This window comes from Rutidosis leptorrhynchoides, chromosome 6 (genome assembly GCF_046630445.1).
Source record: "Rutidosis leptorrhynchoides isolate AG116_Rl617_1_P2 chromosome 6, CSIRO_AGI_Rlap_v1, whole genome shotgun sequence".
Taxonomy (NCBI): domain Eukaryota; kingdom Viridiplantae; phylum Streptophyta; class Magnoliopsida; order Asterales; family Asteraceae; genus Rutidosis; species Rutidosis leptorrhynchoides.
The window spans coordinates 444,928,367-445,072,545 of NC_092338.1; the positions used below are offsets into that span (position 1 = coordinate 444,928,367).

General features: G+C 33.8%; 5 protein-coding genes and 1 long non-coding RNA gene across 13 annotated transcripts; 3 read left to right on the forward strand and 3 right to left on the reverse strand.

Annotated features, from left to right (window-relative positions):
- Positions 1-2,555: 2,555 nt before the first annotated feature.
- LOC139853255 (uncharacterized) lies at positions 2,556-4,959 on the reverse strand. Of its 3 annotated transcripts, XR_011761325.1 has the most exons (6): positions 4,824-4,959; positions 4,599-4,710; positions 4,333-4,373; positions 4,018-4,151; positions 3,664-3,784; positions 2,558-2,843 (listed from the first exon to the last, which is right to left on the reverse strand). It is a non-coding gene; the product is annotated as an uncharacterized lncRNA (long non-coding RNA). The 3 variants fall into 3 exon arrangements; XR_011761324.1 differs by having other exon boundaries at positions 2,556-2,843; positions 3,664-4,151; XR_011761323.1 differs by lacking the exon at positions 4,018-4,151 and having other exon boundaries at positions 2,567-2,843.
- Positions 4,960-13,004: 8,045 nt separating this feature from the next.
- On the forward strand, positions 13,005-14,697 carry LOC139851360 (SKP1-like protein 1B). The gene is made up of 2 exons (XM_071840385.1): positions 13,005-13,401; positions 14,337-14,697. The coding sequence occupies exons 1-2, from the start codon at positions 13,105-13,107 to the stop codon at positions 14,508-14,510; spliced, it is 471 nt and encodes a 156-aa protein (XP_071696486.1). The 5' UTR covers positions 13,005-13,104; the 3' UTR covers positions 14,511-14,697.
- A 35,039-nt stretch (positions 14,698-49,736) lies between these two features.
- Positions 49,737-53,130, forward strand: LOC139855580 (uncharacterized). Its single transcript, XM_071844818.1, has 5 exons — positions 49,737-49,858; positions 49,945-50,041; positions 51,754-51,832; positions 51,987-52,068; positions 52,818-53,130. Exons 1-5 carry the CDS (start codon positions 49,826-49,828, stop codon positions 52,953-52,955), a joined length of 429 nt encoding a protein of 142 aa, XP_071700919.1. The 5' UTR covers positions 49,737-49,825; the 3' UTR covers positions 52,956-53,130.
- Positions 53,131-54,635: 1,505 nt separating this feature from the next.
- LOC139851808 (probable 26S proteasome non-ATPase regulatory subunit 3) lies at positions 54,636-58,452 on the forward strand. 6 transcript variants are annotated; one of them, XM_071840981.1, is made up of 9 exons: positions 54,636-54,723; positions 54,847-54,937; positions 55,075-55,268; positions 55,639-55,776; positions 55,875-56,011; positions 56,107-56,161; positions 56,507-56,617; positions 57,217-57,456; positions 57,755-58,452. In XM_071840981.1, exons 2-9 carry the CDS (start codon positions 54,853-54,855, stop codon positions 58,265-58,267), a joined length of 1,473 nt encoding a protein of 490 aa, XP_071697082.1. In that variant the 5' UTR covers positions 54,636-54,723; positions 54,847-54,852; the 3' UTR covers positions 58,268-58,452. The 6 variants fall into 6 exon arrangements, with proteins under 6 accessions (XP_071697082.1, XP_071697085.1, XP_071697083.1 ...); XM_071840984.1 differs by having other exon boundaries at positions 54,703-54,723; positions 54,852-54,937; XM_071840982.1 differs by having other exon boundaries at positions 54,708-54,723; positions 54,825-54,937.
- Positions 58,453-61,409: 2,957 nt separating this feature from the next.
- LOC139855354 (secreted RxLR effector protein 161-like) lies at positions 61,410-61,985 on the reverse strand. Its single transcript, XM_071844577.1, has one exon. The coding sequence runs from the start codon at positions 61,983-61,985 to the stop codon at positions 61,410-61,412; it is 576 nt and encodes a 191-aa protein (XP_071700678.1).
- An 8,043-nt stretch (positions 61,986-70,028) lies between these two features.
- On the reverse strand, positions 70,029-100,502 carry LOC139852376 (serine/threonine-protein kinase STY46-like). Its single transcript, XM_071841661.1, is given in 16 exon segments — positions 70,029-70,163; positions 70,394-70,528; positions 70,634-70,687; positions 70,782-70,862; positions 89,487-89,582; positions 89,699-89,874; positions 90,001-90,075; positions 90,441-90,550; positions 90,721-90,904; positions 90,990-91,044; positions 91,545-91,655; positions 98,649-98,703; positions 98,943-99,079; positions 99,313-99,351; positions 99,550-99,670; positions 100,285-100,502. Coding segments are annotated over 16 exon segments (1,725 nt in total). The 3' UTR covers positions 70,029-70,085.
- Positions 100,503-144,179: the final 43,677 nt, after the last annotated feature.

Below are 144,179 nucleotides of genomic sequence, written 5' to 3' on the forward strand. Positions count from 1 at the left end.
GTATCAAAATAATGAGCGGAAGCATGTTTCACATATCGTTCAAAGACCTGAGAAAAACATAGAAATCTGTCAACGAAAACGTTGGTGAAATCATAGGTTTAAGTAAGTAAGTGAGTAAAAGTAAGTCGAACCACAAGATTTGCAACATTGAAGAAATAGTAGTACATTCTAAAAGTTAATATTCACGAGCACCCAATTATCAAGGCTTAACATTCCGTCCGTTGAAACCCATTAATAGTGCTAGAACAACACTGTTTCTCGAAAATATATTTCATCCGTAGACGGTAGCGAACCGTCCGAGATGAGGGTTTGTCAAACCCATATGGCCATACAACATAAGTTCACGCCTACACTTACACACTGCAAGAGTAACTAATGATAATCGAATTGAGGATTTTTTTCTAAACTCGTATGTAGAATGTTTGTTTTCCTCTACTTGTGTTCACTTAGTTAAAAAGAAATGTTTATGTTTTCTCATCCCAAATGTAAGTTCAAAAGAGTAAAAGTGGGACTATGATCTCACCTTGAGTGCAAGAGTACAGAGACACTTCAACAAGTAACGTACCAAGTACAACGCTAGTCTTGACCTAAACAAATAGGGTTGTATCAATAACTGTAAACACGATCGGTCAAAGATGTTCAATTAGTCCTATGGCTCGTTACGAATCGATTATGTAGCCTGTGAATCAAATTGTCAAGTTTCATGCAAGATACAAGTATAGAATCATGTTAGAAAGATTGCATAATCATTTGGTTAAGTTTGACAAAAGTCAAACTTTGGTTGGGTCAAAGTCAACGAAAAAGTCAACGTGTTCGGGTCGGGTCTCGAACTATTTTTCTGAGGTTTTTATTCATATATAAGCATGTTAGAACAAGTTACATATGAATCGGAGGTCCATAGACTATCAAACATTTTTCGTGTTTTGGACAAGAAAGACAGAATTAAAACTGTGCCTATTGTCGCGCCGCGACAAGGATCGCCGCGCCGCGGCACTTAACGGGTGCTGGTACCTGGTCAGGCTCAATTGTCTAAGTCCCAAATCAAAACTCAAACAAACACAAAACACAAACCGTAAACACTTAGAACTCGTATCTTATATCGTTGGAAAGCTCTTTTGACAAGGAACATAACTAAACATGTTTCATCAAACAAAACATCATTTTCAATAACCGATTTCTCATCATGTGATCATTTAAAGTCCATTTTCAAGTTTCAAGTTCACAAAATGCATTTTAAGTTTCGGGAATCCAATTCACACATATGATATGCCGTTTTGAAGGTAATGAAACATGCATTGCAACTAAACACTAACAATTAACATTTCATGGCATTCAAGCATCAAAAAGTTCATCTCAAGAAGGATCAAACCCTAATCAAGAATCTCAAAATCATTAATCATGTTTTTGAAGTTTTACAAATCAACCTACACATCAAAATGAAGCTAGTGATACTAGTAACATAATTAAAACATGAACTTTAACAATTTAACAACATTTAATCTTCCAAAATCAAAGATTAAGCAAACCCATTTTCAAGTGTTCAAACTAGTTACTCAAAACAACAAATCGAACAAACAAAACATATATTCATGTTATACACGAGCCATAGACACTAATTAACACTTTTATAATTCAAAAACATCAAGAACAAAATCTAGTGATTTTAGAAAGTTACCCAAAGGAGGTGAAATTGGTATCAAATTGTAGAGGATGAAGAGAGGATTCCAAATATGTAATTTGTTTTGATGTTAGCTTCCAAATCCGAATTTAGATGATGAATCAATGGTTTAGGTGTTTGAGAGCATAAAAGGGAAGAAAGAAAAAGAGGAAGGAGGTGATGAAATGAAGTGTGTGGTGGTGAGGAGTTACTAGTTAGTCAAGTTTGCCCGAGTGGCAAGATTAGTCCCTCAAGTTTGTAGTCGGGTGCGGGAATTAACCAAAAGAATTATTTTAAATTACACGAGAGTATGGGAGACGTTATAATCTAATAACAAAAAAAAATTAAGAATGTTAGCTAGCGGAGGATACGAATCCAGTTACGAAGGATATTATTTAAATAAAAAGACGAGCGTTAAAATAATTTAACGAAAAAATGCGGGATGTTACAATAACCAATGTCCTTATATTCTAATTATAACGAGATTTATGGTTATTTCTTGTTATAACTAATATCGTCTTAAATTAAACGTTGACGTGTGGCTTTTTGCATCTTTTGACTAAAATAAGTTCCAAAATGTGGTCATGTTTTTTTTCTTAATTATAATTTAATAACTATACTCCGTACCAATTTAAACAGCTATCGAAAGATGCTTACTATATTTAATTCACAGGATTCTTCGCTGGAATGTGCGAATCATCTCTACTAGTGAAAAGACTCGTGAAATCACGGGTTTGATTTATGACAAAATTTGAAATGGAATAGTTTAGATGTACAATGTGAAAATACGGGTTTTGAAATGGAATAGTTTAGATGTACAATGTGAAAATAAGGGTTTTGTGCATAAAGTATTAAAATCTAAGTTTAATGCCCCGTGAAATCACGAGTTTGTTTAAAAAAATATATAAAAATAATAATTAAAGAATTACTATAGGAAAACATCCAATATCATTAAAATTTTAGATCCAAGTAATTTGTCTCCCTATCTATTTCTTTGGAGTTCGCGGTCGAATAGACCGAATCATTTCTTCGGTATCATATGTTATAAGAACTCTTAGGTGATACAATGTATCAATTTTTATAAGAACTCTACTCTTGGATATTTCACCGGACTCCTTTTATTCACTTACATCTTCATCATCGAACACGAGTCTTAGCCGCAACAACTTGCTTGTTTAGGTTCCTCCTACATAAAAAGCCAAACATTAAAATGGACTCTTAAAACCTTTGGCTCTTCATATAAACATGTACAATATACCTATTAAGTATCAACATTATGAGCAATCAAACTAATATATACCCATAAGATAACTAAACTAATCAAAAATACAGCCTCCATTTATTTAAATTTTTTTTAAATCCAAATTTAAATTCAACCCATGTTAAGCAAAGCCCTTCTCCCTACACTTTTCATGCACATTAGCTAACAATGAAGTACTATAATGTGTTTGCACTTGTGCCTATTTCAAGCTTTCAAATTCACAACTTTCTTTAATTATTCCATCGTCTCCAAGCCTATTAATAAAACTAAATTATAAATGTCAACAAACGTAGCCCTTAAATGAAGAAGTAGCTAAGGCTGCACATGACACTTCTTCAATGAATATGCATACCTACAGAGGTTTATGGTGAACTTAGATCAAGACATATATATACACACACACATCATGTAAAAAGCATAAGTAAAATACTTATATCTTTACATAAAAAACACATAAATAAAAAGAATAGTGTCCATCCTGTTGCAAAATAATTTATAAAACTTCAAGAAGACCCAAATTCCATAGTAGGCAAAAAAGGCAGAACCAACTCAATACAAAACAAACGTAGAACCTAAAACAACACCAGGAAAGTGATATCTAAACTCAAACACTCACAAATCATATTCAAGAACAACCAAACTCATAAATAAACTGAAAATCTTGAACAAAATTAAAAAACTACGATGTGATAAATAAGCCTTTCATTGTATTTGCACATTTGACAGTAATGTATTACAAATTTACCTGTAACAAAATTCACTTCGTCATTTCATCAAACACCAAGTGTGCGTGTAAGAAGATGCCTATCTTTCCTTAATTCACAAAATTATCACGTTTTAGATGCATAATCATTCATTGTCTTATCCTACAAAAAACAACCACCCGGATGAATATTTGCAATGCAAATGCCAACTTCTACACATCAGCTAAATCATAATCCATCCATTATGAATATTAAGCCAAACAAATTTAAAAAAATATATATGAATGATATTATTGAGTATGGGGAAAATTGGGAAAAAAATACAAACTTTAGGTTTCAAAAAAAGAATGTTTATGGAATATTATTCATATTTCATACATAAGTTGAAAGCTTACTTAAGAATCAACACAAAGAGAACCTGCAAAACAACAACATCCAACCATAAATCTACTTAGGGTAAAAGTCGATCTTGAGAAAAATTAGCGTAAACTATGAAATCAAACCCAAACTGTTCGATTCTATCTCACTCCTGTTAGAGTTTTATATACATAATAATCAACACATATATATAACACCCAAATCAAGTTATAAGTGGAAAAACTAATAAATACGTAACACCCAAATCAATATTAAAGATTCAATCTTAAGCCAAAAAAATTATAGCAAATAATAATCAAAATATATGTAGAACAATGAAAGATTGGCCATACCTTAAGCCAAAACAATTCAGGTGCCGATTGGTTGTTGATGGCTTCAAAAAAAAAAAAAAAAAAAAAGATACATAAATAAACATCAGGGTTGATGATAATAATGAAGAAGATGATCAAACCCCATTATGTATTACTCCGTATTACTTTGCCAACCTCAATGACACATAAAAGTCACGATCAAAGACCACCTTATAAAATTCTACCAAATATATCTAACAAATTAGTACAATAAAAAGCCTAACAATATTATCCATATAAAAATATACCTCTTCTGTTCAGCAGCCAAGAGCTTGGCCTGAAGATGTTGACCTCACATGCAGACTGTGGAGGACTCCTCGGCTTTGGACGCGCCTTGCTTGATATACGTTCATAAAATTTCTGCACACATTCAAAACACGAAAATATTTAAGTAATCATATTACCTAATCTGTATAATCAATCCAAAAGATCCCAACATATAATAGAATATGTATAGATTATATTGTTATTACTTAATTTGATTTCAAAAATCGCTGGAAGATGAAGATGTGTAAAGTTTTTTTTAGCCGGATAACTATGTTTTGGGTGGCGTGTTTTAGGGTTTTTGGTTGAGATTTGCTTTTAAAAAGAAGATGAAAAAGGGTTAATTAGAATGTTACGGAGTATTATACTCGTGTTATAATTCAGTAGGCTTATAACTACCTTTAGTGGTTTGATTCTTGATGTTATAATTCAGTAGGCTTATAACTACCTTTAGTGGTTTGATTCTTGATGTTATAATTCAGTAGGCTTATAACTACCTTTAGTGATTTGATTCTTGATTTAGAATACTAATAATGAAGTGTAAGAACAAAGATGATAATAGAGAGAAAGAAAGAAACACTTTGTAAGTGTGAGAAATGGTGCAAGTTTAATGCTTGCATTCATGAGTATTTATAGCCTAAAATCTCAATATAAAAATACATACTTTGTGTACCAAAATTGACTATATGTATACACCAAAATTGACTATCCATATCTATATTATTATTATTATTATAACACTCCCCCTTGGATAGCAATTTTATTTTGTTGAAGATCAACTATAAATTACTGCCTCGTTAAAAACCTTGCTAAAGAAAACCCAGTGGGAAAAAAACTTTAGCTAAGGGAAAAAGAGTGCAGCATGGAGTTGACTCCCCCTCAAGTAGACATCGCTTCAGCTGTTACATCTTTTGAACATGTCTCATGCCAATGTTATGAACGTGTGTTCTGAAAATAGCAGTTGGAAGTGCTTTCGTGAAAAGATCAGCAGAGTTTTTGCTAGATTGCACATATCTCATTTCAATCTGGTTGTCCTTAATGAGATTTTGAGTGTATGAGAAGAATCTAGGTGGTATGTGTTTTGTTCGGTCACTTTTGATATACCCTTATTTCATCTGTGCTATGCAAGCTGCATTATCTTCAAAGATAGTTGTTGGACTTTTATCGCGTTCTAGTCCACAAGAATCAGTAATGAGTTGTGTCATTGATCTCAACCAAAAACATTCTCGAGTAGCTTCATGTAATGCAATCACTTCGGCATGATTTGACGATGTAGCAACAAGTGTTTGTTTTTGAGAACGCCATGATATTGCAGTACCTCCATTTAGGAATACATATCCAGTTTGAGATTTAGCTTTATGTGGATCAGATAAATAACCTGCATCTGCATAACCAACCAAATCTTGTTTTGATTCGTTAGAATAAAATAATCCTAAATCAGTAGTTCCTCGAAGGTATCGAAATATGTGTTTGATCCCATTCCAGTGTCTTTTGGTAGGAGCAGAGCTGAACCTTGCCAACAAATTAACTGCAAAAGAAATGTCAGGTCTTGTACAATTTGTAAGATACATAAGAGCTCCAATTGCACTAAGATATGGTACTTCTGGTCCAAGAATGTCTTCTTGATCTTCACATGGACGAAATGGATCAGCTTCAACATTGAGTGATCTAACAACCATAGGAGTACTTAATGGTTTTGCCTTGTCCATATTGAAACGTTTCAAAATCTTTTCAGTATATGTTGTTTGATGTACAAGTAAACCATTAGGCATATGCTCAATTTGTAAACCAAGGCAATACTTGGTTTTTCCGAGATCTTTCATTTCAAATTCTTTCTTTAGAAGTTGAATGGCTTCATGGATCTCTTTATTTGTACCTATGATGTTAAGATCATCAACATAAACAGCTATGATCACATATCCGGATGTTGTTTTCTTAATGAAAACACAAGGGCAAGTAAGATTATTTGTATACCCTTTGCTTATCAAGTAATCACTTAATCGGTTATACCACATACGTCCCGATTGTTTTAACCCATATAAAGATCTTTGTAATTTAATCGAATACATTTCTTTGGGTTTTGCATTTGATGCTTCTGGTACCTTAAATCCTTCAGGTATCTTCATATATATATCACTATCAAGTGATCCATATAGATAAGCAGTCACAACATCCATGAGATGCATTTCTAAATTTTTAGAAACTGCCAGACTGATTAAGTACCTAAAAGAAATTGCATCCATAACAGGAGAATAAGTTTCTTCATAATCAATTCCCGGTCTTTGAGAAAAACCTTGAGCTACAAGTCTAGCTTTATACCTTGTAACTTCATTTTTCTCATTTCTTTTTCGGACAAAAATCCATCTGTATCCTACAGGTTTCACATCTTTAGGAGTGAGAATGATGGATCCGAAAACTTTTCTTTTATTGAGTGATTCTAATTCAGCTCGTATTGCTTCTTTCCATTGAGCCCAATCATGTCTATTTTGACATTCAACCATAGATGTTGGTTCTGGATCATCATCATTATTCATGATGTCATATGCAACATTAAATGAAAATTTCTCATCAAGATTTTTCATTTCATTTCGGTTCCATAATATTTTTGAATATGCATAATTGATTGCAATTTCTGTATTGACATCATCAATCTCCTCTGCAGTAGGAGTACTGATTTGTGGTTCTTCTTGAACACTTTCTTTTACTTCATTATCAGCTGATTTTCTTTTTCGAGGATTTTTATCCTTTGAACCGATTGGTCTTCCACGTTTCTGACGTGGCAAAGATTCATGAGTGACGTTATTGCCAGCTTTTGGAATTTCAATTCGAGCTGGAGTATTTACTGCTGGTATATATGATTTTGTCACCGTTTTTGTATCTGTAAATGCATCAGGCAATTGATTTGCAAGTTCTTGTATATGCATTATCTTTTGAACTTCTGTCTCGCATTCTTTTGTGCTAGGATCAAGATACTTTAATTGAGGTTCACACCATGAAACATCATTTTCTTTATTTTTCATTTCTCCCCCTAATCTAGGGAACAATGTTTCATTAAAATGACAATCAGCAAAACGTGCTGTAAAAACGTCACCTGTCATAGGTTCAATATACCTTAATATTGAAGATGTTTCATATCCAACATATATTCCCAACCTCCTTTGAGGACCCATTTTTGTACGTTGTGGTGTCGCAATTGGAACATACACTGCACAACCAAATGTTCTAAGATGGGAAATATTTGGCTCTTGACCAAAAGCAAGTTGTAGGGGGGAATATTTATGACTTGCACTTGGTCTGATGCGAATCAATGCAGCAGCATGTAAAATTGCATGACCCCATATAGATACAGGGAGTTTTGTTCTCATTATCAATGGTCTAGCGATTAACTGTAAACGTTTAATCAATGACTCGGCTAAACCATTTTGTGTATGCACATGAGCAACAGAATGTTCAACAACAATTCCTATAGACATGCAATAGTCATTAAATGCTTGAGATGTAAATTCACCAGCATTATCAAGTCTCACCCTTTTAATGGTGTAATCAGGAAAATGAGCTCTCAATTTAATAATTTGGGCAAGAAATTTTGCAAATGCCACATTACGGCTTGATAACAGACAAACATGAGACCATCTGCTAGATGCGTCTATTAGAATCATGAAATATCTAAATGGTCCACATGGTGGATGAATTGGTCCACATATATCACCTTGAATTCTTTCAAGAAACATTGGTGATTCTTTCTCAACCTTAAGTGGTGAGGGTCTAGTTATCAATTTTCCAAGAGAGCAAGATGTACATGGAACCATTGTATCATGATGGATTTTTCTATCCTTTAGTGGATGTCCATGAGTACATTCAATAATCCTTTTCATCATTGTTGATCCTGGATGGCCTAATCTGTTATGCCATAAACTGAATACACCAGGATCAATATATTTTTCGTTAACTACCATATGTATTTCTGGTACATTTATATGTGTATAATGTAATCCAGAACTAAGTCTTGGCAGTTTTTCAACCACATGACTCTTGTCAGTGATACTTAAATATTTCTCATTTTCTGTTGTCACTGACTGATAATCATACCCGTTAAGGTATATGTCGGAGAAACTCAATAAATTTCTGCTTGATTTGGGAGAAAATAAGGCATCATTTATTAAAAATTTTGTACCATTTGGTAGTATGAAATTTGCCTTTCCTATCCCTTTTATCAAGTTAGCAGGTCCTGATATTGTATGTATAGTTCCTTCCGTTGGTTTTAGATCAATAAAATATTTCTCGGATTTAAGTATAGTGTGTGTAGTTCCACTGTCTGCTATACAGAGATCTCCACCACTTGATTGATGTTGTATTCCAGCAAAATTCATATTGAACTTCATATATAAGAAATAAATAGTGAGTACATTAATATTACACAATATTTTAAACGCAAATAGATAGTACTGAAACATTTAGCAAACATAATGACAAAGACAGACGATATTAAATCGTTTATTTTTCAAAAGACACACAACTTAAACATTCAAGAAATCTTCATATAAATCAGATGGTTTCTCAGTGACTGTTGGATCAATATTATCCACAAAATTTACTTCCTTTTCTTTACCTTTCAGCGAATCCTGATACATCTTAACAAGATGTTTAGATGTTCGGCAAGTATTAGTCCAGTGGCCCATTCTACCACATCTGTAGCAAGATTCTTCAGAATTTTTAGAAGAATTTTCTTCAACATCTTGTTTAATGGGCTTGTTTTGTGGTTGATATTTATATTTTCGTGGATTACTATTTCTTTGACCACCACGGCCACGACCACGACCACGTCCACGCCCATTACCATTACCATAAGGATGGTTTCTACCATAGTTATGGCTTTTGGCATGATGATGGTGATGGTTATTATAACCACGACCTTGCCCGCGTCCTTGTCCCTGTTTATAATTATTTGCAGTATTTGCTTCAGGGATTGCAAGTGTACCAGTAGGACGGGATTGCTGATTTTTCATTAATAGCTCATCATTTTGCTCTGCAACTAAGAGATATGAATTAAGTTCAGGATATGTTTTGAACTTTAGCATTCTCAAATTTCTTTGCACTGTGATGTTTGCAGCATTCATTGTGGAGAAAGTTTTCTCCATCATGTCTGCATCACTAATTTCATGTCCACAGAATTTAAGTTGTGAACATGTATTATACAGAGCTGAGCTGTATTCATTTACTTTCTTAAAGTCTTGGAACCTTAATGTTCTCCATTGTTCCATTGCAGCTGGAAGTAAAATTTCTCTTTGATTATTGAATCTGCTTTTGAGACCTTCCCATAAAACATGGGGATCTTCTACAGTCACATAATTATTTTGTAAGCATTCATCAATATGTTGATGAATAAAGCAACATGCCGTAGCTTGTTCTTTTTCAGAACAAGTGTTGTTTTCATTTATGGTTTCAAGAATGCCCATTGATTTAAGATGCATTTTTACTTTTATAACCCATGGCATGTAGTTGTTTCCAGTTGATTCTAAAGGAGTAAATTTAAGCTTTTCCAGATTCGACATTTTCTATTATCAAAAATTAAAACAAACATCATGATAAATTAGAGTCAATTTATATTCATAAGTATATAAACATTAAACATAAATTTAATATAACATAAATGATAAGTAGGTGACAGTGTCGACCATGTGTAAGCAATCATAAATAAATGTTATATAACAAAAATATAAATATTAGTAAACATAAATGAAAAATTTGGCGACAGTGTCGACCATATATTTTTTCAGGTGGTATAACCGACCTATATCATTCTGGTGGTATAACCGACCATATATCATTTTGGTGGTATAACCGACCATATATCATTTTGGTGGCAGAGCCAACCATATTTAGTATTAAGATTATCGTGCTGATAACGTGTTATAATTCAGTAGGCTTATAACTACCTTTAGTGGTTTGATTCTTGATGTTATAATTCAGTAGGCTTATAACTACCTTTAGTGGTTTGATTCTTGATGTTATAATTCAGTAGGCTTATAACTACCTTTAGTGATTTGATTCTTGATTTAGAATACTAATAATGAAGTGTAAGAACAAAGATGATAATAGAGAGAAAGAAAGAAACACTTTGTAAGTGTGAGAAATGGTGCAAGTTTAATGCTTGCATTCATGAGTATTTATAGCCTAAAATCTCAATATAAAAATACATACTTTGTGTACCAAAATTGACTATATGTATACACCAAAATTGACTATCCATATCTATATTATTATTATTATTATAACAACTCGTAATTAGCATACCTGACTCAAAATATTTAATAAACTTTTACGGAGTAATTAGTTAAATTAAAAAAAAAAAATTGTATTATGACATCAGCAGCAAGGATACTTGAAAATTTTTCTTTTTAATTTTGATTTATTTTTAAACTTAAAATAGGGTTATTTATGACATCACAAGGTTAGAGTTTTAATATTAATTATAGATAGAAGATAGAATAGAATAGAATAGAATAGATTACTAAAATAATTTTTTGGTTTTCAAGCAAAATCATTTCCCCGTTTAATGTGCGAGCTGTTTATTCTCTCGTCAATACTAAATGATATCGAAGACGGATGAAATCATTTTAATCTCTTCCCTATATCACAAAAAATTATGTTTTTGTTTTTTATTTTGAAAAAAGATGGGAAAATAAAATAAACACAAGAAACCATTCATCAATTTGATAAAAAGTTCGAAAGATTAATCATTGAGCAAACGCATAACCACCGATTGGATACAACAACATATGACTAAATGGTGAGCAAATTGCATACAAAAACAACTGAACCATTGAACTACATTACTAAGACTTAACTCCCAGAATGTTACGCTAGAAGAATATATGGGAAGAGACCTTTCGAACTTCAACTTGAGTTGTAACTTTTTTTGTGATCACAGTCATGATGATAACTTTGAAATTCAAATTTAGATTGAGAACCATAAAATCTTACGCAAATGGGCGAACATAAAACCAATTCACGTGCATGAATGAAGTGTTGCTCTCATAAATATGGAGTATGACGTCTTGAAAAGCAAGCAACGATATTCAATATTTCAATTCAATTTGATATTTGAAGGCTTGTCATTAGCTAGTATTCCCCAACAAAACTTCCCTAACAAAACTTTCCCACTCCAAGCCTTCATCTCTAGTATTCTTTAGATTTATTAATATCTCAATTTTTGTGAAACAATGAGGTTTACATGTCGTAGATGATTGTGTGACATAACATTTCGTCTATAGTATCAAGCTGGTTTGAAAAATTTGTATGGTTCAACACAGTGGCGGAAGCAAGATTTGTTTCCACTGGGGGCGGAAATTTTTTTAAAACTGTAGCAACTTTTTTGGGCAAAATATGAAGGTTTTGGGGCAAAAAATTGAGGTTTTTATGCAAAATATGGAGGTTTTTGAACAAAGTTTGAAGATTTTGGGGCAATTTTTGGAGATATTTAGGCAAAATTTGAAGGTTTTGGGACAATTTTTGGAGAATTTTGTGCAAAATTTGAAGGTTTTGGGGCAACAAAAAAAATCCACAAGGGTCAAAGTCGAAAAACTCAAAATTTTTCCACTAAAATTTAAAAATCAACTGGGGGCGGGCGCCCCCCTCTGTCCCCAAGTAGCACCGCCCCTGGTTCAACATCTACTAGCACTCATTTCAATTTCCGCTTTTTTTAGACAAACGCACAATTTGGGATTTTTTAGCCACATTGGTCTAAATCCCGTCCCTCGTTTCGACAGCCACTAGATTGTTATACAATCCATCAATTTGTCGAAGACTTTTGACGACTTGACGTTAAGCTTTTTTTTCGTTGTGACTTGGAAGGACAAGCTAGACTTGGGTTCACCTCGATCTCCTTCTCTTTTGACATTTCATTGTTTATGAACGTTTTTTTCCACACATAAAAAAAAATAGATAAATATTTTGTTAAAATGGTGTAAAGGGTGTGTTTGGTGCACTAGGTTTTTCGAGATTATGAGAAGTTATATGAGCTTGAGCTTATGATATTAATAAGCTCCAAATAATAAACGTTTGCTAGACATAAAAGGTAATCTTAGGGAAATAAAAAACTCCTAAAAATTAAGTTATTTCATAATAGGTTAAGAAAAAAAGTAGAACTTATAAATTGCAAAAAGTTTTGACTAGTTTACCAAACACTCATTAAAAATAAGGAGTAATAAGTTTCGACTCCCGCTTCAAAAATAAGCTTTAACTCTAACTTTAATCCGTAAATGTTAATAACTCGGACTCTAACTAGTTTTTATCAAAATACATCACGGAGATCTCTTAATTTAAACAAAATACTTTTAATTTATCTTTTTAATTAAAAAATAAAATAAAAACAAGATAAGACCTACTCCGCACCGTATTGTCCCATCCATAATTAATTTTCCCCAAATTGACTCTTTCTTCATCTAGGGTTTTCGAATTTCATCATCCCCAAAATTCATCCGAGTCACCATGTCGGCATCATCTAAAATGATCGTTCTAAAAAGCTCTGATGGAGAAACCTTTGAGGTTGAAGAATCGGTTGCCTTGGAATCACAAACAATCAAGCATATGATTGAAGATGATTGTGCTGATACGAGTATTCCCCTTCCTAACGTTACCAGCAAGATCTTGTCGAAAGTTATTGAGTACTGTAAAAAGCATGTTGAATCGCCTAAGAACGATGATAAAACAGCCGAGGAAGAACTCAAATCTTTTGATGCTGAATTTGTCAAAGTTGATCAAGGAACTCTGTTTGATCTTATTTTGGTTCGATCTCTTTTATCCCTTTTTATCATTAATTTAATTTTACCTAAATAATAATGAAACAATATTTATTATTTCTAATTTTGTATTACGGAGTATTATTTTTTTTTTTTCAAACGCATTATGTTAATTTAATAATAAATTAATATAATTATTATCATTAGTATTAGTATTACTATTAGAAGTGTAAGACACTATATGATGTCATAATTGTTCTTTTCAAAGTTAGTATAAGAAACACATTCGGACACTGCTTCAGGCATTACGTTCGGTTATAATTGATTGCTCTGATAATGGTTCATTAGTGTTATATAATCATCTTGAGATACTCACATATAATATGTAATTCTTTTTGCTATGTAGTGTCATGTCATTTGGGTTTGGACATCATTGTCTAGATACTTGTTGTATTCATCGGATTCTGATATAGAAATCTAAGAAAAAATAGAAACTAAACAAGTATCCAAAATTTAGATGTTAACTACAAAAACTTATTTGCATGTCATGCATATCATAGGGGGTGTTTAGATGTTTGTTGAAGGTGGTTTTGTCATATTGAGAAATTATAATCAAATAATCGCTTTTAACAACTCATAACGTCAACAAGATTGCATTGGGACTCAGAGAAAGACCTTCAAATGTTCTTTTTCGTCATATTGTTGTACTCGTGTTTAGTGGCTGATTCAGTGTAAGTTGCATTGAACTTCCTCTACAGTCTCAACTCAGTGCTCTATTGTCTGAGATAAACTGACGATACTACATGTACAAGTCGTTTAAGCTGTTTTTTTAGTCGGATAAATCTGTAAAGTTTTTATGGTTTCAAATTTTACTTGCTTTCGACATTGTCTGACAGACTGGTGCTGACCATGCTACAATGTTATTATAGATGTTATATCTGTTTATTATGTGGTACATAAGTTGTCTGTTGTTTGTCTCAGGCCGCAAACTATCTGAACATCAAGAGCTTATTGGACTTGACCTGTCAAACAGTGGCCGACATGATCAAGGGAAAGACGCCTGAAGAGATCCGCAAGACTTTCAACATCAAGAATGACTTCACCCCTGAAGAGGAGGAAGAGGTGCGCAGGGAGAACGCATGGGCTTTTGAGTAAAATTCTGTACCCCTAGACCCGTCTATATAAGAAGTATCTGCGTAATGTTAGGGGGTTTCATGCTTTTCTTATAAATCAAACCTTGAACATGTGGTGAATGTTTTAGTCATGCTATCTGATTATCTTCTTGAATTGGTGGTTGAACTTTTCATTTATTTTCTTTTGAAAACTGCAGACCCGTTGTTTATGATGTGTGTGCTGGTGATGCTGACATGATCATCTTTTTTCCTCCTTCTTCTTTTATTTGCTTCCTGCTATTGCTCAAAAATACAATATAAATTGTTAGGTTGTGTGGTTTGTGCTATGAATTAAAACAAGGTTTATGAATTTAGAGGTTGCACTTGCATATGAGTCCAAACAAGTTGGGATCAAGATAATATAGTTACCGTCTTTTATTTTTGCTTTAAAGTTTACTCTAGATCTTTAATTACACTTGATAATATTTTCTTTTAAAACTTGTTATGACAATAGTTTTCATTAGGGGTGAGCGTGGTACTATACCGGTACCGCACCGGTTGGTACCGCTACTTTTTTTAATCACATTTTGAGTACCGAATACCGTACCGATATAATTGGTTCGGTACGGTAAAAATTGATACTATATACTCGTTTGGTACCGAAATAGGTTAACGTGTACATGTTGTGATTATCGCTACGAATAAAGTGTCTTACCTTAATTAACATATTACCGTGGCATGACAAAAGTTAAGAGTCTGATCTAATGTATTAGTGGTACTTGAGAATCAAAAATTGCCCGTTTAGGGCAAATTGTATCATCATGATACTGTTTGCTGTCATCATAATGTACAACATATGCTACTATGATTTATGCTGAATTATATTTCATAATGGAGGGTGTCATTGATTTTCTGACAACTTTCTACTCTCCCAACACAAATAAAAAAGAACGATTAAGATCATTGAACATAAACAATGATCAAGTTATAGTGATTATAGTAATTTACATTGACTGAATTATAAAGAAAGTTAACATCATATAATAAAAACAAATAAACTGAACAGAAACGTTCGTGTTTTAGCGGGATTATCACCAAAATGCCCTTTTTTTTAAGCTTGTTGACTGACAGCCCTAAAAAAAAAAGTTTGACAATTTGCCCTCGCAAGGCGCAAGACAGCTTGCGTCCTTGCGACCTTGCGTCTTTGCGATCTTGCGACGTTGCGACCTTGCGTGTTTCAGTAAAAGAACTAGTTAAATGATCAGTTTGCGTTCACTGTTCCCACACACATACGCAAACTCCTCTCTGGTGCCCTTTCGCTCATCATTCGCAAGATTGTTATCAAGCTTTCTTACATTCTCCAAACACTCGCAAATCACTCGCAAAATCTTCATCATCATCCTCACGTCATCCTCCTCACATCTTCATCGTTACTAGATCTTCTTCATCCTTCCATCTTCGATCTTCCCGAGTACAAGCGAGCTTCTACGCCACCAACATCATCGAATCACCATCATCGTTCACTATGTCTCAAGAACAGGTTAGATTTCTTAGATCTATGTTATATTATTCGATCTACTTCATAGTGCTTAGATTTATGTGCTAAAACAAAGTTTTTGCACTCTTTGCACGCCAACTGTTCGAAAAAATGTGTCAACGAAATTTGTTTGTATTTTGTGTTTTTGATTGTATATTATTGAGATTGCGTACGATACCCAGGAATTTTTGCTAGATTCAAGTTGTGTAACTCTGTTGCTATGTAGACGCAAGACAATCCTTGCGTCCTTGCGTATGCCTCACAATGTACGCAAGGTGATATTTGCGACCTTACGTTTGCTATAATTTTACCTTTGCATGTGCACGCAAGGTAACCCTTGCGTCCTTGCGTCTTGATCATAAGTTACGCAAGGTTAACCTTGCGTCTTGCACATCTGTTACGCAAGGTTAACCTTGCGTCCTTGCGGCCTTGTACGCAATCTCTGTCTTGCTTGCTTGCGTCTATGTGATTTTCTTCTGATGTTCTTCTGACTTTTACAGAGCTATGTGGAAGGTAAATTGACCATGAAGAATATGTTGACCGTGATTCCTCAGGTCAAGAAAATGTTGACTGAGAGACAAGAAAAATTATTTAGAAGTACATGCTTTGGTCCCTGGTTAGATCTTTCATACACGGGTAATGATCCTGGCCTAGTACATGCCATGCTCCAACGGAAATGTGAGCGTTCAGCAAAATTAGATGCTAGTAAGTACCCTGAAGAGCAACAAGATATATGGTTTCATTTTTCTCCTAATTTAATGATTAGATTTGGTCGGCGTGAATTTTGTTTAGTCACCGGCTTTATGTTTGGTAGTCGGACGGACATGGCACATTACATCCCTCGAAATTATGAATCTAAGACCGCACCCATTAGACGACGTTGTTTTCCAGAACGTCCCGATGCCAGCAACATTTTGGTTAGTGATATACAAAACATCCTTATCAAAAAACAAGGTGATGTAAAGGTTCCCAAGGTTAGTGACGATGATATTGTTCGACTAGCTATAATTTTGATCGTAGAGAGAGCGTTTATGGGGAAGCAGGGGCAACATGTGGTCAGTAAACAGTTTCTATGGTTGGTTGAAGATTTCAATAAGGTGAACGCGTACCCATGGGGGTCTCGTATTTGGGATGCTACTTACTCAGCGGTGAGCGAAGGTTTTGAGGTTCGAGAAAGCCAATTAGAGAGTGGGGGTGGAAAGGCTTACACTTTGGCTGGTTTTATGTGGGCATTTAAGATTTGGATCCTCGAGGCATACCGTCGTACCATTAAGAGTTTTGCAACCAAAACTGATAAGGATGGAGTACCAAGAGCATTATTTTGGAAGCGTTCATCTGCTGAAACCTTTACAGTGTCTGACTACCTAAAACTTCTACATATAATGGTTAGTTAATATCTCCAAGAGCTTTTTATATAGTGTATATACAGCAGTTTCTGTTTTAACAGAGCAGTTTTGTGTGTCGCATGAGGACGCAAGATACACCTTGCGTCCTTGCGTGTGTCGCAAGGATATCCTTGCGTCCTTGCGTGTGAACCCTGGGTTATACTTGTTACAGGCGCAAGAATCATGCTTGCGTCCTTGCGTGTGTCGCAAGTTTACTCTTGCGTCCTTGCGTCTACTCGCAAGATGATCTTTGCGTTCTTGCGTCTAGACGCAAAATGACTTTTGCGTCCTTGCGTCCTTTTGTTTTTACTAATATAACTTCATTTCAGGATGATTGTCCGAAGAGAAAAAGACCTTTTCGTTCCCTGCACCCATCTGAGACAGAGAGAAAGTTTAACATTACACGATATATATATATATAACAATTTCATCTATCTGTATTTTATATTTTAGTATTTTACATATATTTGTATATATATATATATATATATATATATATATATATATATATATATATATATATATATATATATATATCTTATAAATATATTAATAATATTAAATAATGATAATATAACAATAGTGATAATAATAAAAATGACAATAATAATATTAGTAATAATAATTATTACTAGTAATAACTTTTAATCATAGTATATAAAAATGATGATATTAATAATAATCATAATATAATTAATAATCATGATAGTTAATTTGGATGTTAATTAAAATGATAACAATACTAAAATAAATTACATGTATCAATTTTTACATCTACATATCCATTATTGAAAACAATAACATTACTAATACCGATATTAACACTAGTTTAACCTCAACAATAATAATGAAAGTAGTAGTATTGATATAACAATTATATTTTAACTTGTAATTTAATATATTAGTATTTTCTCTCATTGATTATGTAATATTTAGTAATTATATTATGTATATTATATAATAATCTATATTGAGTATTAAATCTTTATATATTTTTAGTACACATCACAATATACATATGATAATAAATATGTATAGAAGTCATATATGTTTATATTTAGATTTACATAATAACAACATTATTATTTTGCATATTATTTTACAAACATGATTCTAATGTTTCAGTTATATCTTATTATTTTTTAATTATTAAATATACATACCTTTATATATACATATACATATTTATCTACAAATAATCGTTCGTGAATCGTCGAGAATGGTCAAAGGGTAAATGCATTCATGTAATCCGTTCCAAAGTTTTCGAGACTCAACATTACAGTCTGTGCTTATCGAGTCGGAACCATATAAAGATTTAAGTTTAAATTTGGTCGGAAATTCCCGGGTCATCACATAAGCAAAACAAGATACCAATTGTTATGGTTCGATGGAATGCTCGTAGAGGACCCGAGTTCACCTGGGAGCGTGAAGATCAGATGAAGAAGAAATACCCGCATCTATTTAATATCTCCAAGAGCTTTTTATATAGTGTATATACAGCAGTTTCTGTTTTAACAGAGCAGTTTTGTGTGTCGCATGAGGACGTAAGATACACCTTGCGTCCTTGCGTGTGTCGCAAGGATATCCTTGCGTCCTTGCGTGTGAACCCTGGGTTATACTTGTTACAGGCGCAAGAATCATGCTTGCGTCCTTGCGTGTGTCGCAAGTTTACTCTTGCGTCCTTGCGTCTACTCGCAAGATGATCTTTGCGTTCTTGCGTCTAGACGCAAAATGACTTTTGCGTCCTTGCGTCCTTTTGTTTTTACTAATATAACTTCATTTCAGGATGATTGTCCGAAGAGAAAAAGACCTTTTCGTTCCCTGCACCCATCTGAGACAGAGAGAGGTTGTCAATGGTGGATCCAGAGTTCCTCTTACTTTCAAGGAGATGTTGTTGAAGACGAGAAAAATACACAAGATGATAATCAAGTTGAAGAGGAGTTGGGTGGCAGTTTGTGTAGTGACCCGAACTTTTCCATATTTATATATATTAATTGAGATTGATATTTACATGATTAAATATTTCCAACATGTTAAGCAATCAAACTTGTTAAGACTTGATTAATTGAAATATGTTTCATATAGACAATTGACCACCCAAGTTGACCGGTGATTCACGAACATTAAAACTTGCAAAAACTATATGATGACATATATATGGATATATATATAGTTAACATGATACTATGATAAGTAAACATATCATTAAGTATATTAACAATGAACTACATATGTAAAGACAAGACTACTAACTTAATGATTTTTAAACGAGACATATATGTAACGATTATCGTTGTAAAGACATTTAATGTATATATATCATATTAAGAGATATTCATACATGATAATATCATGATAATATAATAATTTAAAATCTCATTTGATATTATAAACATTGGGTTAACAACATTTAACAAGATCGTTAACCTAAAGGTTTCAAAACAACACTTACATGTAACGACTAACGATGACTTAACGACTCAGTTAAAATGTATATACATGTAGTGTTTTAATATGTATTTATACACTTTTGAAAGACTTCAATACACTTATCAAAATACTTCTACTTAACAAAAATGCTTACAATTACATCCTCGTTCAGTTTCATCAACAATTCTACTCGTATGCACCCGTATTCGTACTCGTACAATACACAGCTTTTAGATGTATGTACTATTGGTATATACACTCCAATGATCAGCTCTTAGCAGCCCATGTGAGTCACCTAACACATGTGGGAACCATCATTTGGCAACTAGCATGAAATATCTCATAAAATTACGAAAATATGAGTAATCATTCATGACTTATTTACATGAAAACAAAATTACATATCCTTTATATCTAATCCATACACCAACGACCAAAAACACCTACAAACACTTTCATTCTTCAATTTTCTTCATCTAATTGATCTCTCTCAAGTTCTATCTTCAAGTTCTAAGTGTTCTTCATAAATTCTACAAGTTCTAGTTACATAAAATCAAGAATACTTTCAAGTTTGCTAGCTCACTTCCAATCTTGTAAGGTGATCATCCAACCTCAAGAAATCTTTGTTTCTTACAGTAGGTTATCATTCTAATACAAGGTAATAATCATATTCAAACTTTGGTTCAATTTCTATAACTATAACAATCTTATTTCAAGTGATGATCTTACTTGAACTTGTTTTCGTGTCATGATTCTGCTTCAAGAACTTCGAGCCATCCAAGGATCCGTTGAAGCTAGATCCATTTTTTTCTTTTCCAGTAGGTTTATCCAAGGAACTTAAGGTAGTAATGATGTTCATAACATCATTCGATTCATACATATAAAGCTATCTTATTCGAAGGTTTAAACTTGTAATCACTAGAACATAGTTTAGTTAATTCTAAACTTGTTCGCAAACAAAAGTTAATCCTTCTAAATTGACTTTTAAAATCAACTAAACACATGTTCTATATCTATATGATATGCTAACTTAATGATTTAAAACCTGGAGACACGAAAAATACCGTAAAATCGGATTTACGCCGTCGTAGTAACACCGCGGGCTGTTTTGGGTTAGTTAATTAAAAACTATGATAAACTTTGATTTAAAAGTTGTTATTCTGAGAAAATTATTTTTATTATGAACATGAAACTATATCCAAAAATTATGGTTAAACTCAAAGTGGAAGTATGTTTTCTAAAATGGTCATCTAGACGTCGTTCTTTCGACTGTAATGACTTCCTTTACAAAAACGACTTGTAACTTATTTTTCCGACTATAAACCTATACTTTTTCTGTATAGATTCATAAAATAGAGTTCAATATGAAACCATAACAATTTGATTCACGCAAAACGGATTTAAAATGAAGAAGTTATGGGTAAAACAAGATTGGATAATTTTTCTCATTTTAGCTACGTGAAAATTGGTAACAAATCTATTCCAACCATAACTTAATCAACTTGTATTGTATATTATGTAATCTTGAGATACCATAGACACGTATACAATGTTTCGACCTATCATGTCGACACATCTATATATATTTCGGAACAACCATAGACACTCTATATGTGAATGTTGGAGTTAGCTATACAGGGTTGAGGTTGATTCCAAAATATATATAATTTGAGTTGTGATCAATACTGAGATACGTATACACTGGGTCGTGGATTGATTCAAGATAATATTTATCGATTTATTTTTGTACATCTAACTGTGGACAACTAGTTGTAGGTTACTAACGAGGACAACTGACTTAATAAACTTAAAACATCAAAATATATTAAAAGTGTTGTAAATATATTTTAAACATACTTTGATATATATGTATATATTGTTATAGGTTCGTGAATCAACCAGTGGCCAAGTCTTACTTCCCGACGAAGTAAAAATATGTGAAAGTGAGTTATAGTCCCACTTTTAAAATCTAATATTTTTGGGATGAGAATACATGCAGGTTTTATAAGTGATTTACAAAATAGACACAAGTACGTGAAACTACATTCTATGGTTGAATTATCGAAATCGAATACGCCCCTTTTTATTAAGTCTGGTAATCTAAGAATTAGGGAACAGACACCCTAATTGACGCGAATCCTAAAGATAGATCTATTGGGCCTAACAAACCCCATCCAAAGTATCGGATGCTTTAGTACTTCGAAATTTATATCATATCCGAAGGGTGTCCCAGAATGATGGGGATATTCTTATATATGCATCTTGTTAATGTCAGTTACCAGGTGTTCACCATATGAATGATTTTTATCTCTATGTATGGGATGTGTATTGAAATATGAAATCTTGTGGTCTATTATTATGATTTGATATATATAGGTTAAACCTATAACTCACCAACATTTTTGTTGACGTTTTAAGCATGTTTATTCTCAGGTGATTATTAAGAGCTTCCGCTGTCGCATACTTAAATAAGGACGAGATTTGGAGTCCATGCTTGTATGATATTGTGTAAAAACTGCATTCAAGAAACTTATTTTGTTGTAACATATTTGTATTGTAAACCATTATGTAATGGTCGTGTGTAAACAGGATATTTTAAATTATCATTATTTGATAATCTACGTAAAGCTTTTTAAACCTTTATTGATGAAATAAAGGTTATGGTTTGTTTTAAAATGAATGCAGTCTTTGAAAAACGTCTCATATAGAGGTCAAAACCTCGCAACGAAATCAATTAATATGGAACGATTTTTAATCAATAAGAACGGGACATTTCAGTTGGTATCCGAGCGTTGGTCTTAGAGAACCAGAAAATTTGCATTAGTTTGTCTTATCGGGTTTGTTAGGATGCATTAGTGAGTCTGGACTTCGACCGTGTTTTCTTTAAAAATGATTGCTTAACATTTTTGTTGGAAACTATATATTATTAACATGTATATATTATGTGATATATTAATCTCTTAACATGTTTGATATTGTGTGATAGATGTCTACCTCTAGCACAAATCCCATTGACTCACCTAATAATAACGAAGAGTCGAATATATATTGGACTGATTCACAAGTTCCCGAAGAAGAACCGGAAGAAGAATCAGAACCGGAAGAAGAATCAGAACCGGAAGAGGAGGAACCGGAGGAGGAAATAGAACCGGTGGGGGAAATAATAAAATGGTTAAGTAAAAGAAAATCCTCAACCAACCGACCAAGGTTAATTATGGTCAATGGTGTTTCCGCCAAGGAAGCAAAATATTGGGAGGATTACCAATTCTTCGATGAATCGGATTCCGACGAGAATTCCGATGATGTTATAGAAATTACCCCAACTGAATTTAAAAAGGCAAAAGAAAATAATAAGGGAAAGGGCATAAAAATAGAGAAATCTAATTTAACCCCGATAAACTTTATATGTATGGTCAACCCCCGAAGCCCTTATGTTGTAACAATGACTCGGGAACCTCTAAACCACCAGGTTTTTCTAAACCGTTGTGGAAAACGACAGCTCGTATTAGGGGAACATCATATATCCCTAGAAACTTGGCAAAACGAACCAAAACCAAAGAAGAAGAAACGACCGAGTCGGAATAAGATAGTTGTATTCGTGTGGTATAATATATGTAATATAGTGTGCTATGCTTTATGATATATGTAAAAATTGCTTATATTAATAAGTATTTTTTTTTTTATGAATCTAACTCTTGTCTATTTTACAGTATAAAAACACAAAATGGATAGACACACCAATATTTTAAGAGACCTACCCGGAGACATGATTGATGAAATCTTGTCTAGAGTCGGTCAGAATTCCTCGGCACAACTATTTAAGGCGAGATCAGTTTGTAAGGCATTCGAAGAACGTTCCAAGAATGCCTTGATTTATAAAAGGCTTTCATTCGAAAGATGGGGGATATCACATTGGGAAATCCATAAGTTAAGATGTGTTTACTTTGACGCATATATTGCGGGGAACCCAAATGCTATTTTACGCAACGGGTTAAGAAATTATTTTGACTCAATATATCCGAATATAGGACTTCGTGATTTAGAAAAAGCGGCTAACATGCAACATAAAGAAGCATGCTATGCTTACGGGTTAGTAATGTTCGCTTCTCACCAAAGTGAGAAAAAGAACATCGGGCTACAACTATTAAACAAAACGTTCCCAAAAGTGACGGAGTCGGTAATTGGGGTAAGAAATGAGGTTTTTAGGTTATTACGAGACTGTTGGTCATTACGTAACCCTCGTCCCTTTGACGACGTTACAACACGCTGTCTTATCAACGGCCATAACGGTTATGTTCCACAAGACCAAGGATGGGAAGTAGTCCTAGTAAAACCAGAATGCATGACTTGTTTCTGGACGTATGAATTACGTGTCTTTATTGCCTTTGCTGAACGACTTGTGTATTAGCTAGAATTATCTTCACAACTATGTTGTATCAAAGTTATTATGTGCTATATTTCATGCTATATGTAAAATAAGCGGTATTGTAAGTTTGTAAAATATTGTGTAAAAGTTTGAACGCGAAATATTATTATAATCAGTTTTTCATATAGAATTGTAGTAGTTGAATTGTATATTAGCTACTAAGTATGAACTTAACGGGTAGGTACTACCCGAATTTAAACTTATAAAATGCTAATATGAAGAAAAAGCTTTTATAAATGAGTTCATATTATGCTACGAAATACTATTAACTACTCTTAATATTCTGTATGTTTAACTTGTTCCATTTGACTATTTTGAAGGAAATGGCACCGACTACTCGACACACCGTGAATATGAATGAAGAGGAATTCCGTACTTTTCTAGCTTCAAACATAGCCGCAGTACAGGCTGCGCTACATACCAACAATAACCTTGGATCTAGCAGTACAGGAAATCGTGTAGGATGCACCTACAAAGAATTCACTGCCTGCAAACCTTTGGAATTTGATGGAACCGAAGGACCGATCGGATTGAAACGGTGGACCGAGAAGGTCGAATCGGTGTTTGCCATAAGTAAGTGTACTGAAGAGGACAAAGTGAAGTACGCTACGCATACCTTCACAGGTTCTGCGTTAACATGGTGGAATACCTATCTAGAGCAAGTGGGACAAGACGATGTGTACGCACTACCGTGGTCAGCATTCAAGCACTTGATGAACGAGAAGTACCATCCCAGAACCGAGGTCAATAAGCTCAAGACAGAACTTAGAGGGTTACGAACCCAAGGATTTGATATTACCACGTACGAAAGACGATTCACGGAATTGTGCCTATTGTGTCCGGGAGCGTTCGAAGATGAGGAAGAGAAGATCGACGCGTTTGTGAAAGGATTACCGGAAAGAATCCAAGAAGATATAAGTTCACACGAGCTCGCCTCCATACAACAGGCATGTAGAATGGCTCACAAACTAGTGAACCAGATTGAGGAAAGAATTAAAGAACAGACGGCTGAAGAGGCCAATGTGAAGCAAGTCAAAAGAAAGTGGGAGGAAAACGGTGATAAGAATCACCAATACAATAACAACAGCAATTACAATAATAATCGCAACAATTATCCCAACAATCGCAACATCAATCGCAACTACAACAAACGGCCCAACAACAACAACAACAACAACAACAACAACAACAACAACAACAACAACAACAACAACAGCAACTACAACAATCATCCCAACAACAATAACAATTGCAACAACAACAACACTCAGAAGCAGCTATGCCAAAGGTGTGAAAAGTATCACTCGGGGTTCTGCACCAAATTTTGCAACAAGTGTAAAAGAAATGGTCATAGTGCGGCGAAGTGTGAGGTCTACGGACCAGGGGTTAACAGAATGAAAGGAACAAATGGTGTCAGAACGAGTAATGGCGGAGCAAGTAGTGTCGGAGAAAGTTATGCCAATGTAGTTTGTAATAAATGTGGAAAACCGGGCCACATTATTAGAAATTGCCCGAACCAGGAGAACACGAATGGACAAGGCCGCAGAAGAGTTTTCAATATTAATGCGGCAGAGGCACAGGAAGACCCGGAGCTTGTTACGGGTACGTTTCTTATTGACAATAAATCTGCTTACGTTTTATTTGATTCGGGTGCGGATAGAAGCTATATGAGTAGAGATTTTTGTGCTAAATTAAGTTGTCCATTGACGCCTTTGGATTGTAAATTTTTACTCGAATTAGCAAATGGTAAATTAATTTCAGCAGATAATATATGTCGGAATCGAGAAATTAAACTGGTTAACGAAACATTTAAGATTGATTTGATACCAGTAGAGTTAGGGAGTTTTGATGTGATAATCGGTATGGACTGGTTGAAAGAAGTGAAAGCAGAGATCGTTTGTTACAAAAATGCAATTCGCATTATACAAGAAAAAGGAAAACCCTTAATGGTGTACGGAGAAAAGGGCAACATGAAACTACATCTTATTAGTAATTTGAAGGCACAAAAACTAATAAGAAAAGGTTGCTATGCTGTTCTAGCACACGTCGAGAAAGTACAAACTGAAGAAAAGAGCATCAATGATGTTCCCATCGCAAAAGAATTTCTCGATGTATTTCCGAAAGAATTACCGGGACTACCTCCACATCGATCCGTTGAATTACAAATAGATCTTGTACCAGGAGCTGCACCAATAGCTCGTGCTCCTTACAGACTCGCACCCAGCGAGATGAAAGAACTGCAAAGCCAATTACAAGAACTTTTAGAGCGTGGTTTCATTCGACCAAGCACATCACCGTGGGGAGCTCCTGTTTTGTTTGTCAAGAAGAAAGATGGTACATTCAGGTTGTGTATCGACTACCGAGAGTTGAACAAACTTACCATCAAGAACCGCTACCCACTACCGAGAATCGACGACTTATTTGATCAACTACAAGGCTCGTCTGTATATATATATATATATATATATATATATATATATATATATATATATATATATATATATATATATATATATATATATATATATATATATATATATATATATATATATATATATATATATATATATATATATATATTACGTTCCGGGTATCATCAAATGCGGGTGAAAGAAGATGATATTCCAAAGACTGCTTTCAGAACACGTTACGGTCATTACGAGTTTATGGTCATGCCGTTTGGTTTAACTAATGCACCAGCTGTGTTCATGGACCTTATGAACCGAGTGTGTGGACCATACCTTGACAAGTTTGTCATTGTTTTCATTGATGACATACTTATTTACTCAAAGAATGACCAAGAACACGGTGAACATTTGAGAAAGGTGTTAGAAGTATTGAGGAAGGAAGAATTGTACGCTAAGTTTTCAAAGTGTGCATTTTGGTTGGAAGAAGTTCAATTCCTCGGTCACATAGTGAACAAAGAAGGTATTAAGGTGGATCCGGCAAAGATAGAAACTGTTGAAAAGTGGGAAACCCCGAAAACTCCGAAACACATACGCCAGTTTTTAGGACTAGCTGGTTACTACAGAAGGTTCATCCAAGACTTTTCCAGAATAGCAAAACCCTTGACTGCATTAACGCATAAAGGGAAGAAATTTGAATGGAATGATGAACAAGAGAAAGCGTTTCAGTTATTGAAGAAAAAGCTAACTACGGCACCTATATTGTCATTGCCTGAAGGGAATGATGATTTTGTGATTTATTGTGATGCATCAAAGCAAGGTCTCGGTTGTGTATTAATGCAACGGACGAAGGTGATTGCTTATGCGTCTAGACAATTGAAGATTCACGAACAAAATTATACGACGCATGATTTGGAATTAGGCGCGGTTGTTTTTGCATTAAAGACTTGGAGGCACTACTTATATGGGGTCAAAAGTATTATATATACCGACCACAAAAGTCTTCAACACATATTTCATCAGAAACAACTGAATATGAGGCAGTGTAGGTGGATTGAATTATTGAATGATTACGACTTTGAGATTCGTTACCACCCGGGGAAGGCAAATGTGGTAGCCGATGCCTTGAGCAGGAAGGACAGAGAACCCATTCGAGTAAAATCTATGAATATAATGATTCATAATAACATTACTACTCAAATAAAGGAGGCGCAACAAGGAGTTTTAAAAGAGAGAAATTTAAAGGATGAAATACCCAAAGGATCGGAGAAGCATCTTAATATTCGGGAAGACGGAACCCGGTATAGGGCTGAAAGGATTTGGGTACCAAAATTTGGAGATATGAGAGAAATGGTACTTAGAGAAGCTCATAAAACCAGATACTCAATACATCCTGGAACGGGGAAGATGTACAAGGATCTCAAGAAACATTTTTGGTGGCCGGGTATGAAAGCCGATGTTGCTAAATACGTAGGAGAATGTTTGACGTGTTCTAAGGTCAAAGCTGAGCATCAGAAACCATCAGGTCTACTTCAACAACCCGAAATCCCGGAATGGAAATGGGAAAACATTACCATGGATTTCATCACTAAATTGCCAAGGACTGCAAGTGGTTTTGATACTATTTGGGTAATAGTTGATCGTCTCACCAAATCAGCACACTTCCTGCCAATAAGAGAAGATGACAAGATGGAGAAGTTAGCACGACTGTATTTGAAGGAAGTCGTCTCCAGACATGGAATACGAATCTCTATTATCTCTGATAGGGATGGCAGATTTATTTCAAGATTCTGGCAGACATTACAGCATGCATTAGGAACTCGTCTAGACATGAGTACTGCCTATCATCCACAAACTAATGGGCAGAGTGAAAGGACGATACAAACGCTTGAAGACATGCTACGAGCATGTGTTATTGATTTCGGAAACAGTTGGGATCGACATCTACCGTTAGCAGAATTTTCCTACAACAACAGCTACCATTCAAGCATTGAGATGGCGCCGTTTGAAGCACTTTATGGTAGAAAGTGCAGGTCTCCGATTTGTTGGAGTGAAGTGGGGGATAGACAGATTACGGGTTCGGAGATAATACAAGAAACTACCGAGAAGATCATCCAAATTCAATAACGGTTGAAAACTGCCCAAAGTCGACAAAAGAGCTACGCTGACATTAAAAGAAAAGATATAGAATTTGAAATTGGAGAGATGGTCATGCTTAAAGTTGCACCTTGGAAAGGCGTTGTTCGATTTGAAAACGAGGGAATTTAAATCCAAGGTATATTGGACCATTCAAGATTATTGATCGTGTCGGACCAGTAGCTTACCGACTTGAGTTACCTCAACAACTCGCGGCTGTACATAACACTTTCCACGTCTCGAATTTGAAGAAATGTTTTGCTAAAGAAGATCTCACTATTCCGTTAGATGAAATCCAAATCAACGAAAAACTTCAATTCATCGAAGAACCCGTCAAAATAATGGATCGTGAGGTTAAAAGACTTAAGCTGAAAGGACCCGTCCTAATCCATCTGGACGAAGTCCATATCGATTATAAACGATTCCCAACAGTTGATTTACATCGCGAGGTACTTGACCTCTATATGATACATTTTACAAACATTGCATTCGTTTTGAAAAGACAATCTTTCATTACATCTGAAGTTGACAGATATGCATAGCGTTTCATAATATATCCAACTATAATTGACTTAATAATGATCTTGATAAACTCAACGACTCGAATGCAACGTCTTTTGAAATATGTCATGAATGACTCCAAGTAATATCTTTAAAATGATCAAATGCACAGCGGAAGATTTCTTTCATACCTGAGAATAAACATGTTTTAAAAGTGTCAACCAAAAGGTTGGTGAGTTCATTAGTTTAGCATAAATAATCATTTCATAATTTTAATAGACCACAAGATTTCATATTTCTAATTCTCATAAACATACGTCCCATACATAGAGACAAAAATATCATTCATATGGATTGAACACCTGGTAACCGACATTCACAATATACATATAAGAATATCCCCATCATTCCGGGATCCTCCATCGGACATGATATAAATTTCGAAGTACTAAAGCATCCGGTACTTTGGATGGGGCTTGTTGGGCCCGATAGATCTATCTTTAGAGTTCGCGTCATTTAGGGTGTCTGTTCCCTAATTCTTAGATTACCAGACTTAATAAAAAGGGCATATTCGATTTCAATAATTCAACCATAGAATGTAGTTTCACGTACTTGTGTCTATTTCGTAAAACAGTTATAAAAAAACAACGCATGTATTCTCAGTCCCAAAAATGTATATAAAAAGGGAATAATGAAACTCACATAATGTATTTTGTAGTAAAAATACATATGACGACATTAGACAAACTGAACAATGCAGGGTTGGCCTTGGATTCACGAACCTATATCATTTGTATATATATTAAAATGTATAATCTTATTCGAACAAGTTTATATATTATAACTTGAATTATATATTATACTTATTTAGTTTGTGTATATATTTAAAATGTTTAATATCTATATACCTGGTTATATTTATATATCTCTATATATATATGGTTAGTTTTATATGAAAATATTCTTAATTCGTTATATATAAGTATTTATATAAATAATGTTATTATATTTGGTATGTGATATAGAAACTATTAATATGATTATAATATATGTATTAAGTATATTTTAGGTACAAAATATTTATTTGTAACGAAAATGATAGTTTTGATAATAATGATTTACTAATAATAATAACTTGTATTGTTTTATAACAATAATAATAATCCTAAACATATTCATAATAATAATAATAGTACTAGAAATGGTACAATTACTAATATTTACAAAATACTAATAAGTTGCATTATTTTTGTCACTAAATAATGTTTATAATGATAATTTTATTATGTTCCTAATAATGATAATAACAATAATCCTAATACTTAATAATAATAATACTAAGTACTTATAATAACTTTAGTAATGATAACAATTTTAACAATTATAATTAGTACTAACAATAACAATATCAATAATAATAATAACAATAACAATAACAATAACAATAATAACAACAATAATAATAATAATAACAATAATAATAATAATAATAATAATAATAATATTAATAATAGAAATGGGTAAAAAAAAATGTATACCCTTTAGAAAGTCATCCTGAAAAGAAATGTCTCATACGAGACTCGAACCCATGACCTTTCGAACACCGACACACTCACTAAACCATTCCTCTGCTTCGCTTTATATGTTATAACCCGAATATAAATATATTTAACCCTTCCAACAGTCCACGATCAGTTAGCAGGAGAATAGTCAGCCTATTAACTATTGGGCTTGGTCTAATACCAACGGCCTAACATTTAATTTAATATTCACGGCCCAATCAATCGGTATTCGGCCCAACTGAAAAGAACTAGTTCTCGGCCCAACTTCTCAATTCTGGCCCAGCAGATCAAAGCTTTTATCACAGCCACCTTCTCTTGATAAAAAAATAAAAAAATATTGTGGTTGCCTGGGTTCGAACTCAGGACCTCTCGTTCGCCCTTTAACACCCTTAACCCTTCTTCTAATCTTGTTTTTCTGATTGAATTCCCAACATAAACTTATTTATTCCTGTTTCAGTCTGTAACTAGTTCTTCCTTCTTTATCACAACTCAGTCGACCCATTACTAAACAACTAAATCGCGAAAATTAAGAGTTTAATTGTATGACTTGTATTAACCATAAAAGAAAACAAATGTTCTTGTCTATAAACGAAAAAAAAAAAAATGTGCCGTCGCTGTTTAGGATAGAAGAAAAAAAATGATTTTTGATTTTGATTACGTATTAGACTGAGGTTATAACATGGATTAGTTTAGAAAACATTCATAGAAACATTCTAAATCATCAATTTAACTCGAATCGAAACAGGTAACACGAATTCAATTGATGAACAAAGTTTGACTTTTTGTTTCAAAAACTTTGACTCGATAATTCGAACTCGTTTTGAAGAATTGGAATTTGTTATTTTGCAGATAGATTGAGTAAACGAATCCTAACAAAACTCCATTATTACTTTTTGAAATTATTTTTGAATTCAAAGTTTCAAAAATTTTATCAAGAACGGGGGGACGACATTGTTTTTATTTATTTTTCTTTGTTTTAATTCAACCTCAATTGCAGCTCTATATAGATGATGAACATTTCTAGTTGTTAGGATTGATTGAGAAGGACTTGTAACAAAATGGGGACAGTCAGATCCCTTCCACGAAGAAACAGAATAAAAAAAAATAATAAAAAAGTACAAAGGGGATGGAGACTCTCAACTGAATTGGAGATCTGTATATTTGATGGAATTGATCAGATAGTGAAAGAAAGTTTAACATTACACTATATATATATATATATAACAATTTCATCTATCCGTATTTTATATTTTAGTATTTTACATATATTTGTATATATATATATATATATATATATATATATATATATATATATCTTATAAATATATTAATAATATTAAATAATGATAATATAACAATAGTGATAATAATAAAAATGACAATAATAATATTAGTAATAATAATTATTACTAGTAATAACTTTTAATCATAGTATATAAAAATGATGATATTAATAATAATCATAATATAATTAATAATCATGATAGTTAATTTGGATGTTAATTAAAATGATAACAATACTAAAATAAATTACATGTATCAATTTTTACATCTACATATCCATTATTGAAAACAATAACATTACTAATACCGATATTAACACTAGTTTAACCTCAACAATAATAATGAAAGTAGTAGTATTGATATAACAATTATATTTTAACTTGTAATTTAATATATTAGTATTTTCTCTCATTGATTATGTAATATTTAGTAATTATATTATGTATATTATATAATAATCTATATTGAGTATTAAATCTTTATATATTTTTAGTACACATCACAATATACATATGATAATAAATATGTATAGAAGTCATATATGTTTATATTTAGATTTACATAATAACAACATTATTATTTTGCATATTATTTTACAAACATGATTCTAATGTTTCAGTTATATCTTATTATTTTTTAATTATTAAATATACATACCTTTATATATACATATACATATTTATCTACAAATAATCGTTCGTGAATCGTCGAGAATGGTCAAAGGGTAAATGCATTCATGTAATCCGTTCCAAAGTTTTTGAGACTCAACATTACAGTCTGTGCTTATCGAGTCGGAACCATATAAAGATTTAAGTTTAAATTTGGTCGGAAATTCCCGGGTCATCACATAAGCAAAACAAGATACCAATTGTTAAGGTTCGATGGAATGCTCGTAGAGGACCCGAGTTCACCTGGGAGCGTGAAGATAAGATGAAGAAGAAATACCCGCATCTATTTAATATCTCCAAGAGCTTTTTATATAGTGTATATACAGCAGTTACTGTTTTAACAGAGCAGTTTTGTGTGTCGCATGAGGACGTAAGATACACCTTGCGTCCTTGCGTGTGTCGCAAGGATATCCTTGCGTCCTTGCGTGTGAACCCTGGGTTATACTTGTTACAGGTGCAAGAATCATGCTTGCGTCCTTGCGTGTGTCGCAAGTTTACTCTTGCGTCCTTGCGTCTACTCGCAAGATGATCTTTGCGTTCTTGCGTCTAGACGCAAAATGACATTTGCGTCCTTGCGTCCTTTTGTTTTTACTAATATAACTTCATTTCAGGATGATTGTCCGAAGAGAAAAAGACCTTTTCGTTCCCTGCACCCATCTGAGACAGAGAGAGGTTGTCAATGGTGGATCCAGAGTTCCTCTTACTTTCAAGGAGATGTTGTTGAAGACGAGAAAAATACACAAGATGATAATCAAGTTGAAGAGGAGTTGGGTGGCAGTTTGTGTAGTGACCCGAACTTTTCCATGTTTATATATATTAATTGAGATTTATATTTACATGATTAAATATTTCCAACATGTTAAACAATCAAACTTGTTAAGACTTGATTAATTGAAATATGTTTCATATAGACAATTGACCACCCAAGTTGACCGGTGATTCACGAACATTAAAACTTGTAAAAACTATATGATGACATATATATGGATATATATATAGTTAACATGATACTATGATAAGTAAACATATCATTAAGTATATTAACAATGAATTACATATGTAAAGACAAGACTACTAACTTAATGATTTTTAAACGAGACATATATGTAACGATTATCGTTGTAAAGACATTTAATGTATATATATCATATTAAGAGATATTCATACATGATAATATCATGATAATATAATAATTTAAAATCTCATTTGATATTATAAACATTGGGTTAACAACATTTAACAAGATCGTTAACCTAAAGGTTTCAAAACAACACTTACATGTAACGACTAACGATGACTTAACGACTCAGTTAAAATGTATATACATGTAGTGTTTTAATATGTATTTATACACTTTTGAAAGACTTCAATACACTTATCAAAATACTTCTACTTAACAAAAATGCTTACAATTACATCCTCGTTCAGTTTCATCAACAATTCTACTCGTATGCATCCGTATTCGTACTCGTACAATACACAGCTTTTAGATGTATGTACTATTGGTATATACACTCCAATGATCAGCTCTTAGCAGCCCATGTGAGTCACCTAACACATGTGGGAACCATCATTTGACAACTAGCATGAAATATCTCATAAAATTACAAAAATATGAGTAATCATTCATGACTTATTTACATGAAAACAAAATTACATATCCTTTATATCTAATCCATACACCAACGACCAAAAACACCTACAAACACTTTCATTCTTCAATTTTATTCATCTAATTGATCTCTCTCAAGTTCTATCTTCAAGTTCTAAGTGTTCTTCATAAATTCTACAAGTTCTAGTTACATAAAATCAAGAATACTTTCAAGTTTGCTAGCTCACTTCCAATCTTGTAAGGTGATCATCCAACCTCAAGAAATCTTTGTTTCTTACAGTAGGTTATCATTCTAATACAAGGTAATAATCATATTCAAACTTTGGTTCAATTTCTATAACTATAACAATCTTATTTCAAGTGATGATCTTACTTGAACTTGTTTTCGTGTCATGATTCTGCTTCAAGAACTTCGAGCCATCCAAGGATCCGTTGAAGCTAGATCCATTTTTTTCTTTTCCAGTAGGTTTATCCAAGGAACTTAAGGTAGTAATGATGTTCATAACATCATTCGATTCATACATATAAAGCTATCTTATTCGAAGGTTTAAACTTGTAATCACTATAACATAGTTTAGTTAATTCTAAACTTGTTCGCAAACAAAAGTTAATCCTTCTAACTTGACTTTTAAAATCAACTAAACACATGTTATATATCTATATGATATGCTAACTTAATGATTTAAAACCTGGAGACACGAAAAACACCGTAAAACCGAATTTACGCCGTCGTAGTAACACCGCGGGCTATTTTGGGTTAGTTAATTAAAAACTATGATAAACTTTGATTTAAAAGTTGTTATTCTGAGAAAATGATTTTTATTATGAACATGAAACTATATCCAAAAATTATGGTTAAACTCAAAGTGGAAGTATGTTTTCTAAAATGGTCATCTAGATGTCGTTCTTTCGACTGAAATGACTACCTTTACAAAAACGACTTTTAACTTATTTTTCTGACTATAAACCTATACTTTTTCTGTATAGATTCATAAAATAGAGTTCAATATGAAACCATAGCAATTTGATTCACTCAAAACGGATTTAAAATGAAGAAGTTATGGGTAAAACAAGATTGGATAATTTTTCTCATTTTAGCTACGTGAAAATTGGTAACAAATCTATTCCAACCATAACTTAATCAACTTGTATTGTATATTATGTAATCTTGAGATACCATAGACACGTATAAAATGTTTCGACCTATCATGTTGACACATCTATATATATTTCGGAACAACCATAGACACTCTATATGTGAATGTTGGAGTTAGTTATACAGGGTTGAGGTTGATTCCAAAATATATATAGTTTGAGTTGTGATCAATACTGAGATACGTATACACTGGGTCGTGGATTGATTCAAGATAATATTTATCGATTTATTTCTGTACATCTAACTGTGGACAACTAGTTGTAGGTTACTAACGAGGACAGCTGACTTAATAAACTTAAAACATCAAAATATATTAAAAGTGTTGTAAATATATTTTGAACATACTTTGATATATATGTATATATTGTTATAGGTTCGTGAATCAACCAGTGGCCAAGTCTTACTTCCCGACGAAGTAAAAATATGTGAAAGTGAGTTATAGTCCCACTTTTAAAATCTAATATTTTTGGGATGAGAATACATGCAGGTTTTATAAGTGATTTACAAAATAGACACAAGTACGTGAAACTACATTCTATGGTTGAATTATCGAAATCGAATATGCCCCTTTTTATTAAGTCTGGTAATCTAAGAATTAGGGAACAGACACCCTAATTGACGCGAATCCTAAAGATAGATCTATTGGGCCTAACAAACCCCATCCAAAGTATCGGATGCTTTAGTACTTCGAAATTTATATCATATCCGAAGGGTGTCCCAGAATGATGGGGATATTCTTATATATGCATCTTGTTAATGTCAGTTACCAGGTGTTCACCATATGAATGATTTTTATCTCTATGTATGGGATGTGTATTGAAATATGAAATCTTGTGGTCTATTATTATGATTTGATATATATAGGTTAAACCTATAACTCACCAACATTTTTGTTGACGTTTTAAGCATGTTTATTCTCAGGTGATTATTAAGAGCTTCCGCTGTCGCATACTTAAATAAGGACGAGATTTGGAGTCCATGCTTGTATGATATTGTGTAAAAACTGCATTCAAGAAACTTATTTTGTTGTAACATATTTGTATTGTAAACCATTATGTAATGGTCGTGTGTAAACAGGATATTTTAAATTATCATTATTTGATAATCTACGTAAAGCTTTTTAAACCTTTATTGATGAAATAAAGGTTATGGTTTGTTTTAAAATGAATGCAGTCTTTGAAAAACGTCTCATATAGAGGTCAAAACCTCGCAACGAAATCAATTAATATGGAATGTTTTTAATCAATAAGAACGGGACATTTCAGTTTGAAGGAATTATTGCAGGAGGAGTCAGAGCAGACCTCGGGCCCTCATCCAACACAAAAAGGCAACAATTTGCAGGAATTATTGCGTATGGTTAATATGTTGACTAAGAGGGTGGATGATCAAGAAAAGGAGTTGGCTGATTGTAAAAAGAAGCTTGATGATCATGAAAAACGTTTGAAAGAACAGGAACACAAGGAACATCAGGTAAACTAGGCGCAAGTTTTTTTTGCGACCTTGCGTCTTGCCTTTTATGTTGGCGCAAGGTTTTACTTGCATCCTTGCGCCTGACGTTATATCAGACGCAAGTACCATCTTGCGTCCTTGCATCTTGATTGTAATTTAGGCGCAGGTTGTACTTGCGTCCTTAACTCAGACGCAAGGACTTACTTGCGACCTTGCGTATGGCTACTTTTCTTATTTTTTGCTTTTTGTTCATTATAGTATGTTGATAACGAGGATGCATATGTGGATCCTCGATCTTTCTCTGACAATGATACATCTCCGAGGGTTGTTAGACGTGGGAAAAGAGAAAGAAGGCCCACTCATTTTTTAAATCCCCCTTTCACAACACCGGGCTACAGAAAACCATTGGAGAAGGTATGTCTGTAACATTCACCAGACGCAAGGTTTTCCTTGCGTCCTTGCGCCTGATGTTTATAAGACCTTGCGTTTTGCGTCTTGGTTTACGCAAGATATATCTTGCGTCCTTGCGTTTGTTTGCTGACTCATAGATTATATACAGTTGTCTAACGAAGTAGCTTCTAGAGTAAAAAGGCTGAAAGTTTCTCATCAAGGGACTAAAGAAGCTGAGAATGTGTTGCCAATGGAAACTGAAAAGCCTACTGAAAAAGGGGCTGAAAAAGCTGTTGATAAACAAGATGAGAACGTGGCTCTGGTGTCTGAGGAGATTGAGCAAGGAGTTGATTTGCCATTGGTTAATGAAGCAGAAAAACAAGCAGACCAGCATGAGGTTAGTGAATGACGCAAGGATCACCTTGCGTCTTTGCGTCTTCTTCATTGTTGGACGTAAGGATTACCTTGCGTCTTTGCGTATACTTCACTGATGGACGCAAGACCTATATTGCGTATTTGCGTTTGCATTACACCGACGCAAGACAATTCTTGCGTCTTTGCGTCTTTATTACCTATTTTTTTTTTCAGAAAAAGGAAAGGAAGAGAAAAAGGAAGGAAAAGGATTGGGTTGGTGAGGAGGAAATTTGGTCAATGGTTGATAAATTTATAAACGATCAAGGAACTTTGCAACCACCACCACCAAATGCATGGAGAGATCAAAAGAAGCATGTGGGGCCAGCAAAAGATTTGAAATCACTAATCCTCAATAAGCAAGATACGCGTTGCATGTTCATTTTTCAAAATGAAACCTTCCTCTTCCATGATACTGAGTTTTGGAAACATTTATAGGGAATTGCATTTTCTGGTTATTTGGAAAACATAGTAAGTTTGTTAATAATTATAAACTTATGCATGTTTTGTTTTGTTTTTAGCTTTATAACATTCATAATCAACTTGATCTGATTATAGCATATTGATGGATGGGCTACCTTCCTGTTGAGATTTCGGCAGAGGTTTCTGCCCCGAGCTAGCCAGATGTCCTCGAGTCCTCAGTTTTCGATTGCAGATTATACATGTAGTTCTCGATGGACGATTATGCCATTGGGTTTCCTCAATCAACTGGAGAAATTCAAGTCCTTTTATGATGATGACACTCAAAATGAGGAGGAGAAGGGGGATACATCTAATCCTGAAGCAGAGGGGATCATTAAATTCAATCCCCCAGATTATATATATTTGATTGGTCTTGGGGATAGTAGTGATGACCTTTATCCATCCTGGGCTGAATGTGATAAGGTTAGTCCTTTTTTTTTATATAAACTATACATTTTGAGTAAACTGTAATAGGCGCAAGACAAATCTTGCGCCCTTGCGTCCGTTCGCAAACACTCTCTTGCGTCCTTGCGACCCTCGCAAGATTAACCTTGCGTCTTCATTATGGACGCAAAGTCAAATTTGCGTCCATGTGAAATGTCCCGTTCTTATTGATTAAAAACGTTCCATATTAATTGATTTCGTTGCGAGGTTTTGACCTCTATATGAGACGTTTTTCAAAGACTGCATTCATTTTTAAAACAAACCATAACCTTTATTTCATAAATAAAGGTTTAAAAGCTTTACGTAGATTATCAAATAATGATAATCTAAAATATCCTGTTTACACACGACCATTACATAATGGTTTACAATACAAATATGTTACATCGAAATCAGTTTCTTGAATGCAGTTTTTACACAATATCATACAAACATGGACTCCAAATCTTGTCCTTATTTTAGTATGCAACAGCGGAAGCTCTTAGTATTCACCCGAGAATAAACATGCTTTAAACGTCAACAAAAATGTTGGTGAGTTATAGGTTTAACCTATATGTATCAAATCGTAACAATAGACCACAAGATTTCATATTTCAATACACATCCCATACATAGAGATAAAAATCATTCATATGGTGAACACCTGGTAACCGACATTAACAAGATGCATATATATAAGAATATCCCCATCATTCCGGGACACCCTTCGGATATGATATAAATTTCGAAGTACTAAATCATCCGGTACTTTGGATGGGGTTTGTTAGGCCCAATAGATCTATCTTTAGGATTCGCGTCAATTAGGGTGTCTGTTCCCTAATTCTTAGATTACCAGACTTAATAAAAAGGGGCATATTCGATTTCGATAATTCAACCATAGAATGTAGTTTCACGTACTTGTGTCTATTTTGTAAATCATTTATAAAACCTGCATGTATTCTCATCCCAAAAATATTAGATTTTAAAAGTGGGACTATAACTCACTTTCACAGATTTTTACTTCGTCGGGAAGTAAGACTTGGCCACTGGTTGATTCACGAACCTATAACAATATATACATATATATCAAAGTATGTTTAAAATATATTTACAACACTTTTAATATATTTTGATGTTTTAAGTTTATTAAGTCAGCTGTCCTCGTTAGTAACCTACAACTAGTTGTCCACAGTTAGATGTACAGAAATAAATCGATAAATATTATCTTGAATCAATCCACGACCCAGTGTATACATATCTCAGTATTGATCACAACTCAAACTATATATATTTTGGAATCAACCTCAACCCTGTATAGCTAACTCCAACATTCACATATAGAGTGTCTATGGTTGTTCCGAAATATATATAGATGTGTCGACATGATAGGTCGAAACATTGTATACGTGTCTATGGTATCTCAAGATTACATAATATACAATACAAGTTGATTAAGTTATGGTTGGAATAGATTTGTTACCAATTTTCACGTAGCTAAAATGAGAAAAATTATCCAATCTTGTTTTACCCATAACTTCTTCATTTTAAATCCGTTTTGAGTGAATCAAATTGCTATGGTTTCATATTGAACTCTATTTTATGAATCTAAATAGAAAAAGTATAGGTTTATAGTCGGAAAAATAAGTTACAAGTCGTTTTTGTAAAGGTAGTCATTTCAGTCGAAAGAACGACGTCTAGATGACCATTTTAGAAAACATACTTCCACTTTGAGTTTAACCATAATTTTTGGATATAGTTTCATGTTCATAATAAAAATCATTTTCTCAGAATAACAACTTTTAAATCAAAGTTTATCATAGTTTTTAATTAACTAACCCAAAACAGCCCGCGGTGTTACTACGACGGCGTAAATCCGGTTTTACGGTGTTTTTCGTGTTTCCAGGTTTTAAATCATTAAGTTAGAATATCATATAGATATAGAACATGTGTGTAGTTAATTTTAAAAGTCAAGTTAGAAGGATTAACTTTTGATTGCGAACAAGTTTAGAATTAACTAAACTATGTTCTAGTGATTACGAGTTTAAACCTTCGAATAAGATAGTTTTATATATATGAATCGAATGATGTTATGAACATCATTACTAACTCAAGTTTAGTAGGTAAACCTACTGGAAGTGACAAGAAATGATCTAGCTTCAAAGGATCTTTGATGGCTTGAAAGTTCTTGAAGTAGGATCATGACACAAAAACAAGTTCAAGTAAGATTTTTACTCGAATTAAGATAGTTTATAGTTATAGAAATTGAATCAAAGTTTGAATATGAATATTACCTTGAATAAGAAAGATAACCTACTATATATAACAAAGGTTTCTTGATCTTAGATGATTACTTGGAATGGATTAGAAAGCTTGGAAGTAAATTAGTAAACTTGAAGGGATTTTTGAAGTGTTCTTGAAGTGTTCTTCCTATGATGATTATAGCTTGATTCTTGAAGTGATTTTTGATGAAGATGATGATTAACTACTGGAAAAATACGTTCATAATAGTGTGTGTGTGTTGAGAGAGAATTAGAAAGAGAATTGGAAGTGAAATGGAGTGAATGATGAGTGGTAATTGGTGAGTGGTGAGTGGGGTTAAAAGGAGTTCTAGTTAGTTGAATAGCTCATGGTAGAAGTTAAAATTGATTAGTCATACATGACATAATCAAGAGTGGAATCCCATGCTAGTTCCTATTGGTATATACTCATAGTAAGTACGTTTTGAAGCTGTGTATAATACGGGTAAGAATACGACTAGAATTCTTGATGAAAGAAAAGAATGGAAAAGTAAATGTAACCATTTTTGTTAAGTATGAGTGTTTTGATATATGTCTTGAAGTCTTCCAAAAGTATTTTAATACATCTAAATACACTACATGTATATACATTTTAACTGAGTCGTTAAGTCATCGTTAGTCGTTACATGTAAGTGTTGTTTTGAAACCTTTAAGTTAACGATCTCAATTAATGTTGTTAACCCATTATTTATTATATCTAATGAGATGTAAAATTATTATATTATCATGATATTATGATATATTAATATATCTTAATATGATATATATACATTTAAATGTCGTTACAACGATAATCGTTACATATATGTCTCGTTTCGAAATCCTTAAGTTAGTAGTCTTGTTTATATGTATATAACTCATTGTTAATATACTTATGGAGATACTTACTTATCATAATCTCATGTTAACCATATGTATATCCATATATATATCGTCATGTCGTTTTTACAAGTTTTAACGTTCGTGAATCGCCGGTCAACTTGGGTGGTCAATTGTCTATATGAAACATATTTCAATTAATCAAGTCTTAACAAGTTTGATTGCTTAACATGTTGGAAACATTTAATCATGTAAATATCAATCTCAATTAATATATATAAACATGGAAAAGTTCGGGTCACTACACCATGCGTCCACTCTCAAGGTATACCTTGCGTCCTTGCGCCTGACGCAAGGTCTACCTTGCGTCCTTGCGTGTCTCGCAAGGTCAACCTTGCGTCCTTCCTTATTGACTTTTTATGTTTCTTTTGTTGCAGATTTTGATTCCAGTACATTTTTCAGATCCTGAACATTTTATACTACTCACTTTGAACTTAGATGAATAGAGAGTATTAGTCTATGATAGTTTAAAGGGTTGTTTGAAAAAAGGTCAACTCGAGGCTGTCTTCAAAAACTTATCAGACAACTTGCCGTTATATTTGAAGGCTATTGATTACTTTAACAAGAAGCAGGACTCACAAATTGTTGACTATTATGAGAACAGAGAAGATGTAGAGTTGATGATCGAGGATGCACTGTATGTGCCAATGCAGAGTGGTGGCCATGGTGATTGTGGTGTTTGGGTCTGCCTTCATATGGAGAGGATAGTTTTTGGTTGGGATCAGATTGACAACATTGGAGACCCTAAAAAGGCTGCTAAGGACTATAGAATTCGAATGGCAAGAACATTCTTCCGTGCACGCTTTGATACATAGGAACCACCACCACCAGAGGACCCAGAGGACCCAAAGGTTGTTAATTAGTTAACTTGTAGATGTAATTATTATACAGTTTTTAGGTAAAACATGTAATTTTTGTATGTAAATAATCTGGGACAGACGCAAGGCCTTTTTTGCGTCCTTGCTTCTGGTTTTTTGTCAGACGCAAGGTGTTGTTTGCGTCCTTGCGTCTCTTTAAATGGCTTACGCAAGGTTTTATTTGCGTTCTTGCGTATGTTTGAAGACTTACGCAAGGTTATGTTTGCGTCCTTGCGTCTCTTTAAAAGATATACGCAAGTTGTTGTTTGCGTGCTTGCGTATGTTTCATGACATACGCAAGGTATTGTTTGAAAAGTTGCGTCTTTTTTAAAGACAGACGCAAGTTATTGTTTGCGTATTTGCGTGTGTTTGATGACATACGCAAGATTTTTCTTGCGTTCTTGCGTCTGTATGTAGGTCAATCCATAACACATATTTAAACAACTAACTGAGACTGATAAACATAAAAACAAACTGAGACTGATAAACAACAAACTGAGACTGATAAACAAGCAACTAATTCTGGTCCCCTAATTCTGGTCTAAATCGTACGTTTGATAAAATTGAGACTGATAAGCTTGCGAAGGTTCGACTTTCTCTTTCGACTTTGACTTTGATTTTGAGGCTGTTTTTTTAACCCTCTGAGAAGTAGATTCACCGGTTAGGTCATAAGAAGCGCTACATGTTATTTGGTTATGACCTGCTTGCTTGCAACGAGTACATGTTCTTACTTTCTTTTCAGTTTCTTCACCTTGAGATGGAATCCGATCGGTACTTTTTGGGCGTCCAGGTGCTCTTTTCTTTTGAATTGGGGGCTTTACGATTTTCAAGATCTTGGGCCCTGGATCGGACCATTCGGATCGATGGGGCAAAGGAAGGATGTGTTCGGAATATGTATTTATATAAGTTTGAGACAAGAACCAATGTGATACATAACATGTAACATCTTCCACTCCGAAGAGTCGTGCTGCTGCCAATACATGTCCGCAAGGTATGCCTGATAATTGCCATTGCCCACATGTACATGTTCTATCTTCTAGATTAACGAGGCTGTTTTTCCTTCCATCACGCACCTCTATTAGATTGTTTGCCGATGGAAATGCTTGCCATCTTCTTGATTTGTTCGTCCTCTTACCTAATTTATGTTCAACATATGGAGTAACCGTTGAAGTGAGACTAACTGCTTTGTTGTGATGTTTGAAAAACCAATCCTGTATAGAAGCGCGAAAAAATTCCAATAACATGCAAACTGGTAGTTTGCGAGCATGTTTGGATAGAGCGTTAATAGACTCTACACTGTTGCTAGTAAGGTATGCATACCTAACATGACCAGCATGACTTCTGGACCATTTATTGAAACCAACGTCATTTAGATACTTGTGAGACGCTTTTAATCTTCGTTGAAATACACTAACATGATCTTGAAAATCTGACAAACGATAAGCCTTAACCATTTTCCAATAGTGCCATTCAAAATATTTGAATTTGTTGGACATCGTTTTTATGTTCATGAATAGATGACGTGCGCAAAAAGAGTGAAAGGCTTCAGGAAACACATTTGAAATACCATGTGCTATTGAAGGAGCACGATCAGAAATAAAGGTAATCTCTGATATACGATTACTCCTACCACAACTCTCTAAATGATCTCTTAGATTGCCAAAAAACCATGACCAAACCTCGTTTGTCTCGCCTTCACCAATTCCATAAGCCAATGGCAAAATTCCGTTATTAGCATCCATTGCAACAACGACTAAATTTGTACCCAAGTATCCAGCTTTCAAATGTGCACCATCAACGATGATAATAGGGCGAACATTTTGGACAAATGATCGAATCTGCACGCAAACAAATCAAATGAGATTGCTATTAGTTTAAGATAAAACAATTGTAGGATGAGTGATACTTACAACTGCGCCAAAGGACATGTAACACATCACGAATCTATTTTCATTGTCAGTCACCACATTTGTCATGCTTCCTGGGTTATGAATCTTAATGTTATGAAGATAAATGGGAAGCATTCGGAACGAGTCATCCATACTACCACGAAGCATCTCTATTGCATGACACTTGGCTCTCCATGCTTGATTGTAAGAAATGCTCACCCGAAAACGGTTGCCAACATCATCACGTATATCTTTTGGATTATTGTCTCGATTTGCAGCTTTGAACGATTCCATCAGAATACTTCCTAACACCTTTTTGGAAGCATGCTTATTATTTCCCATAATTTGGGTACGTGAGCATGTGTGTACGTCATGCAATTTCTTTACGATGAAGTTGTCAGTGTGGCGTATTTTGTATGCACTACATTTTCACTCACAATTTGGCAACATGCATTTAGCAGTGAATCGAGATTTGTCAGACTTTACAGGCTTAATTTGGAAGTTTTCTTCAAGACATTTTGTGTATAGATGGTTTACAAAATCATCCTTGTTTAAAAAAGTTTGTCGAACTTTAATCAAATCGGATACTCTATAACTTGTTGTTATTTGGCTCGTAGATTCAGTCTCTTGGTCATGCTCACTCAATAAAAGTGGCATATTCCAGAATACATCCTTTTTTTCTTCCTCTTCTTCATTTTCATCTTCATCTTGACCTTCTCTGTCATTTTCTTCCTCCGAAGCACTAGACGCGACAACTGATTCAAAAGGGTGATCTGTTTTTTTAATTTTACATACGTTCTCAACTCCATAGTTGAAGAAATCAAACTCTTCTGTGTTTGGAGGTGGTACTTCAGGTCGTGCTTCTTCCAAATTGGGTGTCTGAAGGTTTGTGCTCTCCTCGTTTGTTGGTAGGTTTTGTTGGACATCGTGTGTTGGTAGGTTTTGATGGACATTGTGTATTGGTAGGATTTGCACTGACTGTAAGTTTTCTGGGAGTTGATGCATTGTAACTTTGTCAACAATGTAAATATTAATAGGAGCATTTGATATTGCATGTTGTAGAAAATCACGAAAGTCTTCATAATCATCAGTAATATCAAAAACAAGATTATCGACAACATATCTCATTGAAACAGTAGCATTAGGTGGCAAATTAATTTTTCTAAGAACATTTTTTAACAATATTCTTCGAGTAATTAGTTTTTGGGGAGCAACTGGGAGTTTTAATCGTGTTCTAAAACAATCTAGAGGCAAATACATAGGTAAGTTATTAATAAATTGAAAAGAACCACCACAACATATATGAATAACAAAGGTTTCATTATCACTAAAACTCATTATTTAAAACAAAGAAAGTTACCTTAATGACGCTTGAAATTATATGATTTATGTTGAAATGGTGGAAATGAAGTGAAAATAGAGCTGGTAATACCTTATATGAATTGAAAAAGTTATCCGTAATAGTACAAAAATCGTACAAAATCTTATCCACGAAATCGTGAAAATCTTATCGGGATAAGACGCAAAGGCGCAAGTCGCAAGACGCAAGACGCAAGGACGCAAGTCTCTTTGTTGCGTTTGTCAGTAACGCAAGGTCGCATGGTCGCAAGATCGCAAAGACGCAAGGTCGCAAAGACGCAAGGTGTCTTGCGCCTTGCGAGGGCAAATTGTCAAACTTTTTTTTTTAGGGCTGTCAGTCAACAAGCTTAAAAAAAAGGGTATTTTGGTGATAATCCATGTTTTAGCAACAAAATGAGTTGGGTATCATATGACCCATTTTGTTAACAGAACATATAATTTGATAGGCAAAACATAACATCAAATATGGGCCATTAAAAACCGTTAGCCTTTCGGTTCCGATACAAAAACCCGGTAAATACCGGTACCGTACCGCTAAGTACCGCATTCAAAATTCACATAAAATTAAACACCGAATACCGTACCGTCTATATTTGGTTGGTACCGGTTCGGTACGGTACCGGTATGGTATCGGTTCAGTGTCGGTATTTAGGTACTCATGCTCACCCCTAGTTTTTTATACTCCCTCCGTCTAAAAATGAGTGTCATATTTGACTTTTGAAAGTCAATCTTTTAAGTTTACGTCAAATATTTTATGGTTTTTGCCATATAATTTTTGATGAAATTTATATGAATAGATTGATTTTTTATTTGTGTTTTCATTGGTATAACTTTTATCAATTATTTTACAACACAAAGAAAAATATTTAAAGTCAAAGTTGACGAATAAAGAATCTAAAAGTCAAACCAAAACATTTATTTTGAGACGGAGAGAGTATATACTAATGACCGTTAAGAGGATCATGTATGATATTTACGGGTAAATGAAAAAGATTTGGGTAAAAAAGACATTTAAGACTATTTTTATCAATACCTACACAGCTTCTTAATTAAGTAATCTAATGGCCATTTTATTGCATGTGTCTATTGAGGTTTGATGACGATCATGATCACAAATTCACAACCACTAGACTATCTTGATATGTTTCACTGTCTTCATTGATTCGCCTGGCAAATTCATTATATAATTCAGTATTCTTCACCATCATTTTTTATATACTATCACTTCAATCCACCATCCAAATATACACTTGTGGCTTAAAGACTACAAGTTGCATATTTGGTTTATATGTTTCATTGTTGTTTAACTTTGAAGTTAGGGTTATTCTTTGAGATTTTAATTTAAAAATGAATGAAGCAAAAGAAAATAGGTGGTATAACTCTAAAGTTGTGATGACTGGGTGAGGGAAGGTTTTCAAGTGGTGAAAGATTGTGTGTGTTAGGATGGTGAACTATTAAATTTGATTTTTCACTAGATGCCTAGAATAAGGATCTAATATAGGTGGTGAGTTTATCAAGTATAATGAGAAAATGAAAATGAAATTCTCTACATCTAGGGGTGGAGCCACCTCAACGAAATGATTTCGCAACCTTGGTAATTGGTTTGAAGAGTTTAGCAGTTCCAAAAAATAAAAAAATAAAAAATAAAAATTTGGTTTGAAGAGTTCTTTGTTGCTTTCTATTTAGGGTGATGTATTTTTTTTTTTTTTTTTTTTCATTCTAAATGTGCATACGATTCTGTTTTGTTACTTCATCCCAAATGGACATTTAATATGCAAGTCCTTTGGGCTCATCCTGTATTGTTTATGGCACACTGTTTATGGCACACGTTGGTGAAATTCCCTTTAATTATGTTTTTCGCCCCAAAAAACTTGAATTTTTTCATGTAAATATATTGCTCAAATTACAATGTAAAAGAAAAAATATATCGAAGGAAGAAAAGGAGTGGATGTGAACAGATTGTGTTTTAAGGAAAAAAAAAACCTTCCTTACCACAATACTCACATAAAAAAAAACCTTCCTTACCACAATACTCACATACACACCCTATACACAATACATGGAATCATGTTATTCACAACCATAATACTATAAACACCATTAACCAATATAAATTTGAAAACGTCCAAACACTACAAAACACTACTACAGAATTTCTAAAACTGAATGTGAACCAAGGAACAAACGTTATCCTATGATTTTAGTAGGAAGTGAAGTGCAGCTATTTTCTGTAGGCTCAACAATTTAATTTGGAAGTTATCATTCTGGCTACAATGTGGACGATATGGCGATTCAGGAATAGTGCTATCTTCAACGATTCGAAGCTTAGAAAATGTAATTCGGTCGATAATATTGTTTTTCATTCTTTTGAATGGCTTTCTTGTAGATACAAGAAAGCTATTTTAAACTGGAACATATGCATGCAAAATTCTGCTTGTAATTGTAGAAATGTCTTTTAATAAATTTCTGATGTTCTAAAATTTTTTACAGAAAAAACTAGAGTTGCAGTTAGTTATATCGTTATTGTTATCATTATAGCGTACTTTTTATTTGAATATTGAATGTTTAATATACAAATGATATATAATAAATGTTTTATTGAAATTGTTTTCAAACAATATAATTATAGTGTGTATATCAAAAGAAAGATTTTGCTATTGACAGTCTTAAAGGCTGTAATTAATTGTACAATTTAAAAAGTGTCGTTTACAAATCAATAAATAACCGCTTAACACTTTAAAGTACACTGATGACATCCGTAAAGATTTTATTTAGCAAAATTCAAGAAGGAAATGCAAAGCAAAACTAATTATGAATGTTCAATCACGATAAGTTGGATTTTATTCTTACTAGTTCGGACCGGCCCGCGCGTTGCGGCGGGGTCTTTCGGGCTGCGTATTCATATTTAACGTAGCGTTGCGTATTTACGGAGGGGAACACGGCTCATGTGTTAAGCGCCGTTTTAGATGTCGTTGTGTTAAGCGTTTTTTAAAAAGTATCCGTTTCGAACATAGTTAGTTTTGTTTTGTTCAATAAATTTTTTCAAGTGTAACAGTGCTGTCGAGAAAATTTAACTCGCGGCGAACAGAAAGATACGGGCTGTCGTTGTGTTTAGCGTTTTTTAAAAAGTGTCCGTTTCGCGTATAGTTAGTCCCGTTGGGTTCGTAAGATTTTTTCGAGTTGAACGGTGGCCTCGGGAAAATTTAACTCGCACCGAGCGAGAAGATATGGCCCGTTATAAATCCGGGTGGGATTAGTTTCTTTAATTTTAATAAAATTATATATTTACACTTTTTACCCCTGAAAAAGTGTAAACTTGAGGGGACGTTGTGTAAGTATAAGCAAAGTTGAGGGACCGTTTGTAATGTGAACGCAAACTCAAAACGACAATCCGATATAACTGAAACGACGGAAAACTCCACCACTTTTAGTATGCAAGTGTTTTTAATTTTTAATAAAATTATATATTTACATTTTTTACCCCTGAGAAGGTGTAAACTTGAGGCGACGTTATGTACGTATAACCAAAGTTGAGGGACCGTTTATAATGTGAACGCAAACTCAAAACGACAATCCGATATAACTGAAACAACGAAAAACTCCACCACTTTTAGTATGTAAGAGTGTCAGTGTTAATGTTAATGTTAATTAAGTTCTGATATCTCAAACAGGCTGATATTTTAAAACGTTATATAACACGGGGTTCATTTATGTAATTTACGCGAGAAAAAAACTGCTGTAATAGTTTAGGGACCAATATTGTAATTAAGCAACAACTAAACTCATGATCCAGACCGCAACCGGAATCAAACAAAAAGTAAGTCGATCTGCGAAGGAAAGATGATCGTTTGCATCGCCGTCGTTGGCCATCAGGTTTGTTTCAAGTGTCCTCAATTTCATCATTTTCTGTTCAATTTTTTTCTTCTATTTTTTCAGTTTATATCGATTGATATTCACAGAATAATCCGCTGTATATACAAAGCTTCACTGAAGCTGATGATGCACTCAAGCTTCATCATATTGTTCATTGCTCCCTTGACGTTGTTGATGAACGAGGTAATGCATATGCATATGGATTTTTTTTTTTTTTTTTTTTTTATGTACGGCAAACTTTATCTGATTATTTTATTTATATATTGATTATTTGATTATGATAATAATAATAATACTGTCTAGTTTATATGTGATTAATTTAATTTTGTGCAGATGAAGGTTTTCTGGGTCTTAAATTTGATCGTTTATTTGTATTAGATTAAAACTTTATGTTTTCACTTAAATTTTCATATGATGACTATTTCATAAGTTTGCTTTTGTGGAATCTGTAATTTTATTTTATATTTCAATTGCTTATAAATTTAAATGTTTAGTAATAATGTGGTTATTGTGAGAATGGAGGTTAACGAAAATAATAGTATGTTTGATCTTTTTTTGTGAGTTTAGAGTACTGAAAAAGTTGGTTTGCATACCTGAAACTGTGGATGGTTATATCTATCAATATTGAGTTATATAGAGTAAATATTTGTTTTTGAGGATTGTTATGTATCTGTTCTGTACGTAGATGCTATCTTACAGTTTGACATGTATGCTTAGGACAAAACATGGCTTTTAAGTTAGTCAGATTCTTTGAGTGGATTGGACTTTGAAGCATCGTTGACCCCCAGGGTTCAATGTAGGACTTAGATAAGGCCAATGACTTGAACGAGCACCGTGGACTGCCTGGTTCATCTGATTAACATCAAAATTCGAATTCCTGGTCATGATTTTACTAAACATAGACTGCCTCTTGCCCATTTTGAACTCATATTGCCAATCTTTTTAAGAACTCGACATGCTAAAAAAAAAAAAAAATTAATTATTAGATTCAGTAAGTGAAAGATCATTTCAAAAACAATTAAACAATGTTACACAAGGATAAATAAAGTATGGTGCCCATTTTATCAGTTTATTGTATATTGTACTAATGAGTGGTAATCTCAAAGTTAATTTGTTTCTGCATTTTACTTTAACTGGAATCCAAAAGTACAAGGTTACCTACTCAGTGGCGGATTCAGGAAAAATTTTCACCGGGGGCGAATTTTTTTATAAAACGTGAGGATTTTTTTTTTTGACAAAATATAGAGGTTTTTGGGCAAAATATATAGAATTTAGAGGTTTTTGAGCAAAATATGAAGGTTTTGGGGCAAAATATGGAGGTTTTGGGGCAAAATATGAAGGATTTGGGGCAAAAAAAAATTCCACCGGGGGCGAAATCGAAAAACCGAAAAAATTTGCACTAAAATTTCAAAATCCACAGGGGGCGGGCCCCCCCCCCTCCCTCCCTCTACTACACTAAATCCGCCTCTGTACCTACTAAGACATGAAGAACTAACAATAGCATACAAACAAACACAACCAAATAGTCTCTTACAATTTTTTTTGCAGCAAATATGTCCTTTATTTAGGTATATCTTCCTAGGTCTACACTCACATTCTTATTCGTTGCAGTTTGGGAACTACCTACTTTCAATATATATCAGACTAATATTTAAGCACATACAAGTACATATGCATAGATAAAAAAATCAATGTTGAGTGCTGAGATTCTTCAAAGATTAAATCATCCAAAATGCATAATTTTCTAACATTAGCCGCAGCAAAGGACTTTGATACCTGCATTCCCCTCCCTCCCTTCTCCAAAATTGATAAATGTTGTTTATATTTGGCAATTCTCAAGATGAATTTAGACTCATGTGGACAATGTTGATAAGATTCTCATAACTGTTTTGCAGTGAACAACCCAAAAAAATCTGGACCGGTGCTAAATGAAACATTTCTTGGACTCCTATATCCAACTGAAAATTACAAAGTGTGAGCATATATCAGATTTTGTCAATTTTATATTTCTATTGACTCTATGTTCAAAATGTTCACATCCAACGTATCTTTGTGGTCACTTGGCTTGTGTACAATGATTACACTTTATATTTGCATTTACTTAACATACATTACATGTTGTGGGTAGGTACGGTTATCTAACTAACACAAAGGTGAAGTTTATACTAGTCACAACAGACCTTGACGTACGGGATGCTGACGTAAGAAACGTGAGTGCTTTTTGAACTGCTGAAGTTGTGTCTGTTGTTTTATGATAAATAATTCATGTCAATTTTAATGCTCTGTAATAGCACTTGTATACCTTTTTATTATTAAACGGCACCCATGGGTTTAGAAAGGCTTGAATTAGAGCCACTTGCGCTAGACAATGGTGATACGTTAATATGAACTGACTAACAGGGGCCAAAATAGGTGTTTTCTGAACGTCTCTCACTTTTTAATAACTGGTGAAGTATCTATCAATAACCTTTCACCAGGAAACCGTAATATTCTTCAAAGAATTAGAAACTATACAGTATATATTTATAATGGGCAGGAAGCCAGGAAGTTGTTTGTTTAAGGTTATCACATTGTTTTGCCAATACAAGTTTATCTGTGAAAACTTTAATTGGGTTGTTGCCATATAATATTTTGAAGTTGGCAATTTTGACCCGTTTACTTATAAAATTGGCTAATTTAGGTTATTGGTTTGAACGGTTATTCTTATAAGAACACAATAGTTAATTTAAAAGATTGATGAGAAAAAGTGTTTTGGAGTTGGTGTATCTTAACTCCAGCTGTTTAAACTAGAATTGAAATAATATGTTTTGACTCAACCTGCCCATTTTGCCACTTGTGCAATACATGTACAGGTGGAGATGTTAGGCAGAATAATTTATTTATTAAGACTATAACAGAAGGATTACATCTTTAAGGATTGTACGTTAATTTTTTTTGGGTATGTAATGGATTGGAACAGTTCTTCAGGAGGTTCCATTCAGCATATTTAGACGCAGTTTCAAACCCATTTCATGTACCTGGTAAAAAGATCACATCCAAGACATTTGCTGAGAGGGTGAGTGGTATTGTGAAGTCAGTTAGCTTCCATACAACTTGACGATGATGAAATCAGTAGAGCACCTGGAGCAGGTATCTGTTTATTGATCAAGTTTATTTCTATTTCTATGTTGGAGTGTATCTATTGAATTGAATCCTTGTTAATGAATGATGGATAATGTAACTCTTCTACATTGGAGTCTCAGTTTCTTATTCTATTTTTCTATTTCTGTTTAGGTTATGTTTTTAATTAACGTCTTGTTTTGATTGTGATAATAATATCAGGTGGTGTAGTGAGTTGTGAAATGTCTTTACTTTCTTTGTTGAATCTGATCTATGTTATAAGCTGTGAAATGCCTTTTCTTTAATTTCACGTTACGTCCGCTCCTACTTCCTATGGGATATAAGTAGAGCGTTTTGGTTCGTTATACACAGGGCCGGTCCCGATAATTTGAGTGCCCTGGACGAAACGAAAAAAGGGCCCTTAGACCCTAATGAATAATATAAGCTAATTAAAAAAACGACAAATATATCAATCGTTAAAGATATTTTAAAGATTATTAATGTTACTTTATTCAATAAATGAAACACACAACATAATTTATACTCCTTGATATTGATCTTCAGTGTTCTGCCATAGTATCTCTTTATCTGTTGTCCACTTGATAAGTGATAAGTTAATGTGTTTTATCTCACATTGGTGAGGAATCAAACAAGAATACACTATAAATTAATAACTTGGGCCATGATAAATAAAGAACAAAAGCTAAATTTATTCATATGGGCTTAACTTATCTACACTTTTAAAAGTCTTGGACAGTTGGGCTTGCTAATTTTTGTGACCAATAAATAATATTGGGCCCCTAAAATTATTGGGCCCGGGGCGAATGTACACCTTGTACCCAGCAGTGTTTGTGAAGAAAACGTTGCATGCACGCACTCTGATATAACGATCACAAATGGATTTTTTTTAAAGTAAAATGTAGTTATATTGTATATGAGTTGATTAGAATATCTGAGAATTTATACATAGATATGGGGATACCTATGTATAATCACCTAATGTGTGCTAGTTTGAATACCTCTTAATTGAATAATTTTACGTTGAATGCTCCACTCAGCATCCATTGCTCTTGTTTCTGACATATAGAATGACACATGATGTTAAATAGTTTAGTATTCGGTGCTGAACCATTCATACTTAAAGTGTTCTTTTAACCTTTAAGCGCTTAAACAATATTTTTTCTTTTAATTATATCAAGAACATTTATTATACAACTATATTATTTTTAATTAATGTCAAAAGTTAATAAGTTATATGTATATCAATCACATTGCTAATTTAAAATAATTATCAAATTGATTATTGTCATTAAAAACTACAACATCATTTAAAACCCTTAAACCATTCAGATTATGAATCATTTTGCATTTAACATTTAGTTTTATATTACACATTTTTAGGCCCTGGTTATCTCTTAATTCAGTAAATAAAATTGTTGTTTCTTTGTCACTTAATCAGTTACTTAATCTGAAAACTGATCTATTTTTAGAAGACATAGAATCAGAAAGCTGTTCCCAAAAATCCCTTTCCAAACAGAGGCAAATACCCTAAATTATACGGAGGACTGAACTCGTCCACATTTTAAAATAAAGGACTATATCTAATCTCTCTTAATTATAACTTGTGAGTTGTGACTAAATACTTTACTTGGAGCAAAAGAAGCCCTACTGTTAATATTTTAATTTTAATTTTAATAATACTAAACCAAACCATCCGAAGCATTCAAAATCTAATCATTCGCAGTTAGTCTACTTATTGTTATCTGGTAACCTTAGGTTTACAATTGAACGCTCAAATTTCATCATCTACATGTGATATGTGATGTGATTATCATATTTATTTATCTATCTTAGGTTTCAGTTTCAGTTTCAAATTTCAATTTTTACAGAAAAGAATGACGCAAGATGTTGAGATGAAAGAGCAACAGGTTCCAGCACCTCCTGATTCACTTCCCTCTACAAATCCTTCTACTTTACAGGGTAAGATTTGATATTTGTTTTGACCTATAGTTTGTTTAAAATATGAAAGACGAATTTAATTTCTGTGTGTATACAGTATACTACAGTAGGTTTTTATTGTTTTGATTTGATATTTTGAACTTGTTAATGTATACTAGAATTAAAGGAAAATGCGACATTGATCGAGAGGGGAGCTTCTGCTCGCGAGGTTCGTCCAATTTCGAGGGCGGTTAGGCTGACAGTTGCGTCGTCAAGAAAGAAGCTCAAGGCTTCTGTGGTCTCTTCTTTTGTGAATTTTGCTGTTTCGCCTGGATCAGAAGTCCACTCTCGTTTGATTTCCTATTTGCCTAATGTATTTTGCTTTCTGAATTTTTTATTCATTCAAGTTTCCTTCATTTTACTGTTAAAAACAATGTCCAATTTGACTATTTCAACTCGAGATAGGAATATCTAACTACAAAACATCAATAGGAAGTATAATTGGATGTTTCAAATTTCTTTGCATAGTTTTCAGCTTGAAAAGATAATATAATCTTGAGTTCCGTTCTAATTTTGGTTTACCGTTACTAGAAAATCGTATCTTGTTTATGTCGTCTATAAGAAGGAAATTCTAACTTATAAAGGTGTGAATTAGTGTCTTATAATCTAGCTTCACTAACGTTTATGGAGTCGTGAAAGGTGGTTTTACAATGAGCATAATAAGCTTTTTTTATTTTGTAAAGGATGATGAATATGATATGGAAGTTGACTCTGCATCATCTGCAACGAAAACTACTGTGAAGCACTACTCTCCAGAGCTCGAGATTTACTGCTACTTGGTTGTGCTGATATTCCTAATTGATCAGAAGAAGTACACCGAGGTTAGCATCGCTCGTGTGGTCACTTATATAATTGAATGATGTTACGTGAACGTTGTTTCCTTTGTTAAGTCACCTTATTTTTCTTTCTTGTTATGCAGGCGAAAGCTTGTTCTTCAGCAAGCATTGCCCGCTTGAAAAACATTAACAGGAGAACTGTTGATGTTTTGGCAGCCAAACTCTACCACTATTATTCTCTTAGTTATGAACTTACTGATAGTCTCTCTGAAATTCGTGGGTGGGTGACAAAGTGGTTATGTCTACATACACATGTCTGATCACTTTTTATATGTCTATTGTGTAACCTGCTAAGAACATCATATTTACATGTAGTAATCTCCTTGCTCTGCACCGAGTTGCCACATTGCGTCATGATGAGTTAGGGCAGGTCTGTCTTTTTAATATTTTGGATTATTAGAGTTGACATGGGTGGGTCAGGAGCAGGTCAACTTATAATTTCATTTAATGAATGATTAGTGTGTTACCTATGCTTTCAAAAGCTATATTTAATAGTATCTAATAGTTTAAGTAAAATGATAGGAGGTTTTATGCATTATTAAGTATACTATTTGGGGAATATCGAATCATTTTCCTGTTTGACCCGTTAAAAGTAAATCATAACCTGCATCAACTTTATTAATAAATAACTGGGTCAAAATTCGACATCCCCACTGAGTTTTGTGGGCATACTGGTGTTTATTAATTTTGTAATGGGTAATATACTAATGTGTAGGAAACACTCCTTAATCTGCTACTCCGCAATTACCTGCATTACAATATGTACGATCAAGCAGAGAAACTGAGATCTAAGGCACCGCGTTTTGAGGCGCATTCGAATCAGCAGGTGATTCTTTGACTCTACACCATATTGTTCTTTGATGGTTTTCAAAAGGAATAGACAAATGTGATCTCCTGAACTAATTTAACTTTATACTTTGGTATATCAATCTCTAGATTATGTACCTTTTTCTGATATACATTATGTTAGAATAAAGGCAGACGGAACCATTAAATTAGTCTAATAGCTCTTGGTTTCTTTCACGAATCAAATATTGTCCCGGACTTTACAAATGGGAACCTGTGTCAGCATACTTAGAATGGCGTTGTTACGGTTGTGATCCTTATGGAATTTCATATGGTTTATGATTGCGGTGTGTTGATTTTGACATATACTCGTGATATGTAGTGAGCAAGTTTTTTGACCTATCCTTATTTTTGAATGACAGTTTCTTGGATCTTTGTATGGGTACAAAAAAAAATCTCCATATTTTGTGCATGTCTTGTTATCTTCTTTTTTAGATACATGTATTAAAAAATAATAATAAAACGATAGTACACTGTCTCAGTTTTATAAGTTGGAAGCAAGTCTATATAATGTATGAAATTTAAATTGAGTGCCAAGTGATATAACTTATGTGTACAATTTTGTGTACATTATTTCAGTTTTGTCGGTACCTTTTTTACCTTGGTAAAATTAGGACGATTCAGCTAGAATATACTGATGCCAAGGAATCTCTTCTACAAGCTGCTCGAAAAGCCCCCATTGCTGCTCTTGGCTTCCGGGTTCAATGCAATAAGTGGGCCGTGATTGTTCGTCTACTTATTGGAGAGATCCCTGAACGAACCATCTTTATGCAGAAAGGCATGGAGAAGGACTTGAGGCCCTACTTTGAGCTGACAAATGTGAGTAGTTAAATCAACTTCAGTTATCTTATTGGATATTTTATGCTACTAGTTATTGCTTTGAATGTTGAGATTGGCCCTTTTGTCCACAATGGGTTGATTTGGGCTGTATTTGTTTTTGAAAGGCAAGGCCCCAAAGTGTAACTAGTGGGGACTGGGGACTGAATATTTGGGCTGTATTTTATCTCCAGTAGGCAGTAGGTCAAACAAGAATGGGTTGAAATTGCCACTTCTAAATTATTTGCAATATATAACCCCCAACTCGATTACAAGAAATTTTTTCTTTTTCTTTTTTCAGGCGGTTAGGATTGGAGATCTAGAGCTGTTCAAAAACATTTCAGAGAAGTTCTCCACCACTTTCAGCGCAGACGGGACCAGCAACTTGATTGTCAGACTGCGCCACAATGTCATAAGAACTGGACTTCGCAACATCAGCATTTCATACTCGCGAATCTCACTCGCTGACGTGGCAACAAAGCTGAGGTTGGACTCTCCAAACCCTGTTGCTGATGCTGAAAGCATAGTCTCCAAGGCCATCCGTGATGGTGCCATTGATGCCACAGTTGATCATGCAAATGGATGGATGGTATCTAAGGAGACGGGAGATATTTATTCAACAAATGAACCTCAAATGGCATTTAATTCTAGAATAGCTTTCTGCTTGAACATGCATAACGAGGCGGTGCGTGCCCTTCGGTTTCCACCAAATTCTCACAAGGAGAAAGAAAGTACTGACAAGAGAAGAGAGAGACAACAGCAGGAGCAAGAACTTGCACAGCATATAGCTGAGGAAGACGAAGATGAATTTTGATTTGTATCGTTTTGCTGCCAATATTTATCTTACTATCTACTGTTTTTCAATGTACCTGTTGACATTGATGTGACATTATGTTATTCACACTTGACATCTTGTCCTAACTCATGTCTTGTAACCTGGAAATGGTAATTAACAGGCTCTTGTGTTATAGGTGCTGTATGCCTTTAGGTTCTGATATTGACTGCATTGTTATTGTTATGTTTCTAAGTGTTGGTACATGTTTAGATCATTAATAAATTAGAGCTGTGGTCCGTGCATCGCAGCGGATTAGTGTCATTCTAACGCTACTATATGGTTACACATTTTTCGGCCTGAAAGTCATCGAAACCACAATATAAACCTTCGATGTAATCTATAATGTACTATTAAAAAAAGACTAATATGTCGAGGGTTACACACCGCAACTTCATTCTTTGTTAAACGTTCTTCACCATCAATAACATCCTTTAAATAAAGTATTTGTAATACAAATATAGCAACAACAATAAAAAGAATGAAAATTGAAAATAAATGTAGACAATACTATATACACGGAGTATATTACGTAGTAATATTATTTTAGCGGTTAGTAATTTGGTATACATTATCACAATATTAAAAGATGTAAAGGAAAAAAATGAAAAAGATTATAACTAATTTAGTTATATATTACTAAAAGTTTTTATAATTTAGTTGTAAATTACTAAAATGAAAAAGTTGTATACTAATTTAGTTGAAAACAAATGGAATTAAATTCTAAGTCCAACCCATCAACTTTTTTATTTTTAAAATTTCATTTCAATCCAACTCGACTTCTAAGTTCAACTCATCATTTTTTTAATTTCTTTTTACCCAATGAATTTATAAGTCATACCCACGAATTGTTTATTTACTTTTTATTTTTGACCAAGTTGCCACACACACCACCTTTACTTCTAAATATTGAGAATAAAATATTGAGAAGAATTAAGAGTAAGTATAAGTGGGAAAGGGGGAAAAAACTACAGTCACTGGGTCGGATTAACCTGACGGGTTGATCCATTTGCAATTTGATTTGATTGTATAATGTTTAAAGATATTTGTTTTTATTAAAAAGATAAAAAAGAAAATAAAAGTGAATTTAAAAAGGGAAAAAGAATTAAAAATAAAATAAAAATAAAAGTGAATTAAAAGAAGGAAAAAGAATTAAAAAAGGAAAAAGAAAATAAAAGTGAATATAAAAGAAAAAAGAAAATATAAGTGGAATAGTATAACAGTAAATTTGGGTGAGTTGTTAGGTAAAGATTGGTGGATAGTGTGGGGCCCATTACGCCATTTTGAAGATATTTGTTTTTATTAAAAAGATAAAAAAGAAAATAAAAGTGAATTTAAAAAAGGAAAAAGAATTAAAAATAAAATAAAAATAAAAGTGAATTAAAAGAAGGAAAAAGAATTAAAAAAGGAAAAAGAAAAAAGAAATTAAAGGTGGAATAGTATAACAGTAAATTTAGGTGAGTTATTGGGTAAGAATTGGTGGATGGGTGTGGGGCGGATTACGCCATTTAGTATAGTATAAAGATAAAAAAAAAGTGAATTTAAAATAGGAAAAAGAATTAAAAATAAAATAAAAATAAAAGTGAATTAAAAGAAGGAAAAAGAATTAAAAAAGGAAAAAGAAAATAAAAGTGAATATAAAAGAAAAAAGAAAATATAAGTGGAATGGTATAACAGTAAATTTGGGTAAGTTGTTGGGTAAGGATTGGTGGATGGTGTGGAGCCCATTACGCCATTTTGAAGATATTTGTTTTTATTAAAAAGATAAAAAAGAAAATAAAATGAATTTAAAAAGGGAAAAAGAATTAAAAATAAAATAAAAATAAAAGTGAATTAAAAGAAGGAAAAAGAAAATAAAAGTGGAATAGTATAACAGCAAATTTGGGTGAGTTGTTGGATAAGGATTGGTGGATGGGTGTGGGGCCCATTACGCCATTTAGTATAGTATATAATTAGTACGTACTAGTAGCTGTGCATATAGAGAACAAATAGAGTTTAAGATGAAGTAAATCTAGATAGTAAAAACATAGATGTAGTTGAATAATCACTACTAATGTATGTATGTAGCGGAATCATTGTTTTTTTTTTTTTTTTTTTTTTTTTTTGGCGAAAATATTAATATATATATAAAAGATCATAAAGATCCGGTGGTACATACAAACGAATAGTTAGCTGAATCATTGTTATTGAATAGTTAGTTTTGTAGTTAATGAGTTATTTTTAAGTAGTCTAAAAATTTTGGTACGTTGGTTTTCATACTCACTGGTGACAATTAGGAGGATTTGACAAAACTACTTTTATTGTGTTTGGCTTCATCTCATGTAGGCTGGTTGTTATTATAAAGTGTATCGTCTATGATTATGATTTATGACGATAGCATGAAATAAAGGTTGGCGAAAAAGTTTGTGGGTGAGTCTGTTAAAGTTGTTAGTGAAGGCGTTTTTGTTTTGCATCAACTGTGGACGTTTAAGAGCTGCAGCCATCTGTTAATATTGATGATTTTGGTTATGTAATTATCTTTTCGTGCCTAATGTTGTATCTGCGCATGATATGTTTCACGCCTTTTGTACTCTGCAACTTTTGTCATTGGTTACACAATTTCTCTTGCTTTTAAAAGAAATAAAAGTAAACAAAAGTTAAAAAGTTTGATTGAAGATGCCATTGTATACAATGTAGATGATCTTTATATTTGTTGATGTCTATTCACAGATGTTTTGTTCAATAACTTTTGACGACGGATCATTTTGAAATAATGTTACAAAATTTTGTAGTGAACACCTAAATTTAACTATAGAGGCAAGAAAACATCCAGTGTAAACACACAGGTAATATCAGAATATGGCAAACACACTCGATAGTATTATTCACAATCAACAAAGGCTATATATAGCCACATACAGAGACTCCATAAACGGCTTTCACCATGATCGCCTACTAACTACAACGTGCACCAGAAAATAAGGAACGACTACTTCAACCCTAAGACTAAATCAGATGGACCAAATAGAACGTAACAAACTGATGGACACAAACCCACTTATTAAACATGACCAAATAGGAAGCCCAAACATAAAATAAAGCCCAATAAATCCTCCCCTGAACAAGAAATCATCAGAATTCTTGTTTAAATCTGTTGCACTCCTACTGCACTTCGAAACTGGATGAACTTGTCAAGCTTCAATGGTTTTGTCATTGCATCTGCCAATTGATCTTCGCTTCTACAAAATTCTAGCTTCACATCTTCCTTGTTAACCAAACCACGTAGATAATGAAACCTCACATCTATGTGTTTGGTCCTTCGATGCATCACTGGATTTTTTGATAATTTGATAGTGGAGCTGTTGTCACACATGATCTCAATCGTACCAATCTGTTTTTCATCAAGATCCCCGAGTAATCCTTTCAACCACATGCAATGGCATACGCACGCAGTAGCTGCAACATATTTGGCCTCTGTAGATGAAAGGGTTACTATCTTCTGCTTACAAGAACTCCAACAGATAGCAGCTCCACTTAGCAAGCACACATAACCAGAAGTGCACTTGCGATCTTCTACATCTCGGGCATAATCGCTGTCGGTGTAGACCATGAGCTTATGTTTCGCATCTCTTGCATATAATAAACCATAATTGTAGGTACCTTTTAAGTATTGAAGCACCCGTTTTGCTGCCAATAAATGCTCGTCTTTTGGACTTGCCATGAATCAAGAGAGTAGACTAACGACATATGTGACGACCCGGAAATTTCTGACCAAATTTAAACTTAATCTTATATGATTTCGACACGATAAGCAAAGTCTGTAATATTGAGTCCCAATATTTTTGAACTAGTTCGACCGTTGACTATTCTTGATGACTCACGATACGATTGCTTGTAAATAGATATGCATATAATAATATATATATGTATATAATAATATGAAATATTATACATTGTAATTGTTATAATTAATGATGTAAAATAATAATAATATATAATAACTAATATTTAAAACATATCTATATATATAAATAAAGTATATTAAATATATTTTATGATTTCGAATCTATTTAGTAAATGACAGTAACCCTCAATTTTTATTCGATGGATATTCAACAAGTTTAATACAAACTTATATGATTTTAAAATAAACGATGATCCGAAAATGAGTGATTTAAATTATAATCTTATACATAATTATTTATATAAATATTGTAATATAAGTAATTTATAAATACTATATATATACAAATTTATAATATTTCTTTCCATGTAAATACTTACGAGTTAATATTAACTTGTTATATTATTATTATTATTATTATTATTATTAATAATATTACAGTATTATTATTATTATTAATATATTTATATTTATTAATTATTAAAAATTAAATATAATAAAAACAAATAAATATGTAAGTATCGTCACATATCACCACCTAAAATCATTTCATGTCTACCATTTTACTTTTTGTAAGGAAAGCAACATGTAACAAACCCTTGACAATTCATCCGTGAAACTTGAATTATGAATTGATTACTGTGTTAGATTGATAGTACTAATATTATATCTATTATTTTATTACTATTATATACTCCCGTGAATTAAAAGTGGATATTAGTGTTTGCTTTCTGTTATACTGAACCCTCTATCAAACTCATCTCCTGATCTTTTCTTGTTTCTTTCCCACAATCTTAATATACATAGGTATACTTATGTTATGCATGTGATAGAAAAATAAAACACTTCTTCTTCTTCTTCTTCTAACTAAACTCACCATCAACTCTCTTTCTCTTTAAATATACATACATTTACACTTGAACGAGAGATAGATAATCCGTAAAGATAACCACTACAGTCCACTGGCCACCACATGCTCAGATTTACTTTGTGTTTTGATTGATAACTATCCACCACTAATCACCTTTTTCCCCGATGGTCACCTGCAAATCGTCACCCTTTAAAACCACCATCGACCCATATATATATATATATATATATATATATATATATATATATATATATATATATATATATATATATATATATATATATATATATATATTTTGTTGATCGATAAACATCAAACCGCCAACGTGAGCACCACCTTTCTTAATGAAACCCACAACTCACCAAAATCTATCACCACTTCACCACCTTATCACCGCCACCTTAATTAACCCACAAACCATCTTCGTCACCTTTCATCACCATTATCGTTTCCTTTTTTTGAACCATCAAAACAAAAACCATTTACATGTTACTTCTGCAACCACTGAACATCACTACCCTCTTTCGAAACCACCTTAAGCCACACAAACAACCACCGAGCAACAACCACTTTTGCTGCGTTTTCTTCATGATTACAAGCAGTAAATAACGAGGGTGAAGTGAGCGAACATGATGAGGATAATTGAAACATAATAATTTAGAACATGAGCAACTAGGAATGTAATAGGTTGTGTAATTTAGTTTTAAAGGGGGTACGTACAACACAAAAGAATGTGGCCGACATGTATTACTTTAGGCTAGTAGGATTAGTTCTTTGAGGGTCTAAAGTTGATGCAGAACACAAATGATCATTACAAGGATATTGTGGGACAACATACACATGAGGGCCTTCTACCTTTATTAAAATCTTGCACCCTCAATTTATTTTACATCGGCCCATGGTGAAATATTATAAACCGAATGCAATTTTTTTTTTAATGATCGAGCAAATTAAGGAGTAATGATGGTGAGGATGGATACTAAAGATAAATATGAGCTGTAAAGGAGACGACCATTTTTTTTGGTTCGTTGCTTTTTTCATCGAGGTAAACAAATGAAATAACACAAAGTATAGATTAAAGCGAATTAGTGGACATTCTTGGTTATTTGTTTATTGGACCGAAACCCAAGTTGGTTAGATAATAGGCGATTATTGGTGATGACGCGATTTGATGATTGTGTTCGGTTCATGGGGTATGATTATGAAAGAAACTAGTTAAAGGATTTAAAATCCTAATTAAGTCAGAAACAAAATAGTGGAGCACTGGTTCGGGTGTTGTGTTGATGAATGAGAGTTGTCGGGTTCGAGCCTGAGTTGTAGCATTTTTTTTTAAGGAAAAAGAAGAAGAAGAAGAAGAAGGAACAATTAATAGGTTAAACAAAATTAAGTAGGGTCATTATCATAAAATAAGAAATAGAGGAGTGGTTTGTAGGGTTAGCAGGTAGCGGGAGGTCGCGGGTTCAAACCCGAGCTTGGGCATTATATTTTTTAAGAGCTACTTCTTTGAGGTAGTAATTTTACTCTATTTACTATTTTTATTATAATTATTATTATTATTATTATTATTATTATTATTATTATTATTGTTATTGCTATTAATACTATCATCCTTAAAAATATGATTTTTGTCATTTATAAAAGTATGATTATTAGTAATATGAGTATCATTTATAGTATTATCATAAGTGTTATTATTGTAATTACTATCATCATTAATATTAATATTAAGATTATTATTACTATTATTATTATTATTAGTATTATTAAGTAGATTATTATTAGTAGTATCATTAGGATTAAAACCATTCTCATTAATATTAAAAATTATTATTATAATTATCATTATTATTAGTATTATTATCAAAACTATTAATATCAGTATCATTACTAAATATTTTTAGTATTATTATTATCATAAAAAGATACAAATTTTTATTTACTATTATTAATATTAATATTAATATTAATACTATTTTACAAAATAAATAGCTATATAAGAATATATTTAATACGTATCACATAACAACATTAATATTTTCTTAATAAATACTAATTATTTATATAAAGTATATCAAATAAATATAACTAATTTAGTTATTAATGAAACATACAAGTTACTAAAATTACAATTTCTAATAATACATAAACTTGTTCGATTACGATTATATGTGTTAATATATATACTGGATATAGGTTCGTGAATCCGAAGTCAAACCTGCATTGTTCAGTTCTGTCGTATGCATATTTTTACTACAAAATATCGTACGGTGAGTTCATTTGATTCCCTTTTACTCTTTACATTTTTGGGACTGAGAATACATGCGCTGTTTTTACAATTGCTTTATTAAATGCTTTTGAAATACATTTTGAACTGCGAATACATGAAATGCTTTTATAAATGTTTGACGAGATAGACACAAGCAAAACATTCCTCGAATGAATTATGTGGACGTGATAATTGCCACCATTGAATTATGTGGACGTGATAATTGCCACAATTGATATGAATATTTTTTCCCTGATTATTATTGCTTGGTAACCTAAGAATTAGGGAACATCACTAATTTTGAGAATTAGTGCACGCCTAATTGACGCGAATCCTAAAGGTAGCTACCGGGTTTAACACCCCCACCCAGAATGTTCACTAGACGGAAGGGCTAGTGGGCGTGGTGTTTAGTACTTCGAAGTTTATATGATTATTATACAGACGAGATGTTCTGTTTTGGGGATATTATTATGCGCATTATATGTTAAGGTCGGTTACCAAGCCAAGCTATGAAAGCAATGAAAAGTGAATGTTATGTATCGAGAGAATGATTTTATACACAGGTTATGTGTATGTTATTTTTGTGCACGAGATATGTGTACGGTTACTAAGTTTTATGAAAGATGATTTTGTACACGAAAAAAGTGTACTGTATTTAAAAGATATCGCATGTACATTACAGGTGGGTATAGGATTCGGGCCCATTTGTACCATGCAGGATTTAAATCTTGTGGTCTATCAAAATGATGAATTTTATTGTTTTATGTTAAACCTATAAACTCACCAACCTTTTGGTTGACATTTGAAAGCATGTTTATTTTCAGGTATGAAAGAAACCTTCCGCTGTGCATTTGCTCATATTACATGGAGTCGTTCATGGCATATAGAGGTCCGTTCATCGCAATGGTGCCAGATGTTATTGTATTCGTTCAGAAAAATGTGGACGGGGTATGACAACATACATCAAATCTGGAGGGGTTACGGTTAAGTACATTAGACTCCCCACTAGCCGTTTATACGAGGTCTCATCAATATCCTCCCCTACTCCAGCCTTTGTTAGAATCGTACCCGGTACAATGGGGCTATCAACCGGGTTAACATCCCACAGTTTGAATCCTTGAAGCACATCTTGTGCATACTGTTTCTGACATAGTGAAATACCAGCTGTAGTTTGTTGCACCTCGACACCAAGAAAGTACCTCATTTGGCCCAAATCTGTCATCTCGAATTCCCTTTGCATGGAGCGTTTAAAGCTGTCACATAACATCAAATCGTTTCCAACATAAATCAAATCATCAACATATAAGCTTACCAAAGTCACCTTGTTCCAAACTTTCTTGTAAAATAAAGTATGATCATAATCACTTTGTTTGAAACCTTCCCACTTAAAATAACCTTCAATTCAATTGAACCAAGCATGCGGGGCTTGTTTCAATCCATACAGCGCCTTTTTCAACCGATAAACTTTCGACTCTTCGCCTTACTTGATGAAACCTTCAGGTTGAGTTACGTATACAACCTCATTGAGATCACCGTGCAAAAATGCACTTTTAACGTCAAGTTGGAACATAACCCAACCTCTTTGAGCTGCAACAGACAATAAACTCCGAATGGTATCCCAACGTGCTACAGGGGCGAATACATCTTGATAATCAATTCCCTTCTTTTGTGCATATCCTTTTACAACCAGTCTCGCTTTGTACTTGTCAACCTGCCCATGTTCGTTTAACTTGGTTTTATAAACCCATTTTACGCCGATAGGTTTACAGCCATTTGGTAAATCAACTAGCTCCCAAGTCTTGTTCTGATTAATAGCAGCAATATCGTTCTCCATAGCTTGTACCCACTTTTCTTCCTTACTAGCTTCTTCATACAACACTGGATCATCAAGAGAACTGTACATAACATACCCAACCTCATCTTCAAGAACATCCTCATCAGATATATCAGGACCAGAAGTATAATCGTTCATCCAAACTGGTGCTCGACGGGAACGTGTTGATGTTTCTGCTTGAGTTGCGGCTTCAACTTCAGGAACACTTTCAGGTGCTTGATCAGCATATACATTATCTCCAGATGAGTTTTCTTCACTGACATTATTTTGTGCTGGTGTAGTAATAGTGGGACTTTCAGCATCAGTGGATGGAGAATCATGAATAGGTGAGTTTTCTTCTTCTTCAAATACTTGAACATTACCATTTTCATCTTCTATCACTGGCATTCCAGTCTCGTTTTCTTTCATCTTCCAGTCCCATTCCTCCTCTTCATCGAATACGACATCACGACTCACAACAACCTTTTTCTGAACCGGATCATATAATATGTACGCCTTTGATTCAAGACTAATCCCCAAAAATACGCATTTGTGACTTCTATTGTCAAGCTTAGTTCGTAGCTGAGATGGTATGTGCACATGGCCAATACAACCAAATATGCAAAAATGCTCAACACTTGGTTTTGAACAAGACCATAGTTCTTCGGGTACTTTATCATCAAGGCTGCGACTTATACATCTATTAAGAATGTGACTAGCCCACTTTATAGCTTCAGGCCAGAAGTATTTTGGCATGGATTTGTCAACCAAAAGGCACCGTACCATATTCATGATAGTACGATTTCGTCGTTCTGCCACCCCATTTTGTTGCGGGGTGTAGGCTGCGGTTAACTGCCGCTTTATTCCATTGCTTTCACAGAATTCATTAAACTGAAGTGAGGTGAATTCTCCACCCCGATCACTTCTCAAACATTTAACTTTCGAACCTGTTTCTCCTTCTACAGTTACTTTAAATCGTTTGAAATGTTCAAACTTTTCACCTTTATGGGATAAGAAATAAACCCATGTCTTTCGCGTATAATCATCTATAAAAACAAGGACATACCTTTTGCCACTTTGTGAGGCTGGAGTAATCGGTCCACATAAGTCAGTGTGAACTAGTTGCAGCTTCTCAGTCACACGCCACTTGCTAGACTTTGGTATTGCTACTAGTTGTTGCTTGCCGATTGTACATGTCTCACATACTTTTGTTTTCTCGGCCAAAGTAGGTAACCCCTAGACCATCTTCCTGATTTGCATTGTCCTTAAAGCCTTGTGATTGACATGAGCAAATCGTCGGTGCCATATTTGATTGTTTTGTTCTTCACTTACTTTCAAACAGTTCTATGCCAAACCCATCATAGAAACTTGAATGGGAAACATTCTATTCCGTGTCATCTTTGAGGTAAAAAGTAAACCTCTTTGATGATGATAAGCTTCAAGGATTTCATTGTCCATCACAAACTTCACCTTCTTTTTCTGGAGTTGTCCCATGCTAATCAGATTCGATGTCAATTCCGGAACATAATATACTTCAGTAATCACTTGTGTAATTCCATTCACTTGTAGCCGTATGTCTCCCAGTCCTTTAACATCTAAACATAAGTCATTGCCCAGTCTAACAGTATGACTGTAGTTCTGATCAAGGCGTATGAAACACTCCTTTATTCCCGTCATATGATTTGAGCATGCTGAATCTAGAAACCACATGTTCTTCGATGCCTTCTGACTCGTACCCACCGCAGCCATTAGAAGCAGTTCTTCGTTCTCATCATATTCAGTATAGTTGGCGACACGTTCACCACTAGGACATTCATACGCAAAGTGTCCCATCTTATGACACCTGTAACATTCTACTGCTGATTTGTCGAAGTAGGAACGTCCACGTCCACGACCACGTCCCCTACCTCGAGTGTAGGACCCCCTACCTCGTCCTTTTCCTCGTCCACTGCTCACATCTTGTTCAACCTTCAAAAGTTGCTCATCGGGTACTCGTTTTAACAACTTCTGCTCATGAACAAGTAATGAGCTTTGCAGCTCATCAACTGATAGTTTATCGAGATCTCTTGATTCCTTAATTGAGCACACCACCGGAATGAAATTTTCTGTCAATGTCCGAAGAATCTTCTCAACAATCTTTACATCTGGCATGTCCTCCCCGCTGTTTCGCATGTCATTGGTAACAACCATGACCCGATCAAAATATGCCGTAACTGATTCTCCAGATTTCATCTCTAAGGTCTCAAAATCCCTTCTCAACCTTTGTAATTGTGCCCGTTTCACATGAGCATTACCTTGATACTTCAGCTTCATAGCTTCCCATATTTGCTTCGCAGTATTCTTCTGAGTAATTGTTTTCAGGATATGCTTATCAATGGACTGAAAAAGATATTTCTGAGCCTTCAAATCCTTCAACTTCAACGTGTTTAAATTGACACGTTCCGCATCTGTCAATGTTCTTCCTTCTTCTAGTTCCTTGTACCCTTCCTCAATTACGATCCAAAATTCCTTGGAACGGAGAAGAGTCTCCATTAGCAAGCACCAATGATCATAGTCACCGTCAAATTTGGGTATACTTACAGCCTGGAATTGACCATTCTCTTCAGCCATCTCTCTCCGTTAAGTACTGATCTCACAACGTTTGCAGCTCTGATACCACGTGTAAACATACAGGTAATATCAGAATATGGCAAACACACTCGATAATATTATTCACAATCAACAAAGGCTATATATAGCCACATACAGAGACTCCATAAATGGCTTTCACCATGATCGCCTACTAACTACAACGTGCACCATAAAATAAGGAACGACTACTTCAACCCTAAGACTAAATCAGATGGACCAAATAGAACGTAACAAATTGATGGACACAAGCCCGCTTATTAAACATGACCAAATAGGAAGCCCAAACATAAAATAAATCCCAATATCCAATACTATACAATTATACACTACTGCACATTAATGATGACCCCGTCTTAGTAAGGAAAGGAATCGACCTGATGTTCTCTCTGTCCGTCGGTCCACGGCAATTTCAACCTGAGAAAAGCATTGGATAATGGTCAGATGAGTCGGCCCAAGTTGACCCAAACAAACATGTTGTAAAAAGGTTTTTATTTTTATAGGCAATTAACGACTATGCTTAACCCCAACTTAAAGATAGCCGATCCCACCTACAGATTTAGCTGGTCAAAAAATTACACAAGTAAAAAAAGTTAAGCAATACTAAGTATACAGGAAGTAAGGATTAGCCACGCACACGTACATACCTCTTCACTTATTTTGTTGAGGATATATATAATTTGTGTAAAGTCAGGTCTTAAAGTTGGGTCTTTTTGCCAGCATTTTCCAAGAAGGTCAGCAAGCCTTGGCTGAGTGTTCTTCGGTATAGTTGGTCGTAAGCTCTGAAATGTCGGATTGTTAATTAGTGTCATAATAATCCATGTCCATGCACATTTTTTTTACTATGAGGTAAAAATACGTTGAATCTTGATTGATTGATGTTTTACCTTTTGAACCACTCCAATAGCTGCCTGTACCGGTGTCAAGTACTCATATGGAAGCTGGTGGAACAAATAGAATATGAATACTAATATTAATATTAATGCGCACAGTGTAAAGGAAACACAATAATCAATTACCAACAAATAAATTTACCTTTCCAGTTAATAACTCCCATACAACAATCCCAAAACTGAATACATTTACTTTGAGATCGTAGGGTTTGTGCTCAATAACCTTCATTGTAATAACAACAAGTACTACTATCATGAATAAATGTAATATAATTTTAAACGATGACAGTGGACAAACAGTAACATATATATAGATATATAAGTGCTTTAGAATCCTAACAAATCAGAGATTTTAATTTGCGTAAAACTCAAACAAAAAGTGAAGTTTACTAACAAAACTTCATGAACTGGTTTGTGGCTGTTATAACTTGATAACGATTTGATAAAAAAGTTACATTATAAGCTATTTCTGTTGGACCAATATTGACATAAAGTAATAGTTAGAGGTTTATTTTGTGAAATTATATCTCAAATGGATTTGAGGAGGTGGAACGTGTAAACGGATAACAAGTGGGCTAGCCGTCATAGTTTTCAATTTTGCTTCTTCCTTGACTATTCTAATATATTCTAGACTTGATTATCTTAGATTATTCTAGACTTACTTAATGGACAAGGTTAATCAACTATAAATAGAGATAGTTGCTCTATGTAATGAAAAGATTGTAATAAGAGTTTTTTCTATAATTGGAGAAGGATTTCCAATAAGTCTTGTTCTTAAATTTTACTATTCTGTCTTCATAATCTGGTACCAAATTTCTTCAATTGGTATCAGAGCTAAGAGTTACAAAAGGGATCGTGTTGTTGATCAAAAGGACTAGATCAATCACCAGATTCTAAGACAGAAAAAATACGAGCATCGATCGAAGACCAAATTCATGGGGGATATTATCAATACCTCGACTGCAATCAAGGATACCAACCATCTAACTTTCCAGTACCCTATCCTAACTGCGACCAATTATCCCATCTGGTCGCTTAGGATCAAAGCGATTTTTAAGGCACGTGGAATTTGGGAATCAATTGAACCTGGAACTGATGTCGATCAGAAAAAGGATAATGCTGCACTCGCTTATTTGTATCAGTCTTTACCTGAAGACTTGATTCTTCAAGTTGCAAGTTGCACCCATGCGAAGGAAATCTGGGATGCAATCAAGACCCGTCATCTTGGAGTTGAACGAGTAATGGAGGCTAGGCTTCAAACTCTTAAAGCTGAATTTGAAGCAGCAAGGATGAAAGATAACGAAAAAATTGATGATTTTGCAGCAAAACTTTCTGGAATTGCCTCAAATCAGTTGCACTTGGAACCGTCATTGAGGAAACCACGTTGGTGAGAAAAATATTAACTGCCATACCAGAAAAGTTCTTAAATATGGCAGCCACTATCGAACAACTGGTTGTTCTCAAAACGGTGAAATTCCAGGAAGTTGTGGGTAGGCTAAAAGCTTACGAAGAACGAACCAGTCTAAAGACTACAAATAACAGCCATGACCAACTTCTGTTGTCCTACGAAGGATGGGACTCAAGAAAGAAAATGGAAAACAGCTTTGGTCAAGGTCGAGGGAATGGCCAAGACACCCGGGGTAGGGGCCGAGGTCGTGGACAGTTTGGTGGTCGAGGAAGAGGTTCAGGCCGCGGAAAAAACTTTTTTGCTGGTAGACAAACAACTGAAAACTTAACTAAAGATCGATTCAAGCTACAGTGTTTTCGATGTGATGCATTTGGACACTTCTCATCGGATTGTCCAACACGAAAGAAAAGAGAACAAGCAAATTTGACTCAAGCTAGATTAATCGAACTACCAGTGGCTAATGATGACAGACCTGCACTATTGATGTCCGTAGCCAATCAAAGAAGCGAGAAGGAAGTAATTCATCTAAGTGAAAAGAAGGTTTTTCCAGCAAAGTATGAGTCACATGATGGTGGAGAAAACATGTGGTACTTAGATACTGGAGCAACAAACCACATGACAGGAAACAAATGACTGTTTTCAAAACTTGATATGGATATTGGTGGTACAGTGAGATGTGGGGATAACTTGTTTGTAGATATAGAAGGAAGAGGATCTATTCTTTTAACATGTAAGAATGGTAAACAACGTTTGTTGACCGACATACTTTATATCCCATACTTAAAGACTAACATATTTAGTCTTGGGCAAGCTGAAGAAGGGGGTTATGTAATATTGATCAAACATGGTTTCTTGTATATGTTTGAGGTAGATGGATCGCTGCTAATGAAGGTTCAAAGGTCTACTAATCGGCTGTATAAAATTAATCTCGAGGTTGGGACACCAATCTGTTTGCATGCCAAGATTGATGATCCAGCATGGTTGTGGCATGCCCGTCTCGGTCATGTGAACTTTGATACAATAAAGCGGTTAGGGACCAACAATCTAGTTGATGGAGTGCCGGTTATTGACCACCCTACACAGATGTGTGAAGCATGTTTAGCAGGGAAACATTCACGATAAAGTTTTCCTGTTCAGACAACTTTTAGAGCCCAAAATCTACTGGAACAGGTTTATGTAGATGTGTGCGGACCCATATCCCCTACCTCCCAAGCTGGAAACAGGTACGTTCTGCTGATTGTTGATGATCACAGCAGGTTTATGTGGTCTTTCATGTTAAAAACCAAAGGAGAGGCGTTTGAGCAATTCAAGAAATTCAAGGCGATTGCTGAAAATCAATATGGAAGGAAAATAAAGGTCCTTAGAACTGATTAGGGAGGAGAATTTACATCCAACGAGTTCAATCAGTATTGTGATTATGCTGGAATCACAAGACAGTTGACTGCACCTTACACACCACAGCAGAATGGTACCGTTGAAAGGCGAAATCGAACAGTGGTGAGCAAAACAAGGAGTATTCTTAAAGCAATGGATATGCCACAAAGTTTCTGGGCTGAAGCAGTACGTCACTCGATTTATGTTCTAAACAGGTTGCCCACAAAGATTCTGAAAAATCAAACACCATATGAGGCTTTAAAAGGAAGAAGACCAAAATCTTAATCATTTACGGGTGTTTGGATGTGTTGGATATGTGAAAGTACCTTCAGATCAAGTAAAAAAACTTGATGACAAAAGTATTCCTATGGTTTATTTAGGAACTGAACCAGGAACTAAGGCACATCGTATGTATGATCCCGAGAAGATGAAAATAGTAATCAGTCGAGATGTGAAATTTGATGAAGCACGCAAATGGGATTGGCATTCCAGAGTAGAATACAATCAAGAACCTAATCACAAAGGAGAATTCGTGATACATATAAACCCCGGTGAAGTCTCAGCTGATAAAAATTCTGAAAATGGGCCTACTGAACCAGGCAGCCCAAGTAGCTCATATAGCCCACAAAACAGCAACTCCTCAAGTCAAGGAAGATCAACCAATGAGGAAAGCATAACCCATTCTGATGTTAGCAGTCCTGAAACAACAGTAAAACAGCGAGGACCTATGATGTCCCGTCTCCCGACAGATACAGTCAATGAGTCAGATCCATTTATGGCAGAAGAGGAGACATATGATGATACACCACCTCGAGGTTGGAAAAATCAAAGTGATATATATGATCTTCTTCTTACTGAAGAAGAACCAACAAATTTTAGGGAAACTACAAGATATAAAGAATGGCAGCAAGCTATGAAAGGTGAAATAGCTTCTATTGAAAGGAATGATACTTGGGAGTTAATGGATCTACCCCAGGGACACCAACCTATTGGACTACAATGGGTATACAAAATTAAAAGGGATATAAAAAGAAATGTCACACGACATAAAGTACGGCTAGTTGCCAAAGGCTACATCCAAACACATGGTGTAGACTTTGACGAGGTATTCGCACCCGTAGCTAGATTTGAGACTGTTAGACTTATTCTAGCTTTGGCAGCCCGAAGAGGGTGGGATGTTCATCACCTAGATGTTAAAACAGTATTTCTACACGGTGACCTCAAGGAAGAAGTCTTCGTATCTCAACAGGAAGGTTTTGTGATAAAGGGGAAGGAACAAAAGGTGTACAGACTGTTAAAGGCTCTCTATGGCTTGAAGCAAGCCCCACGTGCTTGGAATACAAAATTAGATGGAGTTCTAAAGGAATATGGATTTCAAAGGTGTAATCTTGAACAAGCTGTATACACAAAAAGAACACAAGAAGGATCACTTTTGGTAGGAATTTATGTTGATGATTTGATTGTAACAGGTAATAACCCGGAGAAAATTAAACAATTCAAAAGGCAAATGGAAGATAAATTCGAGATGAGTGATCTGGGCTTACTTTCTTATTATCTTAGACTCGAAGTAATACAAGGCATAGATGGAATAAAAATTCATCAATCAAGATATGCTAAGAGAATCCTAGAGGAAGCAGGAATGTGGGAGTGCAATTCTACCAAATATCCAATGGGACCAGGTCTGAAGTTTATGAAAGATGATGGTGTGATGACCCGGGAATTTCCGATCAAATTTAAACTTTAATCTTTATATAATCCCGACACGATAAGCAAAAAATCTGTAATGTTGAGTCTCCAAAGTTTTGAAATCTATATTCATGAAATCAATTACCCTTTGACCATGCCTAAAGATTCACGAACAATTATGTGTAAATAAATATATATGCATATACATGTGTGCCTATTAGATTGAGATATATTAATAAAACATTGAACGAAATAGTTAATATGAATAAAAGCTATGAGATATATTTTATGAACTTGGAAATGCTATCAAAGTATTGAATGAATAATATGTTACATAAACGTATCTGTTCGATGTAAGTTTATCGACGAGATTAAAAAGATAATATCAAATGATTGAATTATCAGATACATTGAATTATGATTATGAGTCTCTGTTATGAGGTCCACTTTGAATTAGGAAAATCTTATTTTTAACGGTATTCGGAATAATTGGTAAAGTGATTTACAAATGAGAACAAAAGTGTCACATATCGAGAGTTAGACAAAAGTTAGTGGAGAAGTGAATTTTATAATATTTGATTGATCTAATTTCAAACGTGCGAAATCGTTTTTCGATATAATAGAACTTGATCATTTGATTCGTTAGATATTAAGATATATTTTTTAAAAAGTTTAAGGAAAGTAAACTAAGCGTTGGTGAGTAGTTGAATCATATCAAATTAGGTTTAAAGTATAAACGTTATGAGATATAAGATTCCTAGACAAATTTAAAAAATAAACTTTTAAACTATAATTAGTTTTAAAAAAATAATTATTATATTATTACAGTAATATTTCCATTATACACGATACGTACGAGTTTATATATTTTTAAATGAAAATATATATATATATATATATTTTTCGAAGTGATAAGTTTATAATATCAAATTAGTTATAAAACGTTTTGATTTAAACTAATATTATTAAATATGTTTTGATAAATAACGAGACTATGATTATTAACAGGAAATGACCAAAATACTCAAAAGATTAAGTTACACCTTGAGTGGGTTAGTTTTTAATTAATTTAAGTCTAGTTAGTAATAAAGGTACATGTCACAAAACGTTTAATTTAAGATAAAATATTTTGACAACACAACGAGATTTTAATTTATAGAAGGAAATGACCACAACGCTCAAATTTTATAAGATACATTTTTACAAAGTAATTTATTGATGAATAAATCAAACTATTACTAAAGGTACACGTCGCATAACGTAAAAGACTAGTTTTCATAACGTACAAAAGTGCGCTCGAAAAACCGAAAGTGGTACATGAGTCGTGCGACCACGTCCGTGTCATTTTTGTAAAAATTCTATTTTTACCATGAGCGTAAATATAATATAATATTTAATTAATTCTAAAGATTAAATATATTATATATATATAATAATAATTAATAAAGCATAGGAAACATGTAAGAACATGTAATACGAGTAACTTTGAAGATTAGTTCCGTAAATTATGGACTTTTGATTCATCAATTCTTCGAGATTTGCGGAGGCAATGGGCCCAAGTTTGGTGTATATAGCTCGAATGCATTCTGAATTCTTCATCCATTTATCCATCTATCTCATTACTCCGTATGAGATTATTTATAATATTATTATTATTATTATTAAATTTATTATTATTAATATTAGTATTATGAGTGATATTATTTGTATTATACATAAAATATTAAGACGAGGTCCTGCTCGTGTATTTTCAAAATGAGTTTTATGAGTGGGTCAAAGCTAAGGAAATTATGGGTTGTAGCTATGGAGGTTATGGGTATGGATCATGGGTATGCTCGTGAGGTCAATTTAGTATTTATCATCTCCGTTGCGTTTACGTACCTTTCCTGCAATATTGAACCTCAATATTGATACGTGAGTACTCATAATTTAACTTTTACATATTAATAGTGTATCCCTGACTAGTGCTCGAGAAAATAGGATTATGCATGCTTGTACATTTGATATTGCCCTTAGATAGGTTATGTTGAATCTTAAAGGTTGTTATACTAGAGATGAAATAAGGTATAAGATATGCATGACATTGGAAAGCTAGTGAAAAATTAATAACTTTTCCTTTAGATGCCAAAGGGATCTGATGGACGGATTAGAAGTTATAGCCAATTGAAATTTCGTAAAAATGATTATTATTATCGTCGTTATTATCGTTGTTCTAATTTTTATCTAATTACTAATATTATTATTATTATTATAATTATTATTATTATCATCATTATCATCATTATTATTATTATTATTATTATTATTATTATTATTATTATTATTATTATTATATTATTATTATTACTACTGTTATTATTATTATTACTATGATCATCGTTAATAAAAAGTATTATTATTAAAAATTGTTATTTTATTTATTACTATCATTTATTATCATTAAAAGTTATAATTAGTATTATTATTATTATTATTATCACTGAAATAAATTATTAGTATTATCATTATCATAATAATAATTATTACTAGTATTATAATTAAAACTAGTAACAGTAATATTTAACTATTATGATTACTATTATATTCATTAAAATGAACGCGATATAAAAGACGATTTAAGAACCTTTAACAAATTAATTAGGAGATAATGAGTATGAGTATCATGATGAAATTTAAATAGTATATAAAATTATCGTTCTTATTATTTTTATCATTACTAGTATTATTAAAAGTATAGTTAGTATAAAAACTATTATTTATCCCAAATTTATCATTTTAATAGAAATGTCATTGTTATTATAAAATATCATTACTATTATCATTTTAAATAAAAATTAATACTTTAATGTTAATATTAAAAAGTATCGTAAATATTAAAGATGTCAGAATTAGAATTATCATTTTACCATAATATCATTTTTAGTAAATATAAATATTGATTGTTATTAATAAAATAATAATAATTATTATTACAAAATAATACGACTTTTACTTATTATTATTATTATCAATGCTATTTTATCAAATAAAAATGTAATACAAATTATATAATTACCTCAATAGAATCTATCACAATATTTTTATGATATTAATTGAACTTTATAAATTTTATTACTTAAGATATATAAAAGTATACTTTAATATACAATTGTATTTATTAATAAATGAATTATATTATTTACCTTATTAATTTTTTTTTAAAATATTTTTTTTTAAAATATAAAACGATGATATTTAAATTATATGATAATCATTTTTAAATTTTGGAGATCATTTTGAGTCAAACTAATTTTTGTCGACATTTGCATATTAGACTCGGGCATTAGGATTGTGGTACACTATGACTTAACTTAATGTATTAGACAAATATTGACAAATACATAAATATATATAAATAATTTAGGTTCGTGAATCCAAGGCCAACTTTACACTTGTTCGATGATGTTATATGTATTTTTACTACAAAATACAGTATGGTGAGTTTCATTTGCCTTTTTACCCTTTATATTTTTGGGCTGAGAATACATGCGCAACTTTTATAACTGTTTTACGAAATAGACACAAGTAATCGAAATTACGTTCTATGGTTGAATGATTGAAACTGAATATGCCCTCTTTTAGTCTGGTAATCTAAGAATTAGGGAACAGACACCCTAATTGACGCGAACTCTAAAGATAGATCTATCGGGCCCAACAAGCCTCATCCAAAGTACCGGATGCTTTAGTAATTCGAAATTTATATCATGTCCGAAGGAGGATCCCGAAATGATGGGGATATTCTTATATACAAATTATGAATGTCGGTTACCAGGTGTTCAATCCATATGAATGATATTTTGTCTCTATGCATGGGACGTATATTTATGAGAACTGAATATGGAAATCTTGTGGTCTATTAAAATGATGGAAATGATTGTTTATGTTAAACTAATGAACTCACCAACCTTTTGGTTGACACTTTAAAGCATGTTTATTCTCAGGTACGAAAGATAGCTTCCGCTGTGAAATTGCTCATTTTAAAGATATTATTTGGAGTCAATCATGACATATTTCAAAAGGACGTTGCATTCGAGTCGTTGAATTCATCAAGATTATTATTAAGTCAATTATAGTTAGATATATTATGAAATGGTATGCATGCTGTCAACTTTCGATGTAATGAAAGATTGTCTTTTCAAAAACAAATGCAATGTTTGTAAAATGTATCATATAGAGGTCAAGTACCTCGCGATGTAATCAACTATTGTGAATCGTTTATAGTCGATATGGACTTCGTTCGGATGGATTAGGACGGGTCTTCATAGTTGGTATCAGAGCGGTGGTCTTAGCGAACTAGGTCTGCATTAGTGTGTCTAACTGATAAGTTATTAGGATACAATTAGTGAGTCTGGACTTCGACCGTGTCTGCATGTCAAAAGTTTTGCTTATCATTTTTAGTCGGAAATCATCTGCTTATCATCCTTAGGAAATTACCTGCTTATCATTATTAGTCTAGACACGTCTTGCTATATTAATTAAATGAGTAGTGTATAGACAAAATTCATATCTTAGCGTATCTGCTAAATCATATCTTATCGTATCTGTTACTTTAAACTTTGCCTGACATATTCCGCAAATTCCTCCGTAATCTATGAAATCTTTTGTTCTATATCTATGGATATTCTATGTAATTAGAATACCATCCGATAACCGAAAATCATTTCATATCGAAAAATCCTTATTCAATCGTACGAAATGGAATTCATCATTAATTCAAGTTCCTCGGATTCCGAAATGGAATCCCACTCCAGCTCCGAAAGTAGTGTGACCGGAATGGATCAACCAATTAGCCATCATCTATTCTGGATGAATTGGGGATGGGTTCGTAGCCTCCTTAATCATTGGAGATAAGAAGAAGGTGATCCCTTCCATACACCACATTGCCCTCTTGGCGAAGAACCTGAAGCACTTACCGGCGAACCTGTTCGAGACACCATTTTCTCTCTCATCTCCAGGGTATCTCGTCACGATTATATACTACACCAAATTCTAGATTATATTTATCCGCTCGTCCGAACTACTGATCATCCCGGCGTAATAGAAGAAGTCAACGAGCTTCGCGCTCGGGTAGTGGCTTTGGAAAACACGGTGCGAAGGTTACAAACACCATCAGCAGCACCAGCAGCATAAACAGTACCGCCAGTAATATCCACATCGCAAGCCTCAATACCATAAGCACCAGTAACATCACCGGCATCAGCAGCAACCACCATTATTAACATCAGCAGGATCATTACCATCGAAAACAATCACATCCGCACCTCGGGTATCAGTATCACACACACCATAAAAACCAAGGAGTACCAACTGCAACAAACGATGAAGTATTGATTCATAACTTCATCAGGGAAACCGCAGTGATTATATAATCTCTAAAATGTTAGAGATTATTTATCTCAACCTTAACCATAAACCAGATAAGTGAACAGAGATGATAGAGAGAAGGATCAAAACTCTGACAAGAATGGTGCACGGCTTACAAGCTAGACTTGTTTTACCAATAACATCAGCAGTACCCTTAACCTCACCAACACAGTCAGTATTGTCAACATCGTTAGAATCGTCAGCACCTCTAACATCACAAGCTTCGCCAGTTCAAGAAATCACTGTGGAAACCATTACGAATTAATAACGATTATATTGTATCAACGAGTTATGAAGTATTAACTCAGTTCCTTCGAAGATTTTATATGTATATTCTATATATATAAAAAAAATTTAAACCATAACAAATCTTTCTGTACTAAGCTATTACGTATGGAACTTAACTATCCGGTTAATTCATATTACTAACATGCTATGATGTACATTCTTCGTTAACAATTTAATCATTGTTAACCATAATCTCTGTTTCAAACTTAATGAATTTTATAATAAATCAAGCGTATCATTCAATAACATGTTTGATTTTACACTTTCATCTGCGATGCACTCGAAACTTTGTAGAAAACATCAATCGTACATTGCGAAGTTCGTAAGAATTCTTCAAGCGTCAACATCCTTCACCGAGTAATATCAATAAAAAAAATAAATATTAAAGTATTGATTGCAATAAGTGAAAAACTCTATGGAGATTATGTAATCTCTAATGTTTCAGAGATTATTCATTTTTAATGCAAGCCGAAAATCAAATGAGTTTAATGTGATTTTAAACTCATTAAATCTGTATTACATCTGAAGAAAATATACTCACATATATTTCATAAAGACTGAAATAAAAATTCTTGTTCAAAATATTAATTGTGAAATTTTTTTTACGGGTAGGTAATACCCGAGGGATATTTAAATTCACAATTAATATGTTACATTCTTTGAATCTGATTCAGTAATCACCAACTGTATTCACTACTCTCACAACGATATACATTCTTTCGTAAAAATCAAAATAACTATTCTCATCAAAATTTGATTACATATTCTAATTTTGACAAATCAAAATCCAAGTCAAGATTTAACAGAAGACATCACTCTCAGAATTCCTACATCTATCAAAGTCATACTTTGAATTCAAAACTGTGACAGAACATCACTTTTATTCGTAACACTCAGAAGTGTATAAAAATCATTCGAGATTCTGGAAGATTTCATCATTTGAATATTGACTATGACAATCTGCATTTACAACCCTTCGAAATTCCGGAAGACACTTCAAATAATGAACAATCGAGATGATGATCCAACCACACATGACACGAATTCTTGTACCTGAAAAACTCTCGAAACCAAAGTTATCGTTTAACATGTACCCGCGTCGAACTCTTTAGCATTTATTAGCAAAAACAACATTTCGATTCCTTTTCAAAGTAGCCAATTTTGTCACAGCTCCAGCAAGTCAATTTCGACATTTTAGTCGGACTAGTCTTATTATAAACCCAATAGATACGTTGCTATTCGTCATTGTTACTGGGGAACCTTTCATATTCCACCATATTACTACCAGCATTTAATCATCTAAAACACGATTCTTCTGAACCCGCCTCGGATTGATAACCAGTGATTCAGATATTATAACATTAAATGCAGAGGAAACATAAAAAAAGTAGATGATCTAAACGGCCAAAAGTTTGATGATAAAAGATAGTGAGTTGGTAAAGCTCAGAAAAAGAAAGGATTTGGTACTGAAAAACGGATTGAGCAAAGTATGAAGGAAGCCGTGGACAAATCACAGAGACTGAATCTGCCTTCAAAGGATCCAAATGATTCAGTGTCTGCTAAAATCGTTAGCAAACACGTTACCTCTTATTCTAAACCTTCACAGACAGATATTCTTCATCATCATCTTACCTTAAATATTATAAGATATCTTCGTATCTCCCATTATACATATTCTCCATATCTCTAGAGATATTTTCGCAACTATTCTTATCTGAAATCATCTATATCTCTGTAATATCTACAAACATAAAAGAAACTGTGTTAGTTTATAAATTCTGAAAAATTCAAATATGAATGTTTTTGAAGTGGTGTTGGGAACTGATGCAAGGGTTAGTATAATATAATGACACTTGATCAATGTCATTATATTACAGTAATTCATGCTGAGTTTCTAATGGACGTGATGATTCACAGAACATACCGTCATCATGTGCCATTTACACGACTCCTACATTCTACCTAATCACTAAATATATTAAGAAAATATTTCTTGATGATTCGGTCTTTTTCAGGGTATTCTGGTAATTTGACAAATCAAGATCGTACCCTTTCAAATTCCTTCTTAGAAAAATTACTATATTCATTCCTAAATCCATACATACAAATTCCGGACCATTACAAGAGCTACTTAATCGCAAGAAGAAGAAACGAAAGGACAAAGCTCCGAAAACAAAAATTGGGGTATAAACCGCAGCAAATAGGAGAGAACATTAACTATGGATGACAATGATTATAGAAGACAGAAGCAAGGACATCGAAGTATAAGGGAAGATATAAAACCCAACAAACCACCCATAAATTATAAACCATAGATGTCAATGAAAATAGCAATATAAAGACACGGAAGGACTAGTAAAACTATAAACCCAAGAGTATAATAGAAGTAAATAGATTCTTCTGGTGGCAGATTAAAAAGAAGAATGACAGATATAAAAGTTAAGAAGATATCAAAGATCAGGATGGGATGGAGCATATTAACGAATACTTTAAAGTATGAATTGAGAAAGAAAGAATAGAAGGTGTGAGTTGTAAGGAAATGGAAAAGGTGGATTTATAGGAAAATATTCGACAGAGCAATCGAAGCAGATTATCGCGTTCAACCAAAGAAGATCTGAATCTCCTTAATTACTGAAAAATCAAATCTTATTATGAAGATTTCTTCTAAATTCCTTAATTACCGAAGAACCAAATCTTATTACGAAGATTTTCTTTAAATTCCTTAAATTCCGGAAATCAATCATAACCACGTCATCAGTTAAAACGATTCTACACTTACTCATTTCGCTCTTCTACGATAGCTTCACTCATACGCTTCGAGAAATCAAATTATTTTATCCATATTCCTTCATCATGATAGAACTCTATGTATCAGCCTATATTCGTCATAATAACATTCTTACTGTTAGCCATGACGACCTCTATCAAATTTCGGGATGAAATTTCTTTTAACGGGTAGGTACTGTGATGACCCGGGAATTTCTGATCAAATTTAAACTTTAATCTTTATATAATCCCGACACGATAAGCAAAAAATCTGTAATGTTGAGTCTCCAAAGTTTTGAAATCTATATTCATGAAATCAATTACCCTTTGACCATGCCTAAAGATTCACGAATAATTATGTGTAAATAAATATATATGCATATACATGTGTGCCTATTAGATTGAGATATATTAATAAAACATTGAATGAAATAGTTAATATGAATATAAGCTATGAGATATATTTTATGAACTTGGAAATGCTATCAAAGTATTGAATGAATAATATGTTACATAAACGTATCTGTTCGATGTAAGTTTATCGACGAGATTAAAAAGATAATATCAAATGATTGAATTATCAGATACATTGAATTATGATTATGAGTCTCTGTTATGAGGTCCACTTTGAATTAGGAAACTCTTATTTTTAACGGTATTCGGAATAATTGGTAAAGTGATCTACAAATGAGAACAAAAGTGTCACATATCGAGAGTTAGACAAAAGTTAGTGGAGAAGTGAATTTTATAATATTTGATTGATCTAATTTCAAACGTGCGAAACCGTTTTTCGATATAATAGAACTTGATCATTTGATTCGTTAGATATTAAGATATATTTTTTAAAAAGTTTAAGGAAAGTAAACTAAGCGTTGGTGAGTAGTTGAATCATATCAAATTAGGTTTAAAGTATAAACGTTATGAGATATAAGATTCCTAGACAAATTTAAAAAATAAACTTTTAAACTATAATTAGTTTTGAAAAACTAATTATTATATTATTACAGTAATATTTCCATTATACACGATACGTACGAGTTTATATATTTTTAAATGAAAATATATATATATATATATATATATATATATATATATATATATATTTCGAAGTGATAAGTTTATAATATCAAATTAGTTATAAAACGTTTTGATTTAAACTAATATTATTAAATATGTTTTGATAAATAACGAGACTATGATTATTAACAGGAAATGACCAAAATACTCAAAAGATTAAGTTACACCTTGAGTGGGTTAGTTTTTAATTAATTTAAGTCTAGTTAGTAATAAAGGTACATGTCACAAAACGTTTAATTTAAGATAAAATATTTTGACAACACAACGAGATTTTAATTTATAGAAGGAAATAACCACAACGCTCAAATTTTATAAGATACATTTTTACAAAGTAATTTATTGATGAATAAATCAAACTATTACTAAAGGTACACGTCGCATAATGTAAAAGACTAGTTTTCATAACGTACGAAAGTGCGCTCGAAAAACCGAAAGTGGTACATGAGTCGTGAGACCACGTCCGTGTCATTTTTGTAAAAATTATATTTTTATCATGAGCGTAAATATAATATAATATTTAATTAATTCTAAAGATTAAATATATTATATATATATATATAATAATAATTAATAAAGCATAGGAAACATGTAAGAACATGTAATACGAGTAACTTTGAAGATTAGTTCCGTAAATTACGGACTTTTGATTCATCAATTCTTCGAGATTTGCGGAGGCAATGGGCCCAAGTTTGGTGTATATAGCTCGAATGCATTCTGAATTCTTCATCCATTTATCCATCTATCTCATTACTCTGTATGATATTATTTATAATATTATTATTATTAAATTTATTATTATTAATATTAGTATTATGAGTGATATTATTTGTATTATACATAAAATATTAAGACGAGGTCCTGCTCGCGTATTTTCAAAACGAGTTTTATGAGTGGGTCAAAGCTAAGGAAATTATGGGTTGTAGCTATGGAGGTTATGGGTATGGATCATGGGTATGCTCGTGAGGTCAATTTAGTATTTATCATCTCCGTTGCGTTTACGTACCTTTCCTGCAATATTGAACCTCAATATTGATACGTGAGTACTCATAATTTAACTTTTACATATTAATAGTGTATCCCTGACTAGTGCTCGAGAAAATAGGATTATGCATGCTTGTACATTTGATATTGCCCTTAGATAGGTTATGTTGAATCTTAAAGGTTGTTATACTAGAGATGAAATAAGGTATAAGATATGCATGACATTGGAAAGCTAGTGAAAAATTAATAACTTTTCCTTTAGATGCCAAAGGGATCTGATGGACGGATTAGAAGTTATAGCCAATTGAAATTTCGTAAAAATGATTATTATTATCGTCGTTATTATCGTTGTTCTAATTTTTATCTAATTACTAATATTATTATTATTATTATTATAATTATTATTATTATCATCATTATCATCATCATTATCATTATTATTATTATTATTATTATTATTATTATTATTATTATTATTATTATTATTATTATTATTATTATTATTATTATTATTATTATTATTATTATTATTATTATTATTATTATTACTACTATTATTATTATTATTACTATGATCATCGTTAATAAAAAGTATTATTATTAAAAATTGTTATTTTATTTATTACTATCATTTATTATCATTAAAAGTTATAATTAGTATTATTATTGTTATTATCACTGAAATAAATTATTAGTATTATCATTATCATAATAATAATTATTATTAGTATTATAATTAAAACTAGTAACAATAATATTTAACTATTATGATTACTATTATATTCATTAAAATGAACGCGATATAAAAGACGATTTAAGAACCTTTAACAAATTAATTAGGAGATAATGAGTATGAGTATCATGATGAAATTTAAATAGTATATAAAATTATCGTTCTTATTATTTTTATCATTATTAGTATTATTAAAAGTATAGTTAGTATAAAAACTATTATTTATCCCAAATTTATCATTTTAATAGAAATGTCATTGTTATTATAAAATATCATTACTATTATCATTTTAAATAAAAATTAATACTTTAATGTTAATATTAAAAAGTATCGTAAATATTAAAGATGTCAGAATTAGAATTATCATTTTACCATAATATCATTTTTAGTAAATATAAATATTGATTGTTATTAATAAAATAATAATAATTATTATTACAAAATAATACGACTTTTACTTATTATTATTATTATCAATGCTATTTTATCAAATAAAAATGTAATACAAATTATATAATTACCTCAATAGAATCTATCACAATATTTTTATGATATTAATTGAACTTTATAAATTTTATTACTTAAGATATATAAAAGTATACTTTAATATACAATTGTATTTATTAATAAATGAATTATATTATTTACCTTATTAATTTTTTTTTTAAATATTTTTTTTAAAATATAAAACGATGATATTTAAATTATATGATAATCATTTTTAAATTTTGGAGATCATTTTGAGTCAAACTAATTTTTGTCGACATTTGCATATTAGACTCGGGCATTAGGATTGTGGTACACTATGACTTAACTTAATGTATTAGACAAATATTGACAAATACATAAATATTTATAAATAATTTAGGTTCGTGAATCCAATGCCAACCTTACACTTGTTCGATGATGTTATATGTATTTTTACTACAAAATACAGTATGGTGAGTTTCATTTGTCTTTTTACCCTTTATATTTTTGGGCTGAGAATACATGCGCAACTTTTATAACTGTTTTACGAAATAGACACAAGTAATCGAAATTACGTTCTATGGTTGAATGATTGAAACTGAATATGCCCCCTTTTAGTCTGGTAATCTAAGAATTAGGGAACAGACACCCTAATTGACGCGAACTCTAAAGATAGATCTATCGGGCCCAACAAGCCCCATCCAAAGTACCGGATGCTTTAGTAATTCGAAATTTATATCATGTTCGAAGGAGGATCCCGGAATGATGGGGATATTCTTATATACAAATTGTGAATGTCGGTTACCAGGTGTTCAATCCATATGAATGATATTTTGTCTCTATGCATGGGACGTATATTTATGAGAACTGAATATGGAAATCTTGTGGTCTATTAAAATGATGGAAATGATTATTTATGTTAAACTAATGAACTCACCAACCTTTTGGTTGACACTTTAAAGCATGTTTATTCTCAGGTACGAAAGATAGCTTCCGCTGTGAAATTGCTCATTTTAAAGATATTATTTGAAGTCATTCATGACATATTTCAAAAGGACGTTGCATTCGAGTCGTTGAATTCATCAAGATTATTATTAAGTCAATTATAGTTAGATATATTATGAAATGGTATGCATGCTGTCAACTTTCGATGTAATGAAAGATTGTCTTTTCAAAAACGAATGCAATGTTTGTAAAATGTATCATATAGAGGTCAAGTACCTCGCGATGTAATCAACTGTTGTGAATCGTTTATAGTCGATATGGACTTTGTCCGGATGGATTAGGACGGGTCTTCACAGATGGCAGCACAGTTGTTGATGCAACTGAATACCGAAAAATAATTGGAAGCCTTCGGTATTTAACTCATACAAGGCCGGATCTTGCATACTCGGTGGGATATGCAAGTAGGTGTATGCAAACTCCTAAAATTACTCATCTTCAAGCTGTTAAGCAAATTCTCAGGTACTTGAAGGGTACAGTAGACCTGGGTATTCACTATCGAAGGAATGGTAGCAATAATCTACTTGGATTTAGCGACAACAGCTTCTCGGTGGACCCAGATGATGGAAAGGGTACTACTGGATTAGTGTTCTACTTTGATGATGGACCTATTGCTTGGAATTCACAAAAACAACAAACAGTGGCCTTATCATCCTGCGAAGCAGAATTTATGGCTGTACTGCAGCAGCTTGTCAAGCAATATGGTTAAGGGGACTCTTAGCTGAAATAACTGGAAGAAAAGAAGAACAAGTTGTAATCAAAGTTGATAATAAGTCAGCAATATCATTGATGAAAAATCCGGTATTTCATGGAAGAAGTAAGCATATAGACACACGGTATCATTTCATACGAGAGTGTGTTGAAATGGAGAAGATTAAATTTGAACACATCAGCGGGGATCAACAACGGGCTGATATTCTTACAAAAGCATTGCCGAAGTTAAAGTTTGCTGAAATGAGAGAGATTCTTGGGGTTCAAAGGATTGAAGACTCAAAGAAATAAATGATGACTCAAGGTCAAGATTTGGGGGGGGGGGGGGAGGTGGGGTGATTGTTGGACCAATCTTGACATAAAGTAATAGTTAGAGGTTTATTTTGTGAAATTATATCTCAAATGGATTTGATGAGGTGGAACGTGTGAACGGATAACAAGTGGGCTAGCCGTCATAGTTTTCAATTTTGCTTCTTCCTTAACTATTCTAATATATTCTAGACTTGATTATCCTAGATTATTCTAGACTTGCTTAATGGACAAGGTTAATCAACTATAAATAGAGATACTTGCTCTATGTAATGAGAAGATTGTAATAAGAGTTTTTTTCTATAATTGGAGAAAGATTTACAATAAGTTCTTGTTCTTAAATTTTACTATTCTGTCTTATAATCTGGTACCAATTTCTTCAATTTCCACTGCTTTTAAATAGTCAAAAATCTAGATTTGATTTTTGTGTAATCAATATTTCACTCATCAAGCGTTTATTAATTCGACAAGAAAATTGTTTACAGCTTGGCCCCGTACTAACATGACCCATTTCAACCCGAACCAGTTTTGACTCGTTATTCAACCTGTTTGAACCTCCCAGAGTGACACTTATAGCAAATAGAAAATTAAGCATCTTAAAAAAATAAAACTTTATAAAAATGAAGCACGCACGCACGCACCTCAGGAGCCATCCAGCGATATGTCCCAGTTTCTGCTGTCATAACACCAGTCTGAGCCTTGACTCTTGCAACACCAAAATCAGCTACCTTAACCACCTGTATATCAAATCAAATATCAAATATTCATATTATATTACTTTTGGGTGAGTATATATATATATCAAGGATCATACAGTAAACTTAAAACACATAGAGAGTATGTATATTCTTACATCATTTTCATCCATGAGAAGATTTGCAGCTTTCAAGTCCCTGTGTATAATATTATTTTGGTGCAGGTAGTTCATTCCCCTTGAAATCTCAATTGCAACCTTGACTAATATTGGAAGCTTAAATCTACCCTTTTCTTTGTGTAAATAATCATACACACTTCCTCCACACATGAATTCTGAATCGCATACAACAACGTAACTACAAATATCAGTCTTCTTACAAAATTCTCAATACATAAATCAATATTGTTCTTCACATGTTTTGATACATATAATAAAAATAGCATTTAATTGAAGCTAACCAGTTACAATGCACAAGCTTGAAGGTTTGGTACATGCTCCTATGAACTGCACAACATTCTTATGTCGGATTTTCCCTGCATACAACAAAAACAAGTATTTTCCAATATCATAAGAAAAACAAGAATTTAACTAGTTAATGTTAGCCCATATCTCAGTCCATGTATTTTAGTATATGGGCTTAGACTTCTTTATATTGTTAGGGTTTATTGCTATATATATCGATGTACCCTGTATTATTGAGGAATTATAATACAATATTGAATCCTAACAATATAAAGAGGGCTAAGCCCATATACTAAAATACATGGTCTGAGATATGGGCTAACAGTTAAAGTATCCCATAAAGTATTAAAACTTGGCAAGTCTAAAATAAAATAAGTATATAACTTTTTCATGTAAATTTTTTTATATTAATATATATAGTGATAATTTATGACACACCTCATGATATAAACTTCTTGGGCGAACTCCTGCTGCATAACTGTGGTTATGTGCTCGGCCTTAAGCATCTTGATTGCAACCTCTTGACTACGATATGTACCTTTATATCTAATTAACAAACACATATACTGATTATAAGTACTTGAAGCAATTTATACATAAAAAAAATAAAAGTGTAGGATCATTTAATTACAAGAGATCAGAGGCATGCAAGAGGCTCATTTATGTTGAGGATGAATGAGTACTAATCAAGTCATAGAATAGAATAGAAGACTTACAAATCACCGAAAGATCCAGAAGCAACTTTACGGTCAAGAGACAGAAAGCGAGGATCGATTTCCCAATCATCTGTCCCATCATTTGGTATTCTTATTAAGTGATGACGCTCTTCCTCACTTACAGGACAGTACAATGAATACTCATCTGATAAAGACTGCTTTTGCAAATAAATTGAAATTGAAACTTAGTTGATTGAAACCCTGCTATAAAATTTGTACCTCCTATACTTATCATATAGTTGTATCAATTAATGCAAGTATGCAAATACATACCTCAAGCCTAACAAGTTTTCTTTCTAATGTATCTCGGAGCTCTTCAGTTTCCTGAAAATACGTGTCCCAAAACTTATATAAGCACAAACAACCAATACATTATGACTTCTATGAAAGCGCCACATATCTTACACTTATTAAGTGTTCCATATAAGAGGATAATAATCATCGTATTTTATGCATGTGTCATATGGCATTAATAAACGAGATTGTTGTGAAGCAAACTATGATATAGAAAAAAGAATAGAACAGTAGCTTAATTGGTTTAAGTTTCAGTATGTAGTATTGTACATTTTCATTTAAGAAGTGCACCCAGTCACGGACTCGTGATACATTTGGATTGCCAATCTAAAACTTGTTTAATTTGGGTCGAAACTTAGTTGCCGTTTACTAGACCTTGGAATAATAAGAAATCACTGTTGGCTGCCTAAACTATATAGCAAGAATATACTATCAACATGAAGACCTATTCATACTTTCACTTTCAACTTAGTATATATATCTAAAATAAATACATTTGAAGGGCAGGTAGCAGAAGATATATACTGTACCTCATTTGGCCAACCATCAATAACAAAGACATCTAACGAATAGTGATCACTTGTAGAAAAAGCATGTGCTTCCTGGATGTTCAGTCCCACTTCACCCAGTAAACATGTCAACTGCAACCAATATAACTTGTTAACATCTAACTTTAAATGGTGTATGACTTGCAAGCCCTAGTTACATCTAGAGAGTACGTGCGTTTTCAAAACTGTAACCAAATATCTCAAAAATACACTTTGTTATTGTGAAAATGTGAACTTCATACATCGTGTGTTATCCAATCATTGTAAAGAGAATAAAATGTAGGTAAATATGTATACGAAACTGAAATAGCCAAGCATATAATCAACCAAAAGAGTAAGTTAAAACGATCTAACCGAATTGACGGGTTGAACCGGGCTTGTGTTTGACACAATTCCCTTAAACAGATTCGACGTCTGTTCCCAGGGTACACCGGTCCGAAGCAGCGTACTGCCGGACTTAAACACTTGCCTGAAAGGTAACCGGAACGGAGAGACCGTTGATGTTGAAACCGAGAGAGCAAACTAGAGATTGTGAGTGTGTTTTTCTTGCTAAGCAATTTTTGGTGTGTCTTACCAAAGAGCAAGATGGTGTCTATTTATACACCAAATAAGCAACTCCACTTTGACTAAAGCTAGTGTATTAGGTTAACCTAACCCACATCAATAATGCTCATAATACGTGTAAATGACACCATACATATTCCATAAAATAAAACACAGCTGGTGGGTCAAGGGTTAGGTGCAAAACTGACCCAAAACCCTCATATTTCCCTTAATTTCCAGCAGCAAACACCTTACTTTGAACCACGATATCTCATTCACCACTATGTAACTTTGGACACTTAATATATCGTTGCAAAGCCCTTGTCAAGAGCTACGTAACGATATAAAATATCGCTCATAAATATGTCATATACATATAGATATTTAAGTCCAAAGTTTGGGAAAATTTACTCAAAAGTTGATAATTTTCCAACAATCCCCCACATGAATGGATATCGCTCTCAGAAACAACACCATCCGATTAAATTTCAACAGTTGGATCTTGCATACGATAGGTAGGTGTTACCCTTTGAACCTTCGCTTATGAAACGCACTTAGTCTACTGGCTCTGAGTAGACGGCGATGTCTTTGAACTCGTCTGCCGTTTGTGTAGGCGACAATACGCTTCACACAAGACTCTCCCTGACAAAGTCAAGTCCTCATAGTTATGTCCGTTATGGTCATGGACATTAGCCTGGTTCTGCGAGAGCTTATCAAGTATTGTGCCCCAACAATACCCTTTGAAGCGACCCCACTTCTCTCTCACATAGGTGATTCACCACAGCGTGGCTACTGATTAACCACGCATGGTTATTTCAGTTGAATCATTAAAAGCCATGGGCTTATCCTCTTACATGTCACTTTTAGGAATGAACTAGGAAGTCTACTGTTAATTAGTAAACTCCCTTTAAAATGTGTAGGGGTTGCTAGTTTAGTGATTAACTCCCCCACAGTGACTTTCGCCAGTTTATACAAGTAAGTTGTCCTATTGAACTCAGATCTTGGATCTCCAGTCAACTGAGTTAGGTTTTCCTTCATATAAACTTAGCCTTTCATGGGCTTTAGTCTCATTCCTACGCACGACTCATATACTAACTCTCTGCTTAAGCCTTTTGTCAGCGGATCCGCAATATTATCATTTGACTTTACATAGTCAATTGTGATAATTTCTCTAGAGATTAGTTGTCGTACTTTATTATGTCTACTTCACATATATTTATTCATACCATTATACGTTGTAATATGAGCTCTACCAATCACCGATTGGCTATTACAATGTATACATATGACCGACACCGGCTTAGGCCATCTGGTATATCTTTAATGAATTGACGTAGCCATTCTGCCTCTTCACCAGTTTTATATAAAGTGATGAATTATGATTCCATCGTGGATCTAGCAATAATCGATTGTTTAAACAATTTCCAAGAGATAGCGACACCTCCAAGTGTGAATACACACCTACTTGTCGCTATGGAATCATTCGTATCAGATATATAGTTTGCATCACAGTGTCCCTCAATCACTGCAGGATATCTGTTACCGAACTAACCTAATCATACAACTCCAATGAGATGTACTTGGATTACTCTTGTATCTACTTAGCTTGCTTGCAGCATATGCTAAGTCGGATAGAGTACATCTCATTAGAGATACATTAGAACGCGTTATCATGAACCTTGTTCTTGATAGAAAAAACGCAAGACACAATGATATAATAAAGATTGACATCTATATATAATAATTATCTTCAATATCATAATTCACATAACATGCGAATAATTTACATCATCAATGATGTTCAAAATATACCAAATCCTTCTATTACTGAATGAAATCGATTTTGTCTTTAAATATATTCAACACAATGAAATATTAGTTGTTAATTGATCTCTGCAGATGATCATCATTAACAAGTCCAAGTCTAGCATTCCATAGACTTTATGTCCAAAGCATTAGAATAATTGACGCATCATTCATATTCTCCATAGCTTTTTTCACAAGAAATGTCATACCATATCTCTTGTATCATGACAAAATGGACTTCACATACATAAACACCGTCTTAAATATCCAATTTAAAAGGGTCTCAAATATTATGTATATCTTTTATACATTCAGTTTTAGTTCCTCTATAAGCATAATGCATATGCCATTTATCGAGAAAGTTTCTTTAATTATACTAGTTCCTATTGAACTAGCTCATTAGGTGTCTCATCTTGAACACCTTCTCGTCTATCCTAGACGAACTTTCACGTTCATTTGTAATGTATGAAAATACATTTTAAAGAATGAAACGTTTCTCGATTCTATTATCGAACCTTAAGCGATAAGCACTACTTTGTTTAGCACATCTGATAAATATGCAATCAATAGTCATTGATCCTATCTTTTGTGCCTTAGGTAGGGAACAAATACCTTTGCTAGGCACCCCCACACTTTGAGGTCCTCATAGAATGGTTTTCTTTTCCACCATAACTCATATGGGGTTTCATCCCTATTCGTTTGGGGTATCTTATTTAAGAGATAGTTTGCCGATAGAATGACATCCCCCACATTGACTGGCTTACATCAGAACTTACCAACATGGCATTCACCATATCTTCCAAGATTCTATTCTTTCGTTCAATAGTCTCATTCGAGTGGGGTGAGTAAGGTGCAGTGAATTCATTTCTAATGCCATTTTGCGCACAAAAATCAGCAAAAGGTGCAACATATTCACCACTTCTTTCACTGCGAACAACCTTGATTTTCCGTTCAAGTTGATTTTCAACTTCATTTTATAAGCAATAAACTTCTCAATTGCTTCATCTTTACTTTTCAACAAGTAAACCTAACAATACTTCGTGTTATCATCAATAGACCTAATGAAGTACTTGTTAACATTCCTCGTTGGAATGGATTTCAAGTCACACACATCAGTTTGGATTATATCAAAGGTTTGGTTATTCTTTCAACCAATTTGAAGGATAATCTCGTTTATTTTCCTTCAACAAACGATCAATATAAAATGTGGTATAAAGTTCAGTGTCACCTAACCACAAATTGAATTAAGTTAACAATGACCACATCTTCCATGCCTAATTTATGTTATTGTTAACAACCATTGCACTTACTTAGTACATATAACTCCATTCTTGGTCAACATGACCCTATTAGAATCAAACTCTGTTCTGACACCAAATATGGTTAACAACCATCTGGACACCAGATTCCTCTTAATCTTAAGAACATATAACACATGATCAATGTGAGTTCCTTTCCGGAGTTCATTTTCAGGGATTACAATCCCTTCGCCAATGATATCATCAAAGGCAGAGTTATCCATGAAGAGCTTTTCTCCATTATACATACATGACTGATAACTCTAGTATAAATCTACAATTCCTTGGTGTTAGAAGCGACCAAGTTAACTTTAGAGATCATCTAAAATTTGAACTCAACTCAACTGTTTTAACAAAACAGAATGTTTTAGTGGCTCAACTGTTGTTAACAAAACAACAAGTATCATGTAAACCGAATTAATTTGAGTTTACAACTCAAAATAAAACTTCCAGTTTATCATGAACAAACATGTTTCAACTCAAACTGGTAACCAAACATGTTTTAACTTAAAACCATTTCAACTCAAACAGGTATACCGAACAGGATTCAACCCTACGGTTAAACCAAGCAGGTTTAATCGCAACCAGGTAAACCAAACATGTTAAAACCAAATGGTTTCTACTAAACGATTAAACTAAACCGTTTCAACTCAAACGTTAAACTAAACAGGTTTAAAACCAGTCCAAAAGCAGTCCGAAGACGGTTAGGATACATTCCGAAAAACCTGATTTAAGTCATGTTTAGAAAACAGTCCAATACTGTTCAAATACACGTTATATAACGAATCTACAATGTCATTCAAGACATAGTCGAAGCACAAGGAATCCGAATGATTCCAAGCATGAACCGCGCTCACATTTTGAGTATCATGTTCCCCTTCCGCAACTTGGGAAGCGGTTCAGTCAAGAACCTCGCAAGGTTCAGTCGGCAACCTCGCAAGGTTCAATCGAGAACCTCGCAAGGTTCAGTCGAGAACCTCGCAAGGTTCAGGATGGTCAGATAAAAGAACATCTTTTACTCTCAACGTATAAATTCACACTTGTGAAATTCCTACGTCTTTCTCAGCATGAGAAAGAACCACATTCAGTAACGGTGGTACTCGAAAATAATAGCAAATAATCTTAATAATCAACAAATTATTATGAAGATTATCAAAAGTACACCATTCAGTTAACGTAACTAATTAGACAAAATATAATCACACTTGTCAACACAATATTATATTATAGAATAATATTTGTTTCACCATAATTTGCTACTCTATATAATTCAAATAGACAAATTAGAAATATTTCATGAGCATATTCATATGCATAGCCACAAATATTTACACATATATACTGAGTAGTTATGTACATGTGCTACAAATATATCATAACAACAGTCCATGATTCAAATTCAAGGTCCATACTCAAATAATTACGATGCAACACCAATTATATATTTGGTTTTAGACAAGTGCATGGTATACAATCTATATATAATAGAACCACTACATTATATCTATTATATAGCATAACTACTCCAACAGTACATTATAATATATACTAACCACTCCATTATTATAATTATATCTAATATCTATATATAGCATAACTACTCCAATGATGGAGTACATTATTTATACTCCGTATATATTATAATTGTCATATAACATGTCAAAATCCAAATGGAATCAAGATTTAATATACATCCATACCTATCAGCCATATATTTACTACTAGTTTCATATGAACATGTTGGACCAATTAATAGAATACATGTTAGCAATCATGAAAATCAATTCTGATTATAAATTTAATTTATCAAGCAGAGACCAGTAGTACAAGATTCTGCTATTAAAATCATACTAATATTTTATGTTTAAAAGACCCACTATCATGATCACAATTGACATACATCATAATATAATGAAAGCTTTCGAACATTATTTTTTTTTTTTTCAAATAATAATATTAGTTTTACCACTATATGTTCTAAGGCAATCAAACACGTTGGATTCTCAACTTTTTCACTTTTATTAAAACAAAAGTTAATACTTTAATAAGTGGATAAGTAGTAAGTTAAAGAACAAATTGCAGAATCAAATTAACGTGTTATAATAATTCATCATATTCAAAGCAAACGTATTATAAAATCAAGCATATAATATGTATTCGGTTTGATATATAGCACAACCTGGGTTTATAAAAGATTCAAGATTGAAAGTGGCTACAACCTGGCAAAGCAACAACCCATATGGGTTTTATTCTTGATTACTTTTGGCTACTAACAACCAATAACCCCTTTTATTTATATATATATATATTAGTGACTTTTTCGAATATTAAAATTAAAATTAAAATTAAAATTAATATTAATATTAAAACTAAAGCAAAAGAGGCACACCCTTATTCTTGTAATTGTGTCGTCCACAAACAAAAACTTAGATATTTATAATATTTTAAATATCTATATAATATATAAAGGGAGTTTATATCTATATAATATACATGCATAACAAGCAATCCGGTTTACATATTACTATATCAATACACAACAACCAATTTATGTATATACTCATATAAACAATAAAGTAGCCGATCAATAACAGTAGCTATACTTTAAAATATGCAGTTTTATTAAAACAATCAGACTAAGTCAATCAATCAGCAAATAGGACTGTTTACGAATTCAGCATATCAAAATTCAGTTTCGTATGTGAGAACACAGAGTCTGTTTAAGTTTGTAGGTAAATATGTATACGAAACTGAAATAGCCAAGCATATAATCAACCAAAAGAGTAAGTTAAAACGATCTAACCGAATTGACGGGTTGAACCGAGCTTGTGTTTGACACAATTCCCTTAAACAGATTCGACGTCTGTTCCCAGGGTACACCGGTCCGAAGCAGCGTACTGCCGGACTTGAACACTTGCCTGAAAGGTAACCGGAACGGAGAGACCGTTGATGTTGAAACCGAGAGAGTAAACTAGAGATTGTGAGTGTGTTTTTCTTGCTAAGCAATTTTTGGTGTGTCTTACCAAAGAGCAAGATGGTGTCTATTTATACACCAAATAAGCAACTCCACTTTGACTAAAGCTAGTGTATTAGGTTAACCTAACGCACATCAATAATGCTCATAATACGTGTAAATGACACCATACATATTTCATAAAAGAAAACACAGCTGGTGGGTCAAGGGTTAGGTGCAAAACTGACCCAAAACCCTCATCTTTCCCTCAATTTCCAGCAGCAAACACCTCACTTTGAACCACGATATCTCATTCACCACTATGTAACTTTGGACACTTAATATAGCGTTGCAAAGCCCTTGTCATGAGCTACGTAACGATATAAAATATCTCTCATAAATATGTCATATACATATAGATATTTAAGTCCAAAGTTTGGGAAAATTTACTCAAAAGTTGATAATTTTCCAACATAAAATAAGTACCTGATTTAGAAGCTTCGGTTTGTCATTGGTTGAAAAAGTGATTTCATGCATTGCGCTGTATAGTAAGCCATCCAGGATTAAAACTATAATCTCACAATATTAATGAAAGGTTATCAACTCATTTACAATTGCTCTCACAAGTCTAAATATATTTAAATTAAGAATGTTGTTAATAATAAGATCTAAAGCAACTGAAGTAAGCTAGTATACAATCACACAGCATTACAATAGTTAAATTGAGGAAACGTACAGCTGCACAAATTGATGGAAAACAAAATTAGTAAACAGGGATACCTAGGAAAGTTTGTGTGTGTATTTACGGCCTCATTCCCATTCTGAGCATCAAGTGAAAGGGCTTCGAGATTAGATGATGACCCGAAAGCTGGTGGTGGATGAATGCTGTCACATGCATGCATAATTGATCACAATCACTTAGCAACAACAAACACTGAAGATATGATCCCAAAATCAAACAAGACAAAAAGTGGACGAGAACTAAAAAGAGTATAGGAGTGAACATTTGAGTGACTTCCATGGAGCTTTGATACGATCAGAAAATGAATTAATATAAGGTTGGTATAGATCGAGTATCTTGTCTAATTTAGTATCTAAAACTTTATACCTTTGGGATATTCGCTTCCCAGGTGATCGAGGTGCAACTTACTAAATCATGATCCGAGTTACATTCAGTCATGGTAGAAACCTAGGTACAAACACAGTGCAACACAGTTAGACCATCTGCTATAATAAATATTTGATGACTATGACGTTCAATTAACAGTAGAAAATATATTGGATAGATGATTAAGCTGTGTGAGAGTAAGCATTTGGATTTTCCTATAACGTACGGGTATATATGATTTACGGAGTAAATTATCTTAAAATTAACAAGTTAGTTAACCTGTACTAGGCGGACGACATCGAAAGCAGGCCTATTAGCTGGATCGTGTGCTAAATTCAGCAATCTCTTGTGCATTATTAGTACATCTTCTGCCCTTTCAACATTTACTTCAACTGCATACCTTCATTTCATCATAGCAAATACACCACATATTAATTTATAGACTTTTAAAATTTTTTCATTAAATGCCAAATTGAAAAAAGTTACTACAATTTGAAAGTCCATCAAACTTTTTTATTTAGATTTCAACATATTTAATTACTAAACCATCTAAACAAAATTGAGCAATTCAAGTTGTGCTAACCATATAATCCATATTCCTATATATCCCTATCTATATAAAGAGAGATAACATATATGTATCTCGCACATACACACAAACAAACAACATATAAAGAATTATATATACATACTAAAATTGTACAAGAACTAAAGAGTAAACAAAGTATGCACATACTTAATTACTGTTTCATCATCATCAACTTACGCACACCAAAAACTTTAAAAACATTCAATTTAATCAACTTTAATTCCATAGTAATACTATTGTTCAAATATCAGAAACAAAAAAAACTTCTATTGAACAGCAAACTTAACATGATCATCTTATATATACATAATAATTTAGTAAAAGAAAATTATCAGTTTTATGATAAAAAAGAAGCGATTTTCTCATATTATATATATGTATATGTATATGTATATGTATATGATATATGATGTATGTATGTATACCTGTAAGGAAGACGATTAAAATAGGCCAAAAGATGATCATCAAAACCAGGTTGTTTAGCTTCATCATTGCCGGATTCTTTTAATCGTCGTATAATCTCATTATAAACTTCAAGTTTCCGTATTTGATACCGATTGTTGTTTATGCAATTCGCCACCGTCAACGGCTGTGGTGATTCGACACTATGACTATTACAACTCTCATTCTCCATCGTCACCATTGATTGATCAATATGTACAATATATATTATTATATTATATATATTAATTATTATGGAGTTACATAAATAAATAAAATTATATAAAAAAAGAAAACTACTCCGTATAAAACTCCTCTTTCGAGATGTATTAATGCAGGGTGAATTAAGAATAGAAGACAGATGTGAAATGTAACACGCAGAATGTGTGTGTTTGTATCTTCAATTCTCTCTGTGTATATGTATATGTATATGTATATGTATATGTATATGTATATGTATATGTATATGTATATGTATATGTATATGTATTGTTGGAGCTATGTGTCCCCACATAGGAATGAGAAAGAAATAAATGCTTGTATATAAGTTTAGCGGAACCTCCCTTTATCATCAATTGATTTTTAGAGTACTAGGAAACTCTCGAGCTTATATGCGGGACATGGTGGTGGACCTAAAACGATCGTACAAGTGTCAGACCTTGTGGCTATAGTGCGATTATATGCGTGAGGAGATTTTATATATTTTATTTTTTCAAGTTGGCACATTCATATATTTAATCTTTTTTACAGATTTTTCATGAATAATGGTTTTCCCAACAAAACACTCGGATGTGGGTAAGGTTACAGTTAATGAATAATTCAATTATATGTGTTTGCTAATTAATTGTTGTTGATTTTGTTTACAGGAATATAGTTTTTTAATCAATAATGAGTTAGTATAGTGATGGCGATCTACCTTCTTATGGGAGGAAGAAAAAAAAATACGGTAGTATAATTTTTAAGTGAATGTGGAATCGATTAAAGCCTATATTTTATTTTTTCAAGTTTGCACATTCATATATTTAATCTTTTTTACAGATTTTTCATGAATAATGGTTTTCCCAACAAAACACTCGGATGTGGGTAAGGTTACAGTTAATGAATAATTCAATTATATGTGCTTGCTAATTAATTGTTGTTGATTTTGTTTACAGGAATATAGTTTTTTAATCAATAATGAGTTAGTATAGTGATGGCTGTTAACAATTGATATGCGGAAGTATGTAATTGCTAATTTGATATTGGAATGAATATTTAGATCTAGAATGATGAACTAAAAAATAAAAGATAGCAAAAGCTTTAATGGTTTACATTGTGACTAAGTTTCTTGGTGTTGCAATTGACAAAGGAAGTCTATTTATACATAGACTATACAACAACTACTTCTAATTAGAGTAGGTTCCAAACATACTTTTGGAATCACTTTAATACTAAAGGAAAGATGCTTGTTAAAGGTCTTTGTAGCCTTTGGCTTTGTAGCCGTTTGTAGCTTGTATCCGTTGAAATCTTAATCTTGCTTGTGAGTTACCATGAATGGAAATGATGAAAGAAATATTTCTGATCCAATTGGACACCATTCCACTTTCGGATATTCTTATATTTATTTTATTTTCTAACACTCCCCCTCAAGTTGAATAGTGGGATTTCCACAATTCAACTTGCCCAATACATCGTTGAGGGGGTCTTCCGTTGACTAGTCAATCACAAGCTAGTCTTCAATTTTGTTCAATCGATCCTCGACTTTAACTTCTTTGATTTACCTCAATCATCAAGCTCCCGACATAAACCTAGTTCAATCTTGAACCTTTACTAGTTCGCCAAGGAGTATTCATTTTTTAGACATGAACCCAGTCTAACTTGGACCTTTATTGGTTCGCCTAAGAATATTCAGATTTCAACATGAACCCAGTTCATTCTTGAACCTTGTTTGGGTCGCTTAGAATATTTAAGTATCCTTTTCGTGACATGAACCCAGTTCAACGTGAACCTTGTTTGGTTCGCCAAAAGTATTTAAGTTTCTCGACATGAACCCAGCTCCATTTGAACCTTGTTTGGCTCGCCCGACATGAACCTAGTTTAATCTTGGATCTTGTTTGGTTCGCCTGACATGAACCCAGTTCAAGATAAGCCTTGTTTGATTCGCCTGGAGTGTCTTGCTTTATTCCGTTAGATGCTTCGTTAATCAACTCACGGTGGCGCTAGAATCAATCCGATTTGTAGATTTTTGAAGCCATGAAATCGAAGCATTTGTGGTGTCGTTGAGGGTAGCTTCAAGGTTGCCGCCGACCACTGCTGCTGCTCCCTTCGCCGCCGTTCAGGTTTTTGATTTCTTTTCTTTTTTTCGGTGCCAGGTAACCCCTATGGTAGCCATTAACTATTGATGGTTGGTGGTGGCCACTGTTGTTGGTAGCCTTTTGGTTACCCACGGCTGCAAATCCAACCCTTTCTTTGTTCTGAAACCGCAATATAATCACCATGGCATTCACAACTAATCTTTGTTGCTTGGTGGCCGGTGATTTTAAGGTGAAAGGACCCGTTCATTTACATTATAAACGATTCACAATAGTTGATTACATCGCGAGGAATTTGACCTCTATATGATACATTTTACAAACATTGCATTCGTTTTAAAAGGCAAACTTTCTTTACATCGAAAATTGACAGGCATGCATACCATTTCATAATATCCACTATCCAACTATAATTGACTTAGTAAGAATCTTGATGAACTCAATGACTCGAATGCAACGTCTTTCGAAATATGCCATGAATGACTCCAAGTAAGATCTCTAAAATGAGCTAATGCACAGCGGAAGATTTCTTTCATACCTGAGAATAAACATGCTTTCAAGTGTCAACCAAAAGTTTGGTGAGTTCATTAGTTTATCATAAACAATCATTTTCATCATTTTAATAGACCACAAGATTTTCATTTTCAACTCTCATAAATATACATCCCATGCATAGAGACAAAAATCATTCATATGGATTGAACACCTGGTAACCGACATTAACAAGATGCATATAAGAATATCCCCATCATTCTGGGACATCCATCGGACATGATAAAAAAACTCGAAGTACTAAAGCATCCGGTACTTTGGATGGGGCTCGTTGGGCCCAATAGATCTATCTTTAGGATTCGCGTCAATTAGGGGTGCACTAATTCTCAAAATTAGTGATGTTCCCTAATTCTTAGATTACCAGGCTAAAAGGGGCATATTCAGCTTCGATCCATTCAACCATATAATGTAGTTTCGATTACTTGTGTCTATTTCGTAAAACATTTATAAAAGCGCATGTATTCTCAGTCCCAAAAATATATATTGCAAAAGCATTTAAAAAGTGAGTAATGAAACTCACAATACTGTATTTCGTAGTAAAAATACATATGACGTCATTGAACAAATGCAAGGTTGGCCTCGGATTCACGAACCTATATTAATTATATATATTTATATGTTGGTCAATATTTGTCTAACAATTTAGGTCAAGTCATAGTGTACCACAATCCTAATGCTCGAGACTAATATGCAAGAGTCAACAAAAGTCAATTTAACTCAAAATGATTTCCAAAATTTATACATGATTATTATATAGTTTAAATATTGTCGTTTTATATTTTTAAATATTTTTAAAAGATTTTATTAGAGTAAATAATATAATTCATTTATTATTAAAATTTATATAATAAAAATATACTTTTATATATCTTAAGTAATAAAATTTATAAAGTTCATTTAATATAATATGATAGGTAGTATTAACGTAATTATATTACACGTAATAAAATATCTTTGTATTACATATTTATTTGATAAAAATAACATTGATAATAATAATAAGTAAAAGTTGTATTATTTTGTAATAATAATTATTATTATTCTATTAATAAAAATATCAATATTTATATTTACTAAGAGTGATATTATGATAAAACGATAATTCTAATTATGATAACTTTAATATTTACAATACTTTTTAATATTAACTTTAAAATAATAACTCTATTTAAAATGATAATAATAATGATATTTTATAATAACAATGACATTTCTATTAAAATGATAATTTTCATTAAAATAATAGTTTTAATACTAACGATACTTTTAATAATAGTAGTAAAAAAAAATAATAAGAACGATAATATTATCTAAATCAATATCTTACAATATTTTAATTTCATCATAATACTCATACTCATTATTTCCTAATCGATTCGTTTAATGAATTTTAATCGTCTTTTATATCGCGTTCATGTTAATGATAATAATAGTAATTATAATAATTAGGTGTTACTAATTTTAGTTTTTAGTTATAATAATACTAATGATAATAAATATTATGATAATTTTAATGATAATACTAATTATAACTTTAACGATAATAACGATAGTAATAATAATAAAAATAACATTTTTTAATGATAATACTTTTTATTGATAATGATAATAATAATAATAATAATAATAATAATAATAATAATAATAATAATAATAATAATAATAATAATAATAACGACGATAATAACGAAGATAATAATAATAATCATTTTTAACAATAATACTAAAATTCAGTTGACTATAATTTCTAATCTGTTCATCGAAACCATTCGATATCTAAATGAAAAGTTCTTAATTTTTCGCTAGCTTTCCAACGACATGCATATCTTATATCTTATCTCAACTGCATATGTAACTAATTCAGGATTCAACATAACTTATCTAAGGACAATATCAAAAATACAAGCATGCATAATCCTATATACTCGAGCACTAGTCAGGGATACACTATTAATAAGTAAAAATTAAATTATGAGTGCTTACGTATAAATATTGAGATTCAATATTGCAGGAAAGGTACGTAAACGCAACGGAGATAATAAACACTAGATTGACCTCACGAGCATACCCATGAACCATACCCATCACCTCCATAGCTATAACCCATAATTTCCTTAGCCCTATCCTACTCGAAAAACTCATTTTGAAATCACTCGGCAGAACCTCGTTGTAGTATTTTATGTATAATACATAATAATAATAACACTTAATACTCCTAATAATAATAATATGATTAATAATAATAATAATATGATTAATAATAATAATAATAATAATAATAATAATAATAATAATAATAATAATAATAATAATAATAATAATATAAATAATTAAATAACTACGGAGTATGTGAAATAAGTGAGGAACCAGTGCACAATTTGAGCAACTTATAGATCGTCCCTGTCCCATGACTCCATGCGACCGCATGGTTGGAGTGACCATTTCTCATGCGATCACATGAGCTGGTTATCCAGCTGCCATCCATCTTTGATCCTTGCTGACACAAGTTTATATATTTAATATATATTTATTTAATTTATATAATTAATTATATATTATATTATATTTACATACATGGTAAAAATGTAATTTTAGTTCCAATGTTTCATACGTTGTCACTCGACTTATGTCTCGGTTCCGGTTTCTCGAACGCATTTTCGTACGCTTAGGAAACTTGTATTAATCGTTATGCGACGCGTACCTTTAACAATAATTAGACTTTAATCAATGAAAAACATTCTTACTCAAAGTGTAACTTATTCATTTGAGTGTTTTGGTTATTTACTTTTATAAATCAATATTTCTTTGTTTGTCAAAATGTATATTTTTTTAATTTAGACGTTTTATGACTAAGTTAAAATATATAGATATATATATATATATATATATATATATATATATATATATATATATATATATATATATTTTATTTAGAATTGTAAATTTAAACGTAATATATATGTTTGAAATTTTTATCTAATGATTTAATATTTAGTCTTTCAAAACTAATTATATTTCAAAATTCGTTTTAAATTTCGTTTAGAAGTGTAACACCCCGTTTTCCCCGTATATGATTTATAGGTGTATTGGGTATATACGATAGGCGTATGAATGGTTCGGGACATTTTCTAGTGTTAAGTCTTGTGTGAGGAGAAAATTACTCAGATCGTGCTTTGTGTCGCGGCGCGACAAAGGAGGCCGCGGCGCGGCAATGGACTGAAATTGAGATCAGAAGTAGGACAAAGAATGATCCCAGACCTAGTTATAGGTCGCGGCGCGGCATTCTGGGCAAACTGGTGCCGGGTTTTTGTAATATTAAATGAAGTTCAAGGGCAATTTGGTCATTTTACGATTTAGCTAGATTTGAGGCTTTAACCTCATCCACTCATTCATTTTCTTTATTTTCTTTTTCCTTTTCTTTCCTATTTTCCTCTCAAAACTTAAAATCCTCAAGTGATTCAAGTGGGATTTTGGAAAGGAAGAAGCGGGTTTTGATCTTTGGCGTAGTTGACAAGTTTGTTCTCCTCGTTCTTAGCTACACGGTGATACTAGTGGTAAGCTCTAACTCCGAATTTCATTTTCGTGTTCATCATTCAAATTTGGGGCTTTTGATTATATGATTCATAGATGGAACCCATTTAGTTGTTAATTGAAGATTAACACCAAGATTCGGGTTTATAAGTGTTAAAGGCGGGTTTTGGGTTGGTTAATGATTTAACTATGTTTAAGACTTGTAAATGGTGTACAATCACTAGCATTAGTATTATTGGTGTTTTGGAGACTTTTAGGGTTTTCATGGTTGACTAATTTTGACTAGAGTCAAAATTAGGGTTTGTTGAGAATTATGACCCGAATGTCGATTCGATGAGGTTTGTAAACTTAAAATGGATTAAGTTGAAGTATAAAACCGAGTTAAACATGTTTTGGTGTCAAAACTTGTAAATGGTGAGATTTTGACCTTATGGGTCAAAATTAGGGTTTATGGGCGATTTTGAGAACGATAAGTGTTTAACACTTGTGTTCGGGTTTAATTGGCATATTAGGACCATTATCACTTGTGTTAGTGATTATTGGTTAGTTTGGGCGCGGTTTGTACTTGGAGGTGCATTTGGGTCGAATTTGCACTAAGTGTCAAATTGGGTTGGTTTGTAAATCCAATATAAGTGTGTTGTTGAATTTGTGATAATGGAATAGGTACTTTCCATTGACGAGTTGCGGATTACTTGGAAGCATTCTTCAAGGCGACAAGGTGAGTGTTAATATCCTATATGCATATGTATGTGTAGGATGGGTGCGGGTCGGGTGAAGTGGTTCTCGGTTATAGAGCTCACTTCACATATAGGTGGATTGATGGACTTGTGTATAGGTCCAATTAGCACGGTTGTGAGTTTTGGTTAACCACCTTTGACGAGGTGTACGCCTTGTGTGTACGTTATCACATGGGCGTGTGATGTGGATTATATAACCCCAATGGCGAAGGGTAAATATTGTGAGTGGAATAATTATACGTATGTGTATATGGTGTATTTATTTGTGAATGTTATGGTATGAACCATCGAGCCGGTAGTGCCATAATGTGTGTGTGTGATAGGATGTGAACCACGAGCCGGTAGCATCAAGTGTGAACCACGAGCCGGTAGCACTATAAAATAATTGATGTGAACCACGTGCCGGTAGCATCGAGTGTGAACCACGATCCGGTAGCACTATAAAATAATTGATGTGAACCACGTGCCGGTAGCATCGAGTGTGAACCACGTGCCAGTAGCACTATAAAATAATTGATGTGAACCACGTGCTGGTAGCATCGAGTGTGAACCACGAGCCGGTAGCACTATAAAAGAGTATGACTCAAATGCGTATGGTGTGAACCACGATCCGGTAGCACCATAGCGTTATGGTTAACCTTGGGTGTTTTACGCGTTGTTATATATATATATATATATATATATATATATATATATATATATATATATATATATATATATATATATATATATATATATATTGTATACGTATAATGTTGTATTGACGTGATGTAGCTAACCTTCTGGTTGTAGCTTATTGGCATTGTTCACAACGTTGTTTGCGAACTTATTATATTGTTGGTCTTGTTAGCTTGTGCTTAGTGAACGTACGGTATGCTAGGTTTAGCTTGCCTTATACTTTGATGCTTCGGTATGCGCTATTTGATTATTATTGTGGCGTGTCCATTTTATGCATATATATGTATGTAGTATATTTTCACTCACTAAGCGTTAGCTTACCCTCTCGTTGTTGATATTTTTATAGGTTCGCATGCTTGGCAGCTCGGGTAAGCTTGGGGATTAGAGATCTTGGCTAGGTTGCTTTAGAAGATCTTGCTTTTGGACTATATTAGGATTTGGGTAGTGTAGTCCCAAATCACCATGCTCGGTTTTGTGAAACGTAGCTAGTCGGGTCATAATGATTACAACCGGATTACGATTTAATTAATGAACCATTGTATTAGGGAGTTTAAATTATTGATGTATGTTTTAAGTTCGTTGAACTTACTTTGGTAACAAATATGTTTTGGAATTAGTGTAATGGGACCTAAAGTATTATTTAACGCGTATTAAAAGGAAGATTTTTTATGGGCCGGTTTTAATACGGGTTGGGTTGTTTCATGTGGTATCAGAGCATGGTCTAAGGGATTTAGGCGACTTGAGATAGGTGCCTAGACTTAGACTTTTGTGTGTGCTTATTTGTTGCGGGACTTGTAGGATTACGGGTCGGAATAGGTTATAGTTAGTGCCTTGCTTGTAGGTGGACTAACATTTATATTAAGTAATGCGTATATTATTAATATATGATTGTGTGTGATTATAATTCTCGCGTGTGCTTATATCGCGTAGAATTTTGTTTGTGTTTGTTTATATCATCGAGCGAGGCGGTCGTTGTACTAACGAGTCGATACGGCGTGTATGCGTAATAAGGACTTGCAAACCTTATTACGGGTGCAAATCGTGTCTAATAAGTGATGTACGATGAGTGTTTAGCAAGATAGACCGGTGTGGTGTGTGTGGTTTTATACGTTCGTGATCTAATCGCTTTGCATTCCTTAGAATGGCGATGGGAAGTGAGATCGAGACGAATGACGCTGAGTTTAACGCTAGAGTTGCGGTCGCCGTTGCGGAGAAAATGAGTGCGTTTCGAGAAGAAATGGATAGGAAGTATTCCGAACTTCAAAGTAGTGGTGAAATGGAGCGTTGTCTTAAGGACTTCATGAGAACTAAACCCCCGATGTATGACCGGAAACCGGATCCTTTGATAAGCACAACTTGGATCTCGGATGTCGAAGGGTGTTTTCGTACTATTGATTGTCCTTCCGAGAAAAAGACGAGACTCGCTACGAGTTTGTTGCGGGGTAGGGCGAGGGATTGGTTGGATGGTAAGATTGATCTTGCCGGTGGTGAAACGTTTATGGCCTTGTCGTGGGACGAATTTAAGGAGGAATTCTTCGAGGAGTTCCGAACTTCAGCTGATTTGTGGGAGTTGCGTAATGAGGTGCGAAATTTGCAACAAGGTTCCATGGACTTGAATACTCTCAAGACGACCTTTATGGAGAAGGCTCGTTTTTGCCCGGAGTATTTAGGGAACGATTTTTTTGTTGATGCAAGATTTTTATCGAACCTTGAATGATGACTTGAAGAGTGAGATTAGCAGAGTTCAGGCGAAATCGTTTGCGGAGTTATTCGCCGCGGCTAGAGGTTTCGAGTCGTATTCACGATCGAAGGTTGGTGAACCTTCAAGTGAGAGAAGGGTTGTTTCTTATGGTGCTCCAAGTGAGAGGACTAAGGGTTCGAGCGTGAGCACGGGTGGTACACGGATGGGTATATCGGATTCTAGTGCGTCTAGGTGTTACAATTGTGGCGTGAGGGGTCACAAGTCTTGGGAATGTCCAGTGCCAAAGGGTGATGGCACGGTATGTTTCAATTGCCAAGAAGAAGGACATCGTAAGTCAGAATGTCCCGATTTAGCGAGGACGGGGGTGGCAAGGAGACGTTAAGGTGCGTTTTGTTTTAATAAATTTTGATTATTTATTATGTGCCATTGAGTTGGAGTATGTTAAATGCATCATGTTGTGCATGTTATCGTCATGGGTGACGTTCCTAATGGAAGTACCCTATGGTGACGTTTTGATTGTTGGGCGAATGGCGTAAGACTTGGTGCAACCAAGCATTCCTTAGTATTTGGGAAATGTTTCTTGTAGCGACCCCGACAAATCGTCAAGTGACGGCGTCGGCTACGTGGGTCCCATTACCTGATTATAAGTCTTTAAGATAATGTTTGACCAAAATATGTCGCCTTCATTTCAAAATAAAGATTGTTTCAAAGTTTACAAAAATTGTTCAACCAAAAGTTAAGTTACAACGTTATAAGTACGATTGAAATCTAGGCGACACAGTTTAAAGTAAAGTCAAAAGACGCTCCATGAAAAGCATGTATATTCGACATCCAATGCAAGTATCAAATAATGAGCGGAAGCATGTATCACATATCGTGCAAGACCTGAGAAAAACATGTAGAAAACTGTCAACGAAAAACGTTGGTGAGATCATAAATGTATTTGTAAAAGTATATTTTGAATCACAAGGTTTAGTATCAAGGCGTATACATCCCAAAAGATGTGTTTGTAAACCACAAGATTTAGTATAAAGTGAATATCAAGCGTATACATCCCAAAAGATGTTGTCTGTATCACGAGCACCCAATTACCAAAACTTAACTGAATCTTCCCTCTGAATTTTGAATATAGTGTTAGAACATACACTATGCACGTTGAAATTATATTTCATCCACTAACGGTAGCGAACCGTCTGAATGAGGGTTCGTTAAACCCGTATGGCCACACAACATAATCACTCGCTTACACTTACACCCTGCAAGTGGAACTAATGATAATTGGATTGAGGACTTTTGTTCTAACTCGTCTGTATCTTTGTATTCGTATTTGTGTTCAAAGTATAAAAGTATGAAAAGTATATATACATGTGAAATGTATATAAATATGTAATGTATATGTTTCTCAGCCCACGATTTAAAAGAATAAAAGTTGTTGAAAAGGTGGGACTATGATCTCACCTCGAGTGCACGAGTATAAATGTACTTCACAAAGTATACGTATGCATGAAAGTTGCTTAGCCTTGACCTAAACAAGTAAGTTATATCAATTAACCGGTTACGACACAAGGTCGGGTGAAATGTGTTCAATTAGTCCTATGGCTCGTTACGACTCGATTAAATATAGCATGTGAATCACGTTGCCAAGTTTCACGCGAGAATCAAGTATAAAAGCATGTTAGAAAGGTTGTATAAGTATTTGGTTAAGTTTGATTAAAAGTCAACTTGGTCGGGTCAAAGTCAACAGAAAAGTCAACGGGGTCGGGTCGGGTATCCGACAATTTTTCTAAGTTATATAATCATATATGAGCATGTTGGCCAAGTTTCATGTTAATCGGAGGTCCGTAGCATAGCAAACATTTTTATGTCAAATGACCAAAGTAACAGCCAGTTTTAGTGCATCAGGACGGCGTCCCAATTTCCAGGACGGCGTCCTGATATGAAGAGTGGGACGGCGTCTAGGAGGTTGGGACGGCGTCCCAAAAGGCTTACAGACCCTGTTTGCAGAAAACACAAGGCACGAGCCAAACTTCAATCAATCCTAGTTTATGATCCGCAAACAATCAAGACATGTATTTTATATCACCGGAAAGCTCTTTCGACAAGGAACACAACTAGATACATTTCCTAAATCAAATTTATCATTTTAGACAACAAAAATCTCATCGAAAGTTCGTTAAACGTTCCAAAACAAGGTTTCAAGTTCATCAATTGCAATTCAAGTTTCGGGAATCCAATTTATACATATGATATGCCGTTTTGAAGGTAATGAAACATGTAATACAACTAAACACTTACTAACAACATTTCATGGCATTCAAATCATCAAAAGTTCATTTAAAGTCTATCAAACTCTAACGAAAATTCACAAAAATCAATAGTCATGAGTTTGATGTTTCCTTAATCAACCTATACATCAAAACGAAGCTAAAGATACTAGTAACACAATTAAAACATGCACTTTAACAATCTAACAACATTAACTCATCCAAAATCAAGGATTTAGCACACCCATTTCAAATGTTCAAACTAGTTACTCCAAACCACAAATCGAGCAAACAAAACATATATTCATGTTACACACGAGCCATAGACACTAACTAACACAATTTCAAGTATATAAAACGAATTTAGAGAAATTTAGTGTTTTAGAAATGTTACCCAAAATGGATGAAATTGGTACTAAATCGAAGAGGATGATGAGAGGATCACGAATATGTAATTTGTTTTGAAGTTTGCTTCCCGATCCGAATTTAGATGATGATTCTATGAAGTTGGGGTTTGTGTGTGTTCTTGCTAGAGAGAAAGAGAGAGAAGGAGATGATGGAAATGGTGGAGAAATGGGTTTACTAGTTGACCTAGTCAACTAGTTTGCCCATTTGGCAACTCCGGTCCCTCGAGTTTCAAAGCGGGTGCGGGATTTAACCGATCGAATATTTTTAAAACGCTCGAGTAAACGGGTGATGTCAAAATTAAATAGCGGGAATATAATGAACGTTACTCACGGAAACTATTAATTTAAATACGAAAGATTATGTTTTAAAAAAAAAGACGGTGTTAAAATTAAATTTAACGGAAAAACGCGGGATGTTACATTATCCACAACTCAAAAGAAATTTCGTCCCGAAATTTAGTTGGAAGTAGTAGTCGATATCCCTTACTCGAGACTTTACGTTGTCAATGTTATGAATAAGTGAAGGCACGTCCTTGAGTGTTCTCATGAATTTGGATAGTTAGGGTATTTCGTTGTATTAAGGTTTGGTTTTTACGATCCCCGGTTTCAACTGGTTTTTCCTATGAAGAGTAGTTTGTCATCGATAGTTGATGTACCTAGCAGGATTGCACGTTCCTGTTTCGCAGGACACGTTTCTATGTTTGTTACACGAAATGTAGGGTAAACGGAAACTTAATTGAGTCGGAAGTTCTAAACGGTAGGAAGCGGTTCCAATACGCCCCAAGGTTTCAAAAGGTTCAATATTGCGAATATAGCCTTTCTCGATTTCCCAAAATGGATTACACCTTTCCAAGGTGCGGTTTCTCAATATTACGCGGTTACACACTGGGATTTGTGAGGTTTTCATCTAAGTTTGGTATAACTCTTTTGGCGACTACGGATCGTCTCGAGCCCTCCTCGGATTTGAATGATTTCAATTGTTGTTTCTTGATGGAGTTCAGATTTCGGTGGTTGATGCTTTGGTTAAATGAACAGGGGTATGACATTAGCGGTCATATAGGGTTTCGGAAAGTGCGGGTGAGCACACGGGTGGTAACTACTGTTGTGCGAGTGATCTACTAAAGGTGACAATACGAGCTTGTGACATGTCTCTCCAAGACGTAAATCGTTCGTTTTCTCGGTTCATCGGTTGTGGGAGATACGCGGTACTCACGTCTAAGCGGGTTCCCAAGGTTCCTTGTAAAATTAGAAGTGAAACGAGTATTTCAATACGGAATAATTGACAAAGATACACCGTGTTGGAATAGAATCTCTTAAGATACGTTTGAACAAGTTAGTTAGTGTTCGAAAAATGTTCGTTAGGACTATTCACCCTCGTGGCGAATACTTATGAAATATGAGGAGTTTCTCTATCCATGGAGAAATGTTACAAGGAGTTTCTTTAAACGAAAATGCGAGCGATAAAGATAGGAGTGAAATGAGGACTTAGAATAGGATGAGCTTACATCTCGAGGTTGCCATAACGTGCCTCTAGTTGTCAAAAGTTGAAGTCTGAAAGAGAAACGAGGTAGTACACGTAGTTGTATAGTTCGGGGTTGAATAATAGTTGGCCGATTATCAGAAACACAAGGACGTTAAGTCAAAGAAGAGTGAAGTATCATTGGATTGTGTGTTATCTTAAATTCCGGTAATATCAGACGGTAATGGTGAAATATCAGAGGTATGTAGTGTGGTACGTGATGACGAGGAAATTGATCGGATCCACAATTTAGTATTCGACTTCTTCGTGTAAAATAACGAATTTAACTAGAAATGTTGGTGTGAAGAATCACGCTCAAGGCTCGAACACGGAGAGGTTTAAAGTTTTCCTTAGTGAGTTAACGAGTTTAAAAGTCATGTAACACGAGAAAAGTCAGAAATGAATCTTCGGTAATAACAGACGAGATCTAAGATTTTACGAATACAAGTCTGAGTGGGGAGAGTTTCCTGATTACATGTGGCTTGATTTCGAGATTGATTGTAATGCCTTGACCATTAACATTTTGGTCTAGAAAATTGGACTTCGTTCAACAGAAATTCTCACTCGGAGAATTTGGTATAAAGTTGCTCTTTTCTCAAAAGTTCGAGCGTAAGATGGTGATGTTGTTCGTTTTCCTTCTTTACTTAAATAAGTTAAGACGTCATCTATAAATATGATAACAGATTTGTCTAGATAAGTTGCATACGTGATTTAGGAGGTTCATGAATACGGACGGAGTCCTAAATAAATCAAGCGGTACTAAGAGAGATTTACAACTAACGTTGCGAGTTCGGAAATGGCTTAGGAGACATCGTCTCACTTAACCCCCAATTGATGATAACCGGAACGGAGGTCGTTTTGGAATACACACGGGATTCATGCAAGAAATCATGAGGTCATGGATGCGAGGGAGAGGGTATCGGTTTCCAACCGAAAATTACTCAGTTCACAATAATCTATACAAGATGATGGGGAAACATTTTTTTTTTTTTTTTTTTTTTTTTTTTTTTTACGAATAGGTTTCGAGCTCCCTAGTTCTATAGGTGTCAAGTCAAAAGTCTTAACGTATATCCTCCAATAAAATTTTTATAGGCACACAATATTTTTCCGTTGGTCACTTAAATTGCCTAAGTAGTGTCTAGGGGAAAAAGTGGAATGTAAAGAGCACGAGTCAAAGACTTGGTTAATAAACATCTAGTGGTAATCGAATCGAATAAGTATGAAATATACGGTTTGTTGTGAAGAAACGTACCCGTGACTAGTCCATCGTCGTCTCGGGCATCCTAGGTGTCGATGTTGAAAGTTCAACGGCGTGCGTTGGGGTTGATTTTCTTATTTGGGCACGCACTCCTAAAATGTCCCGGTTGGCCACATTCAAAACAAACACCCGTCTTGGGTGCATTGGGCTCCTTTTGAGCGACGGGAGTGGTATTCCTACAATCGTGGGCTACATGGCCACTTCTTTGACACTTCAAGCAAAATGGTTTGCCACATTCGCCTAAATGATGTTTGTAGCACTCGTTACAATACGGTAGGTGTCCGGTATAACCCCTCTTGCCGTCGGAGGTGTAAGGCTTCTTAGCAAAGTTGTTGTTGCTTGATTGAGAGGGTTCCCACTTCCTTTTGTTGCCGCCCGATTTATCCTCGGCCTTAGGTGCCGGAACTACGATTTCGTCAACCGTTTCAATTAGTTGGCGAGCCATGTTCATAGCGGCTTGATGAGTAGTGGGTTTGGATGAAATCACCCCTTGTTTGATGCTTTTTGGAAGACCGAGCATGTAGAGTTCAATCCTTTGAGATTCGGGGTTAACAAGATTAGGACACATCAAGGATAGTTCGGCGAAACGTTGATTATAAGCTTTAAGATCGTTTCCGACCGCTTTCAAAGCTCTTAGTTCTCCCTCAAGCTTTCGGGTTTCTTTGCGCGGAAAATATTCAACAATCATCTTTTCCTTTAGATCGGCCCAAGAGAGGGCATGAGCTTCATCGGTACCCACCGATTGAAAATAGGTGTTCCACCATGTTAGAGCAATTCCGGAGAAAGTGTGAGTGGAGTATTTGACCTTGTCTTGGTCCCGACAACCGCTTATGCTAAAGACGACTTCCGTTTGCTCAAACCATCGGGTGAGCACGACCGGTCCCCCGGTTCCATCAAAAGTGTGAGGTTTGCACCCCATGAAAGCTTTATAGGAGCACCCCTCGTTTGAGTTTCCGGCTCCATTGTTGTTGTTGTTGTGGTTGTTATTATTATTGTTGTTGGATGAGTGACCGGCCATGGCCGCATCTACGGCGGTAGCTATCATCCGTTCGAGAGCTTGTTCGGGAGTTTCATTGCGGCGTACTCGACGAGGAGCCATTGTTCCTTCAAGACACAAGAATATCGTTGGTTAGTATTTTCAACAATACTAACCGGAGTATGGATTAAGGATAGAGAGAAAATTTTCCTTGACTCGCCCTAAATTCTTTATGTCATAATGTCGGAACGTCCATGTGAATCACCGTAATATAATCCCGGAAATTATATTACCCTGATTCTCATGTGCATTTAACATTACTTCATAAAGTCAAGGTGGCGCATCAACAAAATTTATCAACGTAAGATCAAGTTCGAATACGAGTTAGATATGATAGAAGAGTTCGAGTATAAATGCACAAATAGTCAAGTAATTCCTACTTCAGTCTATATGCCGGTTGTAGTCTAGATTCACCTATGTACCCTATGACTCGGGGTGGACACAAATGAACTCTAAATCCCTACAACCAAGGCTCTGATACCAACTGTAGCGACCCCGACAAATCGTCAAGTGACGGCGTCGGCTACGTGGGTCCCATTACCTGATTATAAGTCTTTAAGATAATGTTTGACCAAAATATGTCGCCTTCATTTCAAAATAAAGATTGTTTCAAAGTTTACAAAAATTGTTCAACCAAAAGTTAAGTTACAACGTTATAAGTACGATTGAAATCTAGGCGACACAGTTTAAAGTAAAGTCAAAAGACGCTCCATGAAAAGCATGTATACTCGACATCCAATGCAAGTATCAAATAATGAGCGGAAGCATGTATCACATATCGTGCAAGACCTGAGAAAAACATGTAGAAAACTGTCAACGAAAAACGTTGGTGAGATCATAAATGTATTTGTAAAAGTATATTTTGAATCACAAGGTTTAGTATCAAGGCGTATACATCCCAAAAGATGTGTTTGTAAACCACAAGATTTAGTATAAAGTGAATATCAAGCGTATACATCCCAAAAGATGTTGTCTGTATCACGAGCACCCAATTACCAAAACTTAACTGAATCTTCCCTCTGAATTTTGAATATAGTGTTAGAACATACACTATGCACGTTGAAATTATATTTCATCCACTAACGGTAGCGAACCGTCTGAATGAGGGTTCGTTAAACCCGTATGGCCACACAACATAATCACTCGCTTACACTTACACCCTGCAAGTGGAACTAATGATAATTGGATTGAGGACTTTTGTTCTAACTCGTCTGTATCTTTGTATTCGTATTTGTGTTCAAAGTATAAAAGTATGAAAAGTATATATACATGTGAAATGTATATAAATATGTAATGTATATGTTTCTCAGCCCACGATTTAAAAGAATAAAAGTTGTTGAAAAGGTGGGACTATGATCTCACCTCGAGTGCACGAGTATAAATGTACTTCACAAAGTATACGTGTGCATGAAAGTTGCTTAGCCTTGACCTAAACAAGTAAGTTATATCAATTAACCGGTTACGACACAAGGTCGGGTGAAATGTGTTCAATTAGTCCTATGGCTCGTTACGACTCGATTAAATATAGCATGTGAATCACGTTGCCAAGTTTCACGCGAGAATCAAGTATAAAAGCATGTTAGAAAGGTTGTATAAGTATTTGGTTAAGTTTGATTAAAAGTCAACTTGGTCGGGTCAAAGTCAACAGAAAAGTCAACGGGGTCGGGTCGGGTATCCGACAATTTTTCTAAGTTATATAATCATATATGAGCATGTTGGCCAAGTTTCATGTTAATCGGAGGTCCGTAGCATAGCAAACATTTTTATGTCAAATGACCAAAGTAACAGCCAGTTTTAGTGCATCAGGACGGCGTCCCAATTTCCAGGACGGCGTCCTGATATGAAGAGTGGGACGGCGTCTAGGAGGTTGGGACGGCGTCCCAAAAGGCTTACAGACCCTGTTTGCAGAAAACACAAGGCACGAGCCAAACTTCAATCAATCCTAGTTTATGATCCGCAAACAATCAAGACATGTATTTTATATCACCGGAAAGCTCTTTCGACAAGGAACACAACTAGATACATTTCCTAAATCAAATTTATCATTTTAGACAACAAAAATCTCGTCGAAAGTTCGTTAAACGTTCCAAAACAAGGTTTCAAGTTCATCAATTGCAATTCAAGTTTCGGGAATCCAATTTATACATATGATATGCCGTTTTGAAGGTAATGAAACATGTAATACAACTAAACACTTACTAACAACATTTCATGGCATTCAAATCATCAAAAGTTCATTTAAAGTCTATCAAACTCTAACGAAAATTCACAAAAATCAATAGTCATGAGTTTGATGTTTCCTTAATCAACCTATACATCAAAACGAAGCTAAAGATACTAGTAACACAATTAAAACATGCACTTTAACAATCTAACAACATTAACTCATCCAAAATCAAGGATTTAGCACACCCATTTCAAATGTTCAAACTAGTTACTCCAAACCACAAATCGAGCAAACAAAACATATATTCATGTTACACACGAGCCATAGACACTAACTAACACAATTTCAAGTATATAAAACGAATTTAGAGAAATTTAATGTTTTAGAAATGTTACCCAAAATGGATGAAATTGGTACTAAATCGAAGAGGATGATGAGAGGATCACGAATATGTAATTTGTTTTGAAGTTTGCTTCCCGATCCGAATTTAGATGATGATTCTATGAAGTTGGGGTTTGTGTGTGTTCTTGCTAGAGAGAAAGAGAGAGAGGGAGATGATGGAAATGGTGGAGAAATGGGTTGACTAGTTGACCTAGTCAACTAGTTTGCCCATTTGGCAACTCCGGTCCCTCGAGTTTCAAAGCGGGTGCGGGATTTAACCGATCGAATATTTTTAAAATGCTCGAGTAAACGGGTGATGTCAAAATTAAATAGCGGGAATATAATGAACGTTACTCACGGAAACTATTAATTTAAATACGAAAGATTATGTTTTAAAAAAAAAAGACGGTGTTAAAATTAAATTTAACGGAAAAACGCGGGATGTTACATTTCTACCAAGCCATGGGAATGGGTTTTGGTGTTCGATTGTTAAGCGCATGTTCGCTATAGTGTGGAAGTTGATGAACCATGAGGTTCGTCGGGTGGTTGGAACCCTTGAGATCGAGAGTTTTGAATCTCGATGTATGTTGGTAATGGAGTTTATATGACGCGACATTAGGTGCCTCTTTTATACCTACTAGCGTGGTGTTCAACTCCGATTGTGTTGCGGTTACATTGTACTTAGGGTACCGGAGTGAAACCCTTAGGTACATGAGTGACTAGGTGGAAATTGACAAACTAGAGCAATTGGATGATTGCGAGGGTATGGTTTGTGTAATCGTGGTACACTTTTTGTTCGAAGTGTTTAAGGATAGGTTAAAATCCTTCGTATGCTCAAGGTTGGAGCAAGATGTGGTGATGGGTCATGTGAGCCCAATTGTTGGTAAAGTCTACCTTTGGTAGCACTGTACGGTAGTACGAGTTGTGGATGTGGAACGTAGTTCCAAGTGGGGGAGTTACACTCCCGCACGAGGAGGCCTTAGGGTGAAAATTCGGATAATGCTTATGGTAGATCCGAAACTTGTGTTGGGACCTAGTTTGGTAGATTTGTGGTAGAGTACAATTTTGGTTAAATTGTACTTATGATTTTGGATTTGGAAATTATCACCGAGGTGGTAATGTGGTAAGTCTCATTGAGAGATAATGGACGTGTTTGGCGGGCAAGGTGAAATCCCTCGGGTAAGGGATGTGCGTGTCGAGTTCTCTTTTGGAGAATTGTTGTTTGTGCCTATGTTCGATATAGGTGGTTCTTGCTCGATTGTGTGGATGGTTAGTGGTATCCGTTAGGGTTCACTATAGTGTAGCAGAGCGCGATGTTACACATCTCGTTGTTCGAGGCCAAAAAAGGGCGTTGATTGGTGAAGCATGACCTTCGGGGTCCGCTGACTTCATCATGGTATTGTTGATTGGTGAAGCATGACCATCGGGGTCCGCTGACTTCATCATGGGAGTAGTGATATATCGGTGAAGCATGACCGTTGACGGGGTCCACTGACTTTATCCGGTGTTGAGTGATCTATCGGTTGTTTTATACACCGATGGTGGGGTCGTAAGGACCGTGTGGTGTGATTTATCGGTTGTTTTACACACCGATGGTGGGAACGTGAGGACCATGTTGTGTGGTTAATGATGCGCTAGCCGTGTTTCGCTCACATGTTGTTACGGGTGTGACGATAGTCGATTTTGCACACCTTGGGATTTGCGTTGCCATGGTCGTTTTGGACGCTATCGGTTTTAGCCGTTGGATTATGATGTTACGGTAGTTGCGTATTGGTCGTATTGCGCACTACAAGGGATGTATAGTGATTTGGTGTTATCCGTAAGGATTCGTTTGGTTCGGTCTTCATCGTTTCGGATTGTTGACCTTAGGTTGAGACTTGGTTGCTTTTAGAGTTGTACTCGGTAAGGGTACGCTAAGGGGTTGATATCTCGGTACGAGATTAGTTGAGTTTTCCCGATATGAGGGATTGAGTTAGTGCTAGTGCTCGGAATTATGGAATTTGATAAATCGCGGGTGACGATTTAGTTGTTAAAGGCAATTCAGTGGGAAGAATTGCTTAGGAAAGCCGGTTGGGACTTATGTTTGAGGACCGTGAAGTGTGGTCCGTTTGGTTAAGTGACGAGGATCACGAGGACGTGATTGAATCTAAGTGGGGGAAAGTTGTAACACCCTGTTTTCCCCGTATATGATTTATAGGTGTATTGAGTATGTATGATAGGCGTATGAAGGGTTCGGGACATTTTCTAGTGTTAAGTCTTGTGTGAGGAGAAAATTACTCAGATCGTGCTTTGTGTCGCGGCGCGACAAAGGAGGCCGCGGCGCGGCAATGGACTGAAATTGAGATCAGAAGTAGGACAAAGAATGATCTCAGACCTAGTTATAGGTCGCGGCGCGGCATTCTGGGCAAACTGGTGCCGGGTTTTTGTAATATTAAATGAAGTTCAAGGGCAATTTGGTCATTTTACAATTTAGCCAGATTTGAGGCTTTAACCTCATCCACTCATTCATTTTCTTTATTTTCTTTTTCCTTTTCTTTCCTATTTTCCTCTCAAAACTTAAAATCCTCAAGTGATTCAAGTGGGATTTTGGAAAGGAAGAAGCGGGTTTTGATCTTTGGCGTAGTTGACAAGTTTGTTCTCCTCGTTCTTAGCTACACGGTGATACTAGTGGTAAGCTCTAACTCCGAATTTCATTTTCGTGTTCATCATTCAAATTTGGGGCTTTTGATTATATGATTCATAGATGGAACCCATTTAGTTGTTAATTTAAGATTAACACCAAGATTCGGGTTTATAAGTGTTAAAGGCGGGTTTTGGGTTGGTTAATGATTTAACCATGTTTAAGACTTGTAAATGGTGTACAATCACTAGCATTAGTATTATTGGTGTTTTGGAGACTTTTAGGGTTTTCATGGTTGACTAATTTTGACTAGAGTCAAAATTAGGGTTTGTTGAGGATTATGACCCGAATGTCGATTCGATGAGGTTTGTACACTTAAAATGGATTAAGTTGAAGTATAAAACCGAGTTAAACATGTTTTGGTGTCAAAACTTGTAAATGGTGAGATTTTGACCTTATGGGCCAAAATTAGGGTTTATGGGCGATTTTGAGAACGATAAGTGTTTAACACTTGTGTTCGGGTTTAATTGGCATATTAGGACCATTATCACTTGTGTTAGTGATTATTGGTTAGTTTGGGCGCGGTTTGTACTTGGAGGTGCATTTGGGTCGAATTTGCAATAAGTGTCAAATTGGGTTGGTTTGTAAATCCAATCTAAGTGTGTTGTTGAATTTGTGATAATGGAATAGGTACTTTCCATTGACGAGTTGCGGATTACTTGGAAGCATTCTTCAAGGCGACAAGGTGAGTGTTAATATCCTATATGCATATGTATGTGTAGGATGGGTGCGGGTCGGGTGAAGTGGTTCTCGGTTATAGAGCTCACTTCACATATAGGTGGATTGATGGACTTGTGTATAGGTCCAATTAGCACGGTTGTGCGTTTTGGTTAACCACCTTTGACGAGGTGTACGCCTTGTGTGTACGTTATCACATGGGCATGTGATGTGGATTATATAACCCCAATGGCGAAGGGTTAATATTGTGAGTGGAATAATTATACGTATGTGTATATGGCGTATTTATTTGTGAATGTTATGGTATGAACCATCGAGCCGGTAGTGCCATAATGTGTGTGTGTGATAGGATGTGAACCACGAGCCGGTAGCATCAAGTGTGAACCACGATCCAGTAGCACTATAAAATAATTGATGTGAACCACGTGCCGGTAGCATCGAGTGTGAACCACGAGCCGGTAGCACTATAAAATAATTGATGTGAACCACGTGCCGGTAGCATCGAGTGTGAACCACGTGCCGGTAGCACTATAAAATAATTGATGTGAACCACGTGCCGGTAGCATCGAGTGTGAACCACGAGCCAGTAGCACTATAAAAGAGTATGACTCAAATGTGTATGGTGTGAACCACGAGCCGGTAGCGTTATGGTTAACCTTGGGTGTTTTACGCGTTGTTATATATATATATATATATATATATATATATATATATATATATATATATATTGTATACGTATAATGTTGTATTGACGTGATGTAGCTAACATTCTGGTTGTAGCTTATTGGCATTGTTTACAACGTTGTTTGCGAACTTACTATATTGTTGGTGTTGTTAGCTTGTGCTTAGTGAACGTACGATATGCTAGGTTTAGCTTGCCTTATACTTTGATGCTTCGGTATGCGCTATTTTATTATTATTGTGGCGTGTCCATTTTATGCATATATATGTATGTAGTATATTTTCACTCACTAAGCGTTAGCTTATCCTCTCGTTGTTGATATTTTTATAGGTTCGCATGCTTGGTGGCTCGGGTAAGCTTGGGGATTAGAGATCTTGGCTAGGTTGCTTTAGAAGATCTTGCTTTTGGACTCGATTAGGATTTGGGTAGCCTAGTCCCAAATCACCATGCTCGGTTTTGTGAAAACGTAACTAGTCGGGTCATAATGATTACAACCAGATTACGATTTAATTAATGAACCATTGTATTAGGGAGTTTAAATTATTGATGTATGTTTTAAGTTCGTTGAACTTACTTTGGTAACAAATATGTTTTGGAATTAGTGTAATGGGACCTAAAGTATTATTTAACGCGTATTAAAAGGAAAATTTTTTATGGGCCGGTTTTAATACGGGTTGGGTTGTTTCAAGAAGATATTATAACACGTATCGTTTATACTTTAAAACTTAAATAGATACGATTCATTTATGCACTAACGTTTTTAATATCAATCGCATCTCCAAGTGAGTGTTAATATCGTGTACTAAATTATTTTGAAAACATATATTTTTTGAACATGTTGCAAATTTTCTATATATTTAAGCATCAATATTCCAACTTACACTTATTTAATCAAAGACATTTTAATCAATCAAGTTCTATTATATCGAAAAACGTTTTCGTACACTTGTAACTAAATCATTATTATTAACTTTAGTCTTTCACTAACTTTTGTCTAATCCTTGTTAATGACACTTTTGTTCCTATTTATAAATCACATTAATAATATTCCGAATACCAATAAAAGGAACAGATTTCCTAAATCAAAGTGGACCTCTCAACGGAGAATCGTAATCATAATTCAATGTATCTGATAAATCAATCATTTGATATTATCTTTTAATTCCACCGATTAACATATTGAAACAATTACGTTTATGTAAAGTATTATACATTTAATACTTTGTTAATATTTTCTAGTTATATATATACACATATACATATATAATCATATCCGTTCATATAATGGTTCGTGAATCATTGGAGTTTGGTCAAGGTTAAATTAATGTATGATCACAGTTTAAAATTCTTAAGATTTAAGTTAACAAACTTTGCTTATCGTGTCGGAAACATATAAAGTTTAAAGTTTAATTTTGGTCGGAAATTCCCGGGTCGTCACAGTACCTACCCGTTAAAGAAATTTCGTCCTGAAATTTGATAGAGGTCGTCATGGCTAACAATGAGAATGTTATTATGACGATTATAGATTTTTATCATGTTTAAGAAGTATGGATAAAATGATTCGATTACTCGAAGCGTATGAGGGAAGTTATTGTAAATGAATGAAATAAGAATATAGTGATTTCGTCATATCTTTTGACGTCATCACGATTGATCTCCGAAGAAAATCTTTGTAATCTATATTGGATTTGATTCTTCGGTGATTAGGGAAATTATGATCCTCTTCGATTTAAAGCGATAATCCATCTCGATTTCTCCGTCGGACATTTCACTATAAATCTACCTCCTTCGTTTCCTTACAACTCACACCTCCTATTCTTTCTCCCTCAACTCATATTTTTAAAGTATTCGTTAATATGCTTCATCCAGTGCTGATTCTTGATATACTTCTAACTTTCATATCTGTCATTCTTCTTTTTCATCTTCCTCCGGAAGAATCTATTTACTTCTACTATACTCTTAGTTTTATAGTGTTTTTAGTTCTCCCGTCTCTTTATATTGCTATATGCATCGATATATACGGTTTGTAATTTCTGGGTTGTTGTTGGGCGTTATATCTTCCCTTATATTTCAAAGCCCCTTCTTCTGTCTTCTATAATCATTGCCATCCATAGTTAATGTTTTTCTCCGATTTGCTGCGATTTATACTCCAATTTCTATTTCGGAGCATTATTCTTTCGTTTCCTCTTCTTGCGTTTAAACACCGCTTGTATTGGTCCAGAATTCGTAGGTATGAATTTCAGAATGAACATAGTTAATGTTTTAAGGAAGGAAATCGTAATCGCACGATCTTAATTTGTCAAATTACTAGAATACCTCAGAAAAGACCGAATCATCAAGAAATATTTTCTTGATATTTTAGAGGTTAAATAGAATACAAGAGTCGTGTAACATGGCACATGATGAGGTTATGATCTGTGAATCATCACGTTCTATTTAGAAACTCGGCATAACTTACTGTAATATAATCACGTTGATCAAGTGTCATTATATTATACTAATTCATGCTTTAGTTCCCAAAACTAAATCAAAAATATTCCTATTTTAAATTTGAAAGTTTCAGAATTTAGAAACTAAAATAGTTTCTTTTATGATGTAATACAGATAGCGCGAAGAGGTAAATGATTTCAGATAAAAATAATTATGGGAATATCTTCATAAATATGGAGGATATTTATAATGAAAGATACGATGATATCTTAGAATTTCTAATATCAGAGGATGATGAAGAATATTATCCGCAAGGGTTTAGAGTCAGGAGCAAGATATTCGTTAATGACTTCAGTAGATACTGAATCATTTGGATTCCTTAAAGGTAGGTTCAATCTTTGTGATCTGTCCACAGCCTCTTTCATACTTTGCTCAATCCGTTTTCCAGTTCCAAAACTTCTCTTTTTCTGAGCTTTGCCAATACACTATTCTTTATCATCAAACTTTTTACTGTTAAGGTTGTTCATAGTTTTTGCTGCTTCATCAGCATTTCGAGAACTAGTTCGCAGTTCAGGGTGTTTTTCAGAAACTTCACATTCGAGGTATGTAAATCTTGGAGGTAGACGTTATATAACTGTTGATGTAGACATGCTGCGAGATTTCAAAATATTGATTGCTGGTTCTCAATAATTGGTATGAATTTTTTTTTTTGTTACAAAATGCGGATGAGTAATTTATGGGGTTTCTAATGAATAGGTACAGTGATTTTTCGGAGAGGCTTAAAGATCAATGAAGTTGTTGGTAAGTTTACTGCTAATGTGGTGAAACATAAACGGTTTCCCGGTAACGATGGTGAAAGGGCAACGTGTATATCGAGGTTATAATAAGATTGTTTCAACTGAAAAATCGCGGTTGACTCGCTGGAGCTGTGACAAAACTGACTACTTTGGAAAGGAATTGAAAAGTCATTTTTGCTAATAAATGCCAAAAGGATTTGACGCGGATACGTGTTAAATTATTACTTTGGTTTCGAGAGCTTTTCATGTGTATAACTGTGGGTAACATGTGGTTGGATCCTTATCTTGATTGCTCATTATTTGAAGTGTCTTCAGGAATTTCGGAGGGTTTGAACACAGATTGTAATCGTTAATATACACATAATGTTCTAACACAGTTTTGAAGTCAAAGTATAACTTCAAAAGATATAGAAATCTAAGAGGGATGATACCAGTTATATCTCAAATTGAATCCTGAGATTTCAAAATCAGAATATGTAATTAGATTTTGAATGAGTATGGTTGTTTTGATTTCTGTAAAAGAATGTATATTGTTGTGAAAGTAGGGAGTATAATGAATGATTTGCTGAATCAGATTCAAAAAAGTAACATATTAATTGTGAATTTATATATCCCTCGGGTATTACCTACCCGTTAAAAAAATTTCACAATTAATATTTTGTACAAAAGAATTTTATTACAGTCTTTATGAAAATATATATGTGTATATTTTCTTCAGATGTAACATAGATCTAATGAGTTAATATTAAATTAAACTCATTTGGTTTACGGTTGAAACTAGAACTGAATAATCCTAAAACTTTAGAAATTACATAAGTATTTCTTCAATGGTATTGAAATTATGAATCAATACTTCGTTATTTGTTGATGCATGATGTTGGTGTTCGTGAAATTCTTATGAACTTCGTAAGGTACGAATGATGTTATCTGAAAAGTTTCGAGTACATCGATGATGAAAGTATAAAATCAAACATATTTTGAATAATTCACTTGATTTATTATGAAATGGAATTTATTGAATTAAAAATAGGGATCGTAGTTAACGATGGTTAAGTTACTGACGAAGGACGTACCTCATTGCATATTAGTAATATGAATTAACCGAGTAGTGAAGATTCACACAATATAGCTTAGTACGGAAAGTTTTATTATGGTTTAAAAATTCATATATATAAGATATACATATAAATATTTCGGTGGAATTGAGTTAATACTTCATAACTCGTTGATACAATATACTCGTTGTTGATTTGTAATGATATCCACAGTGGTTCTTGAACTGGCGGAGTTTGTAATGTTATAGGTGCTACTGATTTTGACGATGCTGACGACACTGATTGTGCTGGTGATGCTACGGTACTCTTGATACTGTTGGTAGAACAAGTCTAACTTGTAAATCACACACCATTCTCATTAGGGTTTCTTCTCTTCCTTCTATCATTTTGGTTCACTCAACTGATTTATGGATAGGGCTAGAATAGATAATCTCTAAGACTTTAGAGACTACATAATCACCGCTGAATGTTTCTCCAATAAAGTTATGAATCAATACTTCATCGTTTGTTGTTGTTGGTATTCCTTGGTATCTATAGAGCGTATGACATTGGTGTTCGTGGGACAGATTGTAAAGTTGAGGTTTACGACACGGTTGTGGTTGGGGGTGGTAATGGTACTGTTGGCGTTGATGATGGTGATACTGGTTATGCTGCTGGTGCTGCTGCTGGTGTTTGTAACCTTTGCACCATATTCTCCAAAGCCACCACCTGAACGCGAAGCTCGTTGACTTCTTCTATTACACCTGGGTGATTGTCGGTTCGGATGAGCGGATAAATAAAATCTAGAATTTGATGTAGTATATAATCGTGACGAGATACTCTAAAAATGAGAGAGAAAATGGTATTACGAACAGGTTCGCCAGTAAATGCTTCAGGTTCTTCGCCAAGAGGGCAATGTGGTAGATGGAAAGGATCACCTTCTTCTTATCTCCAATGATTGAGGAGGCTACTGAAATGTCCCGTTCTTATTGATTAAAAACGTTCCATATTAATTGATTTCGTTGCGAGGTTTTGACCTCTATATGAGACGTTTTTCAAAGACTGCATTCATTTTTAAACAAACCATAACCTTTATTTCATCAATAAAGGTTTAAAAAGCTTTACGTAGATTATCAAATAATGATAATCTAAAATATCCTGTTTACACACGACCATTACATAATGGTTTACAATACAAATATGTTACAACAAAATAAGTTTCTTGAATGCAGTTTTTACACAATATCATACAAGCATGGACTCCAAATCTTGTCCTTATTTAAGTATGCGACAGCGGAAGCTCTTAATAATCACCTGAGAATAAACATGCTTAAAACGTCAACAAAAATGCTGGTGAGTTATAGGTTTAACCTATATATATCAAATCGTAACAATAGACCACAAGATTTCATATTTCAATACACATCCCATACATAGAGATAAAAATCATTCATATGGTGAACACCTGGTAACCGACAATAACAAGATGCATATATAAGAATATCCCCATCATTCCGGGACACCCTTCGGATATGATATAAATTTCGAAGTACTAAAGCATCCGGTACTTTGGATGGGGTTTGTTAGGCCCAATAGATCTATCTTTAGGATTCGCGTCAATTAGGGTGTCTGTTCCCTAATTCTTAGATTACCAGACTTAATAAAAAGGGGCATATTCGATTTCGATAATTCAACCATAGAATGTAGTTTCACGTACTTGTGTCTATTTTGTAAATCATTTATAAAACCTGCATGTATTCTCATCCCAAAAATATTAGATTTTAAAAGTGGGACTATAACTCACTTTCGCAGATTTTTACTTCGTCGGGAAGTAAGACTTGGCCACTGGTTGATTCACGAACCTATAACAATATATACATATACATATATATCAAAGTATGTTCAAAATATATTTACAACACTTTTAATATATTTTGATGTTTTAAGTTTATTAAGTCAGCTGTCCTCGTTAGTAACCTACAACTAGTTGTCCACAGTTAGATGTACAGAAATAAATCGATAAATATTATCTTGAATCAATCCACGACCCAGTGTATACGTATCTCAGTATTGATCACAACTCAAACTATATATATTTTGGAATCAACCTCAACCCTGTATAGCTAACTCCAACATTCACATATAGAGTGTCTATGGTTGTTCCGAAATATATATAGATGTGTCGACATGATAGGTCGAAACATTGTATACGTGTCTATGGTATCTCAAGATTACATAATATATAATACAAGTTGATTAAGTTATGGTTGGAATAGATTTGTTACCAATTTTCACGTAGCTAAAATGAGAAAAATTATCCAATCTTGTTTTACCCATAACTTCTTCATTTTAAATCCGTTTTGAGTGAATCAAATTGCTATGGTTTCATATTGAACTCTATTTTATGAATCTAAACAAAAAAAGTATAGGTTTCTAGTCGGAAAAATAAGTTACAAGTCGTTTTTGTAAAGGTAGTCATTTCAGTCGAAAGAACGACGTCTAGATGACCATTTTAGAAAACATACTTCCACTTTGAGTTTAACCATAATTTTTGGATATAGTTTCATGTTCATAATAAAAATCATTTTCTCAGAATAACAACTTTTAAATCAAAGTTTATCATAGTTTTTAATTAACTAACCCAAAACAGCCCGCGGTGTTACTACGACGGCGTAAATCCGGTTTTACGGTGTTTTTCGTGTTTCCAGGTTTTAAATCATTAAGTTAGCATATCATATAGATATAGAACATGTGTTTAGTTGATTTTAAAAGTCAAGTTAGAAGGATTAACTTTTGTTTGCGAACAAGTTTAGAATTAACTAAACTATGTTCTAGTGATTACAAGTTTAAACCTTCGAATAAGATAGCTTTATATGTATGAATCGAATGATGTTATGAACATCATTACTACCTTAAGTTCCTTGGATAAACCTACTGGAAAAGAGAAAAATGGATCTAGCTTCAATGGATCCTTGGATGGCTCGAAGTTCTTGAAGCAGAATCATGACACGAAAACAAGTTCAAGTAAGATCATCACTTGAAATAAGATTGTTATAGTTATAGAAATTGAACCAAAGTTTGAATATGATTATTACCTTGTATTAGAATGATAACCTACTGTAAGAAACAAAGATTTCTTGAGGTTGGATGATCACCTTACAAGATTGGAAGTGAGCTAGCAAACTTGAAAGTATTCTTGATTTTATGAAACTAGAACTTTTGGAATTTATGAAGAACACTTAGAACTTGAAGATAGAACTTGAGAGAGTTCAATTAGATGAAGAAAATTGAAGAATGAAAGTGTTTGTAGGTGTTTTTGGTCGTTGGTGTATGGATTAGATATAAAGGATATGTAATTTTGTTTTCATGTAAATAAGTCATGAATGATTACTCATATTTTTGTAATTTTATGAGATATTTCATGCTAGTTGCCAAATGATGGTTCCCACATGTGTTAGGTGACTCACATGGGCTGCTAAGAGCTGATCATTGGAGTGTATATACCAATAGTACATACATCTAAAAGCTGTGTATTGTACGAGTACGAATACGGGTGCATACGAGTAGAATTGTTGATGAAACTGAACGAGAATGTAATTGTAAGCATTTTTGTTAAGTAGAAGTATTTTGATAAGTGTATTGAAGTCTTTCAAAAGTGTATAAATACATATTAAAACACTACATGTATATACATTTTAACTGAGTCGTTAAGTCATCGTTAGTCGTTACATGTAAGTGTTGTTTTGAAACCTTTAGGTTAACGATCTTGTTAAATGTTGTTAACCCAATGTTTATACTAACAAAAGAGATTTTAAATTATTATATTATCATGATATTATGATGTACGAATATCTCTTAATATGATATATATACATTAAATGTCGTTACAACGATAAACGTTACAAATATGTCTCGTTTCAAAATCATTAAGTTAGTAGTCTTGTTTTTACATATGTAGTTCATTGTTAATATAATTAATGATATGTTTACTTATCATAATATCATGTTAACTATATATATAACCATATATATGTCATCATATAGTTTTTTTACAAGTTTTAACGTTCGTGAATCACCGGTCAACTTGGGTGGTCAATTGTCTATATGAAACCTATTTCAATTAATCAAGTCTTAACAAGTTTGATTGCTTAACATGTTGGAAACATTTAATCATGTAAACATCAATCTCAATTAATATATATAAACATGGAAAAGTTCGGGTCACTACAGTACCTACCCGTTAAATAAATTTCGTCCCGAAATTTTAAGCTGTTGAAGGTGTTGACAAATCTTCTGGAAATAGATGCGGGTATTTCTTCTTCATCTGATCTTCACGCTCCCAGGTGAACTCAGGTCCTCTATGAGCATTCCATCGAACCTTAACAATTGGTATCTTGTTTTGCTTAAGTCTTTTAACCTCACGATCCATTATTTCGACGGGTTCTTCGATGAATTGGAGTTTTTCGTTGATTTGGATTTCATCTAACGGAATAGTGAGATCTTCTTTAGCAAAACATTTCTTCAAATTCGAGACGTGGAAAGTGTTATGTACAGCCGCGAGTTGTTGAGGTAACTCAAGTCGGTAAGCTACTGGTCCGACACGATCAATAATCTTGAATGGTCCAATATACCTTGGATTTAATTTCCCTCGTTTACCAAATCGAACAACGCCTTTCCAAGGTGCAACTTTAAGCATGACCATCTCTCCAATTTCAAATTCTATATCTTTTCTTTTAATGTCAGCGTAGCTCTTTTGTCGACTTTGGGCGGTTTTCAACCGTTGTTGAATTTGGATGATCTTCTCGGTAGTTTCTTGTATAATCTCCGGACCCGTAATCTGTCTATCCCCCACTTCACTCCAACAAATCGGAGACCTGCACTTTCTACCATAAAGTGCTTCAAACGGCGCCATCTCAATGCTTGAATGGTAGCTGTTGTTGTAGGAAAATTCTGCTAACGGTAGATGTCGATCCCAACTGTTTCCGAAATCAATAACACATGCTCGTAGCATGTCTTCAAGCGTTTGTATCGTCCTTTCGCTCTGCCCATCAGTTTGTGGATGATAGGCAGTACTCATGTCTAGACGAGTTCCTAATGCTTGCTGTAATGTCTGCCAGAATCTTGAAATAAATCTGGCATCCCTATCAGAGATAATAGAGATTGGTATTCCATGTCTGGAGACGACTTCCTTCAAATACAGTCGTGCTAACTTCTCCATCTTGTCATCTTCTCTTATTGGCAGGAAGTGTGCTGATTTGGTGAGACGATCAACTATTACCCAAATAGTATCAAAACCACTTGCAGTCCTTGGCAATTTAGTGATGAAATCCATGGTAATGTTTTCCCATTTCCATTCCGGGATTTCGGGTTGTTGAAGTAGACCTGATGGTTTCTGATGCTTAGCTTTGACCTTAGAACACGTCAAACATTCTCCTACGTATTTAGCAACATCGGCTTTCATACCCGGCCACCAAAAATGTTTCTTGAGATCCTTGTACATCTTCCCCGTTCCAGGATGTATTGAGTATCTGGTTTTATGAGCTTCTCTAAGTACCATTTCTCTCATATCTCCAAATTTTGGTACCCAAATCCTTTCAGCCCTATACCGGGTTCCTTCTTCCCGAATATTAAGATGCTTCTCCGATCCTTTGGGTATTTCATCCTTTAAATTTCTCTCTTTTAAAACTCCTTGTTGCGCCTCCTTTATTTGAGTAGTAATGTTATTATGAATCATTATATTCATAGATTTTACTCGAATGGGTTCTCTGTCCTTCCTGCTCAAGGCATCGGCTACCACATTTGCCTTCCCCGGGTGGTAACGAATCTCAAAGTCGTAATCATTCAATAATTCAATCCACCTACACTGCCTCATATTCAGTTGTTTCTGATGAAATATGTGTTGAAGACTTTTGTGGTCGGTATATATAATACTTTTGACCCCATATAAGTAGTGCCTCCAAGTCTTTAATGCAAAAACAACCGCGCCTAATTCCAAATCATGCGTCGTATAATTTTGTTCGTGAATCTTCAATTGTCTAGACGCATAAGCAATCACCTTCGTTCGTTGCATTAATACACAACCGAGACCTTGCTTTGATGCATCACAATAAATCACAAAATCATCATTCCCTTCAGGCAATGACAATATAGGTGCCGTAGTTAGCTTTTTCTTCAATAACTGAAACGCTTTCTCTTGTTCATCATTCCATTCAAATTTCTTCCCTTTATGCGTTAATGCAGTCAAGGGTTTTGCTATTCTGGAAAAGTCTTGGATGAACCTTCTGTAGTAACCAGCTAGTCCTAAAAACTGGCGTATGTGTTTCGGAGTTTTCGGGGTTTCCCACTTTTCAACAGTTTCTATCTTTGCCGGATCCACCTTAATACCTTCTTTGTTCACTATGTGACCGAGGAATTGAACTTCTTCCAACCAAAATGCACACTTTGAAAACTTAGCGTACAATTCTTCCTTCCTCAATACTTCTAACACCTTTCTCAAATGTTCACCGTGTTCTTGGTCATTCTTTGAGTAAATAAGTATGTCATCAATGAAAACAATGACAAACTTGTCAAGGTATGGTCCACACACTCGGTTCATAAGGTCCATGAACACAGCTGGTGCATTAGTTAAACCAAACGGCATGACCATAAACTCGTAATGACCGTAACGTGTTCTGAAAGCAGTCTTTGGAATATCATCTTCTTTCACCCGCATTTGATGATACCCGGAACGTAAGTCAATCTTTGAATAAACAGACGAGCCTTGTAGTTGATCAAATAAGTCATCGATTCTCGGTAGTGGGTAGCGGTTCTTGATGGTAAGTTTGTTCAACTCTCGGTAGTCGATACACAACCTGAATGTACCATCTTTCTTCTTGACAAACAAAACAGGAGCTCCCCACGGTGATGTGCTTGGTCGAATGAAACCACGCTCTAAAAGTTCTTGTAATTGGCTTTGTAGTTCTTTCATCTCGCTGGGTGCGAGTCTGTAAGGAGCACGAGCTATTGGTGCAGCTCCTGGTACAAGATCTATTTGAAATTCAACGGATCGATGTGGGGGTAATCCCGGTAATTCTTTCGGAAATACATCAGGAAATTCTTTTGCGACGGGAACATCATTGATGCTCTTTTCTTCAGTTTGTACTTTCTCGACGTGTGCTAGAACAGCATAGCAACCTTTTCTTATTAGTTTTTGTGCCTTCAAATTACTAATAAGATGTAGCTTCGTGTTGCCCTTTTCTCCGTACACCATTAAGGGTTTTCCTTTTTCTCGTATAATGCGAATTGCATTTTTGTAACAAACGATCTCCGCTTTCACTTCTTTCAACCAGTCCATACCGATTATCACATCAAAACTCCCTAACTCTACTGGTATCAAATCAATCTTAAATGTTTCGCTAACCAGTTTAATTTCTCGATTCCGACATATATTATCTGCTGAAATTAATTTACCATTTGCTAATTCGAGTAAAAATTTACTATCCAAAGGCGTCAATGGACAACTTAATTTAGCACAAAAATCTCTACTCATATAGCTTCTATCCGCACCCGAATCAAATAAAACATAAGCAGATTTATTGTCAATAAGAAACGTACCCGTAACAAGCTCCGGGTCTTCCTGTGCCTCTGCCGCATTAATATTGAAAACTCTTCCACGGCCTTGTCCATTCGTGTTCTCCTGGTTCGGGCAATTTCTAATAATGTGGCCTGGTTTTCCACATTTATAACAAACTACATTGGCATAACTTGCTCCGACACTACTTGCTCCACCATTACTCGTTTCGACACCATTTGTTCCTTTCGTTCTATTAACCCCTGGTCCGTAGACCTCACACTTCGCCGCGCTATGACCATTTCTTTTACACTTGTTGCAAAATTTGGTGCAGAACCCCGAGTGATTCTTTTCACACCTTTGGCATAGCTGCTTCTGATTGTTGTTGTTGTTGCGGTTATTATTGTTGTTGGGATGATTGTTGTAGTTGCTGTTGTTGTTGTTGTTGTTGTTGTTGGGCCGTTTGTTGTAGTTGCGATTGATGTTGCGATTGTTGGGATAAGTGTTGCGATTATTGTTGTAATTGTTGTTGTTGTTGTATTGGTGATTCTTATCACCGTTTTCCTCCCACTTTCTTTTGACTTGCTTCACATTGGCCTCTTCAGCAGTCTGTTCTTTAATTCTTTCTTCAATTTGGTTCACGAGTTTGTGAGCCATTCTACATGCCTGTTGTATGGAGGCGGGCTCGTGTGAACTTATATCTTCTTGGATTCTTTCCGGTAATCCTTTCACAAACGCGTCGATCTTCTCTTCCTCATCTTCGAATGCTCCCGAACACAATAGGCACAATTCTGTGAATCGTCTTTCGTACGTGGTAATATCAAATCCTTGGGTTCGTAACCCTCTAAGTTCTGTCTTGAGCTTATTGACCTCGGTTCTGGGACGGTACTTCTCGTTCATCAAGTGCTTGAATGCTGACCACGGTAGTGCGTACGCATCGTCTTGTCCCACTTGCTCTAGATAGGTATTCCACCATGTTAACGCAGAACCTGTGAAGGTATGCGTAGCGTACTTTACTTTGTCCTCTTCAGTACACTTACTTATGGCAAACACCGATTCGACCTTCTCGGTCCACCGTTTCAATCCGATAGGTCCTTCGGTTCCATCAAATTCCAAAGGTTTGCAGGCAGTGAATTCTTTGTAGGTGCATCCTACACGATTTCCTGTACTGCTAGATCCAAGGTTATTGTTGGTATGTAGCGCAGCCTGTACTGCGGCTATGTTTGAAGCTAGAAAAGTACGGAATTCCTCTTCATTCATATTCACGGTGTGTCGAGTAGTCGGTGCCATTTCCTTCAAAATAGTTAAATGGAACAAGTTAATCATACAGAATATTAAGAGTAGTTAATAGTATTTCGTAGCATAATATGAACTCATTTATAAAAGCTTTTTCTTCATATTAGCGTTTTATAAGTTTAAATTCGGGTAGTACCTACCCGTTAAGTTCATACTTAGTAGCTAATATACAATTCAACTACTACAATTCTATATGAAAAACTGATTATAATAATATTTCTCGTTCAAACTTTTATACAATATTTTACAAACTTACAATACCGCTTATTTTACATAAAGCATGAAATATAGCACACAATAACTTTGATACAAGATAGTTGTGAAGACAATTCTAGCTAGTACACAAGTCGTTCAGCAAAGGCAATAAAGACACGTAATTCATACGTCCAGAAACAAGTCATGCATTCTGGTTTTACTAGGACTACTTCCCATCCTTGGTCTTGTGCAACATAACCGTTATGGCCGTTGATAAGACAGCGTGTTGTAACGTCATCAAAGGGACGAGGGTTACGTAATGTCCAACAGTCCCGTAATAATCTAAAAACCTCATTTCTTACCCCAATTACCGACTCCGTCACTTGTGGAAACGTTTTGTTTAATAGTTGTAGCCCGATGTTCTTGTTCTCACTTTGGTGAGAAGCGAACATTACTAATCCATAAGCATAACATGCTTCTTTATGTTGCATGTTAGCCGCTTTTTCTAAATCACGAAGTCCAATATTCGGATATATTGAGTCAAAATAATTTCTTAACCCGTTGCATAAAATAGCATTTGGGTTCCCCGCAATATATGCGTCAAAGTAAACACATCGTAACTTATGGGTTTCCCAATGTGATATCCCCCATCTTTCAAACGAAAGTCTCTTATAAACCAAGACATTCTTGGAACGTTCTTCGAATGTCTTACAAACTGATCTTGCCTTAAATAGTTGTGCCGAAGAATTCTGGCCGACTCTAGACAAGATTTCATCAATCATGTCTCCGGGTAGGTCTCTTAAAATATTGGGTTATCTATCCATTTTGTGTTTTTAAACTGTAAAATAGACAAGAGTTAGATTCATAAAAAAATACTTATTAATACAAGCAATTTTTACATATATCATAAAGCATAAGAACACTATATTACATATATTACACCACACGAATACAACTATCTTATTCCGACTCGCTCGTTTCTTCTTCTTCGGTTTTGGTTCGTTTTGCCAAGTTTCTAGGGATATATGATGTTCCCCTAATACGAGCCGTCGTTGTCCACATTGGTTTAGAAAAACCTGGTGGTTTAGAGGTTCCCGGGTCATTGTTACAACTTAAGGACTTCGGGCGTTGACGATACATATAAAGTTCATCGGGGTTGGAATTAGATTTCTCTATTTTTATGCCCTTTCCCTTATTATTTTCTTTTGCCTTTTTAAATTCAGTTGGGGTAATTTCTATAACATCATCGGAATTCTCGTCGGAATCCGATTCATCGGAGAATTGGTAATCCTCCCAATATTTTGCTTCCTTGGCGGAAACACCATTGACCATAATTAACCTTGGTCGGTTGGTTGAGGATTTTCTTTTACTTAACCGTTTTATTATTTCCCCCACCGGTTCTATTTCTTCATCCGGTTCCGATTCTTCTTCCGGTTCCGATTCTTCTTCCGGTTCCGACTCTTCTTCCGGTTCCTCTTCGGGAACTTGTGAATCAGTCCACGAATCATTCCAATTTACATTTGACTCTTCATTATTATTAGGTGAGTCAATGGGACTTGTTCTAGAGGTAGACATCTATCACATAATATCAAACGCGTTAAGAGATTAATATATCACATAATATTCACATGTTAAAAATATATAGTTTCCAACAAAATTTGTTAAGCAATCATTTTTCAAGTAAACACGGTCGAAGTCCAGACTCACTAATGCATCCTAACAAACTCGATAAGACACACTAATGCAAAATTCTGGTTCTCTAAGACCAACGCTCGGATACCAACTGAAATGTCCCGTTCTTATTGATTAAAAACGTTCCATATTAATTGATTTCGTTGCGAGGTTTTGACCTCTATATGAGACGTTTTTCAAAGACTGCATTCATTTTTAAACAAACCATAACCTTTATTTCATCAATAAAGGTTTAAAAAGCTTTACGTAGATTATCAAATAATGATAATCTAAAATATCCTGTTTACACACGACCATTACATAATGGTTTACAATACAAATATGTTACAACAAAATAAGTTTCTTGAATGCAGTTTTTACACAATATCATACAAGCATGGACTCCAAATCTTGTCCTTATTTAAGTATGCGACAGCGGAAGCTCTTAATAATCACCTGAGAATAAACATGCTTAAAACGTCAACAAAAATGCTGGTGAGTTATAGGTTTAACCTATATATATCAAATCGTAACAATAGACCACAAGATTTCATATTTCAATACACATCCCATACATAGAGATAAAAATCATTCATATGGTGAACACCTGGTAACCGACAATAACAAGATGCATATATAAGAATATCCCCATCATTCCGGGACACCCTTCGGATATGATATAAATTTCGAAGTACTAAAGCATCCGGTACTTTGGATGGGGTTTGTTAGGCCCAATAGATCTATCTTTAGGATTCGCGTCAATTAGGGTGTCTGTTCCCTAATTCTTAGATTACCAGACTTAATAAAAAGGGGCATATTCGATTTCGATAATTCAACCATAGAATGTAGTTTCACGTACTTGTGTCTATTTTGTAAATCATTTATAAAACCTGCATGTATTCTCATCCCAAAAATATTAGATTTTAAAAGTGGGACTATAACTCACTTTCGCAGATTTTTACTTCGTCGGGAAGTAAGACTTGGCCACTGGTTGATTCACGAACCTATAACAATATATACATATACATATATATCAAAGTATGTTCAAAATATATTTACAACACTTTTAATATATTTTGATGTTTTAAGTTTATTAAGTCAGCTGTCCTCGTTAGTAACCTACAACTAGTTGTCCACAGTTAGATGTACAGAAATAAATCGATAAATATTATCTTGAATCAATCCACGACCCAGTGTATACGTATCTCAGTATTGATCACAACTCAAACTATATATATTTTGGAATCAACCTCAACCCTGTATAGCTAACTCCAACATTCACATATAGAGTGTCTATGGTTGTTCCGAAATATATATAGATGTGTCGACATGATAGGTCGAAACATTGTATACGTGTCTATGGTATCTCAAGATTACATAATATATAATACAAGTTGATTAAGTTATGGTTGGAATAGATTTGTTACCAATTTTCACGTAGCTAAAATGAGAAAAATTATCCAATCTTGTTTTACCCATAACTTCTTCATTTTAAATCCGTTTTGAGTGAATCAAATTGCTATGGTTTCATATTGAACTCTATTTTATGAATCTAAACAAAAAAAGTATAGGTTTCTAGTCGGAAAAATAAGTTACAAGTCGTTTTTGTAAAGGTAGTCATTTCAGTCGAAAGAACGACGTCTAGATGACCATTTTAGAAAACATACTTCCACTTTGAGTTTAACCATAATTTTTGGATATAGTTTCATGTTCATAATAAAAATCATTTTCTCAGAATAACAACTTTTAAATCAAAGTTTATCATAGTTTTTAATTAACTAACCCAAAACAGCCCGCGGTGTTACTACGACGGCGTAAATCCGGTTTTACGGTGTTTTTCGTGTTTCCAGGTTTTAAATCATTAAGTTAGCATATCATATAGATATAGAACATATGTTTAGTTGATTTTAAAAGTCAAGTTAGAAGGATTAACTTTTGTTTGCGAACAAGTTTAGAATTAACTAAACTATGTTCTAGTGATTACAAGTTTAAACCTTCGAATAAGATAGCTTTATATGTATGAATCGAATGATGTTATGAACATCATTACTACCTTAAGTTCCTTGGATAAACCTACTGGAAAAGAGAAAAATGGATCTAGCTTCAATGGATCCTTGGATGGCTCGAAGTTCTTGAAGCAGAATCATGACACGAAAACAAGTTCAAGTAAGATCATCACTTGAAATAAGATTGTTATAGTTATAGAAATTGAACCAAAGTTTGAATATGATTATTACCTTGTATTAGAATGATAACCTACTGTAAGAAACAAAGATTTCTTGAGGTTGGATGATCACCTTACAAGATTGGAAGTGAGCTAGCAAACTTGAAAGTATTCTTGATTTTATGAAACTAGAACTTTTGGAATTTATGAAGAACACTTAGAACTTGAAGATAGAACTTGAGAGAGTTCAATTAGATGAAGAAAATTGAAGAATGAAAGTGTTTGTAGGTGTTTTTGGTCGTTGGTGTATGGATTAGATATAAAGGATATGTAATTTTGTTTTCATGTAAATAAGTCATGAATGATTACTCATATTTTTGTAATTTTATGAGATATTTCATGCTAGTTGCCAAATGATGGTTCCCACATGTGTTAGGTGACTCACATGGGCTGCTAAGAGCTGATCATTGGAGTGTATATACCAATAGTACATACATCTAAAAGCTGTGTATTGTACGAGTACGAATACGGGTGCATACGAGTAGAATTGTTGATGAAACTGAACGAGAATGTAATTGTAAGCATTTTTGTTAAGTAGAAGTATTTTGATAAGTGTATTGAAGTCTTTCAAAAGTGTATAAATACATATTAAAACACTACATGTATATACATTTTAACTGAGTCGTTAAGTCATCGTTAGTCGTTACATGTAAGTGTTGTTTTGAAACCTTTAGGTTAACGATCTTGTTAAATGTTGTTAACCCAATGTTTATACTAACAAAAGAGATTTTAAATTATTATATTATCATGATATTATGATGTACGAATATCTCTTAATATGATATATATACATTAAATGTCGTTACAACGATAAACGTTACAAATATGTCTCGTTTCAAAATCATTAAGTTAGTAGTCTTGTTTTTACATATGTAGTTCATTGTTAATATAATTAATGATATGTTTACTTATCATAATATCATGTTAACTATATATATAACCATATATATGTCATCATATAGTTTTTTTACAAGTTTTAACGTTCGTGAATCACCGGTCAACTTGGGTGGTCAATTGTCTATATGAAACCTATTTCAATTAATCAAGTCTTAACAAGTTTGATTGCTTAACATGTTGGAAACATTTAATCATGTAAACATCAATCTCAATTAATATATATAAACATGGAAAAGTTCGGGTCACTACAGCTACGAACCCATCCCCAATTCATCCAGAATAGATGATGGCTGATTGGTTGATCCATTTCGGTCACACTGCTTTCGGAGCTTAAGTGGGATTCCATTTCGGAATCCGAGGGACTTGAACTAATAACGAATTCTATTTCGTACGATCGAGTAAAGGATTTTTCGATATGAAGTGATTTCTGGCTATCGAATGGTATTCTAATTATATAGAATATCTATATATATAGAGCAAAAGATTTCGTAGATTACGGAGGAATTTACGGAATATGTCAGGCAAAGTCTACAGTAATAGATACAATAAGATATGATTTAGCAGATACGCTAAGATATGAATTTTGTCTATACACTATTCATGTAATCAATGCAGCAAGACGTGTCTAGACTAAGAATGATAAGTAGGTAATTTCCTAAGGATGATAAGTATAAAATTTTTGACACAAAATGATTAGCAAAACTTTTGACATACAGACACGGTCGAAGTCCAGACTCACTAATGCATCCTAACGACTTATCAGTTAGATACACTAATGCAGACCTGGTTCGCTAAGACCACCGCTCTGATACCAACTGAAAGGACCCGTTCATATACATTATAAACGATTCACAATAGTTGATTACATCGCGAGGTATTTGACCTCTATATGATACATTTTACAAACATTGCATTCGTTTTAAAAGACAAACTTTCTTTACATCGAAAATTGATAGGCATGCATACCATTTCATAATATCCACTATCCAACTATAATTGACTTAGTAATAATCTTGATGAACTCAATGACTCGAATGCAACGTCTTTCGAAATATGCCATGAATGACTCCAAGTAAGATCTCTAAAATGAGCTAATGCACAGCGGAAGATTTCTTTCATATCTGAGAATAAACATGCTTTCAAGTGTCAACCAAAAGGTTGGTGAGTTCATTAGTTTATCATAAACAATCATTTTCATCATTTTAATAGACCACATGATTTTCATTTCCAACTCTCATAAATATACGTCCCATGCATAGAGACAAAAATCATTCATATGGATTGAACACCTGGTAACCGACATTAACAAGATGCATATAAGAATATCCCCATCATTCCGGGACATCCATCGGACATGATAAAAAAACTCGAAGTACTAAAGCATCCGGTACTTTGGATGGGGCTCGTTGGGCACAATAGATCTATCTTTAGGATTCGCGTCAATTAGGGGTGCACTAATTCTCAAAATTGGTGATGTTCCATAATTCTTAGATTACCAGGCTAAAAGGGGCATATTCGGCTTCGATCCATTCAACCATATAATGTAGTTTCGATTACTTGTGTCTATTTCGTAAAATATTTATAAAAGCGCATGTATTCTCAGTCCCAAAAATATATATTACAAAGCATTTAAAAAGGGAGTAATGAAACTCACAATACTGTATTTCGTAGTAAAAATACATATGACGTCATTGAACAAATGCAATGTTGGCCTCGGATTCACGAACCTGTATTAATTATATATATTTATATGTTGGTCAATATTTGTCTAACAATTTAGGTCAAGTCATAGTGTACCACAATCCTAATGCTCGAGACTAATATGCAAGAGTCAACAAAAGTCAATTTGACTCAAAATAATTTCCAAAATTTATACATAATTATTATATAGTTTAAATATTGTCGTTTTATATTTTTAAATATTTTTAAAAGATTTTATTAGAGTAAATAATATAATTCATTTATTATTAAAATTTATATAATAAAAATATATACTTTTATATATCTTAAGTAATAAAATTTATAAAGTTCATTTAATATAATATGATAGGTAGTATTAACGTAATTATATTACACGTAATAAAATATATTTGTATTACATATTTATTTGATAAAAATAACATTGATAATAATAATAAGTAAAAGTTGTATTATTTTGTAATAATAATTATTATTATTCTCTTAATAAAAATATCAATATTTATATTTACTAAGAGTGATATTATGATAAAACGATAATTCTAATTATGATAACTTTAATATTTACAATACTTTTTAATATTAACTTTATAATAATAACTCTATTTAAAATGATAATAATAATGATATTTTATAATAACAATGACATTTCTATTAAAATGATAATTTTTGTTAAAATGATAGTTTTAATACTAACGATACTTTTAATAATATTAGTAAAAAAATAATAAGAACGATAATTTTATCTAAATCAATATCTTACAATATTTTAATTTCATCATGATACTCATACTCATTATATCCTAATCGATTCCTTTAATGGCTTTTAATCGTCTTTTATATCGCGTTCATGTTAATGATAATAATAGTAATCATAATAATTAGGTGTTATTAATTTTAGTTTTTAGTTATAATAATACTAATGATAATAAATATTATGATAATTTTAATGATAATACTAATTATAACTTTAACGATAATAATGATAGTAATAATAATAAAAATAATAATTTTTAATGATAATACTTTTTATTGATAATGATAATAATAATAATAATAATAATAATAATAATAATAATAATAATAATAATAATAATAATATTAACGACGATAATAACGACGATAATAATAATCATTTTTAACAATAATACTAAAATTCAGTTGACTATAATTTCTAATCTGTTCATCGAAATCATTCGATATCTAAATGAAAAGTTCTTAATTTTTCGCTAGCTTTCCAACGACATGCATATCTTATACCTTATCTCAACCACATATGTAACTAATTCAGGATTCAACATAACTTATCTAACGACAATATCAAAAATACAAGCATGCATAATCCTATATACTCGAGCACTAGTCAGGGATACACTATTAATAAGTAAAAATTAAATTATGAGTGCTTACGTATCAATATTGAGATTCAATATTGCAGGAAAGGTACGTAAACGCAACGGAGATGATAAACACTAGATTGACCTCACGAGCATACCCATGAACCATACCCATCACCTCCATAGCT

What these genes read in the sequence shown, in the direction of transcription:
- LOC139851360 (XM_071840385.1), top strand. Translation starts at nt 13,105, where the DNA reads ATGTCGGCATCATCTAAAATGATCGTTCTAAAAAGCTCTGATGGAGAA. An exon ending in CTCTGTTTGATCTTATTTTG is followed by an intron (nt 13,402 to 14,336) that starts GTTCGATCTCTT and finishes TGTTTGTCTCAG; the next exon opens with GCCGCAAACTATCTGAACAT.
- LOC139851808 (XM_071840981.1), top strand. Translation starts at nt 54,853, where the DNA reads ATGACGCAAGATGTTGAGATGAAAGAGCAACAGGTTCCAGCACCTCCT. An exon ending in AAATCCTTCTACTTTACAGG is followed by an intron (nt 54,938 to 55,074) that starts GTAAGATTTGAT and finishes AATGTATACTAG; the next exon opens with AATTAAAGGAAAATGCGACA. An exon ending in GTCATGATGAGTTAGGGCAG is followed by an intron (nt 56,162 to 56,506) that starts GTCTGTCTTTTT and finishes ACTAATGTGTAG; the next exon opens with GAAACACTCCTTAATCTGCT.
- LOC139855354 (XM_071844577.1), bottom strand. Translation starts at nt 61,985, where the DNA reads ATGGCAAGTCCAAAAGACGAGCATTTATTGGCAGCAAAACGGGTGCTT.
- LOC139855580 (XM_071844818.1), top strand. Translation starts at nt 49,826, where the DNA reads ATGATCGTTTGCATCGCCGTCGTTGGCCATCAG. An exon ending in TCGCCGTCGTTGGCCATCAG is followed by an intron (nt 49,859 to 49,944) that starts GTTTGTTTCAAG and finishes TGATATTCACAG; the next exon opens with AATAATCCGCTGTATATACA. An exon ending in CCAACTGAAAATTACAAAGT is followed by an intron (nt 51,833 to 51,986) that starts GTGAGCATATAT and finishes TGTTGTGGGTAG; the next exon opens with GTACGGTTATCTAACTAACA.